We start from the raw sequence: 121,896 nt of genomic DNA, 5'->3' as shown, positions 1-121,896 counted from the left end.
GACCTGAGGGTGGGGACCCCACAATGGGATTAGTGTCTTTATATGAAAAAAAAAAAAGAGATACCAGGGGGTTCCCTGCTGGGCCAGTAGTTAGGACTCTCCACTTTCATTGCCAAGGGCCCAGGTTTGGTCCCTGGTTGGGGAACTAAGATTCCACAAGCTGCATGGCGGGACCAAAGAAAAAAAAGAGAGAGAGATCAGAGTTTGTTTTCTCAGCCACATGAGGACACAGTGAGAAGGTGGCTATCTGCAAACCGGGAAGAGAGTCTTTACATGAGCTGAATTGGCTGGCTCCTCGATCTTGGACTTCGCCTCCAGAACTGTGAGAAAATAAATTTCTCTCCATGGCAGTACAAGTCCTGATGGGCTCTGGCTCACAATTTTACACTGATCGGTACTTTGCACATGCAAACCAGATGGGCTCTCAATGTGAATGATCTTTGAATTGGAAGAAAGCTGGGCTCTGTTCTGAGCCTTTGGCCATCTGGAGAGTCACCAGCCAGCCCAAGACCCAGGGGCCATGCAGCTGGAGGAGCCAGGACCCTCATAGCATCCAGCATCTTCTCCACACACAGCCTGATCCATGGGGAATGCCCAAGGGAGCCAAAAATGTACTAGGAGGAGGAGGTGGGACAGAGAAACCCAGAGAGAGCAGCTGATTCTAGAAAATTCCCATCCGGTCTGGATTGGGCTACTTTGATTGGGCCTCTTCCCCATGAGGCACTGCAGAATTTGGGTCTGGGAGCTTTCAGTTCGATGCTAAATGTCAGATAACTTGGTGAAAAGTGGTGGCACTTTCATTGAGTTTCTCTCTGGTCCCAAGTCTCAATTAGGACTGGTGCTAACACTGTTTATTTACATTTGCATTTTTTTCAGAATGAGGGGCAGAGGAGTCAGGCTGTGGAGGCCCAGGATTGGCAAAGAATTCCATTACTCACATACTTGCTCACTGTTGTGACATGCTAAGAGTTTGGAGTTTTGGTGTGTGCCTCTACTTAGAGGGTATGCAACATAAACTGAAGAATAAATAACCGTAAACTAAACTGAAGAATAAATAACCGTAAAGCCCGAAGGGAGCGTGATATACTGCTGTGTGCGAGCCACTTGTCTGTGACAAATGGCATACCAGGCACCGCAGGACCACAGGAAGCCTTAATCAATGGTGGTAATAGCCACCGATGCATCACTGTGTGGGCGTCACCAAGGGACTGACGCTGTAGAAGAATCAACGGGACGTGAAAAAGGAATTGTTTGTAAATACAATCAACAATTTTGTGTTCCTGAGAAAGCCATTCATCATTGGGAACACCTTTAGTAAAAGATGCACCCGGCTTCCCAGTGAGGCAGGGCCATCAATCCTGCCCAAGTCCCGGGGCCAGCTCAGGGCTGTCAAAGCCTCGGGAAACAGACACACATATTTATTCTTATTTGAAGGCAAATTGAGAGTCATTTCTTGGGGGGAAAAGTGAGCAGAGGGCACCTATAAAAGCCTCTTGGGAGCAGAGTGAGTGCCTGAAAAGTGTCTTCTTCTTTGGGGCACCTGGCCCAGGGCCCCGAGTGCCCAGCACGCTCTGCACCTTTCCTTGACCACGTCTGCGCTGTCTCCCTCCTGGACATGTGGTACATGTGGGGCGGGAAGGAGAGGTCTCTTTGAGCAAGGAAGGTGCTTCTGGGGGAATGGCTCTTTAGGGGGATGAAATCTAAGGAAGGTCCTTGTAGTCTGGCATCGTGGCCTGGCTCCACAGACATTTTTCTGGCCCCTCTGGGGAACTGGTTTCTTCCTTACAACAGCACAAGGTGGGGACGCCCAGAGCATGGTGGTTACTGGTCTGATTCCGGGCAGACGGCTGGAGGCGCCTGCAGGTCTTCCCCTACTGAAGCCTCCCCACAGCCCTCTCGGTGGATCCTGTGGCCGAGAGGACCACCTCGTGCTCTGGAGGAGTGGAGGCCAGGTTGGGGGGGCGGGCTGCAGGCAGGGCCGCCTGTGCTGGGACAGTCACGGACAGGTGGCGCAGCCATTCACGGCAGCACTGGGAAGAGATGGAGCGGCTGGGGCAGCAGGGCTGGACCACAAGCCACCCAGAGGGACGGGGCGGGAGGAACAGGCTCCAAGGAGCGCCCGTGAGCGTGGCCTTGTCCCACGCTGCTGACGGCCGATGGGACACGGCCGGGGAAGGTGGTGGAGGACTCTGGAGACCTTGCCGGGGCCTGTCAGTGGGCTGTGGGGGCAAAAGGCTGCTCTGAGAGAATTGAAAGTGAGCCAGAGGACAGGAAGTGAGCATGTGTGTGGGGAGTTCTGCTCTGGGGGTGCAGAGAACTGGTGGGACATGTGGCTGTGGGGTCAGGGGTGAGCTGAGGGGCTGGCTGGGCTTTAACGGAGTGAACAGCAGTCCAGCCGCAGGTACCGGAGGAGGCAGAGCCCTGGTCACAGGCAGGGCACACGTGGGTGGGGGACACAGACGCTCCCTGTGGGCTGCTGCTGTGTGTTGGTGACATAGGAAGCAAGGCCCTCATTGAGAGTGGACCGGGGAGGGGTGCTGGAGGTCACAGCAGGGGAGGAGGGGGACATCTAAGGACAGGGATTGGGGATTTCTGGCAGGGGGGACCCCACTGGCGTGTGGCTGTGCAGAAGGCGGACGGCTGGGTTTAGCCAGGGTTTAAATGGGTGAGGGGACAGCCGAGTGTGCTTTGCAGACGGACTGTGCCTCTGATAGACTGTGGCACCTAGGAGAAGGAAAACACCCTTTATTCCAAAGACTCATTCCTTTGCAACCTAATCCAGAAAGACTCAGTTTCGGGTGGAGGTAACTTTGACATCACAACTGAACACCCTGTTGTCAGGCTGTTTAGGATACAATTTATGAAATATGTTTGATGCCTGCCCACTCAGTCAACTGACAACAAGGCTCTTATGCCAAATCCCGGACCACCTAGACGTAGCTTCCCTTGAAAATATATATCATCAGAAAATATGCATCATTTATTTACCAAGCAAAAAAGGGGCATAATTCAGTGGAACCAAAGCTTTCTTCTCCCTGAAAACCTGTTTCTATTTTCCACGTATGACTAATTTTTAATCTCAGTGACTGAGCGGTAATGCCATTGTCACTGATGCTGACAATGGGGTTTTTTAAGAAGCATATGATAGATGTTGCCTTCATGGTATCCTGTTTTGGTTATCGCTCCTGTGGCGTTCAGAATAAAATGAGTTCAGCCTCCATGAGTCTCTAGCAAATCCAGGCGCAATTGTAGATTAGATGCCATCTTTATGCAAAACTTGCGCTGCACACACTCGGCTGGCAGCGAGAGGCCATGGAGACAACAGAAGACTTTCGTCTGGCCATTATTCACCAAAGCAGGAAAATAGCTATTTACCTAACACCCATTTGTTAAGAGAGTAGGAAAATGGAATCTTTAATAACATCAAACAAAGGCACCAGAAGTTATAAAACAGCAACCAAGTTGTAAAATAAGGAGCATGTTTGTAATGGCCTCCTCTGTTTTCACCTAAGGTATGTTTTTAGGTGGTTTTCCTGTGATGGGGTTTTAGGGTCACAGGACACCCCACCCATGCAGACATGAAAACCGGAGCCTTGAGTGCCATCCTCAATTCCTCTCGTCCCCAGCTCCATCACCCTGAGCTGGCCAACCTCACCGCTGTCTCCCAAGGGACCAGGCACAGCGTTGCCCACAGGACTCCCTGCCCCGAGAGCTGTCTTGCCCACTGAGGTCCATTCAACGCTCTAAATGCAACGGGGCGTGGGGTGGGGGGTGGTTATATTCCCTAACCTGACAGCGCCTCGCCAACCCGGTGTCTGCACCATCACCACCAGCCCTTCCCCAAGCCCAACCCCAACCTGCAGGTGCGTATGCACGTTCACACACATGTATTCACACTCACACACACTTGGGCGAAGATCTCCTATGAGGCCTTGGCCCTGGGCTGCTCCTTATTGCCCCCACTGTCCTGGCCCAGCTCCGCCTCCCGCGCGCTACCCTGCGCGCGCCCTGCGTGGAGGAGTTTGCGCCTCAGGCTCGCGCCTGTCTTGCCCGCGCAGGCGCTGCCCAGCCTTCCAGGCTGGCCCCGTCGAGGCGTTGCACGTGGAGGCCTCGCTGAGCGTGCACAGACAGCATCACAGGGGCCGGCACGTCAGGGTGGCCGAGGAGTCGCTGTAAGGCCCGGCGACGTCGGGGACCCGCAGGTGGGACGGCCAGAGCGCGTGGCGAGTGGGGCCCGGAGGGGGCCGTTCCTTCCCATCCCCTCTTCTGCGCTCGAGCCTGCAGGGCCCTGAGCCCGCGCGGCCGCGCTGGGAATGGGCCTGGACCGCTGTTCACGATGCACAACCTCTCCGGGCGGGGGCGCCCTGGACCCGAGTCTCCACCTTCGCCCCTGGGTCGTCCAGGTCGTGGAGCCACCCCCCGCATTTCCTGAGTTCTCAGCTGCCTTCTTTCTCTTTGTTACCTACTGGCGTTCATCTTGTAAGAAACACCTCGAGTTAACTTTTTTTGGTTTTCTTTTTCCTTTTTCTTTTGACCTGTGCATCTAAGGCCGTAAGTACTCATGTAGAATTGGCAAACGGGCTATTTTCAGTGGAGTTATGCTTGCCTTCAAGATAGTCAATTGTGATGTTTAAAAATATAAAGATAAAAAAAAATAAAGATAATGACAGCTAAAACGCAGGGAAACACTCAGGACTTGTTAACTGAAACTCTGCCTAGAGACTGTTTCCCTGCTGATGGGGTCAGGAACGCCGAGCACCTGCTGGTGCGCCTATTCAGAGAGATGTCCTGAGCAGCGGGCCTTGCTCTTCTCTTGGCTGTGGGTGGACATGATTTAGCTCTTGCTGTGTTTTAGAGGTTGACGCGCCCAGCGGGACCACCAGCCACAGGTGTGATGGACCACAGGCTGCCCCTGCACATGGGCCCAGGCTCACCTCCTCACCAACTGACCTGCTGCCCACCTGGCCTCCTCTGTGAGGCATCTCAACTGTGTCTTCTTACAGCTGGAGACAGACAATTACCAATAAAGAAGACACGATGGGAGATGGTCCAGTGTCTGGTTTGAAGCCTTTCTCAGTGAAGGATAAGGTTGTCCTCGGGAGGTAACTGAATGCTTCTGGGCAGAAGTGGCCTTTGCTCAGTGAATTGTGATTTTTGTTAACAAGCTGGCTCAGCTCTTGAAACAGCTTAGTCTAACTGATCCGATCCCCGAACTAACGGAAAATAGGATGGGAGCAGCCTGTGCACACAGATGAGGCCCAGGTGGTGTAAAGCAAGGAGACTGTCAGGCTGGGGAGGGAGACGGAGGGGTGATCCTGTCGCTCTTCTGTGAAGTTTGTGTTTCTTCCAGCCAGAGTCATCATTTCAGTGTTGGCTTTGCATTTCCTCCCTTGGGATTCACATTACATTCTTTTTTTCCCACTAAAAGAAGAGGGAGAATACTGGCCAGATGAACCTAGAAAACCCAAAGAAACAGAAAGTGAAGGAGCCAAGTCAAAAAAATCAGGGGAGATGTGGGAAAGACCAGGTTTGAATCTTTCATCTGCTGTTAAATGTTCTATTTTTAAACTTACAGTCTTCAGTAAGTTATATTCTTCTTCTTCTTCTTTTTTTAACCCACAAGCCTTTCTTCATTTTTCATGTCATTTTGATAGTTTTTCAAATATGCACTTTGTGCTCTCGTGAAGTGCCTTGATTTCTAATTCCAGAAGGCGTGCTGCTTACTGCGTTGTGCCTGGTCCTTGGGATCGGGCCTGGTGGGGGGTTGTCAGTTACTCCTCCTGAGAACCCTTTGGCGTGGCTGCCACCTGCTTACTGAGTTCTGAGGAAGTTGCTGGCCAGGGGTGTCTCAGTGGCCTGGATCTGACTTGCTCACTTCCTGAGGATCATGTTTGGTCTTTCCAGGGGCCACCTGTAGGACCACACTGGTGGTGGTCACTTTTGTGTTTTAACAGTTCTAACCGTTTACTGCAACATGAAAATGTTCTCAGTAAAGTTCTGTCTTTTAAGACTCATAGCACTACCTGAAAGAAGAAAATACCTTCTCCATTTCCAAAGATACTGGTAAGGTTTGTTCTGTGTCCCGCAGGAGGTGAGGATATGGTGGGAGGGGTAGTGATGGCACCTCTGTCCTGAGTCTGGCCTTGGCAGTGGACTTGGGACCTGCTCTCCCTGTTTTTATCCAGTCTTCGCTTTCACTTGGGCAGAAGCTGAGAATGCAGTAGAACTACAGAGTGACTGGTCACAGGAGCTGCCGCAGGAAAGTAGTCTCTAGCTTGTTCTGTGAGAGCCCACATGTCAGGCCACTGACCTGAAGACTGGCCCTCTCAGTTGCCGTTGGTCCTCCTTTTTATGGTTTTCATTTTAAATAAAGAATCTTGTCAGAAATAATTGTAAACAAGGTAACAATCAATGTAACCAAATTCTGTTTCAAAGAGTTGAACCAAAAACAGTTCAAAAGGCATTAGGTATACAGTTGTCACTGACCTTTATTTACATCTCCTATTTTCTGCCATTTTCTTGTCTCAGAGGGTAGTGTAAATAGCTCCCTTTGTCCAGTAAAACCAAGAAAGAAACCTGATGGAAAAAACCAGGGTAGGTTTTGCTTTTGGAAACTTTGGTGCTGGAAACAATTGTGTGGCTTGATGACAGGATTTGCATTTCAGTTCATGGTGAAAGGAGTCTAAGCTTTGAAATCAGGCAGTTCGAGCTCTGTTGTTCTAATAGTATTTCCAGTTTGGAATGAAGCGCCTGGCCTCCAAGTACAGAAGTAGTTAGTTTGAATCATGTCAGATCTTCTGGGCTGGGGTGGGGGGTGGGCCACTCCCTCTCTGGCTGCTGTTGCTGCCTTGCGCCCCCTGCCCTCTTTCCTTCCCTCTCTCCCTCTGTCCCTGGCTCTCGGACCCACTGGGAGCCCTGGGTGCACCGTGAGCAGGCTCTGCAGCCCACACACCCCCACGTGGGGATTCTCATGGCGTGGCATCACAAGCGGTCACCTGTTGCTGAAGTTTTGGGAGCCTGCTTGTCGGGCAGACACAAAGGTGCGGCCCTGCGCTGCGAGCAGGGGCAGGTGTCTTCTCTGCCTGGTGTCCTCTTGCAGCTTTCCTTTTCCTCTCCTGGAAAATGTCAGAAAATTTGGGAAACTTCCCTTTTGTGTTTGTTTTTATCGTGATAACACTCATTTAATGTAAAATTCATTTTAACCGTTTCAGAGTGTACAGTCCAGCGGCACTAGGTACATTCACAGTCTTGGGCAACCATTAACACTAATTCCAGAATTTTTTCATCACTTCAAAGGGAAACCCCATACCGCTCTTTTCCCTCTTCGCCCAGCCCAGCCCCTCACAACCTCTAATCGGCCTTTTGTTTCTATGGAGTTCCTTATTCCGGGTATTTTGTACAAGTGGATCATACTGTATTTGTCCTTTTGTGTCTGGCTTTTTTCACTTTATGTATTTTCGAGATTCATCCACACTGTAGCCTGTGTATCAGTGCTGCATTTTCATGGCTGAAAATATTTCTGTTTGAACAGACTGCCTTTTGAGTACCCAGTCACCTGGTGGTGGGTGTTTCGGGTTGTTTCCACCTCTGAGCTGTTGTAAATACTGCTGCTATGACCATTCACATGCCTTGAGCGCAGCTGCTGGGTCTCGCAGGAGCCGTTCGCCTGGCTCAGGAGCCGCCACACTGTTTCCCAGGTGACTGCACAATTTAACATCCCCACCAGCAACGTACAGGGAGCTTGAGTTCATGTCCCTGCTAGTGATTGTTATTTCCATCTTTTTTGCTGGAGCCATTCTTTTTGTTGTTCTTCAGTCACTAAAGCGTGTCTGACTCTTTGCAGCCCCATGGACTGCCACACGCCAGGCTCCCCTGTCCTTCACCGTCTCCCAGAGTAGCCGTCCTTGTGTGTGTGGGCTGTTTTGGGTGGTCAGTCAGCTGGTAGTGGGACGTCCCAGTGGGAGGCTGGGACCAGGAACCAGCCTTGTTCCTGGTCCCCGCAGGGCCTGCTCTGTGGGGGTGTTTGCATGGCAGCCGAGGGGGTGCCCTGCCTCTGCCCATTATATCTGATCGCTCCATTTCATTTGGGCAGGTGCTGCCTAAAGGTTACTCTTGAAGGATCGCTTTTCTAAACCGATGATTCCCTGGCCGTCAGTATTGAGCAGGACAGAGGTGGACCCAGTGAGGGACAGGGCCGGCCCCGCCAGCTGCTCCTTCGGCAGCCCCAGCAGGTCTCCTGTTGGCAAGAAGTGTGCCAGGGGTGTTCGTGGCTTCCAGCAGCTTGTCCGTGTCACACTGCCTTTGTGCTCATTGAGCCCCCCGCCCACAGATGTGAATATGCTCGTAGTTCCAAGCACGTTGTGAAAAACAGAAAAAAGTCCACTGAAAAGATTGGAGACTCTGTACTCTATGTTATTTTGAATCTTTCCTCTGTTTTAGGAAATCTTTCCTCTGTTTTAGTACTTAGGAAATACTGTTCATAAGTATTTATGTCTAGTTTTGTATTCTAGACCTGCAGAGATCAGCAAGCCAATGAAGAAAAATAACTGTGAAAAGCTGTCCAGGAAAAAAGGCCAGGTGACATCCTCAGGTGTTACATCGTGAGCAGCTTGCTAAGCACTAGCGCTTGGGTGTTCAGTCTTGCAAGTGCAGGAAGACAGTGGGGACTTCACTGAAGGTCCAGTGGTTAGGACTCTGTGCTTTCATCTCAGGGGCATGGCTTCCATCTGTCGTGTCTGGTCTCCTGCTGTGTGGCCAGAAAGTAGAAGACAGTGAATGACTTCACTGTCTGACTTGTCCACCTTGCTAATAGGAATGTCTGTGAGATGAGTCTGTGGAGCCTGGGTGCCCTCTGCTCTGGTGGTTGGTGGACAGGCTGTGCGCCGCCCTGGGCCCACTCCTGAGGAGGGCCACCATGGCTGAGACACATGCCATCTGCTGAGGTTGCTTCAGAGGCAGTGGAGACACTGGGCTGGGTGGGGTGCCCTCTGCTGGCAGTCCTGTGGGGAAGGGCATGGGCACCAGGGGCTGCCGGGGAGACGCGCGGATGGGGGCCAGAAGACTGTCCCCTGCGGGGACGCTGGCCGATACCGACAGTGGGATAGAGTTGGTGGGGAGCAAGCGGCTGCCCGGTGAGATCAAGGCGGGGAAAGACGGAGGGGGGTGGGGTGGGGTGGTGGAGAGGTTAAAGAAGAGGATGAAACGGTGGAGTGCTGCAGCGAGGCCGCATCAGAGAGTGTAGTTTCCAGAAAAGACAGAAGAAGGAAAGAGAACACAGGTGGGGTAGGGGCCCCAGAAGGAGAGGAAGGGAGAAGTGGGAGTGCAGAGCTAGGGGGCGCCTCCGAGCGCGGACGCCGCCCGGGGAGGACGCCCAGCAGCAGAAGCGACAGCAGAAGCGTGGCCTGGAGCAGCGCAGAGGCCGCGAGGAGGAACCAGTCGGGGCGACGTGCGGAGGGAGCGGCAGGAGGAAGCGGCAAGAACAGGCTCGGGGAGGCCACCGTAGGGCCGGGGCAGGACGGAGCAGGCAGATGGAGATGGTACGCCCCGCCGCGCCCCGCCCCGCCGTCGATCACCGCCCCCAACCTGTCACGACCCCGGAGCCCCAGTGCCCCCAGCGCCTCCAGGCCTCTTTCATGCTCTTGGGAGCTGGAGGAACAGGTCATGCTGTCAGTGTTGGCCTTTTCTGCCAGCTGTGCGCATGTGGTGGTTACCCCAGAATGCTGTAGTGGGGACCGCTGAGCTTTGACGTGTAGGTCTCACGGGATGCTGGTGAGAACCGGCCCCCATGAAGAGCTTGTTCTGTGTCTGCATTGCTTTTATCCAGTCCTGATGAGGTAGGTACCATCTCCACTTTTCAGATGAGGGCACCAAGGTACAGAGAGGTTAAGTAACTTGCTCATGGTCACGCAGCAGAGGAGCAGACATGGCACTGTCAACCATTACCCGAGCTGTCCCATCCGTGGCCGCTGCTGCAGGTGGCTGTGAGCATCCGGGATGTAGCTGGCCCCAGCGGAGATGTGCAGTGGGTCTGAAGTTCATGGTGATTTCAATAGTAGGAAAAAGAATGTGAACTCACTTTGGGGTTGCAAAGAGTCAGGCACGACTGAATGACTGAACTGAACTGAACTCCTTTAATAGTTTTGTTGATTTCAGGGAGGCTGGTTGAGGTTAAAACTGGGGACGTAGATACTCACCTTCCCCAGATGGGGCTGACTGTTGTTCTCTGCCTACCTGACCTTCACCTCACTCTCCAGCCTGCAGGACATCAGCTGGAGAGCAGGGCTGGATGGCCTGTGGGGGACAGTTTGCATAATCACAGTGGTCAGTGCAGGGTTCTGCCATACTCCTTTTCTTCACTCTCTCCCCTTGAGAATATTTTTGTTCTTCTTCACTTTCTGCCATAAGGGTGGTGTTATTTGCATATCTGAGGTTACTGATATTTCTCCCGGCAATCTTGATTCCAGTTTGTGCTTCATCCAGCCCAGCGTTTCTCATGATGTACTCTGCATACAAGTTAAATTAGCAGGGTAGCAATATACAGCCTTGACGTATTCCTTTTCCAATTTGGAACCAGTCTTTTGTTCCATGTCCAGGTCTAACTGGTACTTCCTGACCTGCATACAGGTTTCTCAAGAGGCAGGTCAGGTGGTCTGGTATTCCCATCTCTTGAAGAATTTTCCACAGTTTGTTGTGATCCACAGTCAAAGGCTTTGGCATAGTCAATAAAGCAGAAGTAGATGTTTTTCTGGAACTCTCTTGCTTTTTCAATCATCCAGTGGTTGTTGGCAATTTGATCTCTGGTTCCTCTGCCTTTTCTAAATCCAGCTTGAACATCTGGAAGTTCATGGTTCATGTACTGTTGAAGCCTGGCTTGGAGAATTTTGAGCATTACTTTGCTAGTGTGTGAGATGAGAGCAGTTTTGCGGTAGTTTGAGTATTCTTTGACATTGCCTTTCTTTGGGACTGGAATGAAAACTGACCTTTTCCAGTCCTGTGGCCACTGCTAAGTTTTCCAGCTTTGCTGGCATATTGAGTGCAGCACTTTGACAGCATTATCTTTTAGAATTTGAAATAGCTCAGCTGGAATTCCATCACCTCCACCAGCTTTGTTTGTAGTGATGCTTTCTAAGGCCCACTTGACTTCACATTCCAGGATGTCTGGCTCTAGGTGAATGTTCACACCATCATGATTATCTGGGTAAGGAAGATCTTTTTGTATAGTTCTTCTATGTATTCTTGCCACCTCTTCCTAATATCTTCTGCTTCTGTTAGGTTCCTACCATTTCTGTCCTTTATTGTGCCCATCTTTGCATGAAATGGTATCTCTAATTTTCTTGAAGAGATCTCTAGTCTTTCCCATTCTATTGTTTTCCTCTATTTCTTTGCATTGATCACTGAGGAAGGCTTTCTTATCTCTCCTTACTATTCTTTGGAACTCTGCATTCAAATGGGTATATCTTTCCTTTTCTCCTTTGCCTTTCACTTCTCTTCTTTTCACAGCTATTTGTAAGGCCTCCTCAGACAACCATTTTGCCTTTTTGCATTTCTTTTTCTTGATCCCTGCCTCCTGTACAATGTCATGAACCTTCATCTATAGTTCTGGCACTCTGTCTATCAGATCTAATCCCTTGACTCTATTTCTTACTCCCACTGTATAATCATAAGGGATTTGATTTAGGTCATACCTGAATGGTCTAGTGGTTTTCCCTACTTTCTTCAATTTAAGTCTGCATTTGGCAATAAGGAGTTCATGGTCTGAGCCATAGTCAGCTCCCAGTCTTGTTTTTGCTGACTGTATAGAGCTTCTCCATCTTTGGCTGCAAAGAATATAACCAATCTGATTTCAGTATTGACCATCTGCTGATGTCCATGTGTAGAGTCTTCCTTCTCTTGTGTTGTTGGAACAGGGTGTTTGCTATGACCAATGCATTCTCTTGGCAAAACTCTTATTAGCCTTTGCCCTGCTTCATTCTATACTCCAAGGCCAAATGTGCCTGTTGCATATCTTCAAATCTTAAACATCTCCTCCATGTTTCCTATCTCCTTGTCCTTGTGGTATCCTGTGCCTCTTTACATGTTTCTTCCACCATGCTAATACTTTCTTCAGCTGTGTCTAATCTACTACCTAACCTACCCCTAACCTCCCGCTGCACTCGTTCAGTGTAGATGCCGTATTTCTTCCTGTAAACCCGGACTGCTTTGTCGATTTGCTACCCACTGAGTTCTGCTTCAGTGACTGTAGTTTTTATTTCTAAAAATTGTTTTAAAAACCTTGCCTTTTCATACCTGATATTTTCTTATTGCTTTGTCACTGTATCTTACTTCTTTTTTTTTTTTTCAATTGAGGTATACAGTTAATTTACAATGCTGTGTTAGTTTCTGGTATATAACAAAGTGATTTAGTTATTAATGTAGATATTTATAATATTTTTTGCTAGTTTATTACAAGATATTGAATATAGTTCTCTGTGCTATACAGTAGGATCTTGTTTACTTTATATAGTGTGTCTGTATTAATCCCAAACTCCTACTTTATCCTCCCCACTCTGGTAACTGTAAGTTTGTTTTCTATATCTGAGTTTGTTTCTGTTTTGTAAACAAGTTCATTTGTATAATTTCTTTTTTTAGATTCCACATATAAGTACTGTCATATGGTATTTGATCTTTCTCTTTCTGACTTACTTAGTACAGTAATCTCTAAGTCCATCTGTGTTGCTGCATATGACAATATTTCATTCTTTTTTATGGCTAAGCTATTTGTATATTTTGGAAATTAAGCCCCTGTTAGAGCACTTGCAAATATTTTCTCCCATCCCGTGGGCTGTTGTTTTGTTTTGTTTATGGTTTCTTTTGCTGTGCGGAAATTTGATTAGGTCCCATTTGTTTAGTTGTGCTTTTATTTTTTTGATACCCAACATCACCAAATAATTTGAAATCAGAATTAAAAGAACACTTGACAGCTGTGAAATGTATGTTTGTTCTGTTACTTCTAGTCAGTTACACACTAATCTAAGCCAAATTACCAAGTAAATTTTACTTTATTTCTTTAGAACTGTGTTTTCTTGACAACTTTGAACTTGGGGTCTTCAAATGTGAAGTTAGGGAACATGTTCATGTCTGCTTTACCATACATTTGCTTAAGCTTAAAAAGCTCTCTGTCCAGTTCTCCCTGACACTCTGCACCAGCATCAGTGGGTCCTCCAGAGGTCTGTCACCTAGTTCCATATTCTCTAATCTGCCTATGAAGAGTTTCTGTACAGAATCAAGTTCCTTATTAAATGGCACTGCTCTGACACTGATGTTCCTCCTCAGAGAGACTGAGACTGCAGACTGAATGACAGAGGACAACCTGAAGAGTCTCAAGAATCGTGGTGACCCAGTTACGGACAGGAAGCATGTTGGAGACAGTCTGTGATCGGATGGCTCTCAGCGAGACAGAAGCCAAACAGCTGCTTTTATTTCTTCTGCTTTGGGAGATTGACCTAAGAAAATATTGCTACAATTTATGTCAGAATGTTTTGCCTGTGTTCTCCTCTAGGAGTTTTATGGCCTCATGTCTTATGTTTAAGTTTTTAAAGTCACTTTGTGTTTAGTTTTTTGCATGGAGTGAGGCAGTGCTCTAACTTCATTGACTGAACGAGGCTGCCCAGCTTTCCCAACACCATTTGCTGAAGAGACTGTCTTTTCTACATTATATATTTCTGCCTCTTTGTCAAAGAGTAATTGATGGTAGGTGTGTGGGTTTATTTCTGGGCTCTGTATTCTGTTCTATTGATCCATATGTCTGTTTTTGTGCCATTACTACTCTGTTTTGATCACTGTAGCTTTATAGTCTAGTCTGAAGTCTGGGAGAGTTATGCCTCCTGTTTTGTTCCTTTTTCTCAGACTGCTTTGGCAATTCTGGGTCTTTTATGGTTCCATATAAATTTTAGGATTACTAATTCTAGTTCTGTGAAAAAAATGTCATGGGTAATTTGATAGGGATTGCATTAAATCTGTTGATTGCTTTGGGTAGTATGGCCATTTTAACCAAATTAACTCTTTCAATTCAAGGGCATGCCTTTCCTTTTTTTTTTTCATTTTAACAGTTTTTAAAGAAAACTGTAGACAAGATGACTTCATTCCTGCATCTTCTCAATTGTTTCTTCCTTGTATTTGCCCTTTTTCTTTCCTACTTGGCAAGATTTGGCTTTACGTTTGAGGATCTTTTTGCGGTCTTTGTCCGGTTTTAGTCTGGTGATGACCACCTTGCTGGGGTGAATGTCCACATGGACATTGGTGCCACCAGCCTTCTCCCGCTGCACTCGTTCAGTGTAGATGCCGTATTTCTTCCTGTAAACCCGGACTGCTTTGTCGATTTGCTGCCCTTTGTGGTGCCCTCGTGCAACCTGAACTTCATCGTCCTTTTGGATGGGCATGGATTGAATGCTGTACTTCTGTCTTAGCTCTTTAGAAAGAGAAGACATAATTTTCCTGTGAATGTGGGAAGGCACATTGAAATGCCTTTTTTGATTCTTGCTTTGGTCAGAAGTCACAACAGGACTGAACTTCATTTTGGCCGCTGGCACTTCAGTGATGGCCACAGGAGGGAAGAGCACCTTTCCATCTCTGTAAACCACCTTCAGTTTCCTGTGTTACTGTTTCATAGTTCTCAGTGTATGTCTTTCACCTCCTTGGCCAGGTTTGTTCCTAAATATTTTATTTTTTTCTTGATGTGATGTTAAAAGGGACTTTTTTTTTTACTTTACCTTTCCAGTATTTCATTGTTAGTGTAAAGAAATGCAACAGGTTTCTGTATGTTAATTGTACTCTGTCACCTTGATGAATTTGTTTATCAGTTCTAGTGTTTTTGTGTGGACCCTTTAGCGCTTTGCATATACAGTATCATGTCATCTGCATATAATGGTAATTTTCCCTCTTCTCTTCCAATTGGGATATGTTTTCTTTTTCTTGTCTGACTGCTGTGGCTAGGATTTCCAGTACTATGTTGAATAGAAATGGTGACAGTGGGCATCCTTGTCTTGTTCCAGATTTTAGTGGGAAGATGTCTTATTAATATTTCTTTAAACATTCACACATAACTATTCTCTTGCCTGCATTATCTGGTAGTTTCAATAATCTGCAGTTCTTTGGGGTCTGTATCTGTTCTTTGCTGATTTTGTTAACCCTTGGTCAGTGAGATGCTGTCCTGTGTGCTTGGTGACTTCCTTAAGTTCACTGCTTTGATCTCATGATCCAGGGCCACCAGAGTCTAAGTAGGGGAAGCTTTCCTCCAGAGCGCTGTTATACCTGGGAGGTAGCACAAACCCGGGTCTTGGCTCTGCATGGGAGTCCCAGGCTCGGCTTTCCACCTCACTTTGGCCCAGGAGCTGGCAGCCCACTGCTGTGGAGCCACTGAGGGCACCTCTGCCCCTACAGGCTCCACGGCCCTGTCACCTGAGCGGACACCATAAAACAAACAGGTACCAACAGAAGCCCCCAAGTTGAGCTACTGTTTTGGAAATCCCAGACAGCTATAGGACCCACATAATTCAGTCAGGAGTTAATCTAGAGCAGACAGTTCCCATGAAGGGGCACCAAACCACAGCCTGGCCATGACAGATTTGGGTCCTGCAGCTGGACCCCAGAACTTGTGGCCAGGTTACATTACAGTCAGCTTTCAGTAACATGACCTCACTCAGCTTGTTATTGTAGAGATATGCAGAGTATCATCCCCAACAAAGACACCTCTCCCTTCCTATCTGGCAAGTAACATTTACAGGTGTCTGTAAAGCTGCTGTATTGTGATGTCTGAGATGTTAGATCATAAACAGTGACCACTTTTCAAAAGTGCTATGAACATTAAAAAAAACACCAAAAACAAACTTCTGATACATGGATAAACCTCAAAACTTAAGCACAGGGAAAAATACATAAAGAGTATAAATTATATCACTATTTATATAACATTTCAGAGCAAGCAGAATTATAGTGACAAAAACAACATTGTTGGTTGTTTCTAAGGATGAGGGGCCTAGGGAATCTTTCTGGATTGATGAAAATAGTCAGCATCTTGATAGTGTGGTAGTCATAAAGGTTAGAACAGGTTATATTTGTTATATAACCAAACACTTAAAAGCTGGCCATTACACCACATGTAAACTATACTCCAGGAAACCCCGGTGCTGTGAAAATGAAGTACAGCAGCTGCAGAGGCACATGTCAGCATCAAGTCTCCTTCCCCAGCCCCTTTCCTTTCTGCTGCTCCCGGAGGCGGTGGTAGACTTCAGGCCTGCACGGCCAGCTCACAGACCACAAGACAGTATTATCTTCCTGTGGGCCGTGGAGCACAGTGCACAAGCCTCGGGGGGCTGGGAAAAACTGAAGGGCATGCTACCCACCCTCCAGCCTTGTTCACTCAACTTTTACTCTATGTTCACCCCACAACAGGTTCACTCTGTGCCATGAACTCGCTGGTGCTGGATAAGGTGAAAGCTCAGGCGGAAGGCCCTGCCACACTGCGCACAGCGGAAGGGCTTCTCCCCGGTGTGGATCCTCTGGTGCCGGAAGAAGCCCGACAGGGCCCTGAAGGAGCGGCCGCACTCGCCGCATTCGTAGGGCTTCTCCCCAGTATGGATGCGCCGGTGCTCGCTGAGGAAGGAGCTGCGGCTGAAGGCACGCCCGCACTCCTGGCAGGCATAGGGCTTCTCCCCTGTGTGGACGCGCTGGTGCTGAATGAGGTTGGAGCTCTGGCTGAAGGCTTTCCCACACTCTTTGCATTCGTAGGGGTTCTCTCTGTGGTGAATCCTCTGGTGCCGGACGACGTTTGAGCTGTGGATGAAGGTTTTCCCACACTCGCTGCACTCGTAGAGCCGCTCCCCCGTGTGAATCCTCTGGTGCTTCATAGCGTCTGACCTCTGACTGAAGGACTTGCCACACTCAGCACATTCATACGGCTTCTCTCCTGTGTGGATCCTCTGGTGTCTGATGAGGTTGAAGCTCTGGCTGAAGGCTTTCCCACACTCCTTACAGACGTAAGGCTTCTCCCCGTTGTGAATGCGCTGGTGCCTGACGACATGGGAGCTGTGGATGAAGGCTTTCCCACAGTCGCTGCACTCATAGGGCTTCTCCCCAGAGTGAATGCTCTGGTGCTTCACCACGTCTGAATAGCATTTGAAGCTCCTGTCGCAGGTGCTGCATCGGTAAGGCTGCCCTTTCCAGGGGCCTCTCCTGTTGACTGCAGATGCTGTGTTCAGGGTGACCTCTGACCTGGACACTCTGTCCTCATGAACAGCCGGTACCCAAGGGGAACCTCTGGGCCTCTCTGCAGCCTCCTTATTCCCACAAGGGTCTGGAAGCCCCAGTGTCCAGGAGGGACCCTGTAACAGTCCTGGCGTGGCCTCTCCATGGCCCCCTTCTTTCAGGGCCACCTGCTGAGGCATCAGCCCTGCGCTCTGAGCCCCGTGCTCAGCTGCTGAAGCTGCACAGCAGGAAGCCCAGTGGCTTCCTTTCGATGCCTGGAAAGCTGGAAAAGAGGACAGAGATACACAACTCAGAAGAGAACTCGGCTAAGGACACACAGGTGGTGCTGGAGAGCTGTGTGCTGACAGAGCTGACAGCAAGATGCCTGTGATCCTGCCTGTCCTCGTCTTGCCCAGTTCTCCTCCACCTCTAACCCCTGTGGTCTCAGGATGAGGGACCAGGAGAGGGTGGTCAGGGTCCTTCCTGAGACTCCAGAAAAGCCCAAGCCTCTAATCTCAGTCTGCCTGGTCTCAGGCCTGGGGACAGACCCTCAGTCAGGGTCTGGTGACTCCCTGGTTTGGCCACGTGGACTGGAGCCCAGAGAGCAGTCAGCAGCAGAGCAAGAGGAAGCAAAGCAGAGGTCCAGGAACACAGGGGCAAGCGGTGCTGATGGCACACGCTGGGATCCAGCCTCTTTCTCGGACCCTGGACTCCCCAAGACAACACTGTGGCCTTGACTGCCCCCATCCCCCAACTCAAAGGGCAGAGTCCCCCACCCCCAGGTTGCTGGCATCCAAAATAAAGCAAACTTTACTTTCCATCACCCTTGCCTCTTTATTGGCTTTTGAGGGGATAAGCAGCTGGACCCCACTTTTGGTCACACTGGTAGCAAGTTGGGAAAGCCAGGGAGGCTGCTCAATGCCCCAGAGCCACAGGCCACCTCCAGCAGAGAAGCCTCCATCCCAGAGCACCCATAGGGTGCTGCTGAGAAAGCTGGACAGCTGCATGTAAATCAGTGAAGTTAGAACATTCTCTAACACCATACACGAAAATAAACTCAAAATGGCCTATAGGCTCAGATCTAAGATGTGATACAATAAAACTCCTAGAAGAGAACACAGGCAAAATATTCTGACATAAACCATAGCAATGTTTTGTTATGTCAGTCTCCCAAAGCAGAAGAAATGAAAGCAAAAACAAATGGGACCTAATCAGACTTACAAACTTCTGCACAGCAAAGGAAACCATAAGCAAAACAAGCTACAGAAATGGGAGAAACTATTTGCAAGTGTTGCAACTGACAAGGACTTAACTTACAAAATATACAAACAGCTTATACAACTCAATAACAAAAAACCAGCTCAATCAAAAAATGGGCCGAAGACCTAAACAGACATTTCTCCAAAGAAGAAACACAGATGCCCAACAGGCACATGAAAAGATGCTCAACACTGGTAATTTTTAGAGAAATACAAACCAAAACTACAGTGAGGAACGACCTCACACTGGTCAAAATGACCATCACTAAAAAGTTTACAAATAACAAATGCTGGAGAGAGTGTGGATAAAAGGGATCCTACACTGTTGACGGGAATGTAAACTGGTGCAGACATTATGGAAAATAGTATGGAGGTTCCTTTAAAAACTAAAAACAGAATTACCATATGATCCAGAAATCCCACTTCTGGACATATATCTGGAGAAAACTCAAACTCAAAAGGATACATGTACCCCAGTGTTCACAGCAGCACTGGGTTCACAATCAAGACATGCAAACAACCTAAATGTCCATCAACAGATGACAGGTGTGGTGCACACAGACAATGCAACAGTACTCAGCCACAAAGAATGAGATGATGCCATCTGCAGCAAACTGGATGGACCTAGACACTATCTTACTGGGTGAAGTAAGTCAGAGACAAATATATGATGTCACTTATATGTGGAATCTAAAAAACTGATAGAAATGAACTTATTTACAAAACAGAAACAGACTCACAGACCAAAAACAAATTTATGATTACCAAAGGGGAAAGGGAGAAGGAGCAAAGGGGGGAGGCATAAATTTGGAGTTTGGAATTAGCAGATGCAAAGTACTATATATAAAATATTGGTTAAAAAAAATAGAGGAAGTCAATATAAACAAAACTGGGATTGGCCAAATAGTTTATTCAAGTTTTTCTGTAACATCTTACCAAAAACCCAAATTATTTGGGCAACCCAATGGATAAACAAGGTCCTCCTGTATAACACAGGGAATTATATTCAATATCTTATAATAACATATAATCAAAAAGAACATGAGAAAGAATATACATATAACTGAATCACTCTGCTGTACATCTGAAACTAACAGCATTGTAAATCAACTACAATTTAAAAAAAAACAAAATTCTTATTCTCAGAGGTATCCAGGTCGGGGTTCCAGAGAGACAGCGGGCTGCAGAGTGTGGCTAGGAGAAAAGACTCTGCACACCCAATGCAGGGGGCCCGGGTTTGACTCCTGGTCAGGGAACTAGACTCCGCCTGCCGCAACTGGGAGTTCACACACAGCAACTAAAAGATCTACAACTAAGACCCGGCACAGCTGGATGAGTGAATATTATGGAAAAAAAGTGTGGCCCGGAGAGCAAAGGACATGGGGTGCGGGGAGCACAAAGGCATGAAGGTGGGGCGCTGTGAGTGTCAGAAGCTGCCAGAGTCTAGTGACATCTCCACAGCCGCCAGGCAGGTTGACAGGGAAGCTCCAACTCCTAAGCTGTCCTCACATCCCTGAGCTCAGGACAGCCTTCTGGACCGGGCCGCCCCACACCCTCACCTGTGCGTGTGTCCATCAGGGCAGCCCTCTCCGTAGTGGTCTGGAGACCCAGGCCGGGCTCTGTTTGCTGCTTCCTGCAGAAATGCCCACAGTGGGACCCCTGCCCGGGAGAAAGAGGAAAAAGGGAAGAAAATGACAGGGGGGATGTCAGAGCTCCTTCAGTGAAGGGAGGTTCAGAGCCTGCTCTCACTATCAACCAAGGTCCTGAATATGCAGAGACTCCAGAAACTAGTGGGAACTCTGTTTAGGCCACGCTAGCTCCCCTCACCCCAGCCTCCCAGCAGATGAGGAGCCCCGACCCATGAGGCAGCACCTGTCAGCTGCCTGCTGTGGTCTCAGATCCAAGAGGAAGGAGCACCTTTAAGCAGTCCTTGGGCTTCCCAGGTGGCGCTAGTGGTAAAGAACCCATCTGCCAGTGCAGGAGACATAAGAGATGCATGTTCGCTCCCTGGGGAAGATCCCCTGGAGGAGGGCATGGTAACCCACTCCAGTATTCTTGCCTGGAGAATCCCATGGATAGAGGAGCCTGGCAGGCTACGGTCACGGGGTCACAAAGAGACCTAGCACGCACACATGCATAAACGTCTGGAGACATTTCTATGTATTTAAATTTTTTCTTGATAAAGATCTGAATATAAAAACATGAAACCTAAAAAAATAAAAAGTCATCTGAATGGTGCAATTTTGAATTGAGGAATGCTTTTGCTAAGCGTGACACCAAAGGTGAAGTCTAACAGACTTAACTACACAGGACATTTAGAATAAAAAAACAGATGAAAAAAAAAAAAAAAAAAACACCAAAAAAACCAGGGGAGATACCTGCAACACAGATAAGGATTCATAACCTCAAGATATCTCACTATATATACATAAGAAAGCATGAAAAACTAGTAAAAGTTACGAGTAGGTAACCAGAGAAGAAAATAAACAAGCAGCCAATATATATATTTTAAACATAGGTCCCACATTGTTCCACGTTGTTGGCAATTAAAAATGAAATTTAAAATATGTTTCAGTCTAAAAGTAGCAAAGGCTTAAAAGCAGTGGCCCCTTAGGAGCATTGAGACAATTAGGGAAACAAGTACCTTCATGCACCGTTGGGAGAGGACAAGGTGCACCCCACTGCTGGTAATTCAACAATTTACAAAGGCCTTACAGGCAGACTGATTCCACTTGAGGGAACGGGTGAGGCTGTGCCAGGGCGTCACCCTGGGGCATGGAGGCTGTCCCGGGGCGTCACCCTTGGGGGGGGCGTGGGTGGAGGCTGTCCCGGGGCGTCACCCAGGGCGGGGAGGCTGTCCCGGACCGTCACCCTGGGCGGGGAGGCTGCCCCGGGCGTCACCCAGGGCGGGGGGAGGCTGTCCCGGGGCGTCACCCTGGGGGCGGGGGCTGTCCCGGGGCGTCACCCTGGGCGGGGGAGGCTCTCTCTGGCCCCGGCGAGGTTAGGGCCGCCCGCCGCCTCCGCTCTCCTCCGGGACGTGAGCCTTCTCACAAGCGGAGCCCGGGACAGACAAGAGCCCCCGTACCCGGCTCCCGGGGCCCGTCTCGGTCTCCTGCCCCTGCGCGGCGAGGCGTCCGCACCCCGCCCTCTCGCCGCCGAGCCCCAGGCTCGTCCGCACTCACCCGGAGCCCCTCCGCTCGCGGGAAGCAGCGCCCTCCCCGGCGGCGCACGCAGTTCCGGTGACGCTCTGGGCGCCAGAAGCCCGGCACTCGGCTGCCCTGGGGGACGCGGGCGGCCTCCGGAGCCACGGGGACGGTTGACCTGCCTGCGCGAGTCCGGGCCGGGCTCCCTAGCTTTTGTGTGCACGACCCTCGGCGGTTGTCCGGCCTCTTTCACATTCACCGCTCCTGCCCCAACTGGGCTTCCCTCCGCAGACCTCCGGGACGCCTCCCGGGCCCTCCTTTTCCCGCGCGTGCCCTCCCCGCCTGCCCCGTGGCCTCCACCGGGTCAGGGTCCGCGGCCGGGGTCGTCACTCCGGATGGTGACCTTGCTGACTGCGCAGTGGGCGAAGGCACGGACGGAGAAGGCCGGCGCTCGTGGAGAAAGCGGGGAGCGCCTGGTGGAAGAGGCAGGCAGAGCCGGAGAGACCCCTGGGCCGCCCTCCCCACGGAGATCCGCCGAGGGCAGGGCGCCGGAGCCTCACGGCGGCTGGTCCTGGCAGGTGGACCCCCTCTTCCCGCCTGCCCTGTGTCCCGGGGCCTGCCTCCCCGCTGGTCCGCAGGGACCACACACTTGAGGGGTTTACGATCTCACGGTGTCCTTAGGTTGCACGAGCAGGGGCACAGCTTGGCGGGGCCCTTCCTGGCGTCTCTCCTACGTCGAGGCGAGGTGTTGGCCACTGGGGTCTCCCATGCTGGCTCAGGAGCCTGTGGGCAGGATTAAGGACCGGAGGGCAGGCGTTCTCTAAGCTCCATAGGCGACGTGGGGCTGCAGCTGTGGGGTCGTGTGCCGAGTGGATCGACACAGGGTCTTGTGTTGAACCCTGGCCAAGAAACCTTTCCAGCGTCAGCCTCAGACACAGGTCTGGGCCTGGGTGAGGGGTGTCCTGTGCCCAGCGTGGCCCTGTGCTGTCTCTCCATGCTCCGGGCACTTTCCTTTAGACGCTCCTGTATTGCTTCTCAGCCACCCCATCCTAACACCTTTTGGGACCCCCCACAGCACAGAGAGCCTTTGAAATGACCCAGGCCCCTGGCACTATCCCTCTGCTCTGTTCTGGCAGCCGCCCCACACTCTCAGCCCACTCAGCACCCAGGCCCAGTGGGCGGCCAGCAGCAGGCCTCCCCTCCCTCAGCCCTTCGCTGGCCCCTAGCCTTCACCCCTTCTCCAGTCTTGCTGCTTCCTCCAGCTCTTCCTGCTGTGAAACCAGTCACCAGTCCTTGACCTTGCCCGGCTGGCTCCTGCCTTGCTCTGAGCCTTGGCCCATTCCCTTCCCCTCCCTCATCACTGGACACAGGCCATGCCTCTCCCGCTGGAATCCTGCAACAATGTGTCCTCTGGGTGTCACGTGTAGTGACATGGTGTCCACCAACTCGTCATTGGCTACATTTTGATCACATGGTCACTGCTGTCTAGTTTTCTGACTGTGGGCACCATGTTTCCCCTGCAACGAATAAACCATCTCTGGGGAGAAAAGAAAGGCTGAGGAACTGCTCACACTCCTAAGGAGACATCGCAACCAGAGACAAGACGTGACCCCGCTGGATACTGGGTTGGAAGGAAAATACCATGGACAGGGTGAGAGGCTCCACTTGGCTGGGTGTTGTGTCAGTGTTCAGTTACCCGAACTTGGTACCTGCACTGTGGGTCTGTAAGAGAACATCCCTGAGTGTAGGAAACACACACTAAAGGGTTATGGGGCTAAGAGGCATAATGGATGCAATCCATTCTAAAAAGACTTGGGGAAAAAAGAATTTGTATAGATATAAAAAGTTAAAAGGTATGGTTCTGCCATGTGATGTGAACTAGTGTTATTTCTTTCTACTTGTCTGCATTTCCCAAGTTTTCTACAAAATATTCTGTTTATATAATAGGGAAAATGGGCTTTGTCAAGTTTTATCAAAAAAGTGAAGTCCTAAAAAAAAAAAAAGCGAAGTCCTGAGAAACAGAGCTTGTGGATGACCTTGTAGAAATGGGTTAAGTCTGTCTCTTCTGCAGGCGCCAGAGGAGACCATCAGCCGCACACTGAGGCCGACGCTGCTGTCCCAGGACGCAGGTGGTGGAGGCTGTCCTCCTCCAGACGTCCCCACGGGGTCCCATCATGTGTCTGTCGCTTCCACAACCAGGTGCCAGAGCGAGCTTTCTCATTTGGGCTTTAGCGACAGCTTCCTCATGGGATATGCACTGGTTTTTCTTCCCCAGCAGGATCAGGGGTGCCTCTGGGGGGCCTGTTTGCTTCTGCTTGGGACCCCTTCTTTGTGGGGCGTGCCCCTCCCCTCTCTTCCTTAGATCATTCTGGAACCAATACCACCAGCTTCCCCAGGATGGGCCTGTGACCTGACTCTCTATGGTTTGCACAGCAGCGGGGGGAGACAGGGCTGTGTCCTCTGCAGCCTGGGCTGAGATGGTGTCAGACCTGAGCAGTTGGAGCCTGAGGCCACAGGGGCCTGCAGAGACAAGAGGTGGGCAGGGGACAGAGACCTCCCTGACCACCAGAAAACTCAGATTCCTGGGGTTCCAGTAGCAATCCCCTGACCCCATGTGCTACCCGAGCCAGTGTCACTTGCTCTGTGAGTGGGTAAGGGGTCCACTTGGCTTCCAGGTCCAGGCTCTGGGCCCCAGAGAGCTGGCCAGTGCCCAGAGGAGTGAAGGGGCTTCAGTGCTGCCAGGGCTGGGCCAGCCCAAGGCAGGGAAAGCTGAACTCAGCCTGGCCTGTGGCCCCAACCACACCCGGGTCTGTTCCTCCACTCACATCCCCTGGGGAACAGTGCAAATCCCTCTCCTGCCTGCCCTCAGCCACACTCTCCTTGGAGAGCCCTGCCCTGGGTCCATCACCTCTTCTGACATTAACAACCGAGAGAGAGAGAGAGAGAAACCTGGTCAGCTCTGCCCACCTTCCACCTTCCAGGGCCCAGTCAGTGGAACAGGCACTACTGGAACACTGCTGCTGGTCACTGCAGGTGCAGGACACAGAGATGAACAAAGCCCTCTGGCTTTCCCAATTCCCTTTTACTGCCCAGAGCGCTGGAGCCTGCAGACCTGCCACGGTGCTGGGGTGGGGTGGGGGGGCAGGCAGATGGGTGGTGGCGGGGGATGAAGGAGCTAAGTACAGAGGACAGGCTTTCTGGTGGGCAGCTGGGCAGCAAAAGCGCCAGGAGGGGAGGGAACAGGTGGTTTGGAGCCCCACCAACTGCCTAGACGTTACCTTTTGGGGCTCAGAAACAGCTTCAGAACATGAGGGCAGAGGGCAGAATACAGATATAAGCCACGTGGCCCAAAGGGCAGAGGCTGGACCATCGCCAGCATCCAAAGTACCTGCAGCCCGCTACTCTTCCAGCCCTGGACTCCCCGTCGTCCCCGGGGGCCCCTCTGAACACTCTCCCAGAATCTCCAACAAACGGGGCTCCCTGCACCTGTCTCCCACCAGCCCATCCTCAGGAGCCTGTGTCTGAGGCATTTCCTGCATCAGTAAACACTGAATACACGCCAAACCGCGCACTGCATTATTTATGTGTAACATTGTAAAAATCATAAAGCGCATGTAAAAATGAAAACATCTCAAAAATTGACCTAAAAACTAGAAATAAGATTCAAGACACATCCTAGGGGAAAACCTGCAATATTCTGGAGGACCACTCTTCCCAAAAGAAATACTCCAACCACGCAAACCCGATCTCCCGCACCAGAACCTTCGCTCCCACTACACACCAAGTAGACACGGGGCCTCACCTGAAAACATGACCGTCCTGCCACGGCCTCCATTTCTCAACTATGTTCTCCAAGCCAGGGACTATGCACTGCATTATTGGACCAGCTCCATGACCAAAAAGGACCCACGAGGCTGAAAACACAGTACAAACCTCAAAATACAGTGAAGAGTTGATCCAGCTAGACTGCGATTCGGCTCCCCCGCACCGTCGGCGCCAGCAAATTTTGGGTAAAGAAAAGAGTTCGTCGTCCGCGCATATGCAAAGCCCACTGGCCGCTTGAAGGGTGTGTACCGCAGTGCTCTTTCCCATTCCCTGACCCCTGGTCTAGGCCTTTCTCAGGGCTGCCATTAGGGGGACCACGGAGCTCATTTCAACAGCATATTTGTCAGATCTACCGGCGAGTGAAAGGGCGCTGCCGCCTTGCAGCGACCTCCCGTCCCGCTTGCCAGGGGGAGCCAGTGGGACTCTGTTCGCACTGTTACCGGGTGGCCCAGGGGGCAGTGAAGGCCTGGCAGGGCTGCGGGCGAGGGAGCCAGCGCAGGCGTCTTAACCGGGGTGCAGGTGCCCGGCCCAGCTTCAGGGTGCATCTGAGCGCAGCTCTCCCCACGCCTGCACCAAACCACCGCAGGCGTCCGCAGCGTCCCCAGCGCCTTCCGGTGCAGGGTCACCTCGGTGCAGCAGAGGCCCCAGCGCGCCACCCCGCCACTGGCTGCCTCGGTTCCCTCTGTGTCATGGACCTACCTGCTCTGGCTCAGGTGCGAGTTCAGAGGAAGGACCTGCTCACTCAGCACAGCGAAAGGCTTCTCCGCGGTGTGGACCCTCTGGTGCCGGAAGAAATCCGACAGGGCCCTGAGGATGCCGCTGCACTCAGAGACTTTTCCTTGGTGTGGATACGCGGGTGCTCGCTGAGGAAGGCACTAATGCTGAAGGCGCCGCTCACTCCTGGCAGGCATACCGCTCCTCCCCGGGGTGGCCCTGCTGGTGCTGAGTGAGGCTGGAGCTCTGGCTGAAGGAAGGGCCGCACTGCGGACACGCAAAGGGCTTCTCGCTGCTGTGGAACTGCGGGGGCTGCGTGATCTGGGAGCTGTGCACAAAGGCTTTCCCGCGCTGGGTACAGGAGATGGTTTCTTGCCAGTGTGGATCCTCTGGTCCGATGTCCACCTGAAAACCCTCCTGCACGCACTGGCCGCACTGGTGAGGCTTCTCCCCACCTGGAAGCTTCTGCCACTCCAGGCTTTGGTCCACACAGGGAGGCCTTGCGGCCCACAGGCCAGTGGAGAGCTGGTTCCCGGGCCGGGGCTCCCCACGCCTGCTAGATTTGGAGTGGCTCAAACGGCAGGACTCTCCACTCCCAGCCTCCCTCTTGTGCGGTTTCCTTGGCAGGTCACAGGCTGGTGGTGAGGCTGGCTTTGCTTCTGGTCTCAAGGTCTTGGTTCCTCTCCTCCTCCTGCCCCTGCTGCGGGCAGGTCTCCTGTGGCAGCCCTGCCAGCTGGGAACCCTGATGGCTTCTGCATAGTCCGGCAGGTCCCTGGCCCCGCCGCCGGAGACTTGAGACTTGTCCCCCGGACACACTGGGGTTCTGCCTCCTCTGGGGTTTCCTGCCCTGGAATCTCCTCATCACTCTGAGCTGAAGCCAGAAGGGGAGGCAGCAGATGACAGCAGCCTCTGAACCGGAGTGTGCAGAGACCTGGGGAAGGCGCGTCATCTCGTTTAATTCGGGGAACAAGGGAATTAAACCCCGTGTCTGGGGTGGAGTTACGCAGGGATCAAGGTTAGGGGGAGGAAGTGTGTGAGAAGGGAACAAACTCCCAAAATATTATTATTTTTTTCATCTTGTTTCTTTCTTTTCAAAAAATGTTTTTCGACATGTTATTTTGTATTGGGGTATAGCCTATTAACAATGTGATAGTTTCAGGTGGACAGCAAAGTGACTTAGCCATACATATACAGGTATTAACTTTCTCCCAAACTCCCCTCGCATCCGGGCTGCCACATAACATCAAGCAGGATTCCCTGTGCTGTTCAGTAGGTCTTTGCTGTTTATCCATTTCAAATATAAGGAGAAGGTAATGGCAACCCACTCCAGTACTCTTGCCTGGAAAATCCCATGGATGGAGGAGCCTAGTAGGCTGCAGTCCATGGGGTCTCGAAGTGTTGGACACGACTGAGTGACTTCACTTTCATGCATTGGAGAAGGAAATGGCAACCCACTCCAGTATTCTTGCCTGGAGAATCCCAGGGACAGGGAAGCCTGGTGGGCTGCCGTCTATGGGGTCGCACAGAGTTGGACACGACTGAAGCGACTTAGCAGCAGCAGCAGCATTTCAAATATAACAGTGTGTACAAGTGGATCTCCAACTCACTACCTGTCTCCACCCCTCCCCACCCCCGGCAATGTCCTTAAAGAAACAGAAATCTGGGAGCCCTCCTAACCACTTCTGGTCTGGGGCTGCCTGATTCCAAATGATTTTTGCTCAAATAAACTTTTAAAATTAAAACAAAAAAAATTAAAAGATCTGTTAAAACCTGTCCTGCTTGAGGACTAGCCTTCAGTTTCCCCTGAGACCCGGAATCTGGCTGATCCTTGGGACGAGGCGGCAGGGCAGCGGGGAGGAGATTGGGCCGCACACTGAATGACAGATGCCGAGGTCAGGACTCTGGCCAAAGGGACACAGCCCGGCGCTCGAAAGGGGAGTACCGTGTCACTGGGTCCCCCCTCCAGAAGAGGAGAGCCTGGCCTGGTGCCCTTGGCAGACGGAGTGGGAGGTGAGGTCACAGCGGGTGACGTCGTGCTGATCCGTAGAGAGGTTTCAGGGAAACACACCCCAGCGGCGCGGAAGGGGCCGTGCCTGGGGCCTCCCCGCAGGGGCACAGCGGCCCGGGCTTCACAAGCTCCGCCCGCACACTCCCAGACGAGCTTCTTCCAAAGCGAAACCCGGCCTCTCCCGGGATTGTCAACTCTTCCAGCGGACTCCCGAAAATGAGGAAGAGGGAGAAGCATGATTTGGGAACCTGGCCTGCGGCCGTCGGGTCCCTGGGCCCACCGGGCCGGGGGCGCCCTCTTGGCGCACGGACGCAGCTCTGCAGTTGGGGGTCGTGCGGACTGTGGGAGAAAGGCCCGCGGGGGCCGGCCGTGACACCGCGTCCACCGCCAGCTGGGCCGCAGGGCCGAGGGACCCGCAGCGCCCGCGGGAGCCGGAAGCGCGCGCCGCGCCCACAACGAGCCCCGCCCCGCGCCGCCAGCACTTCCCGGAGCTCTCAGAAGCTCGCGGGGCCCGCGGGGGACCCGGCCCGGGACAGAGGTCTCCGGAGAGGAAACCCCGGGAGCCGCTAGGCTGAGCCTGCGAGACTCGGGGCAGTGGACCTGCGCCCGGACTGGCGCGCTTCCCTGGAGCTGTCCGAGGTGCTGGGTAGCAACTCGCAGTGGGGCCTCGGCGAAGTGGGCGGTGAGGCAGATACAGAGCCTGGGAGGGAAAGGGCAAGGAGGCTCGGCGCGTAGGGCCCTGAGCGCGGTAGGAGAGACTCTGGAAAGCAAGCAAGCAAGGGACAGCACCCAACTCGTGACTCCAGAAGACTCTGGTGGAGGGGGTGGGAGGCGGAGGCGAGTTCTGGGTTGTTGGGGCGGCCCACGGGAGGAAGGGCGCGTGCGGGCTCGGTCTGAGGTGAGAACGTTACTGTCCGCTGCTGAGGCAAGTCCACGAACCCAGCGCTTAGTAAAGAACCGCAGACGCAAGGAAACGGCCCCTAGCATGACCACCACCTTCAAATCCTGAGGGCTCTTCCTCTGCTGAGTACAGCCAGGCTATGACAGGCCCAGAGGGCAGAACTGGGAGGGCTGGCGCTGGAGGGCAGACCCTGGCCTCAGCCAGGCAGTCCAGCGGTGCTGGCCTCCTTCCAGATGGTGTCTGAGTAGGGCTGGGACCGTCGCCTATGCATAAACACCTGCTTTGAGGGGCTGGGTGAGCCCATAGGCCACCAAGCCTGGCACACTGTCAACATCACTGGGGGTGTTGGAGCTAAATCCAGACTCCCTTGCCCCACCACAGGTCTACTGAATCTGTCTTCCCTGATGTGGGGTCTGGGAATGTTTTTCAGCAAGCTCTGACCCTGGCCTTGGAGATGCTCCTTTCTCAGGAGTCTGGGTCCATCCTAACCCCTCGTCCAGTTCAGACTTATGAGATACTGAGGTAGCCCCATATGGAATGATGCATTGCAACTGACAAAGATAAGCACATGGACAATAACGGTATTGAAAATGTGGGCAGAGGAACTTGTGGTTCTGTCTGCTCATCTCAGCATCCTGCCACCAGCCACCGGTGTGACTTTGAATCAGGCTGAATGGCAATCTCCAAGCCCATCTCCCTGGTTAGAGCCCCTAGCCCAGGGATGGACAGTAAGTGGCCTAAGACCCCAGCAGAACCCTTCTCTGGAATGCTTCCCTTCCCCTCTAGTGTGTAAAATAGAAGCAATAGATCTGGGGCTCCTTTGAGCTCTAGTCTGTGTCCCAGAGAGAGAGAACACCCATAGCAGGAGGAATGAGGCCAACTCTACAGCATCAAGTATGATCTTATCCTTGCTGATGATTAATTTTACGTATCAACTGGACTGGGCCACACGGTGTCCAGATATTTGGTCAAACATTATTCTGGGTGAGATGGTCATCTGAGTCAGTAGACTGAGTAAAGTGCTGGGGCTGCTCACCCTCACGTGTGTGGGTCGCAGCCGATCAGCTGAGACTGAATAGGACAAAAAGGCCGAGTAACAGTGAACTTCTCCTTCCTGACTGTTGAACTGAGGTATCAGTCTCGTTCTGCCTTTGAACGTGGACTGAAACACTGCATTTTCCTGGGTCCTAGGCCTGCCTGCTTCCAGACTGGAGCTACACCATTGATGCTCCTGGGTCTCCAGCAGCACCCCTGCAGGTCTTGGGGCGTCTCAGCCTCCGTAACCTCAGGAGCCAATTCCTAACCTACCCGTCTCTCCAACTGCCTCTGCTTCTCTGGAGAGCCCTAATATATCTTTTTTTCCTAATTAGAAAACAAATTTGGAGAGATTAACTTGTCTAACCTTACAGTTAAGTGTAGAGTTGGGCTTTAGATTCCAGTCGGTTTTCATAGCCAGCATGGTACACTGCTTCTATTCGTGTAAAAATAAAAACCCCTGTATCCAACTGAAATCTTCAGGTTTAGGTCCATTTCTGTTATTTACTGACCCACATGCACATGCAATCTGCACCACCCCCTGCACAGAGCCCAAGACGGTGATGAAGTCAGCTCCTGGGCCTCCTCTTGTCTCCATTAAGTACAAAAAATTTATTCGGGACATGGCATGTGATGCCGGCTGTGCCAACCAGGAGGGTGTGCAGGCTGGAGCCCGCCGCGGGAATGCCGCCTCGACCCCAGGCTGCTACCCAGCATCCCCAGCGCCCGCTACTCCCGGTAGTGGACCCTCTGGTGCTGGATGAGCTGGGAACTCTGGCCGAAGGCCTTGCCGCAGGCGCCACAGGCAAAGGGCTTCTCGCCCGTGTGGGTCCGCAGGTGCCGGAAGAAGTGCGAGCGGCCGCGGAAGGCCTTGCCGCAGTCGGGGCACTCGTAGGGCTTCTCGCCCGTGTGGATGCGCTGGTGCTCGATGAGCACCGAGCTCCAGATGAAGGCCTTGCCGCACTGGCTGCAGGCGTATGGCTTCTCGCCCGTGTGCAGCCGCTGGTGCCGCACCAGGTTGGAGCTCTGGCTGAAGGCCTGGCCGCACTCACCGCACTCGTAAGGCTTCTCCCCGTTGTGGATGCGCAGGTGCTGCGTGAAGTGCGAGCTGTGGCTGAAGGCGCGGCCGCACTGGCCGCACTCATAGGGCTTCTCGCCCGTGTGGATGCGGTGGTGTTGGATGAAGCCCGACCAGCCACGGAAGCGCTTGCCGCACTCGTGGCAGGCGTAGGGCTTCTCGCCCGTGTGGATGCGCTGGTGCTTCAGCAGGAGTGAGTTGTACTTGAAGCTCTTGCCGCAGGCCTCGCACCTGTGCAGCTTCCCTCCCCGCGGGCCGCCCTGCTGGGTCCCGAGGCCCGAGCCCCGACTCAGGCTGCCTGCCAGCTCGGCCGTGCGCCCCGGGCTGCCCTCTGTCCCAGAGGCTCCCTGCGACCCGAGCCAGGTGCCTCTCTTCTGGGAACGGGGCCCGGCCCTCGGTGGCTGGCCTGCTGGCCGCTCCGGGCTGGGCTCCTGCCCAAAGCGGCCCCCAACCCCGGATCTGCGGGGAAGGCTCCTCAGCAGGGTCCTCAGCACGCCCCCAGCCTGGTGCACCTCGTCTTCAGCACCGTGCGGGCGGGGAGACGACGGGGCCTGCTCTGGCTCCGACTCCGAACCTGAAGAGAGAAGCAGGAGAGGCGGATGGCTCTCAGCGGCCGTCCCTCACGGGGGGCTCTCAGCCCTGCGGCCCAGCTGGCGGTGGACGCGGTGTCACGGCCGGCCCCCGCGGGCCTTTCTCCCACAGTCCGCACGACCCCCAACTGCGCCATGGTGGGAGCGGATGGGACCTGCGTGGACTGCTCAGAGGTGGTTCAGACTCGGAGCCAAACAGAAAAGCCCCTGCTCCCGAGGCTACTGCCCTGCAGGGGCGAGGCTTCCAGTTGGGAAGCCAGCAGCTGCCGCTCTGTCCTCCCTGAGGAGGTGCCTCTCCAGGCCCCTGAGCTGCTTCACGGACCCCCAGGGGACACCACAAGGGCTCCCCTGGGGGAGAGGCGGGGCAGGGTGAGGCGGCAGAGACACGGAGGGGCTGAGCGCCTGGGTGGGTGAAGCCAGGTTCAGGCCTTGGGGAGAAGGGGATGGGGCCAGAGCTTGATTTAGGGGGCAAACGGAGGGGGGGGGGATACACTGGGGGAAGGGGGGCCAGGACAACTCCCTGAGCGCTGGTCTGGGGTGGCAGCGATGCTGGGGCAGACGCTAGCTGGACAGGCGGGGGCTACAGGGGCCTGGGCAGCACTCACAGCTCAGATAGTGGAGGCAACAGGATGGGTGTCAGTGGGTACAGGCTGTGGGGGACGGAAGTGCTCTGAGCCAGGGAAGATAGGGGCCTGGGGGCCTGGCTGTGTGGTGGGCACACGGCCCTGGTGCGGCCTACTCACTCACCTGACCAGCAGGTGTCTCTGCAGATCCGGGCCTCCACCATGTCCTGGAAGTCCAGGTCCGATGGCCCCGCCCCCTGTGGGGGCCCAGAGGGCACCTCAGGGCTGCCGCTGGGGAAGCCTGGGGGTCACAGGGGGCCTGAGCTCATCTCCTCTCCTCTGGAGGCTCCTGAGAGCCGTAACGGGTTGGATTGTTCAGGAGACGGGTGTGTGAGGGGCCCCAAGACACCACGTGGCTGCACTGCAGTGGGGGAGGTTGGGGAGGGGGCCGGGCCTGGAGCGCCGGCAGCTCTGGGCTGCTGCTCTCAGCCGCTGTCACTCAACCACCCAAGCCTGGGGCTGGCCGGGCATCCCGCTAGGTGGGCAGCCTGCTCATACGGCCGCATCCTGACACAGCCTTTCACAGTGCTCAGCGCTGTGCCCCCCTACGCTGGGCACCTCCAGGGTGGCTGTGATGGAAGGGTTACAGCTTGGCCTGAAGGCAGGCCACTCTTAACTACCAACAGTGACAGGCCTGCTCGACCCTGGCCGCGGCCCCCAGGCCTGAGGCTTAAGTGGACAGCGCACTACTGTGGCTGGTGCTCCAGGGGGAAAGCAGTGGGGTGGTTTTTTGGCTCAAAGTTTTCCTCGTAAAACAGCCCAGAAAGTGCATTGTTGGGCCTGGACACACTTGCAGGAGAAGAGCAGAGGGGTGGGGTTGGCCACTGGGCACCTGGAGTTGTCTCAGGCGCCAGGCCAAGTGCACCTCTACAAAGACTGCCTCCTGGCCAGGGGCCCCTCCCTCCTCCAGCCGTGAGCCCCAGGGGTCCAGCCCTCTGCCTGCAGGGCATTACTCCCTGAGGGACTGCGCCAGGGCCGCTGCCCAGCCCAGTGGAGCTGGGCGTGGCTCCACTTTAGTCTCTGGAAGCAGCAATCAAAGAGGGGCCGCGCCCTGCCCTGCACCTGCACTGCCTCCCCCAGCATCCCTGCCAGGGATCAGGCCCCGTCCCCTCGGCCCATGCTGCTCCCTGCCCCACTCCAGCTGACCAGGGCTTCCCGTCTAAGGACACCCTCTGGCCTTCCCTGGCGTCCAGCACTGTGCTCAGCTGTAGGTTCAGAAATGGTCCTTGAGGTGAGGCAGGGTGGGTGTGGGGGGGTCACTGGGCTCAGGCCTGCCAGGGTGGATTCCCCGAATGCTCTTTCTGGCCCATCTCACCAACTTGGACCTGGGAGTTGGGAGGCTGGGGCTCCAGAAGTCCTGGCCTCGCTGGCTGGAGGGCTCTGGGCAGGTTGCTGAGATGCTGGGCTCTTTCCTGCAGGGGCCTCTGTGGACCCCTGAAGAGCTAAGCCTCAGCAGCAGAGGAAAGGCTTGACAGCCTGAGGGGTTCTCTCTGCCCTGGAAAACAGCCTGGATGCAGTGGGGAGGGGTGAAGCCCCACTCCCTCCTATTGGGCAACCCTCAGGCACCTCAGGGCACCTGGACATGGCTCAGAGCACCCAAGACCAGCCTCTGGGCCTGTGCTGCCCGTGGCTGGGCGAGATTAGGTCGGGGCAGCCCTGCTCGGCAGGGGCTTGGGGACCAGCTTTCTTATCCTCAGGACAGCCCCTCCTGAGTCCTGTGTCCTGCTGGTCTGCCTCCTCGGGGAGAAGCTATGGTGCGCTGGGCCCGCAAGGGCATCGAGGTCAAGTGCTCGAGTCAGGCTGTGGGGTCTGGCTTCTGCTGGTCTCCACAGGGTCAGGTCTGGGCTTCCAGGTCCCCATCAGATATGTGGCAACAGGAGGTCCTACTCGCCAGGCTGGTGTGAGGGTGACATGAGGAGCTGGAGGTGAAGTGCAGGCCCCCAGGGGCAGTGTGGGGGCCCTGAAACCACTGTGTGGGCAGAGGCAGCTGGCTCTGCCAGCCCCACACAGGTGTGTGCCCAGGAGGCAGGGTCTGGGCTCCTTGAGGACAGCACCCAGCTCCACACCCACTGCACGTGCCCCAGCCCGGCCGTCACAGGGCATGCTAGAAGCTCCTACTCCAGTCCTCAGCTGACCCATTATCTCTGACTGCGTGTGACCTCAGGCCGCCCCCTCGACCTCTGTGGGCCTTACTGTCCTTGTGTGCTAGTGCCCACCCCTGGCTTCCTCTGGTCCCACACAGAGCCCTCAGCACACAGCTGCCACCCAGCATAGCTGGTGCTCAGCCCATCTCAGCTGCCATAACATCACTTGCTATAATGCCAGGACCTGCTAAGAGTGAGAACCCTGGGCACAGAGTGGGCCCTGGGCACACTGCCAGCTCTTCAGGACAGCGGCACAGGCTCAGACTTGCCCTGAGAGCAATGGAACACATCTGGGCCCCCATCCAGCTGTCACCAGCATATCTGTGTCCTCCACTGTGAGAGGAGTGAGGCCAGGCCTCCTGTGGAACGTGGGACAGGGAAGGAAGCCCCGGACTCTGATGACTGAGTGTGAGCAGGGCCCGGGGCACCACACGCCACAGGGCTGGGGCATCCTCCCCAACCAGCTGTTGGCTATTTCTACACGTGGACACCCCCAGATCCTGCTGGGGGCTGGAGCAAGGTTGGTGGCTCCATCCCCACAGGGGTCCCCACCCAAACCAGCTTGCCCAGATCTCTAGACATTATTTCCTGGCGTGGGAGCAAAGGCTGGGAGAGACCAGGTGACTTGCTTCTGTCACACAGGCCTGGCCATCAAGGCTGCTTTTTTTGCAGCACTGATCCCTTAAAGAAACACAGTCCAGGGGACTGTCCCCTAGGGAGCTACTGCTCACACAGCTCAGCCCAAAGCTCAACCACCACTGCCCAAGTCCCAGCCCAAGTACCAGGGTGCAGGAGCCCCAGTGCCCAGCAAGCTGCCTGCCCGCAGTGATGGTGCAGGGAGGCAAGTACCATGTTGATGACCGTGGAGGTGAAGTTGGGCTTCATGGTGGTGGGCTCCAGGTGTCCCGGGTGACTCGAAACTGACCGGGGACAGGACATGAGGGGGCTCCTGACCATCCCCCAGGGCCGCCATCTTCCCCCAAGGCCTGCTGAAGGAGTGCACACCGGGGACCTGGGAAAATGAAAACCATGGCAGGATGAGGGGGTGAGAGGGATGTGCCAGGGGTGGGGGGTGGCAATCAGCCGCAGACGGAGCCTCCCTCCCGGGGTAAGGAATACCAAGAGGTAACCTGTGGGCCAGTGTTGGAGCTGTTAGTCCCCCCAGGTGCACAGGTGCAAGAGCAGAATGTTCTCCCAACCCAAGGCCTTGCCCACGGAGAGAAGCAGGCTGTTCTTCCAGAAAAACCTGTCACAGCTAGGGGCCGCTGGCTCTGGGGAAGACAAAAACTGAACCCTGCCTGCTGGAGCATGAACATTCCAGGTTAACTCTCAAGGAGATTCTTCCAGAGAGGAAACCCTCCACGGAGCCCTCAGAGGCCGCAGACCTGGCCCCAGCACACCCCGGTGCTCAGTCTCCTCCGGGTCAAAAACACCCTCCTTTAATCTGCTTTGCAACAACAGCTTGGACCAAGGGGAGAGTTCTTCTTTCACACTTTAATGAAGTAGAAGGTCTTATGTGGGGGTGAAAAAGGGGCAGGGGAAGGACCAAAGTTAACGTACATCCAGCAATGGTGCAGACAGTACCCGCTTCAAGGAGGCGGGGAGGCAGCCGCCACAGGGCTCCTCGGGGTCAGCCCCCACCAGATCTCAGCCCCTAATGATGGCAAAGGTCACCGGCAGCTAGGTAAACTGTCACAGGGCAGGGCTGCAGTCCTGAACCTGGGTGCAGGTTCTCATCCCCTCTAAGACCCGTAGTTAATGTCCGGGGAACTTACCCGGGCAAAGGCACGGCCACCCCTACCCGGGCTGTCTAAGGGGAGGTGGCAGTCACACATGGACGCAAACCCTCCACCTCCACGCTGCTGTGACAGGCTGAAGGCGGAGGGGACACAAACAGCCCCGGCCCGGGCGCGAACCTTGCCTACTCTCTCTTCCCCAGCTTGGAGCCTGTGCCCCGTGGGAAAGGGCCCGAACTCCGGGCGCCTCGCAGCAGAGCAGGCAGCCCGGGCTGCGTCCGGCCACCGACCTCGGGCCAGAGGCGGCTCTGAGCTTCTTTCACGTCTGCAGAGTGGGGTCGCCACAGCTCCCGTCCCTGGGGTTCCGGGAGCGTGGGGAGGCGCCTCGCAAATGGGCACCCGCGACCGTTCGGGGACAGTGTGCCCGCTGAGGACCCCACCCCCGGTCGAGGCCAAGGTCGCGGCGGCTGCGGGGGCGGGGCCCAGCCCGCGGGGACGACGCACGAGAGCCAGGGGGGCTAGGCGCCCTGGCAGCCTCCACCACCGCTGCCCGGTACCCACTCACCTTCCGAGCCGGAGGTGGCCGCCCGGGCGCCGGCCGGAAGTGCACCCGCGCCCCGCCCCGCCCGGCCGCGCGTACTTCCGGGACGCTCTGGGTGCTGGGAGGACCACTGCCTCGGTGACCTCGAGGGGCGGTGGGCGGGGCACCGCGGTGGGAGGGGAGTTCCTTAACCTGTGCGGCGCCGGCCGGAGGCCGGTGGACCTGGACCGCTGCCGAGGGGGGCTGCCCCACAAGTATCTTTGGCCTTTGATCACGGGAGCCCGCAGCCTGTCGAGGTCAGTCGCCCCAGGTTCGTCTGCTGAGCTCTCAGTCCCCGGTTGCACACGCTTCCAGAGCAGCGCGCGCCTGGCAGGGATGGCTCACACATATTCTACAAGCACAGTTCTTATAGCCACTGGAGTGCTCCTGTCCGCAAGAAGAAAAGTTCCACCCAAAGCATCCTCGGGGGTATCTCTTTCCCTAGCATGGACGGCCATCATTTGCTAGGGAACTTGCTGAAGACAGTCCTCCTCTCTTTTTGGGGTGTCTCAAATGCCCCCTAAACTACCCTGCCATTGAAGTGTGTTCCCAAACTTTAGGTCCTGAGGAGTGTTACAGATTTTCCCATAACCTTTTCGTGGAATTCTTCCTGAATTTCCTGATGTTCACTAAGTCTCCTTCTCAGTCCGGATCTTACAGCCAGAAAGAGAAGTGGACTCACTCTCTCGTTGGGAAAAGCAACAGCTGAAAGAGGACTCCATGAACATCCATGTCCAGCGGAATTGCTTCCCCATGGCCACCTCTGAGTCTGGGCAGGTACAGGACAGAAGACAGCAAGAGAGGAGCCACAGCCGCAGGCCTGAGGGTTTCATCAGGGAGGAGGAGACATCTGGTCCCAGGTGGCTGCCACGGCAGCAGAGAAACTGGATGGCCAGAGACATGTGAAGGACCAAGTGTGTGGGGAGGGGCCTTCCTTGGTGGGTGGTGAGACCAGGATGAGAACTGAGAAAGAGGCTGAAGCACACTTGGGGCTGGAGAAAAAGGTGCCTGAGCAGCTGACTCCTGCCCCAGGCTCGAGGCGAGGCCCAGCCCTGCAGGTCCTGGAAGGTGCCCCTGCCCCCTCTGCCGGGCCTGGTGCCAGGTCCTGGGTCACAGGCTGGGGCACAGTGTGGGACAGGGCAGGTCCCTGACTCCAGAGCAAGCTGGACAGTGTCTTAGAGTCAGTTTGGAGCCTGGATTTCCTTCTTCTTGTACCAGGAGCCACCAAACGTCCTGAGCAGGGAGTGAAGAGCGCATTTAAGGTCGGTTCAGGGCAGTGGGGAGGCAGGAGAGAAGGGAGAGATGGGCGAGGTGGAGAGGAGGCTGGGGGAGGGCGTGCGGGGGACAGAACTGACCGTACCCGCTGCTGGTTGGGATGTGGGCGTGAGGACACCTTAGGGTTCTGGCTGGAGTGTGGCTGGTGGCTGCTTCCAGAGATGGGAGATGGCTGGGGAGGGGGGGGCTGGTGATGAGTGTGCACACAACCCTCCAGTGTGCCCTCCCTGATGGTGGACAGAGGTGGCCGTGGGCTGGACTTTCACGTGTCCTCTTCTTCATTCTGTCCTGCTCCTTGTTTCAGAGGGATGGAGGCAGGCTTCTGTTTCCTACGAGGGTGGGGAGACCTGAGGGGATCTAATTACTCTCAGCCAATCACCATTTTTCTGCCCATCTCTGCCCCAGGTCCAGGGCGCCTGGGCCCTGCCAGCCTTCCCAGCCTGAATGGGCTTCTGTGCATTTGAGTGCACAAGCTTCTGCTGAAAGCTGCCTCCTCTCCAGATCTTCCAGCTGGACATCTTCCAGGTGTCCTTACTGGGGGGACATTGGCCCACGGGCATGAGAGGTGGCCGTGCAAGCAGACAGCCTTCAGTGCCTCTCCCAGGAAAACAAGAGAGACATGAGGAAACAATCACGCAGCCAGTCTATAATCAGCCACTGGCTAAGAGCGGCCACGCCAAGCTCCTTCCTTCGGATCCAGGCTCAGCACCAGGGCATGAGGGCTGCTAACCGTGTCTCGGGGCGTCATCTTGATTTGTCTTGTGCACCCTGAATGAAATGTGTTCTAACAAGGTAGCTGCCTCTTTGCTTTCTGCCGTTTCAGCTTTGGAAGGTGTCACAGGACCATGCTGCTCTGGAGCGTGGGGGACCCCACCCTGGTTGGCAGCAGGATTGTGAGGAAACAAACTACTGTTTCGTAGGGTGTATGTACTATGATGAAATTACGGGGGTGGACCACAGCCCACCCGGCTTCCACCCACTTCAGGAAGCAGAGGCCACCAAACACCGAGCCCTGCCTGCTGGGGAGCTACTCTTGTTTCTCTCCATGTGCACCCCTGAATGACATGCTGTTTTCTTGGCTTTGCACAAGGTAATAACTGAAATCATACTGCGTGTCCTCCTGTCTTTGTGCAGTGCTGTGTCTGAAACCCGCAGACGCTGATGCCTATTTACCCACTTCAGCGTAAATACTGCTGTAGATGTCTCTTTAGGCCCATGTTCCAGAGTTCCTCTACGGCGTGTCAGCAAGTGATGTTTCTGGGTCAGCAGGTAAGCACATCTTCAACTTGCCAGAAAATGCCATTTTTGTTGCTAAAATGGATGACAGCTTTAGAAAGTTGCATTTTGTTATTAGTATATCAAACTCAACAGACTTTTTTTGTTGTGATAAAACAATATATAATATTTATTATTTTAACCAACTGTAAGTAATTCAGTGGCATTAAATATTCCCAGTGCTGTGTGCCTGTCACCCCTACCTAACAGAAACGGTACCTGTCAAACCCTCAACGCCCTCCTCCCACCTGGTAACTGCTACTCCACTTCCTACGCATGTGCCCGCTGCAGGGCAATTGATCTATATGAACACACACAGCAAGATGGGACTCATGTAAGTGGGGTCATACAGTGTTTGTCCTTCTGTGCCTGGCTCTTACCCTAAGCATCATCCGTGTTGTAGAGGGTGGTGGTACTCAGTTATTTCTATGGATGAATAGTATTTTGTTGTGTGAATGGGCCACAGCTTCTTATCCATTCCTCTGTTCAGTGAATTATGGTTTTCTCCGGATATATGCCCAGGAGTGGGGTTGCTGGATCATATGGTATCTCTATTTTTAATTTTTTAAGGAACCTCCATACTGTCCTCCACAGTGGCTACACCAGTTTCCATTCCCACCAACAATGTAGGAGGGTTCTCTTTCCTTCACACCCTCTCCAGCAATTATTATTTGTACTTTCTGATGATGGCCATTCTGACGCAGTGTAAGTTGATACCTCACTGTAGTTTTAATTTGCATTTCTCTAATAATTTCTGATGTTTGTTAGCCATCTGTATGTCTTCTTTGGAGAAATGTCTATTTAGATCTGCCATTTTTTGATTGGGTTGTTTTTTGATACTGAGCTACATGAGCTGTCGGTATATTTTGGACATTAATTCCTTGTCAGTTGAATCATTTGCAAATATTTTCTCCTATTCTGTAGCTTGTGTTTTTGTTTTATGGTTTCCTTTCTTTGTGCAAGAACTTTTGTTTGATTAGGTCCCATCTGTTTAGTTTTGTTTTTATTTTTATTACTCTAGGAGGTGGATCCAAAAAGATATTGTTGCAAGTTTATGTCAAAAAGTGTTCTGCCTATTTTCCTCTAAGGGGTTTATACTATCTGGTCTTACATTTAAGTCTTTTATCCATTTTGAGTTTATTTTTGTGTATGGTGTTAGAGAATGTTCTAATTTAATTGATTTCCATGTGGCAGTCCAGTTTTCCCAGCACCACTTACTGAAGAGACTGTCTTTTCTTCATGGTACAGTCTTCCTCCTTTGTTGTAGATTAACTGACCACAGATGCATGGGTTCCGGCAAGCTGTATTTTCATTATCATTCAGGTTTAAGTATTTTATAACTTTCATTATGGTTTTTTCTTTGACTCAGGTTACTTAGAAGGTTTTCTTTTTCTGGAACTTGAGTTTCATTTGAAGAGCAATAGCCAACAAAACCATCAAAATAGATTTATATCTGAAGGGTGTGGGGTTCAGTGCTTGGAGGTGGTGTGGTGTGGCAATGGTTAATTCAGAAGAAATGAGAAACGAGACCATGAGTTTGTACCAAACACCAGGCGGCAGAAGAGCCGGTGGCTGATTGTAGACGGGCTGCGTGATTGTTTTCTCATGTCTCTCTTGTTTTCCTGGGAGAGGCACTGAAGGCTGTCTGCTTGCACGGCCACCTCTCATGCCTCTGGGCCAATGTCCCCCCACTAGGGACACTAACACGTGACCAGAGCTGACAGAGGCTAAACTGGGGGTCAGCGTGGCACTGAGGTCACACACAGGCAGTGACCAGGCTGAGCACCGTCAATGTTCCGATGTCTGGGGAACTGGAGGCACAAGGAGGTGAGAACCGGCCGAGGCCCCACATCTCCAAGGCATGAGGGTGAGTCGGTGACCCCGGCTCAAGAGAGTATGCTCTTTGCACCCGCTTCCTCTCTGGAAATCAAAGACATCAGATTAGAGTGTTTCTTCTCTTCTAACAAACTGGTGAGATTAAAACTCACCTGCTGTCTATAAGCTGCTGGAGCACTTTTGGGCCACAACCCAGAGGAAAGTATCTGCCAGCAAGATCTCCATCCGTCAGTCCATTTCTGGCAACCCATCATTGGCCCTAAATGTGGAAAAGATATTTACTGCATTGTTTATAGTGACCTAAGCTAGAAAGAGCCTACACGTTAGGAAATGGTTAAGTCGGCTTTTTATTTAACAGATCATTCAGTCACTCAGGCAGTTCAGTTGCTCAGTCGTGTCCGACTCTGCGACCCCATGAATCACAGCACGCCAGGCCTCCCCATCCATCACAAACTCCCGGAGTTTACTCAAGCTCATGCCCATCAAGTCGGTGATGCCATCTAGCCTTCTCATCCTCTGTCGTCCCCTTCTCCTCCTGCCCCCAATCCCTCCCAGCATCAGGGTCTTTTCCAACGAGTCAACTCTTCACATGAGGTGGCCAAAGTACTGGAGTTTCAGCTTCAGCATCAGTCCTTCCAATGAACACCCAGGACTGATCTCCTTTAGGACGGATCATTAGGTAGCCACAAAAAAATGCTTCCTATTGGTAATAACATGGGAGACACACTAGCACAGAGAGTGATAATTTTTCTACAGTACATGTGATACATTTCCATCTATGGTATTAATGTGTGTTATACAACAATATTTTATATGTAACAATATACTCATCATGGGATATTATAAACCATAATTAATAAAAAACAAGCCAAACCCCCAGGACATATCACATATCCTTCATCTAGAATCAGCCAAATCTGGCCCACCACCTGCTTCGGTAAAATAAAGGACATTCATGACAAGGACATTGTCTGAGATGGCTGCAGGCCATCAAACCAGGGAGCTTGGATGTTGATGTCCCCCCTCCCCCACTGGTGGACAGTCTAGACCCAAGGTTTGCCAAATGTCCCAGTAGCATCCCTTACAGCAACCTTTCCCACCAGTATCCCAGGTGTGTTTTCCCTAAGCCAGGCCCCCGGCGCCTGTTTGAACAATTCTGCCTCATCACATCTCCAGTTCTGGGCCTGTGCCAGCAGGATCACAGTGCCAGGTTATGCCCGGCCACACCTGGGGCCGGGCTGCTGGTACAGGAGAAGGGCCCACTGAGCTGTGAATGGAGGTGCCTGGTGCAGGCAGAGCTGTTGTAGTGCTGTAGCTTTTAGAAAGAACAGCACTCTTAACCTGGAGAGACGTTTGCACTGGGAGCACTCTCTCCTGTCTTCTGATGGAGGAGGCCCTAAGACCAGGGTCATTATTAGTTTTCTGGGTCCAAACAGCTGAAAATGTAGGTGTCAACATTTTACTGATAAAAAGCTGTATTACTTCCTGGATGACAGGCCCCTCATCCCTCTGGCCCCTCATCCCTCTTATACTGTGCTAAAATTCTGGGGCAAGCCACATCCCCACCCAGGAGAGCATGAAGGCCCAGCCAGACCACTCCTGGGGGGAAGACAAGGGCAGGCACGCACATGGATGTGCAGGATGTGGGACAGAACCTGGGAGCCAGGCTTGGAGAAGTGGAACTCACCTGAACGGAGAGCTGGCCTTCTGTCTTGTGTCTGAAAAGCTGCAATGCAGGCAAAAGCTGGATCCAGGCTGCCATCAAGATCCTGGAGCCGACGTGGCCAGGGCAGGAAGTGCCCATGGTGGCAGCATTTAGTGTCCTGAGTGGTCCACCTGGTAAGCCAAGCTGCTCAGCTGGGATGGTGGTTGAGCCGGGAGGACACACAGGGAGTCCAGTTCCTGGGGATGGGAGCCAAGTTCAAGGAATGGTGCTCCAGCAGAGGAGGGAAGGCACAGGACGAAGCAGCTCACTGCCGGCACAGCCAGCCGAGGTAGGGGGGACAGTGGGGTCCCCGGTGCTCACTGCGGAAGCACTGCTGTCTAGCCCAGGGACACAGCCCTCCTGCCAGGCTGCACGGAGATGGACTCGGGACACAGTGGGCAAAGGGTCTGCAGACCAGTCTTCAAAGGAGCCGGTGGGAGGGCTGAGGCCAGCACGGGTGCCACCGGCGAGGCAGCAGTGGGAGGTGCTGGGCTGTGCTCGGGTCCCAAGCCTGCCCTGTGGACAGCAGTTTGCATGCTTATTATTGTGTCTCAATCTGGAGATTCTCTGTATGGTTTGGGCGTTTGCTGACCTGGTTCAGGTGGGTCTCCTGGTGAGGGCAGGACCCCCTCCAGCCCACTCAGACTCCAGGGGAGAGGACCCCCAGGCAGGCCTACCAGGACATTCGTGTGGGCACAAAGCCCCCAGTCTGGCGGGTGGCTTCCCACGCTCAGCGCTTCTTCCGTGGGTGATGTTTCCGATGGCGAATGAGACATGAGCTGTAGGTAAAGGTCTTCCCACACTCCTTACATCCATGTGGCTTCTCTCCAGTGTGGGTTTTCTGCTTTCAGGAGATTGGAACTGCAGTTAAAGGCTTTGCCGCACTCACTACATTTACAGGGCTTTTCTCCGGTGTGACTCCTTCGGGGCTTGGTCATGTCAGAGCTGTGCCTGAAAGTCTTCCTGCACTGGGCACATTGGAAGGGCTTCTCTCCAGTGTGGACTCTGGTGACGAACGTGATCCGTCTTGTGCTTAAAGATGCGCCCACATTCGCTGCGTTCATAGGGCTTCTTCCTCTGGAAGCGAGTGAACATGGGACTCCCTCAAAGTCATCTTTAAATGAAGCATCAAAGGCCTCACACATGTGCTCCTCATTCTCAGGACTGAGGTGGGCTTCCTTCCTGTGCTTTTGGGCCAAAGCGGGGCTCTGGTTTGGCTGTTCTTTCCCAGATGCCTTCTCTTCCTTGGCAGTGTCCTTCTGCACATGCACTTCTGCCTCTGGGGTCTGGGTCTTATTTTTTTTGCCTGTGGGCTTTTCCATCCTTGTTTTCAGGGTAGAGGAAGGCCCCCTGGAAGCTGGCAAGGGTCAAGAATGGTCAAGGGCAAAATCCTCCCGCCTACAAATTCCCTTGTAAATTTACTTCTTCAGAAAGGACTTTATTTTTCCAAGCTTGGAACTGAAGTTCTGGAACAGAAGAGTGCCAGCAACCCTTCTGGGGCTGGAGAGAAACAAGACCATGAACTGTTAGATTAAGTGAATGTGTGGGAGGAACTGAGTTACAAAGTGACAGATGGGCAGGGAAAGGGGTGGCAGAGGCATGCAGACACGGCCCCCTTCCTTTCTTGCTGGTGTATGCCACCCAGACATCTCATGTTTCAGGCTGGACATGACCAAAGAACTGATTTCCCAGAACACCCCCACTCCAATCTCACTCTTCCGTTTTCCTCATCTGGGTCAATGTCATCATTTACTCAGTTGCTCACCAAGGAATTCTTTTTTTTTTAAATTTATTTCTTTGGCTCTGCCAGGTCTTAGTTGTGGCATGCAGGATCTAGTTCCCTAAGCAGGGATTGAACCCGGGCCCCCTGCATTGGGAGGGTGGCATCGTAGCCACTGGACCACCAGGGAAGTCCCTAACCAAAGAATTCTTATTCCTCTACCAGGGGTGGCATCTCCACACCTGCATCCAGCAGGATTCATGTGCACCATGGACCAATGACTGCTGTGTGGCCCCCAATTGTGGAGTTTCCCTGCCCTTTATTTGCTCCTTCTCCACTTCTTATATTTGGGACCAGAATATGTGCTTCTAGAGCTACAGGCCGTGAGAGCCATGTGCGACCCTCACAGAAGGTACTGCCCATCAGTTCAGTTCAGTTCAATCACTCAGTCGTGTCCGACTCTTTGCGACCCCATGAACCGCAGCATGCCAGGCCTCCCTGTCCATCACCAACTCCCGGAGTCTACCCAAACTTATGTCCATTGAGTTGATGATGCCATCCAACCATCTCATCCTCTGTCGTCCCCTTCTCCTCCTGCCCTCAATCTTTCCCAGCATCAGGGTCTTTTCAAATGAGTCAGCTCTTTGCATCAGGTGGCCAAAGTATTGGAGTTTCAGCTTTAACATCAGTCCTTCCAATGAACACCCAGGACTGATCTCTTTAGGATGGACTGGTTGAATCTCCTTGCAGTCCAAGGCAAGGGACTCTCAAGAGTCTTCTCCAACACCACAGTTCAAAAGCATCAATTCTTCAGCGCTCAGCTTTCTTTATAGTCCAACTCTCACATCCATACATGACCCCTGGAAAAACCATAGCCTTGACTAGACGGACGTTTGTCGGCAAAGTAATGTCTCTGCTTTTTAACATGCTGTCTAGGTTGGTCATAACTTTCCTTCCAAGGAGTAAGCGTCTTTTAATTTCATGGCTGCAATCACCATCTGCTGTGATTTTGGAGCCCCCAAAAATAAAGTCAGCCACTGTTTCCCCATCTATTTGCCATGAAGTGATGGGACAGATGCCATGATCTTACTTTTCTGAATGTTGAGCTTTAAGCCAACTTTTTCACTCTCCTCTTTCACTTTCATCAAGAGGCTTAATTCTTCTTCACTTTCTGCCATAAGGGTGGTGTCATCTGCATATCTGAGGTTATTGATATCTCTCCCAGCAGTCTTGATTCCAGCTGTGCTTCCTCTAACCGCCCATCACCCGGATGAAACTCGCTCCCACCCTCACCCTGGCCCTCCTGAGTCCATCCTCCACCCAGCAGCTAGTGAACCTCATCACATCCCTGCCAAATCCCCCACGGTTCCCCTCACACTGCTGCCCTGCCCCTTCCCAAGGACCCTTAGGTTCACCACACATTCCAAGTCCTTCCTGCCTCAGCACCTGGCTGCCCACAAACAGGTCCTAAGAACTGATGCTGGCCCCTCACTCACTCAGAGCCCTGCTCTGAGGGTTCTTCTCAGAGAAGCCTCCCTAACCCCATGCCCTGTTTCCTTACCAGGCTCTCATTCTCCTTGTGGCCTTAACCGGAGCTGACTGTCCACTGAGGGCCAAAGCTCCAGGGAGCCATCAACTAGGCCCTTAAGTGCATTGTCTAAAAAATTTGACAGCCTCTGTTCCTAATCCCATCTAAAAGCATTCTAATATCACCACAAATTCAAACAGGAATCAGTCAGTTCCAGTGACAGGTCAGGCCCAGTTACCTGTAGAAGCATTACCAGCATGGCTCATGTTTCATTGATTAAGAAGTTTCACCTATTCCTTTTCTGTATTATTTCTGAGCTTCCTTAACCTGCCTCTTCCCTCAGTGCTAACAAATGGACTTCTAGGATAAAGCTTGACAAACTTCAGGCTCTTTAACCGCAGGCAAAAGAAATCTTCACAAGATAGGAGAAAGCACTTTCCCGAGAAAGCAGATCCTGTTCTGAGTCCTCAAGTCATCCTTGAGAGACCCCCCATGGCCTGTGTGGTCACCTGATCTCCCGGGAGGTCCATATTCTGCCAGGCTGTCTCACCCAAAAATGTGGTGCTCTAGATGGTAACATTCCAAGTGAAGTATGTTTTGAGGGATAAATCCTTTGCACTTCCTTTAAGTCAAAGCGGATACTAAGTCTTCATCCACTCTCCCATGCACAGAGGCAACACATAAAATGACTTGGACAGTTTTCCCATCTTGACAAGAATTTGAGAGTCTGGTTTCTTCTAAATGAAAATGTGTACATACACTTGACTCAGATTCAGGCCAGTGTCACTCTCTGAAGGCTCTCTTGGAGGTAGCTTCTGGGAAAAGGCTGTTCTTAGCATTAGGTGGGAGCCAGAACTGAGGATGGCAGAAGGTTATCTAGGCTGAGGGAAGCATACAAATATGGGGGCATCTCTGCTGGGGAGGCAGGTGGAACTAGGGCGGAGGATCAGAGCCCCAGTCAGCCAGGCTGCAGTTTGAGCTGAGGTCTAGTTTTAGTAGGAAACAGGTGAAAACCAAGACCAACAGGAAAGTGCCATCAACCCTCTAGCCCACGGCTCTCCAGGGCAAATGTAAACTCATCTTGGCTCTATGCTGACCCACTCGATGGAGAGGAGTGGTCCTTGGACCCACTGCGCCTGACATCTGCTGGCTGGGCTCCAAGGACTGTTCTCTCACAAGGACTCTTGTCACTCTACCTGTGGCTTGTCACTGATGTGCAGTCTCCTGATGACCTGAGGGCAAGGATCCTGTTTTTTTCATCCCGGAATCCCTAGTTACTTGGCTGGAGACTGTACATACTGCTGCTCCCAAAATATTCTAGATAATCATCATGTCTGCCTAACTCAAGCAAGTGCTTAATGGCAGAGACTGGACATATTCACTTCTCTAAGCCCTGTGCACACCAAGCAATAATTGTTAGAAGTGGAACCGATCTGAGGTCATTGTTTTGGTCTTCTCATTTCACAGATCTGTAGGCCTGGTAACTGCTACAGCCACGCAGGAAACGCAATCTACCTTGCCAGAGCAGACCACAGCCCTGACCTAAAGGTACGTGCTCGGTCACTCCAGTGTAGCTCCTTCACTGTCTGGGCCAGGCCGCCTGGAACATGAAACTTTGGGTATCTAGCTGCAGCAGGACTCCCTGGTAACCTCACTCGCCCTCAGAAGCCAGGGTCTCAGTGAGAGATGGGATTACTAGGGGGTTTGAGATCCAAGGGCAAACATGCACCCAAGCTGTCTGTAGGCCCTGGGCCTGTCAGAGCGCCCGCGGCAGTGTCGAAGCCGAGAAGAGTGGCCCTGACAGCCTCGCCAGCCGCGGGTGCAGGGCCGAGGTCTCTTTCACCTCGATTCGCACGGAGCAGGTCCTCGCGCACCTCGCCCTCGTCCCCGCGGAACCAGGGAGCCGAGAGAGCGGTGGCTGATGCCCTGGGTGGGGAGTCCATAGGACGCCAGAGGGACCCAGCGAGTTCCCGTATGGAGATCGGGGCGGGTGCGCTCCTCGCAGGGTCCCTGGGCCGGAATGGACGCGTCCTTATCAAGGCCAGCCGCACCCCAGCTGCCCGGCGAAGAGCACGGAGGAATCTTCTCTTTCGAACAGCTGCGCCTCTGCGCCGGCCAGAAAGGCCCGCCGCTGGCCCCGCCCTTTCTGGCGCCGTTCTAGTAAGCGAGGTCGCGGGCCTCTCGGTGGTGCGCCTTAAAGGGCTCCGCCCCCGCAGTTGGTTTCACCTCGTTTCAGTTGATCCCCCCTCGCCCACCCTCGGTACCCGCAGGAAGAGCCTGCTCCGAGGCTGGCCGTTTCCGGTGCCGTTCTAGGCGGCGAGGCCCCAGCCTCTCGGTGGTGCGCCACGGGTGACCCCGCCCCCGAGCGAGCTCCTCCTACTCACTCGGGTCGCAACACACGCCCCCTTACGCCGGCCGCCCACCCAGTCTCGCCCCACTGACCTCTGCACTCCCTCCCTTCCTCTCCTGCCCCCATCACTCACCCCAGCCCTCCTCGCTCCCCTCTGCACCCCTCCCTCACTCGTGCCCCCCACCCCCGCCACCTGTTTGAGTTCAACAGAAGCAGCAGGCCTGCTGTGGCCTGCGTTCAGCCGCACTGGCCACTCCCTCTGCCTGGAACACTTGTCCCCAGCTGTCTTCTTGGCTCACTCCCACTTACCGCCTATGGAGAGCTCACTTCCTAGAGGGGACCCCTACCTCTGACTGCCCTGGGTGTGTGAGTTTTCTGGTTATCACAAGCTTAGCAGCTCAAAACAATACCTGTTTGTGATATCAGGGTTCCTTTGTTGTACCACGGGTTCCTCTATCACGGTTATATCACTTTTCCTATCCACCGGTTGTTATATCACGGTGGGACAGGAGTCCAGGCGCGGCTTAGCTGGTCCTCTGCGCAGTCTCCGAAGGCCGCAGTCAAAGTTCTCGGCATGCGGCGAGGATCTGCTTCCACACTCCTGTGGATGTTGGCAGGCTTCCTTTCTTGGTGGCTGTGACTGAGGGCCAGCTTCTTCTGTGCTGTCGGACGGCTGACCTTAGGTCTTTCAGATCACCCACAGTTCCCTGCCACGTGGCCCGCTCTGTGCTCCTTCAGGGCCAGTGGAAAGCCTGCTGGGGTGAAAGCCCAGTCTGCTGGGGTGAAGTCTCCTTACTAGGAGACTAGTAAGGAGGAGACCTAACCTCCCATCACCTCTGCCGTAGTCCACTGGTTAGGAACATGTCTTGGACGACACCGGCACTGTTGGTGATCATATTTTGTAATACCACAGCATTCTGCCTCTTCCTCCACCTCCGGGTACCACCCTTCCCTATGTTTTTTTTTTTTTTTTTTCCCATAGCACTTTCCACTTTCCAACAGGCTATGTAATTTCCTTATTATTGTGTTTATTATGTTCATCTTCCCTTCCCACACCAGAAAAACAAGTCGTCTGGGGGTGGGCTGTTTTGCTTTCTCTATTTCCTGATGTGTCCTTCCAGTAGCCTGGCAGGTGGTGGGGCTCTCATTATGGCAATCCAGTGAATGGGCACTTGGCCCTGATGCCCCTAGATGCTGCCTTCTCTCACGTGTCTCTGGCTCTGGCTCCTGTTGTGTATCTGTCCCTTAGACTTTATCCTTGCAGGAGCTTCAAGTACTGCAGTCTCAACATACTCAAGACCAAATTCCACTCTGTTCCCTCTTTGTTGCTACTATACTATATTTGATAATATAGTGGTAGCCAGGTCTTTTACCAGCAAAAGCAAATTTATTTGGGAATAGCCCAAGGAATTGCAATTCAGGAAATTGGAGCTGTCGTGGCTCGGGGGTAAATCCAGAGAGTGCTGCAGGCGTGCACTGGACTGGAGGAGTCGGGCGACGTTATTATGGTTCTTCCTAGACACTGATTACTGAACTGTGGGTGTTTCATTTCCTTTACTACGTGTCACACAAATATACTTAGGAAAGCTAACATCTGCTCCCTCAGGCTTACAGCTGATGGCGAGAGGTGGGTGGTAACTATATCCATTTTCCAATTCTATAACTTTCCCGATGTTCGTGCACTTACAGACTTACTAGGAGGTAAATCCTTGGGCATTACCTGAGCCTGTATGGGGAGAGGGCCGGGCAAGGGAAGCTGGGCATTCCCGCATGGTATGCATGCACCCTGGGCGGAGGAGGGCTCTGTCTGCAGCTGGTGGATCACAGCCTGGCCCTGGGGGTGTCCCAGCAGCCACGGCTTTCAAGGGTTTCTCGCCGGGGATGTCCTGAGGTTGGGACTTCACAGGACTGCTCCTCTCTAGGACGCCCACTCTGTGGGGCTGAGATCCCACCTGCCTCCACCTCCACCAAGTATCCCGCCTTTCTTTCTGAGAGGATTATGAAGCTGAGTAAGGGGGCACCCCGAGGGGCGGCTTTTGCCACGTTACTCCAGTATAACCCCTGCCCCAGTTCTCCACCTGTGGGAACCCAGAGCCGCTGATCCCACAGGTTAGGGCAGCTTTGCTCTGCTCTGACTGCCATCCTTGACACTGAAATGCCTTTATGCATCCCCATGTCCCCCCCAGCCCCCTGTTCTCAGGCTTGATGCCTTCCAGTGCCATGGCTCTGACTCCCCTCTGTTCCGGAGAGTTCCTGGTGGGACTGGGTTCCACAGAGTCAGCGGCCTCGCTCAACTCCTGCTGCTGACCAGTGCCTGAGTCCATCGGCTTCTGCAAACCTTGGCGGTCCCCGGAGGGCGCCGCTTGGTCTGTCCAAGGCCGACGGCCAGGAATCTCTGTCCTCAGGAATGTCCTGCTTTGGGGTCACTGCTTTATCCTCACCCAGTTCTCATGGTTGAGAACAAGGACAGGAAATGTGACCATGGCCACCTGCTTCCTGTGGTGAGGAAGTCCGGAGAAAAACACCAAGTGAATGGAACCGGTGTGGGGTGGGGTGACCAGGGGGGATCTGCCTGCTGGGACAGGGCCCCCGAGCCCCTTGTCCAACTGGTAACTCGGGTAAGCCCAGCAAAGAAGGAAATACAGCATTCTCCTTGAGTTTGCTGCCAACTCCAGGGCTGGGTGGGGACACAGGACCTGAGGGGATCCCAGGGGGTGGTTTCTAGTGGGGTTGGTGCTGCAGCTGGAGAGGCGGTGGAGAAGGCCCAGGGGATGGGGTTTGCCGGCCGGCAGAGGCCTGTTTGCATTTATGAAGAATATCTGTGGGAAGGACCTGGCGCTCCAACCTTGGCTGCTGTTGCTATGGGGCTTGTGGGGGACATAGGCAACCTTAGGAGCACATGGGCAGAGTACTGAGGGAGCCAGCAGGAGCAGGCGACCCTGCCTGGCCACCAGCCGTGCACGTGAAGGCCACAGATGGGGCCTGGTGCTCAGGAGTCGAGTCTTGGCTTTTTGAACCAAGCTCCAGCCATCCCACCTCCTGTCTGCCTGCAGGTCCCCCTGGGCCAAGCCTTCTCTGCCCCTCCTCCCCATCTCCACCACCCTGGCAAACACTTCCTTTAAATTCAATTCAGGATATTGACTGTGCTCTGTGCCCCCAACAGAGCCCTGTCTTAGCCCCTTATGATGGACTGAACTGCGCCCCCAGATTCATGAGCTGAAGTCTTAACATCAGGACCTCAGGATGGGCCTGTGTTTGGAGACGGGGGTTTTTAAAGGTGATTTAGGTACTCAGCATTCAGAAAACTAAGATCATGGCAACTGGTCCCATCACTTCCTGGCAAATAGATAGGGAAACAATGGAAACAGTGACAGACTTTATTTTTTTTGGGCTCCAAAATCACTGCAGATGGTGACTGCAGCCATGAAATTAAAAGACGCTTACTCCTTGAAAGAAAAGTTATGGCCAACCTAGACAGCATATTAAAAAAGCAGAGACATTACTTTGTCAACAAAGTTCTGTCTAGTTAAAGCTATGGTTTTTCCAGTAGTCACTTGAGAGTTGGACTATAAAGAAAGCTGAGCACCAAAGAATTGATGCTTTTGAACTGTGGTGTTGGAGAAGACTCTTGAGAGTCCCTTGGACTGCAAGGAGATCCAACCAGTCCATCCTAAAGGAGATCAGTCCTGAATATTCGTTGGAAGGACTGATGCTAAAGCTGAAACTCCAATAATTTGGCCACCTGATGTGAAGAACTGCCTCATTTGAAAAGACCCTGGTGCTGGGAAAGATTGAAAGCAGGAGAAGAAGGGGACAACAGAGGATGAGATGGTTGGATGGCATCACCGACTCAATGGACATGTGTTTGAGTAAACTCTGGGAGTTGGTGATGAACAGGGAGGCCTGGTGTGCTGTGGTCCATGGGGTTGCAAAGAGTTGGACACGACTGAGCGACTGAACTGAACTAAGGTACATGGGGTCATGAGAGTGGCCCTAACCCAAGCTGACGGGTGTTGTTATTAGCAGAGCAGGTCAGGACACAGACACACACAGAGGAATCAGTTCACACAGTCTTGGAGGCCAAGAAGCCCCCAGTCCACTCCTTGGAAGCAGGAGAGTGGGGCTGTGGTGGCGTCATTCCCTCTGAGCCCTAAAGGCCCGAGAAGCAGGAGTTCTAACGTTGGCAGGCAGGAGAGGATGGGCATCCCAGCTCCAGAAGAGGGAATTGGTCCTTCCTGCCTTTTGTTCCGTCTGGGCCTCAGATGGCCTGGGTGATGCCCACTCACCTGGGGCAGTGATCTTCTTTCTCAGGCCCACCGTTCGCATGCCAAGTGCTTCTGGAAACACCCTCACAGAAACATCAGGAATAATGTTTTGCCAGCTTCACGGGCATCCCTTAGTCCAGGCACGCTGACACACAAAATGGATTATCATGGCCTCCAAGGGGAACACAGCCCTGCCATTCCTTCTGACCTCCAGACCACAAGATAACTTGTGTGTGTGGTTTGTGGTCATTTGCTTCGGCAGCCATGGGGAGCAGGGCCCCTGATCTGGATGGACGTGTTCCCCGCCAGCCTTCTGGAAAGGCACAGAGGTGCTGCTGGGCTGGATGGGAGGGAGGGTCTGACCACACAGCTTCCAGGGGCCTCTGGCTTCTCCTTCCGGGGACTGGCCTTGAACGCCGAGCCCTGTGACAAGGCCCTGGCTGTGACTGTCCACTGGTACCTCAGACTGGACTCGGCCTGGGGATCTAGCCACCATCCAGCTGCTTGCAACCTCTGGCTCAGGTGCCCTGGCTCTGCCGTCCACCGGCCTGTGGCCTCCCGGGAAGGCAGCCGCTGTTGACCAGAAGCCCCGGGCTGGGTCCCAGACCTGCCACCACCAACTGCGTGACCCTGGGCAGACGTGTTGCCTCCGCCGGGTGGACTGTTGTGTGCCAGGACAGTGGGGTTTCCTTACTAAGAGGTTTCCCTTAGTGAGGAAAGGGGAAAACAGACGGTGGGAGGCTACTCTGCCTGCAGGGATGCTGGGCAGGCAAGATGGAGGTCTGGGCTTCCCTGCACAGGGGATGTTGAGCTGGTGGGCACCAGGGTCCTCTGTGCCTTGTTCCATACCGCTCTGATGGGGAAACTGAAGCCCAGCCCTCTCCTTCCCGCTCCGGGGCTTGGCTCTGTCCCAGCACCAGTCACGGAGGCCGAGCGCCCAGCAGCCAGTGACACCCGTCCAGTGGAGCAGAGACTGGGGAAGCCGTGGGGCTCCTGCCCTGCCCCTCCACTTCTCCCTGACTGCCCCTCCTCTGCCCCGTTCCCCCGCAAGCTGAGTGGTTGGTTGCGAAGTCCCATATGAGCCATACACCACCTGCCTCCCTCTCTTTTCTGTTTGTCTTCCAGCCCCTCATTAATTCCATTCACCCCCAAGCAGCCCTGGGTGGGGCCCTTTCCTCCTGTAGGCCAAGGAAACCTTCCTCCCCAAGTCTCCTCCCTAAAAGGGCCGCCCATCACATGGATGGATGAAGGTTTTTTCCGGCAAGAAGTTGGGGAGCAAACTGGGGTGGGCTCCCCACTGGCATGCAGTGGGTGTTTTCTCTGCTGGGGGTGGGGAGCCGTGTGGACCCACCCTGTGAGCCACTGAGGCCTGGACTTAAGGCCCATGTGCTGGCCATCCGCCAGGGAGAGGCAGGGAGAGAAGGCCAGGATGCTGGAAGGGGAAACCGAGGAAGGGCAGCTGTGGCCGAGAGGAACCAGTGTGGTGGGGTCATCACAGGTGCTTCCAGTTTATTCTCCATGGTCCGGGGGAGGGGACAGGAGACAGCGGACGGAATGCTGGCCAGCCAGGGTGCAAGCCAGGCTGGGCAGGAGGAGGGACCACCCCACTCAGAGCGCCATTGCCTGAAGGCCGGCCAGAAGGCTGAGCAGGAGGGTGGCGGCCACAGTTGCAAGGCTCCCCCGGGGGCCGCCTGCCCCTCTCCCCTGGGGGTCCTGCCAGGGTGGGGTGTTGCACAGGCTGGACTGGCAGCAGGATATGGTCGTCAGGGATCCTTCCACAGTCCTGCTGGTGGGATGGCACGTGTCTGCACACCACCCCGAGTAGGTGGTCTGGGGACCTGACTCTGTCGGGGGAGAGAGCAGGTCACACGGGACAGGACAGGGCAGGGATGGGCCCCTCACAGGCGTGGGTGACGCCGTCCCGCCACCCCCGGTGGCCTCTCACCAGCGTTCCAGGAGGAGACAATGGCTTTGCACGTCCTCGGGAGCACGCAGCTCTGCACCTGCCGGCAGCTCTCCCCCTTGTGCAGGGACTGGCACGCGTAGCACTGTGGCCCTGGGGGGCCGGGTGGGCTCAGCTGCGCGAGGGGCATAGCCCTGGAGCGCCCCCAGCTCACCCAGGCCTGCCGCTTCCCAGCCTCTTCCCCTCCGAGGTCCCTTCCCAGTTTCTGTCCACCTCTCCCACTCTCCGCTGACCCCTCAAACCCCGCCCTGCTGGAGCCCCCTGCGCCCCCACCTCAGGACTGGCCCCCTTGCTCTCCCGCCCCGCCGCCCTGCCTCCCCGGGACAGTTGTGTATTTCTGAACTGGACTCCACACCCAGGGCCTTTGAGTCGCTGGTCTCTCCATCCTGGGGCTCTGCTGTGCCCCGGTCTGCTTGGTGAACTCCTATTTAACCTCTCTGCCCCAGCACCATTGCCCTTCCCAGGACCGGCTCCTTCTCTAGCCCCCTCCTCTGGATGGCAGTTGGGGGTCACTGCCAGGGTGAGAACTGAGGGTGTGCTGAGTGTCAGGGGCCCCTCCTCCCCCTTCCCCTGCCCTGAGGGCAGGGACGCTGGCAGCGGAGGCCTCTTCCTGTGGGTTCCTCACTGTCAGCCTCGAGGCACGCAGGCGAGAGCTGAGAAAGAGGGTGGCGTGCCCCCACGCTGGGGAGGGGTGGGCAGGTACCTGAGCCCCTGCTGCCTGCAGGCGCGCCTGCCTCCTCTTCCTCCTCGTCCTCCTCATCGTCGTAGCCTTCGCGCCCGGCGTCCGGGTCGTCATCCTCGTCCTCCTGCGCCCGCCCTCTCCCTGGCCGCGCAGGGACGCCTGTAAACCTCCACTACCCGGGCACAGAGGACACAGGCTCGGGGCCCAGTGCCGTGCCCCCTCCCCTCGGTCCAGCACCCCCTACCCAGTCCCTCTGACCTCCCTGCCGCCTCCTGAGCTGGTGAGGTCACTGCCTGGGTCTCCGAGCCCCGGCCCCGCCTCCTGACTGGCGTGCAGCCTGGCGGCATCCTTGCCAGCAACACTAGGGGTTGGGCGCTGGCCCTTCACAGCCCCACACTCCGGCCCCTGGATGGCGGGCACCCCCAAGCCTGAGAGGCTGAGACTGGGTGGGGTTGGGTGGGGAGGATCGCTGGCACCCCGGGGTCTGGCTGGGGCCGGGGCTGCAGGTTTGGGGACCCGTGTGGACCCAGGACAGCCCACCTGCCTCCCTCTGGTCTCGGCCTGCAGGTGCCCCCTGTCCTCCTCCCCAAGCCACGTCTTGCCCCCGGGTGGGGTGACCCTGAGGGTCTGTAGCCTGGACCGGGCCGTCCCTCTCGCTGCAGGGCCGCCCCTCACCCCATGTACCTTGCTGCCCGCACCACAGCAGGGCCAGCAGGACGGCCGCCAGCGCCTTCATCCTGCGGGGCTACCACCTCTGCCGCGTCTGCTCACCAGGGCCTCGCCGGGCCTCTGGATCTGTAGGAAGTGGGACAAAGGGCCTTGCCGGGGGCTTCCCAGGGCCCTGGGCCCCCCAGCTCCAGCCTCAAACAATGGACCTCACACTGGCCCCCAGGCCAGGCACTGGGCCAGGGATGGTCATTTCCCACCCTGACTCCAGAGGCGGGGGAGGGGAAGTCACTGCGGCGGCTGGTGAGGTGTCCTGCCCACCCGAGCAGCTCCGCCCCTGCCTTACGGCCTCAGCCCTGCAGTGCGGGCTGGCCAGTCCCCGCCCCGTGTCTCCCCCTGAGACCCAGGTCTGGGCATCAGCCATGGGAGCCTGGCCTTGTGGACCCTCCAGCTGCAGACCACTGAGCGGCACTGTCAACCATGAGTCAGCTGCGTCATCTCCCGGGGCCTTGTTAAGAGCATTTTGGAGTGAAATACAGCTGTGGTGCTCCCGCTAGGCCTCCCTGTCCCACCAGCACTGCGCGGGCCCGCCAGCCGCCGCTGCCCTGCGCCCCACCCAGGGCCTCCGTACTGCTGTCTCCTCTCCCTGGGACTCGGCCCCTGCTGACGTCCCCGAGGCTGTCCTGTCCCGGGGTGGCGTGCCCTCTGTCAGACAGAGAGCTTCAACCAAGGAGGTCAGTGGGAGACTGGACCAGACATCTGAGTCCTTGTGATAGCTAGCAAATATTTGCAAACTACCGCTTCCTGCTTAAGTACAGGAAGATAAAGGATAGATAAAGACTCTCAGAGGAAGAGCCGTCTGTTTCTGTGAAATGAAACCAGCCCCCCCCAAAAAACAGCAAACAAACAAAAAACCAAAAAAAAAAAAAACCAAAACCAAAACCCCCCCCAAAAACAAACAAAAAAAGAAACCAGCCTGTTCTGCACTGGCTTCAGGGTGGTGATAGTGTTTCGCTGAGGAGGCAGGTGTTAGGGTTAGGGAGTGATGGGGGAGGAGGCGGTGCGATCGTGGGTGAGTGACCGGTGATGGCTCTTGGCTCGCCTGTTGTGAGTTCTCTAACAAGTTCATTATTGCACACACCCTTACCCTTGATTTGCTAAGAACAGCCCACCCAGTGGAGCACAAAACCACCTGTAGACTTTATCAACGTTGGTATAATGAGTTGGGTTTGCGAGAGGTTGTACGCCTGTCTAGTCTGGGCATGGGCAGCCGTGGGCAGCCGTGGGCGTTCTCTTGTGTCACCGTGCTGTCTCTCTATCAGGGTAAGCTGCCCACCGCCACACCATAGTTTTTCCCCTTCTGGATGAGGTCGGGGGCTGGGGTGGTTCTCAGATGATTGGGGCTTAGCTTGATCCACCACCTCTTGTGTTTCCACCTCTGTCACCTCCTTGCGGCTCATGTCTGACTACCGCACAGCCCCACCTGCGCGTGTCACATGCCACCAACTCCTCCTTCTCTCTCCGTCCCTCGTGTTGGCCTCCTGCCCTCCAGAGCCAGCCTCCGGGACTGCTGGGAGCCTGCCTTTTCCTGCCAGTGCTGCACTGTGTGAGGGGGCTGCCCACTCACCCTTTCCTCCTCTGTGGGCTGCAGGGTGGGCGCTGAGAAGCCCCTTCCTGGAGGCCAACAAAAGGTGGGCCAGGGCAGGAGGCTAGACTCAGGCCTGGAGTCAGGGCTGGGAGCCCGCCCCCGTTGTTCACCAGGGCTGCTCCCTGAACTTGCCCAGCCTGAGTCTCCCCGTGGGTGAGACATCCTCAGGGGCACTTGGAGCAGAGACTGAGAGCTGGCTCTTAGGTGAGACCATCTGAGCCTGAGCCCAGGCCTCTTTCCCCTGACTCTGTGGACTTCTGCACTCTTGAAGCGGTCATGGCCTTCAAGAGCCAGTGCCTGCTGGCCTGTAGGACAGCGCCCGGCACAGTGCCCCCCAGGGCTGGCTGGGATGGCATTCCTCTGAAGTCTCAGCCACCAAGCATCATCCTCCCGCCCCCGTTCCTCTGAGCCAGTGCACCGTCTTCTCCCTGTGGGCACTGGGCTGCTTGAACAGCCTCCCCTTCCTTCTGCGGGGAGCTGTCTGGCCTCTAGTCTCTGACTGTCAGCTGTCCCTAGCCCGCCCCCATCTGGAGGCCAAAGTTTCTCTCCAGACAGGGTCATCCTCTGTCCTCATGGCCCAGGACCTGCCCTCTGCGTTCCTCAGGCTGGTGTTCGTGGTGGCCTGCATGCTGGCCCTGCACACTGCCTTCCTCCTGCAGGTGCTCTGACCTGGGCTTCTAGGAGCTGCTCCCAGGCAGGGCCCCATGGGGGTTCCCAGAAATGTTAGGGAGCAGGGGGTCTCCACCTGCCACCTGACCCCCCAGACAGGCCCAGCTCCTCCTTGGCCCGGATGCAAATAAAAAATAACATCATTTAACTCACGAGTTAAAATTAAATACCACTTTATTGGTCCTCAACAACTCTAGGGGTGTGTAGTGTTACCATCGCTACTTTACTGACAAGGAATTACTGCCGGGGTTGGACTCTGCCCCCTCCTCACCAGCCCCCCACCCCAGGGTGCCCCTCCCCCCTCCTCTCCCCTAGCCCTGCCCTGCTCCCTCGTCCCGTCCCAGGAGAGGCAACGGGGGCTGGCCCTGCCTACGCAGACACAGCCACACGGCCAGGCCAGGCCAGGGCTGGGGTCCCACAGGAGTGGTCGAGGCCCCTAGTCCTCAGGTCAGAGTGAGTGCATGCCGGCTCCGTCCCCACCCAGCTGTCTTCAAGCATTCTGGCCACAAGATCGACCCCTCCTGGCACTCTCTGACCCCAGGCTTCAGGGACAAGGGCCTCCCTAGAGACCCCTGGGGTGGAGACATGCCTCCCTCAAACTCCCAGGGCCAAGGCTGAGGGCTGGAGGCCCTGTGGGCAGCTGAGGCCCACTTTAGAGCCTCTGCCCGTGGACGTCAGTGCTTTCTCCCTCAGCCTTGCCCACACACACAGCCACTCTTCCCAGGCAGCCTGGGGCCCAGCTTCCAGCCCAGAGACCCATGCCTGACATGGGCCTGGCCTTGCCTGCTCTGCCCTGCTCAGTCGGGCTGGCTCCCGAGAGTGGCCTCGTGGGCGCTGCTGGTCTGGTCCCCTCCCAGCCAGGCCTGGCCTCCCTCGGCACCAGTTGTGGACGGGGCCCACTGGCCATCCACACCCCTCCTGCCTGGGTAGAGGGGGAGCTGGAGGGGGTGGGCATGGGCCCTGCTCTCTTTGGGGAGCTGTGTGGCCCTGTCCTGGGCTATGAGGCCCTACCCCAGGTCTCTGGGGTCACCAACATGAATTGGACCCAGACCAGGGAAAAGATGTTCAGTGTTTCTAACTGAGGGGCTGAGGTCTGGCATCCTGGGGGCGGGAAAGGCATCTGCCCTGCTGGCAGCACACAGCCATGGGGGAGGGGGGCCTTTAGGGCAGATATGGCTGCAGATGCGCTGGCCCTCATGCCCCACTCCCTGCTCTGGGCTCCTTCCCACGCTCTCTGGGAGAAGAGAGACTGCCTTCCTTCTTAGATCAGAGTCCAGATTCTCCTCCCAGGTGGGCAGGGGCCACGAGAGGTCTCTTATGGATTCTCTATCTGCTTCCGATGGCCCCACAGTGACTGGCCAATGAGGCAGCTCCCAGGGTTTCTGATGGGGCCCAAGCCTCTCTCTCTCCTGAAATCCATTATCAAGAAACAGGCGGGCAGGGGTGGGCCGGTCAGAGGGAGTAGGCCCTGGGCGGTCTTAGGGGACCCACTCGCCCGTACCCCAGGACCCTGTGAGAAGACGCACCGGGGTGGAGGAGCCCCTGTTGACTGCAGGTGCCCACCCTCCATTTGTTCATCCTCCCGCCTCCACACGTCCAGACCGCAGGTCAATTTTCTCTAACCCTTGGACACTCTCAGCCCATCCACACTGACTCTGGAGAGTCTCACCTGCCGTTGCCCCCCCGCCCCAGCCCCACCAGGGATCCCTAGTGTGCAGCACCTGCTTCGGGGCTGCCTGTGGTGGAACCCCCACCCACGGTGCTTGTCAGTGCCCCTGCCCCTGCACCTTCAGATTCCCCACCCCACATTTCTATGAGAAGCCAGGCCTCTCAGGGCAAGGGCCACGAGGTTGCCACGTCCAGACTGGCACCCTGCCCACCCTCTGCCCAGTGTCACCCACCCTCTGGAAGCCCCCTCCTCTGCTGTGGCCTCCCCGGCACGCCAGCCTCCCCGCCCCAGGCGTTCTTCTGCTCTCCTGTGCTTCCAGCTCCCCTCTCTTCTGTCTCTTGGTTCTTCCTTTATTTTCCCTCTTTTTTTTTTTTTTGTTAAGTTAATTTATTTATTTTAATTGGAGGCTAATTACTTTACAATATTGTAGTGGTTTCTGCCATACATTGACATGAATCAGCCATGGGTGTACATGTGTTCCCCATCCTGAACCCCTCTCCCACCTCCCTCCCCATCCCATCCCTCAGGGTCATCCCAGTGCACCAGCCCTGAGCACTTGTCTCATGCATCGAACCTGGACTGGTGATCACATATGGTAATATACATGTTTCAATGCTATTCTCTCAGATCATCCCACCTTCGCCTTCTCCCACAGATTCCAAAAGACTGTTCTTTAAATCTGTGTCTCTTTTGCTGTCTCGCATATAGGGTCATCATTACCATCTTTCTAAATCCTATATATATGCGTTAGTACACTGTATTGGTGTTTTTCTTTCTGACTTACTTCACCCTGTATAATAGGCTCCAGTTTCATCCACCTCATTAGAACTGATTCAAATGTGTTCTTTTTAATAGCTGAGTAATATTCCATTGTGTATATGTACCACAGCTTTCTTATCCATTTGTCTAGGTTGCTTCCATGTCCTGGCTATTATAAACAGTGCTGTGATGAACATGGGGTGCACATGTCTCTTTCACTTCTGGTTTCCTTGGTGTGTATGCCCAGCAGTGGGATTGCTGGGTGATATGGCAGTTCTAATTCCAGTTTTTTTAAGAAATCTCCACACTGTTCTCCATAGTGGCTGTACTAGTTTGCATTCTCACCAACAGTGTAAGAGGGTTCCCTTTTCTCCTCACCTTCTCCAGCATGTATTGTTTGTAGACTTTTTGATAGCAGCCATTCTGACTGGCATGAGATGTTACCTCATTGTGGTTTTGATTTGCATTTCTCTGATAATGAGTAATGTTGAGCATCTTTTCATAGGTTTGTTAGCCATCTGTATGTCTTCTCTGGAGAAATGTCTGTTTAGTTCTATGGCCCATTTTTTTGATTGGGTCATTTATTTTTCTGGAATTGAGCTGCATGAGCTGCTTATATATTTTTGAGATGAATTCTTTGTCAGTTGCTTCGTTTGCTATTATTTTCTCCCATTCTGAAGGCTGTCTTTTCACCTTGCTTATAGTTTCCTTCATTGTGCAAAAGCTTTTAAGTTTAATTAGGTCCCATTTGTTTATTTTTGCTTTTATTTCCATTACTCTGGGAGGTGGGTGATCCCTCATATTTTTAATTGGTAAAATACACATAATGTAAAATTTGCCATGTTGGGATGTCCACTGGTTGCCCAGTGGCTAAGACTCCATACTCCCCACGCGGGAAGCCCAGGTTTGGTTCTTGTTCAAGAAACTAGATGTCACATGCCGCAACTGAGAGTTTGCATGCTGCAACTAAGACGCTGTGTGCCACAACTGAAAAAAAAAAAAATCCTGCATGCCCATAACCAGCAATCCTGCACACCGCAATGAAGATCAAAGATCCAGCCTGCCTAAGACTTGATGCAGTCAAATGAATGAATAAATAAATAAAAATAAATACTTAAAAAATTGCCATGTAACCATTTTAAAATGCACAACTCAGTGCCATGAAGGACATTCATGTTGTTGTATAGCTGTCACCACCCTCCCTCTGCAAAAGCGAAACTCTGGTTCCATTAAACACTCACTCCCCTTCCCTCTCCCCTGCCTACTGTCCTCACGTTTCACCCACGTCGTAGCGTACGTCAGAATTTCCCTGCCTTGTAGGGCTGAATAATATTCTGGTGTATGTATAGACCCCATCATGATTAGCCTTCATCTTCTGAGGGCACCTGGGGTGCCAACGTGTTTTAGGCACTGTGAATAATGCTGCAGTGGCCACGGGTGTGCTAACATCTTTCCCAGTCCCTGCCCCCAATTCCTTGGGGTCTTTGCCCAGAAGCGTGATTGCTGGATTGTGCTGTGATACCATGTTTAATTTCCGGACTGGTTCCTCTCCTCCTGCAGGTAAACACACTCAGGCGTCTCTCATTAAGAAAATAAAAAGCCCCTGAAAACACCCCTTTGCCTTAAATTCTCCACCCAAACTTTCTCGCATCTCCTTCCTTGTGCAACTCTCGGAGGGCGCCGTGGGGACAGCTCCACGTGCTAGAAGCTGAGACCTCTTGACACCTCTGCTGATCCGTGGCTCTCCCCGCGCCGGCACTCCGAGGGCGCACCGGACCTGGGAGGAGGCTGCGCTGGCCCCGCCCACCTCCAACTCCGCCCACTGCCTCGCCCCCGGCCACGCCCACCCCGCCGGAGGCTGCAGGCCTTGCTGCTGGCGCCCCCTTGGGATAACGCACCCGTTAGGGGCGCCTTCTGCAGGGCATTTAATTCCATCCCAGCAGGGAGCCGTCTCCCTCGCAGTGATTTGTTAACTCTGAAAGTAATTTTGCAGGGATTCTCTGTAGCTGCAGAAAGGAATGAAGAAACTCTTTGTGTCCTGAACCCGGGAGAGGTTACGTGGGCGAGGCAGGGGCTGTGTGCAAGAGGGGCGCTGGGAGGGGGCGCTGGGAGGGGGCTTGACACTGTGCAAAACCTCACATCTGCACAGGACCGCGCGGCCCCGCCTGCCGTGCAAGCTTGGGCCTAAGGCTCCAGGAAGAAAGGGAAGACGCTGATGAGCTTGGGATGAGGGGTCTGAACTTGCGGAGGATCACTTAGGTCAAACTTGGTGGCAGGGACGCGCCTCCGCGAGAAGCCTGGAAGTGGCCCAGGCCGGGCAGGAGCCCCTCCCGGGGCCGTGGGGGGAGGGCCTTCGGGGGTTGCTTCCGGCACACAGCAGGAGCACTGGGACCCGCGGCCCGTCCGGGGACGTCCCACCTGCGCTCCCGGCAGCTGTGTGGCAGAACTTTAGGTACAAGGATTTTGCCAGCAGTTTTGATGGGGAAGGAGGTGGTGGAAGAGGGGCGAGGTTAGACCTCTGGGGGAGTGGGGAGGAGGGCCTAGGGGAGCCCCAGTCAGGGTGGAGTGTGGCAGATGGTCCTAGGCCAAGCCCCAGCTCTGCTTCTTCTCCAAGCCTGCCCAGAGTCTACGTGACTGTGATCACCGCAGGTAAGGAATGACCACCTTGGATGGCTTCTCCCTGTTGTCCTCCTGGGACCCGGCGAGTCTAGGGCGTGAGAGGGAGGGGCCAGCTCTCTCACTTCTCTGGGGAGGGGTGTGCCTCTCCCCACGTGTGGATGAGGAATTCGAGACTCAGGGGTGGCAGGACTGGCCCAGGTCCTGAGCTCGGGGGAGGGGGTGGCGTTGAGGCAGGCTGTGCAGCCGTGGTTCAGGGCCCTGAGCACTGCCTGAGGAGCTTGGGTGAGGGGCGGGGGGCCTCAGAACACTGGAGGCCCTTCCAGCTTCTCCAGGTGGGTGGCCGGCTGGGGCGGGGTGAGGGGGCGCCTTCCTCTCTCCAGCGCCTCTTGTACTCTGTACGCTTTCCTGCTGCTGCTTCAACAAATCTCTAACTTGTGGTTTAAAACAACCAACAGGCTCCAGGGGAGGACCCTTCCTGCCCCTTCCAGTCTCTGGGGGCTCCAGGCATCCCTGGATGTGGCTGTGTCCCTGAGGTCTCTGCCTCCATTATGTGGCCTCTCTCTGTGTCTCTCAACCTTATAAGGACTCCAGACACTGGATCTGGCCTCCGCCTCTCAAATCTAGGATGGCCTCATCTCGAGATCCTTAACTTGATCTCATCCTTAAAGTCCCATTTTCCAATCAGGATCACCTTCACAGATTCTGGGCATCATTTGGGGGGCCACCATTCAGTCCAGCACTCACCTTGTTGGCCGTTCCCCACTATTCTGGAGATCCTGAGGATCAAGGACTTTCTCCTTGAGCTCAGCAGCCTTTCTTAACGTGCTCACTGTGTGAACAAATGTCCCTGTCCACCCTTGGCTGGCCCTCTCTGTGAGGCAGGGTGGTGGGGCCACGGTCAGACCCACAACCTTGGACAGCTGGGAGGGATTCTGATGGTGTCGGCCCAAAATACAAGCCAGGAAACCCTGCAGCACAGCTCAGGCATGACTGCAACCTTGCCCCTCTCCTGCCAGGGCCTGACCCAGAGGCCGATGCTCTGCTTCTGTTGGCTTCCAGACTCCAGAGGCAAGGCAGCCAGCAGCGAACTCCCCCATGCCCCACCTCTGACTCTGTCCATGGTTCTGACCACCCGAGGCGGCTCTGCTGCCGGGGCATCTGGCCACCAATCATCCCGACCCTCAGTAGAGCACGCGACTTGGGCAACAGTCACACGGTCACCCCACAGGCTGTGGGTACTTGGCAGAGTGTCTCCAGGCAGGGCCAGGTCCCAGCACCAGCATCTAGGCACCTGGGTCAGGTCAGGTGGGGAGGAGGAAGGTCAAGGACAGCTCCATGCAGGGGCTGTCCAGACTGCAAGGGCCAGGGCCACACATGGACACTCTGCCCTTTCTTCTGCCCATCATGACTGATTTTTATTCTTGTTTGCAAAAATCCTGATAGGGTGACACCATCCCACGTGTATTGGGAGGAAGGCAGAGTAGCTTGGAAACTGGGTTAGGAATATCTGTCTCCCTGGCAACCAAGCCCAGCATGGGGAGAGCAGGGTCTTTGCTCCCCAAGGAACAGGCCTGGAGCTGCATTCCCTGGGGGGCGGGGGGCAGACTCCTTGGGCATTACTCTTTGGGTATCTGGCATCTTCCTCCATCATGCCCAATCCAGAACCTACTCATCTGCTATCTTTTGCTGCAAAACAAACTACCCCCAAACATAGGTGCTTAAAACAACACCGTTCATGCTCTTAAAGTGTCCAAGGGTCAGGAACTCAAGTGCTGGACCTTGGGCTCACATTCTCTCATGAAGTTGCTGTTGGCTGGGGCTGTGGTCTCGTCTCAGGGCTCCACTGGTTGTGGGGGGTCCACTTCCGTGGTCTCTTCGGTGGTTGTTGGCAGGCTTCAGTGCCTCTGCACAGGGCTGCCAGCAGGATGAGCAATCTGAGAGAGGCACGGGAGGCAGAGCCCACATCAGAAGCGACGGTCTCAATAATCTGATCTCAGAAGTGACATCCCACTGGTCTCACCCCCTCTTCACTAGAAGTGAGTCCAGCCATGCTCAGTGGGGAGGGGATGACTCCCTGGACGTACAGTGGTTAAGACTCTCGCTCTGACTGCCAAGGGCCTGGGTTTGATCCCTGGTTGAGAAGCTAAGATCCCACAAGCTAAATGGGATGGCAAAAAAAAAAAAAAAAGTAAGGAGATACACCAGGGCAAGAATACCCCAGGGTCACTGGGGGCTCTGAGAGCCTGCCCCCACACTACCAGTCCCAGGTATTGGGGGTGGGTTGCCTTGCCTTAGGTCTGGCAGGGATCTTCCAAGTCTCTGACAGAACTTCGGCAGAGATTCCCAAACCAGGAGCAGGTTGGCTGTGATCTGCAGGGACCGCCACCAAGTGCCACCCCACAGTCACCCCAGTCCTGGACAGAGAGTCAGTGTCCACCTGACCAAAAGGTGTAGAGGCCGGTCTTGTGGGAGGGCACCCAGGATATCTGCCCTGCCCCAGCCCCTTGGAGAAGGCCTTGTGTTAAATCTGAAATGCATGTGTTAATTCTCACAAGGATGGCTGGATCTGGACTCAAGCCCAGACTCAAGACTTTGCCCAGCCGAATAGGTTTTGGGACAAAATCTAACCCTTTTCCATATTGTGGCCTGAGCCATCCTCCCAGCCCTCCCTCAAACACTCCTGCTCTCTTTCTCTTGGAGCTTGCAAACACTCCTCCTGCAGGGTCACTGGCTCCACCAGAGAGGCCTTGTCCACACCCCCGGCCTCTCGCTTTACTCTTCATCCCACTTGGTAGCCCTGTCAATTTGCCCCATTGTCCCCTGCTTGCCTGCCCTCTCGCCGGCACTTGCCCTGGGCCGGGTGCCCAGTGATCTCTCTCCCTGTGGGTTTGGTGCAGCCCTCACACGCTTTCGTGGTTCCATTTTATAGATGAGGACCTGAGGCTCAGGGGCCAGGCATGTGCCTGCAGTCACACACCTGAGTGTGGTCCCAGGCTGTCTGCATAAATGTTTGTCGGACAGATGAGGGCGGGACTGAAGGAAGGACGTTAGCACTTGCTCCTCGCCCAGCGGACAGCAGTGCCCAGCAGAGACCAGCAGAGACCGGACTCAGGGACGAGGGACAGCAGGTGCAAAACACAGCAGGACAGGCGTGATGGGAGCAGAAGGCAAGAGACAAAGCTGAGAAGCGGACCAGAGCAGGTGGCAGAGGGCCTTGAATGCCAAGACCAGGGTTTGGGACTTGCCCTCTGAGTGTGGGTGTGGTTGGAGGCAGCAGTCCCTGGGGCTGCGGCTGCTCGTGGGGTCGTCGTGGGGGTGGGGGCGCGGAGAATAACCTTGAACCATCGGGATCGTGATGGGGTGGGGAGGGGAGGGCCCAAGGGCCGCGAACAGGGTCCTGGGCTAGTACCTGCCGCGCTCGCTCCTTCCCTCCCTCTCTGCGTCTTTGTGCCTTTCGTTTCCTTTCGCAGTAAACGTTCTTCCGAGAAATTCCAAGGGGATCTCAGCCAAGCTGAGGGGGAAGGGACCTGCCCGCGCCCGGGTGGGGGGAGGCGGAGGTAGGGGGAGCGCACGGGTGAAGAGATCGGGAGCGGAGAGGGCGCGCGCGAGGGCGGGGGAGCGGGGTGCTGCTGGCCAGGGGGCCCAAGACAGCCCGGGACGGTGACCCTGCGGGGCCCTGAGTTCCAGGCGCCCCCATCCGCGCGACTCCAGCCGCCCCCGCCCCCCGCGCGGCCCCCGCCCCGGCTCCGCCCCGCCCCTCGCGCGGGGTCCGTGTCTGCGGCTGCGTTCCCCGAAAGACACGGCTGCACCCGGGTTCCCGTCCGCAGGGAGACCGAAGGGCACTGCTCCCCGCGCCGCCCCCGCCGCCCGGAGCCCCGGAGCCGCGGCACCCCAGGGATGTGAGTGTGCCCCCGACCCGAGGCCCGCGCTCCACGCCTAGACCCGCGGTGAGAGCCAAGGCTCGCGTGAGGAGACAGGGGAGGAGGCTCAGCGCCGGTTCCCGGGCCCCGGGCCCAGAGGTGGGGGTGGGGGTAGCGCGCGCCCCTCCCCCCGCCGGCAGGTACTGTCCACTCGCACCTCAAACGGCCCTTTCCTCTCCGGACGCACCTACGGCTCCCCAGGGACAAGACGCGCCTCCCGACCACCCCCACCTCCCCACCCCTCATCCCACAGGTGCGGAGTGCCAGAAGGGGGCATTTCGGGCCGTCCCCAAGCGACAGGGCAGGCCTCTTCTCCCTGGAGGGGGTGCAGCGATGGTGGATGCTCTCGCGGATGGGCTGGGGGCGGGGCTTTGGAGCTCCCCGGCGACCCCAGGCTCTGGATTCCGGGATGGAGGTTGCCTTAGGATGCCAGAAAAGGGGAGGGACCTTCGAGCTGGGCAGGGGGCTTGGTCTCCTTCCTGATCGAGGCTTCTCCCTGCCAGGCCGGTGTCCCAGACGACCCCCGCCCGCAGCCCCCGCGCCTTCCCGAGGCCCGCCTGGAGCATGTTGCCTGCAGCCATGAAGGGCCTCGGCCTGGTGCTGCTGGCCGCTCTGCTGTGCTCGGCCCCCGGTAAGTCTGGGGGCCGCTGGCGGGGGGGAGTCCAGGTCACCTGAGAGTCTGTGCGAGACAGCTCCAGAGAGAACCAGGTGTGGGGCGGCCATTCTCCTATGATACCCACCAAGCCCACCCCCCGCCACACCCCTGCGACCCCAGCCTTGCCCTTACCGTGTGACCCCCTGCTTGGGCTGCCCCGGCTACAGCCACGTGGGTCTCTCTTGGCTCTGAGGGCGAGCGTGCTCTTCCTCCCGGGCCTTGGTCCGGCAGCTGGCCCCCGCCCAGATGCCCTGGCCTGGGCATTCCTGGCCTCACTCTTCTCAGAGCCCCTCTGGCTCCCCATCAAGTCCTGTCTGACCTTCCTCGATCAAACCAACTGGATTCTGGGGGATGTGAGCCGGGGGGAGGAGTGCGCAGGAGGGCACCACAGGTGTGATGTGTGTGACTCTGTGCGTGTGCACTGTGCGTATGTGTGGGGCCTGGGGGTGCAGGGGGCTTCCGGAGTTCCAGCGGCAGCACCCTCACCCCAACCTGCCCAAAGGCACACAGGTTTTCCCAGCCTGTCCTCCAGGTGCCAGTTTGGCCTGGTCACTCCTGGTCAGGGGGTGCCTGGCCTCCTACAGCCACGCGGCTCTGCTAGGACCTGCGGTGAGGCAGGTGGGGAGGATGCAGGAGGCTGGCTGGCCCGAGCCCCGGTTCCTCTAGTCATTCCCCTCCCCATGCCCTGCCCAGCTCACGGCCTGTGGTGCCAGGACTGCACACTGACCACCAACTCCAGCCACTGCACTCCCAAGCAGTGCCATCCGTCGGACACGGTGTGTGCCACTGTCTGGATCACAGACCCCAGCAGCAGTAAGTCAGGCTCCAGGCTGGGAGGTGGGGGTCGGTGGTGTCATCAGAGTCCCTCTGGCCTCGGACAATGGCGTGTGTCTGGGGGCACGACCCTACCCTTCTGTGTGACAGTCAGCAGGTGCCTGACTCTCTCTGACCCTTTCCGCGGAGCTGGGGGACAGCATGGGTGGGTTGAAGCCTCAGTTGTGCTGTTCTGGTGTCCTGAGCTGACTTGGAGGGTCCCTGGGCTGGGTCCTGGACACGAGGCTGAGAGGCTAGTGGGGCCCCAACCCCAGGCTCCCTGTCTTCATCCCCAGGCAGGAAGGATCATTCCGTGAACAAGATGTGTGCCTCATCCTGTGACTTTGTGAAGCGGCACTTTTTCTCAGACTATCTGATGGGCTTCATTAACTCTGGGATCTTGAAAGTGGACGTGGACTGCTGCAAGAAGGATTTGTGCAATGGGGTGGCACAGGCGGGGCGCAGCCCCTGGGCCCTGGCCGGGGGGCTCCTGCTTAGCCTGGGGCCTGCCCTCCTCTGGGCTGGACCCTGAGGCCCCCTCCCCCTCGCAGGGCTTCCGAGCTTGTCCCCCCACACCTGAGCCTGTGGCTGCCCCCTCCCCAGCCTGGCATGGCTGGCACTGGGGGCAGCCTTGGCTCCGCTCCGCAGCCTGTGGCTCCTGCCCGCCCCAGCTGTGAGACCTCCCTGTCTCCCCACCAGCTCCAAGTTGCAGCCACAGGACATCTCAGGGACGAGGCGTCCGGCAGGAGGCTGGGCCCCTGGGTCCTTGAGGGGAAGCCGGGCCCAGCCCAACAGCCTGGCTGTGAGGATATCTGCAGAGAAATAAAATCACTTCTGAGCCTGGAGACCCGGGTCTGAGCCTGGGTGGGGATTTTGGGAAGGGAGGGGTTCCTGGCAGAGAAAGTGCAGGTGAGCGGATGCAGGGAGGGTGGTGCGGGTCCTCTGGGGGTTGCCAGGGGACTGTGGGCCTGGAAAGGTTTGGGAACAGCCTGAAGGGCGGTGAGTGTTGGGCTGAGCAAGGTCACAGGGTGGGCCTGAGGGTGAGGCCTTGCAACTGTCTGTGCACACACTAGGGAGATGGACACACCAGACTCACACCTGTGCCCACTGAGGGCACACTCCCCACCCCACCACGCTCATGCCCCTGACGTGCTCCCACACTGACACATTTGCGGCACAGCAGCTCCTGAATCAGCATGCCCCAGCACAGGCAAATCACACAGGTCCAGGTGGATGTGCAGACGAGAACACACAGACACGGCCCTGTGTGCCCTCTCCCGCTGGGGGTGGTCCGCTCCCCGAGAGCTGTCAGGGCCGTTTCAGGCTCACGTGCCAGGAGTCTGCCACAGAACCAGGCACACTCACATCCCCACCCTGAGTCAAGTGCCCCCACGGGTAGGGTCTGGAAGGCCAGTCCCCCGACCAGGGTCTGCAGGATGGCAGAGGGACTGGGTGCTTTGGGTGGGAGGAGGCAGGAGGGCTCTGGAGGTTGACCCGAGAGTGCGGCTTCTCCTGGCCTTTTCTGCTCCAACACTGGGCCCTCTGTCCGTCCCTGCACCCACGTCCAGCCAGCCTCTGCGCCCCTCGGCCACATGAGTCATCCTCTGGTCCAGGCTCGCCACGGGAGGCTCCGCGGCCACTCCAGGCTTTCCCTGGGGTTTGGTCCTTGGCCAGTTCCTCTTTGTCCCTCTGTGGCTGACCCAGCCCGTGATCACTCCTGGGTCCTGCACCGCCTGGAATGAATGATAGTGATAAATGAATGATCTCTCCTCAGGGCTGGCCCTGGCCTTCCTCCCTGGGCTTCTCTGCAAGCATGATGGAGAGGGGTCTGGAGGTCCCGGGGGAGCGAACCAGGGGAGAGTAGGGTCGGTGGATACGGGTCGGTGTCAACTTCCCGCTGGTGGAGACGGCCGAGGGGCTCGTTGGAGGGTGTCTCCCACTCCGTTTTTAAGTTTGCTCTGCTGCTCTGCGATGTACCCCTCCCCCAAACCTCAGTAAAGTGTGCTACCCACTGAGTGCGTCTGCTCCTTTTGGGACCCTCGGGACTGGGTGCTGCTGGTGGGTGACCTGGAAGACGTGGCTGGCTCAGGGGAAGCTGGCAGAAAACCTCGGGGATTTGGGGGAGGCTGGAGCTGGAGCCAGGCGGTCTGGAGCAATGGGACGCCTGGAGGTGTTGGGAGGATGTGGATGGATCACCCCAGGGACATGGGGTTCAAACCAACCTCTACCTAGTAGTTGCTGAATTTGTTATTTGAGGGAACTGTTTAAAACACAAAAAGGTGTGAAGTTCTCCCGGGTCTTTTAATAAAGATGCATGATTCCGAGTGGACAGGGGGCTTAGAGGGAGGGCACTGTGGCCCAGACAGCCCGGCCTTGACTCCTCAGTTCCTGTTTCCACACAACCGGACCTGAGCTTGTACCCCGACCTCTGAGGGCTTCTCAGTAGCCCCCACCTTTGTGAGCTCTTGGAAGGATCGAAGCCCGCAGCTTGTGTGCCGGCTTGGCCCTGTGGCACGCGCACACACGTTTTGATCAGCCAGTGACAGCTTTTGGGGAATGATGTCGGATTTGTGATTTCCGAAGTAGAAGATTTAACTTCAGGACCAGAAACCAGGCTTGATCACTCAAGAGCTTTTGTGTAGCAGAATTTTATTACAGTTTAAAAAGGGACAGACAAAGCTTCTGACATAGACATCAGAAGGGGGACGGAGAGTGCCCAGACTCACTAGTCTTATCAAGGCCTCATATACTTTTGGAGAAGGAAATGGCAACCCTCTCCAGTACTCTTTGGAGAAGGAAATGGCAACCCACTCCAGTACTCTTGCCTAGAAAATTCTATGGATGGAGGAGCCTGGTGGGCAACAGTCCATGGTGTCACAAAGAGTTGGACAGGACTGATAGACTTCACTTTCACTTTCTAGTACTCTTGCCTGGAGAATTCCATGGACAGAGGAGCCTGGCAGGCTACAGTCCATGGGGTCACACCACTGAGCGACTAACACACTATATACTTTTACCAGACCCACTCCCACAACAAATATCTTAAATTAACAAGATTAGAACTAACAATAGAAAGGTCTTACCAGACCCACTCCCATAATATAAGTCTTAAGATTACAAGGTTAGTCAGAAGGTTCTTGTTAAGGAGAAACATGTCCTTGAGCAAAATACTTTGTTATGTTGACTAAACAAAGCAAAAAAAAAAAAGTTCTCCCTTTCTCCTTGAGAGCCCAGACCCCTTTCTCCTCCTCGGGGACCCTGAACTTCTTATCAACCTATCTAGGAATTGAGTCTCTCACCAGAGTGCCATGGACTCCTCTTTTGGACAGTTCAGCAAGGGCACCTTCCCGGGTCAGGAGGTCTAGAAGGACCTTTCTCTTTCAGTGCCAGCGGCTGAGTAGCCCCTAGACCAACAAGCCAGTTCTCATCCGGCCTCCCCTTGTTGGAGGGCGCAGGGGTCCCCTCAGTGGTTTTCACCAGTAGTACTGCAGTGACTGGGGTTCTCTGGTGGCTCAGTGGCTAAAGAATCCACTTTCAGTGCAGGAGATGCCAGTTTGATCCCTGGGTCGGAAAGATCACCTGGAGGAGGTGGCAGCTCACTCCAGGATTCTTGCCTGGAGAATCCCATGGACAGAGGAGCCTGGTGGGCTACCGTCCAAAGGGTTGCAAAGAGTTAGACACGACTGAAGTGATTGAGCATGCACGCACTGCCGTGACTGTGCTAGTCCCTGTATCCTTATGGAGGTCAGGCGATTATTTCCATCACATTCATTCCGAGATGAGGACAGCTGAGCTGGAGAGGACATCGACCTAACAATGAAATAGGTGCCTCAGAAAGGGCCATGTTAAGTCATAGTCACACCAACTCCATCCGCATCCCTCACAGAGGTGTTATTCAACTTTAGGATTTTTAAGAACCTTACTCTGAGCACCACTTAAGAAGTTGTTATTGGGACTTCCCCAGTGGCCCAGTGGCTAAGACTCCATGCTGCCAATGCCTGGTTTTGACCCCTGGTCAGGGAGTTAGATCCCACATTAAGAGCTGGCATGCCACAACTAAAAAGATTCCACCTGCCACAGCTAAGACTGGGTGCAGCCAAGTAAGTAAATATTGAAAAGAAGTTACTAGTGACGTTGGATGTCCTAAGCGTGTCAGTCCCTGTGTTTCTCTTGTGATTGTGCAATAGCCACTCCTACTATTGTGACTTTGTCTTTTCCTGTGACTTGACAGACTCGTGTGTGTGTCAAGGAAACAGTCTTTCCCATGGTGTATGTTTTGCAAATATTTCCTTGCATCTTTGTTTTTGATGTCTTCATTGTACATATGTTTCTCAAGTTTCGTGTGGCTGAATCTAATTGCTGTTTTATGGTTTCTGGGTTTCAGGTCTTACGAACATGTCCTCTACGCTTTCCTGAGGAAAATAATCTCTGCATTTTTTCCTAATATTGTTACAGATGTGGCCACCACATTCAGATATCCAGTCCTGGAGTTTAGAGTGTGGCAGGAGGCAGGGACTTCCCCCAAACACGTGTCATTTTGCTCAATGCCATTTTTTGAATAAGCTATCTTTCCCTGGTGACTTAAGTACCATGTGGATAACAGGGTGCATTTCTACATGTGTGTGTGTGTTTTGGGTCTGCACCCAAATGCCAGGGGACCCCCTCCCCACCTGGGGACCTCCTCCTGCTTTGGGTCCCACCAAGCTGCTTGACTCCACCCTAGTTTCAACAATTGATGAGGCAAGAGCCTGCCTTCTCTTCTTTTTAAAAGACTCTTGCCACTTCTTGCAGTTTATTCTTACAGATAAATTTTAGAACCCACTTGTCTAGTTCCACACCCTCCTCAGTGGGCTTTGATTGGGCTTTAACTCATTTCTGTTTGAAGCTGGGGAAGGAAGCGTTCTTCACTGTTGGAAGTCCTGCCACTCAGAAACTCCATGTATCTCACCGTGTATTTAGTCCCTCCGTCCAAGTGCATCATTTTCTTCATGTGGCTCTTGTATCTTCCTTGATATATTTACTGCTGAGTAATCTGTAGTTTTTGTGGTGTTGGAAGTGGGATTTGATTCCCTCCATTTTCCTTTAAGGTCATTTCGGTGTACTGGGGTGATGTTTTTCATTTTCTTCGTGGTGTTTATTCCAGAAGTACTCAGCCCCCACCAGGCCCCCACTCCAGCAGGACGACGAGGGAAGGGGTTGAGGGATCCACAGGAGCCCTCAGAAGGCTGGCCTTTATGTTTCCCAAATCCTCCAACCACTGTGCCATGGGCCTCTCAGAGAGAGATGTCAAGACCAAGCGAGTCTAGGGAGAAGCTCCTCAAAACACTTCCAGACTCGGCGCTGGGGGAAACTCTTGAAGGTGAGGCAGTGGTACCCCTGGGTGGAAGGGCTTGGAAGGAGTGGAGGGTGGTCTGGGTCCCAGAGAGAAGCTCCTGAAGGGTGGGGCCTTGGAGCAAGATGGGTGGGTGAGGGGGCAGCAGGTGGCCACACACAAGCTCGCGCCTGCCAGCTGGAGGCGAGGCCCGCAGACTAGAGGTGCGAGACCCGTGCAGCCCTAATGCCTTGGTGGATGTGTGAGGCTGGGTCGAGCTGAGGGGCATTGTAGCCGATGTGTCTGCCACTCCCACTGGGCACAGCCCAGGGAAAGAAGGTGGGCCAAGACAGGCGGGTTTCCACCACCTGGTAAGACGGGTCTCGAGAGAGTAATTGTTACAGATTCAAATTTGCCCCTCATTCTCCTGAGGCTGGGCTGTGCTCACACCCTCTAGTGTATCGGCCAGAGGCCCCCTGGGTTGGAGGGGCCTCAGCAGGGACTCTGCTGGGGGAAAGCGGGGAGCCTCTTTCGGTGGCAGAGTGGGTGGGCTGGGCACTGCCCCTCGCCCCAGTGGAGCTGTCTGCGGGTGTTGTCTGGAGGCATCCCCTCAGCAGAACCGAGGCCATGCAGTGACTCCTGAGGGGCTGGGGGCTGCAGAATGAAGTTTCTGGACCCCAGACAAGTGGGGTTCACAACACAGGGACTATCAAGTTGGTGCAGAGGGTGTCGGGCAACCAGATGAAGGAAAAGAGGCTTACTTTCCAGTGAGTATCTCCCTAAATTCTATTTTTATCAGAATCTCTTAAACTTTCAAGGCATGATACATACATACAATCAGATAATCTACAAATGAAGACCATTTGACTGTGTTTTCCCAATATTTTCATTGCTTCTTTAATTTTGTTTTCTATTGCATTAGCTGGGACCCGCAAAGCATAGTTGAATAGTGGCAGTGATCCAGGGCCTCTGTGTTAATGGAAGATCTTCCCTGTCGCACCCTGAGTTGATGTTTGCTTTTGGATTTGATAATCTGTCTTTATTCAGCTTAGACCCTTTATTTATTCATATTTCAATTAGATTTTTTTATTAGGAATGTCTGATGAGTTGAAAAGAAATACCCTTCACCATCTACTGTTATCACCTTGCGTTCCCTCATTTAATTGGTAGTTAATACTGCGGGTTCTCTCGTTTCATATCCTGATGGTGCTTGTGGCACAAACAAACCCCAGTGATCACGGCATAGTGTTCTTTTAAACCTCTGCTGGCTTCAAATAACCAGCAGTTGTGTGTGACGGTTGCACCGGAGTCATGATTGAGACTGGTGACTACTTTGCCTTGGGATACGTTTGTCGGAGGTGAGCTCAGGATTTTGGCAGCCTCATGGAACAGACGGGCAATTTCCCACCACCCGTGCTCCAGAGCAGTTTGCTCCTGGGGGTCCATTTTCCCAGTGCCCTCTCGGTGGGGCTGGGGGGGGGGTCTTTGGCACTGACCGAGGAGAGCTGCAGGTTGGCCAGTGCTCTGAGCCAACCCCCCTCCACTCCGGGCCTGCTGGGTCTGTCCCTCAGAGCATCTGTCCATCTCCTCCCCACTCGTGCTTGATAGCGGCCCAAGTATAGGTCTTCCTATGCCCACTTGACACCTAGGAAGCAGGCCTGGAAGAGGTAAGATGCTGACAAACCTAAATAATCACTGAATCTGCAGGAAATGCCTGGACCCAGGTGTCTTTTCTGAGACCTCCTTGTTGTGTGATTTTGGCCAAGTTCTGTTTCCCCTCTGAGCTGGTCTCTGTGTCTGTGAGATGGGGACACACTCAGCTTGCTGGAGAGTTGTACATGGAGGAGGGGCTGAGCCTAGAAGCCAGGCTTCCGGGCGCTTCTGTCCCTGCTGGCAGAACACTGGTGGTGGAAGTGTGGGGGTGTAGGACAGTGAACGACCCCCTAAGTTCCCTCAGGGCTCGAGGCTTCCCTGATCCCTCCCCTCTTCCGTCCAAGCCCCTTCCAGACTTTAGGCTCTTAGGCAAAGTGTACTTCCTGGTACTCCCTCCCTCCTGGCCTGTGCTACCAGCCCCCTGAGGAGCCTCTGATCCTGTCTGGATCTTGTTTCTCCTCAAAACCTCCGACACCCCTACCTGGGTGCTCCTGTCTCCTCCTCCCTCCTGGGGCCCCACGGGACAGCTGGCGGTGCAGCCCTGCATGCGCCAGGTGTTGGTAAGCATCGGTGAATAGAGCTGAGCTGGACAGAGCCCCCGGCTCTTCCTGCTTCTCCTGGTGGGAGGACAGTAGTGCCCCCCCCCTCACCTCCAGCCCCACCACCAAAACAGGTAAGGAAGCAAGGTAGATGCGAGAAGCCTCCCCTGGTGCTCCGTGCACCAGTTCTGAAACTCCAGCAGGATTCCTTCAGGTGAGGGTGCCAATGCAGAAAGGAACCTCAGTGTGACCTCACTTGGAAACAAGGTCTTTGCAGTGGCAATTGAGATAAGAATGGAGGTGAGACCATGCCGGCTGAGAGAAGACATGCATGCTCAGTCACTTCATTCATGCCCGACTCTTTTCAACCTGGCAGGACTGTAGCCCACCAGCCTCCTCTGTCTGTGGGATTCTCCAGGCAAGAAAACTAGAGTGGGTTGCCATGCCCTCCTCCAGGGGATCTTCCAACCCAAGGATCGAACCCATGTCTCCTGTGCCTCCTGCATTGCACGCAGATTCTTTACCCACTGAGCCACCTGGGAAGCCCAGATTGATAGATAATAGATAGATAAGTGACAAGTAGATAGATGATGATGATGGTAAATAGATAGAAAATAATGATGATAAAGATGGCTAGATATTTGATAGATAACATAAAGTGTTATTGTCTATAAAACAATGTTTTCTATCACATCTGTGTAAAACAATGGTATGAAGGAATGTATGTGCGAATGTCAGCTTTCTGTGATATAGTGCCAATGTGCATCCAAGTTGGTTTGTGACACCTGCTCATTCATAGCAGCTGCTGTATCATATCCCTTCCTGTGACCTGTGACCCCATCACACCTCATCAACCCACTCCTGTGGGTGAGCATTTGGGCTGCTTCAGGATTTCTGCTCCTGTGAACAGTGTGACCATACACATCTTCTTGGTACACACACTGACATTTCACTGCGTGATGTGCCAGAAGGAAATGGCTTGTCTATGGTAAGCAGAATATTCAGCTCCAAGAATACAACAGGCTGCGTTCCGCAGTGGCCATTCCAGAGGGTCTCCAACCTGAGAGGTACAAGAGGCCCGGGTGGTGTACGTGGGCTTCCTTTGGGGCATTGTCAGACAGAGTCTGTTAATCCGAGGCTAGGACTCCGCGTCTGAGACTCAAATCTGCCTGGCATCTGTGGAAGCGGGACCTCTGTCCGTGTGCAGGTGCCTTGACACCAGTGCGTGTCTTTGGAGGTCTCAGGACTCTCCTTGGCCTGGCAAACCTCCGCAAAGTAGAAATGGAATTCTCGACTTGAGCAGGAGGGCTCTGCAAAAAGACTCAGGGGATTTGAGGCATGGTAACCATGGTGACTACTGCAGGGAACACTGGGGGACATTCACCAAACAATCACTTGATTTCTGATTAGCTGATCTCAGTCTCCTTCCCAGCTGTGCTCCCTCAGATGGACCAGCCCTCCCCCTGGGGCCTCCCCTGCTTCAAGACCCCATGTCTCCTCAGGAAGGCAATGTCTTTCTGTCCATCTTGAAGCCTGTCTGTCTTGTTGCCTAGCTGGGCCACATGCTGCCCGGGGCCCTGTGCTCTGGGGGGAGGGAGCAGGGAGCCCCGGGCTTTCCTCTCAGTCCAGGGAGATCCAGGCGGGGGGTTGGTGGGCATGCTGACCCTGCGCTGCAGCCCAAGGAGGGCTCACTCCACCAGGTACGGCTGCTCCCCAGCACATTCAAGAAGCCCTCTTCTCATCATCCGTGATTCTTAACGTATCTGACTACTGCTCTTCATCCCTCACTCACTCATTTTTATTTTACTCATTCATTCAGCAAAATCGTGCGTGCTTGCACGCTAAATTGCTTCAGTCGTGTCCAATTCTTTGCAACCCTATGGACTGTGCCCCACCAGGCTCCTCTGTCCATGGCTGGCTCTCAAAGTCAGTCCCAGCTGGTGGTGAGGAAGATCCAGACCCGCTTTGCGGCCCTCACCTCCCCCCTCCTCCCTTGGTCAGTTCATTGTGGCAGTTCCTGTCTGCACGTCTTAGGGACAAATGCATAAACCAACAGAGAGAGTGGATGAGTGAAGGGCTCTCTGAACACACGAACTCCGCCACTGACTGCAGAGTTCGGCTGGCGGGAGTTGGGCTGGCTCCATCCTTCAGGCAGGAGAGACGACCACACTTGTCAGTGACAAAGGCCCAGGAAGGCCAGCCCTGGGGCTGGTTCCCCAGAGACCCTTGCTGGTGACGTATCGAGGGACTGGGACAGGAGCGCACGGAGGGACAATCTCCGCCTGCGGGAGCTGAGGCCCAGGGCAAGCTGGGGGCTGGACGCAGTGCACCATGGGAAGGAGCAGAGGCCCCGCCCCACTGGGGTCTGGGCGCAGTGCACCATGGGAAGGAACAGAGACCCCTCCCCACTGGAGACACCTTCCCGGCTCCTCCTCAGGGCGACTCATGAGAGGTGTGAAAATGGAGGGAGAAGAGGGCCCTGGTTTTGCATAAAGACACCTTGGGGACTTCCCTGGTGGCCCAATGGTCGAGGACCTGCACTTTCAATGCAGGGGACGTGGAATCAATCGCTGGTGGAGGAACTAAGATCCCACATGTCTCGGGGCAACTGAGCCCTCACAGGGCAACTACCGAGCCTGCGCTTTAGCGCCCACGTGCCTATGCACCACAGCAAGCCCACGCGCCTGAACGAAGACCCAGCGCAGCCCAAAAAAGGCACCTTGGGTGGACCCAGAGGAGCACGGGGCAGACAATTCTCGCCTGTGTCATTGACCGAATATATTAGCTATGGCGGAGTCCCTCACCTCTCAGGACTTCGGCCCCGGTGCTCCTCCCTGTCCCATGCTGCCCCTCCGGGAAGGGTAAGGAAGCCTCTGGCACCCTCCACAGGGGCAGGGCCCAGACGGTCTCACCTGTCTTACTCCCAGCTCTATCCCCGAGGCCTACAGCCTAGCACCTGGCTCCCAAAAAGTAGTGTAATAAATAAATAAGCACATGAAACCTCAACTCGTCCTCCAAGCTCCTCTGGTGGGCACCCACAACTTATCATGGGGTGAGGGTGGTGCAGATTCCTGGGGCACTTGACATCAGGATTTCTGGGTACAGGGCATGGGCATGGGGACCCTGTGCGCCCGTTCTGTGCTGTGTCCCTTGCACTCAAGTCAGCCCTCAGCTTCACACCTAGGATCAGGCTGCTCCTGCTAACCTGGGGTCTGTGCACCGGGAGGACGGGCGGCAAGGCGGCAGGTGGCTGTCGGGAGCAGCCGTGGGCTCCAGGGGTCTGCAGACCGTTCAGATTTCTGTGGCTGTGAAGTACTTGGTGGTTGAAGGGAATGTGTCCTCGAGACACCCTGGCTTGAAACTGCTAAGTGAGCTTGACGCTTCCTTATGTTTCTGTGATGCAGACAGAGCAGCCTTCGCGAAGAGCCACTGCCTCCCTCCTGGACCAGCCCACTCAGACTCTGGAGGGGAGGGTGCAGTGGAGGGGCAAACACAGCAGAGGGGAGCCCCAGGGAGCCCAGGCCAGCGTCCAGGTGAGAGCAGGTGCTGACCAGGGGTCAGGGGTGGCAGGGGTGACCTGGGGGAGGAAGGGAGAAGCGCTTTGGAGCTGGACATGAAAACGACGGGTGTATGTCTTGATTCAGGGGAAGCCTCAGCTGGGGACAGCTGATGAGACTGCGGGCTTATGACTAGACCAGAAAGAAGGGTTGCAGATTTAATGATCAGAAAATAGGATTTTAATTTTGGTACTTCTTCCTAACCTTTTCTGTTCAGTCATTCAGTTGTGTCCGACTCTTCGTGACCCCATGGACTGCAGCATACCAGGCCTCCCTGACTATCACCAACTCCTGGAGCTTGCTCAAACTCATGTCCATCGAGTTTGAGTCGGTGATGCCATCCAACCATCTCATCCTCTGTTATCCCCTTCTCCTCCTGCCATCAATCTTTCCCAGCATCAGGGTCTTTTCCAATGACTCAGTTCTTCGCATCAGGTGGCCAAAGTATTGGAGTTTCAGCTTCAGCATCAGTCCGTCCAATGAATCTAACCTTTTGTTAGATTTTGGTTATTCCAAACAGCAGTTCTCTTAGCTCCTTTGGTGCCTGGTGGTTGGTGTTCATGGAAAGCACTTTGGGTACCAAGAGACCACCGTTCATGCCCATTGAGATTTACTTACAGTTGATCCTCTTACTCAGATTCTGTATTTGTGAATTTGCCTACTCGCTAACGTCTGTTTGTAACTCAAATCAACAGCCGCCATGCTTCCTCAGATGTTTGGAGGTGTACGGAGAGCAGTAGAAGATTTGTCCAGTGGACGCCTGTCCCTGACTGAGTCTGAAAAGAGGAGGCTCTGCTTTCGTGTTTCTTGGTCTGTCTGGTGGCAGGTTGTTTTGGGTTTTTTGTGCTCTCTGTTGGTGATCATGCTGTTTAAAGTGACCCCCAGGGATGGAGCTGAAGTGCTGTCTAGTGTCCTGAGCATAAGAAGGCAGGGATGTGCCATACAGAGAAAACACGTGTGTTGCTCAAGCGTGAGCCCCAGCGCTGATGACCATTTCAGTGCTCATGAATCAACATTATATGTTAAATATGGTGTCTTTAAACAGGAACACACATAAATCAAGGCTATGTTTCTTTCCCAGTTTCACTGAGATAATAATTGACAGACAGACAGCATTGAATTTACTGTATATAACACAATGATTTGATATGTCTATACATTGTGAATTGGTGACCATGGTAAGTTTAGTTAATATCCATCACCTCACATAGTTACAAATTATTTTTTCCTAATGTTGAGAAATTTTAAACTCTATTTTCTTAGCAACTTTCAAATACATGATGCAATGTTAACTCCAGTATTGTGCTATGCATTGTAACCCAGGACTTACTTATCTTATAACCGGAATCTTCTACCTTTGGGCTACCTTCACCCATTCCTCCACCTTCCATGACCTGCCTCTGGCAACCACCAGTCTCTTCCCTGTGTCTATGAGTTTAGTGTTTTTGGTTCCACATGTAAGTGAGATCATACAGTATTTGTCTTTCTCTGCCTGACATTTCACTTTGCACGAAGCCCTGAGGGTCCATCCATGTTATCATAGCTTTTCTATTTATTTGTCTGTTGACAGAAGCTAAGTTGCTTCCATGACTTGGCTATTGTAAATCTCGCTGTTATGGACGTGGGGTGCAGATATCTCTTTGACATAGAGATATTTGTTTCCTTTGGAATTTCTGTATCATATGATAGTTCTATTTTTAATTTTTTGAGGAAACTCCATACTGTTTTCCACAGTGGCTGTACCAAGTTATTTCTCACCAAAAGTGAACAGGGGTTCCATTTTCTCTGCACCTTGGTCAACACTTGTTATTTGCTCTTTTTCATGATGGTTATTTTGCTTATTTAACTTATATGCAGATTACATCATGAGAAACACTGGGTTGGATGAAGCACAAGCTGGAATCAAGATTGCCAGGAGAAATATCAATAACCTCAGATATGCAGATGATACCACCCTTATGGCAGAAAGCAAAGAACTAAAGAGCATCTTGATGAAAATGAAAGAGGAGAGTGAAAAAATTGGCTTAAAGCTCAACATTCAGAAAACTAAGATCATGGCATCTGGTCCCATCACGTCAAGGCACATAGTTGGGGAAACAGTGAAAACAATGACAGACTTTATTTTCTTGGGATCCAAAATCACTGCAGATGGTGACTGAGCCATAAAATTAAAAGACACTTACTTCTTGGAAGGAACGTTATGGCCAAAATAAAGAGCATGTTAAAAAGCAGAGACATTACTTTGCCAACAAAGGTTCACAGAGTCAACGTTATAGTTTTTCCAGTAGTTATGAATGGATGTGAGAGTTGGACTATAAAGAAAGCTGAGCGCCCAAGAATTGATGCTCTTGAACTGTGGTGTTGGAGAAGACTCTTGAGAGTCCCTTGCACTGCAAGGAGATCCAACCAGTCCATCCTAAAGGAGATCAGTCCTGAGTGTTCATTGGAAGGACTGATGTTGAAGCTGAAGCTCCAATACTCTGGCCACCTGATGCGAAGAACTGAGTCATTGGAAAAGACCCTGAGGCTGGGAAAGATTGAAGGTGGGAGGAGAAGGGAATGACAGAGGATGAGATGGTTGGATGGCATCACCAACTCAATGGAGATGAGTTTGAGTAAACTCCAGGAGTTGGTGATGGATAGGGAGGCCTGGCGTGCTGTAGTCCATGGGGTTGCAAAGAATCAGACATGACTGAGCAGCTGAACTGAACTGATTCTGACAGGTGAGAGGCGTTATCTCATTGTGGTTTTGATTTGCATTTCCCTGATGGTTAGTGATGCTGAACATCTTTTCACGAATCTGTTAGCCATCTGTCCTCTGCCCATTTTAAAACTGGATTACTTGTTTTTTTGTCTTTGAGCTGTATGAGTTCTGTATCTATTTTGGAAATTAACCGCTAATCAGATATGTAGTTTGTAGATATTTATGTGTTGATGGACTGGTGGAAAGGTGGCCCTGTATTTCCCTGGAAACGTTGGTTGTGTACTTGCCAACTCTGTGTTCTCACTGACTTCATAGAACAGAACCTCTGTGATTAATGAGAATCACCATGCTTGGAGCCTAGGAGGGTCCCTTGAAATATTTGCTTCAAATGTTGGGTTTAAGAACTGGAGCGGAGGGTTCTGTTAGTCCTTGGGGCCTCCCCTGGGTTGGGGCATTGAGTAGCTGCATGAGTTTCTTCCTGAATGCTTGGTTTTCTTATTAGTTGCCAACTCTGAGACCCCATGGACTATAGCCCGCCAGGCTCCTCTGTCCATGGGATTTTTTCCAGGCAAGAATACTGAAGCAGGTTGCCATTTCCTCCACTGGAAATCCTCCTGGCCCAGGGATTGAACCTGTCTCCTGTGTCTCCTGCATTGCAGGAGGATTCTTTAATACAAGGCCATCAGGGAAACCCTAAGAGTTGCCCAAAGATGATCAAAACGTCCAGACAGAAACATCATGGTTAGTGGAGAAGAGCCCCAGCTCTGCACTGATGCTGTGTGTGCACAGGGTCCCAGCTCCGCACAGATACTGTGTGTGCACAGGGTCCCGGCTCTGCACAGATACTGTGTGTGCACAGGGTCCCAGCTCCACACTGATGCTGTGTGTGTGCACAGGGTCCTGGCTCTGCACTGATGCTGTGTGTGCACAGGGTCCCAGCTCCGCACTGATGTTGTGTGTGCACAGGGTCTCAGCTCTGCACAGATACTGTGTGTGCACAGGGTCCCAGCTCCACACTGATGCTGTGTGTGTGCACAGGGTACCGGCTCCGCACTGATGCTGTGTGTGCACAGGGTCCCAGCTCTGCACTGATGCTGTGTGTGCACAGGGTCCCAGCTCCACACTGATGCTGTGTGTGTGCACAGGGTCCCAGCACAACACTGATGCTGTGTGTGTGCACAGGGTCCCAGCTCCACACTGATGCTGTGTGTGTGCACAGGGTCCCAGCTCCACACTGATGCTGCATGTGCTCAGGGTCCCAGCTCCACACTGATGCTGTGTGTGTGCACAGGGTCCCGGCTCTGCATAGATGCTGTGTGTGCACAGGGTCCCAGCTCCACACTGATGCTGTGTGTGTGCACAGGGTCCCAGCTCCACACTGATGCTGTGTGGGCACAGGGTCCCAGCTCTGCACTGATGCTGTGTGGGCACAGGGTCCCAGCTCCACACTGATGCTGTGTGTGTGCACAGGGTCCCAGCTCCACACTGATGCTGTGTGTGCACAGGGTCCCACCTCCGCGCTGATGCTGTGTGTGCACAGGGTCCCAGCTCCGCACTGATGCTGTGTGTGTGCACAGGGTCCCAGCTCCACACTGATGCTCTGTGTGTGCACAGGGTCCCAGCTCCACACTGATGCTGTGTGTGTGCACAGGGTCCCAGCTCCACACTGATGCTCTGTGTGTGCACAGGGTCCCAGCTCCGCACTGATGTTGTGTGTGCACAGGGTCCCAGCTCCACACTGATGCTGTGTGTGCACAGGGTCCCAGCTCCGCACTGATGCTGTGTGTGTGCACAGGGTCCCAGCTCCACACTGATGCTGTGTGTGCACAGGGTCCCAGCTCCACACTGATGCTGTGTGTGTGCACAGGGTCCCAGCTCCACACTGATGCTGTGTGTGCACAGGGTCCCAGCTCCACACTGATGCTCTGTGTGCACAGGGTCCCACCTCCACGCTGATGCTGTGTGTGTGCACAGGGTCCCAGCTCTGCACTGATGCTGCATGTGCTCAGGGTCCCAGCTCCACACTGATGCTCTGTGTGTGTGCACAGGGTCCCAGCTCCGCACTGATGCTGTGTGTGTGCACAGGGTCCCAGCTCCACACTGATGCTATGTGTGTGCACAGGGTCCCAGCTCCACACTGATGCTGCATGTGCTCAGGGTCCCAGCTCCACACTGATGCTGTGTGTGTGCACAGGGTCCCAGCTCCACACTGATGCTGTGTGTGCTCAGGGTCCCAGCTCTGCACTGATACTGTGTGTGCACAGGGTCCCAGCTCCGCACTGATGCTGTGTGTGTGCACAGGGTCCCAGCTCCACACTGATGCTGTGTGTGCACAGGGTCCCAGCTCCGCACTGATGCTCTGTGTGTGCACAGGGTCCCAGCTCTACACTGATGCTGCATGTGCTCAGGGTCCCAGCTCCACACTGAATGCGGTGGTGTGTGCAGCAGGGTCCCAGCTTCCACCTGATCTGTGTGTTGCACAGGGTCCCAGCTCCGCAGATCGCTGTGTTGCACAAGGGTCCCAGCTCCACACTGATGCCTCTGTGTGTGCCAGGTCCAGCTCCCGCATGATGCTGTGTGTGCATAAGGGTCCAGCCTCCAACTGTGTTGTGTGTGCAGCAGGGTCCAGCTCCACACTGATGCTGTGGTGTGTGCCAGGTCCCAGCTCCGCACTGATGCTCTGTTGGCCACAGGGTCCACTCAACATGATGTTGTGTGTGCACAGGGTCCCAGCTCCACACTGATGCTGTGTGTGTGCACAGGGTCCCAGCTCCACACTGATGCTGTGTGTGTGCCCAGGGTCCCAGCTCCACACTGATGCTGTGTGTGTGCACAGGGTCCCAGCTCCACACTGATGCTGTGTGTGCACAGGGTCCCAGCTCCACACTGATGCTGTGTGTGTGCACAGGGTCCCAGCTCCACACTGATGCTGTGTGTGTGCACAGGGTCCCAGCTCCACACTGATGTTGTGTGTTCACAGGGTCCCAGCTCCACACTGATGCTCTGTGTGCACAGGGTCCCACCTCCACGCTGATGCTGTGTGTGCACAGGGTCCCAGCTCTGCACTGATGCTGTGTGTGTGCACAGGGTCCTTCTAGCCTGGGCCCTGCACTTGATTCCCCATGGCAGGCTTGAATGTTCAGCCCAGATGGTTCAGCAATGGTAGAGTAGGCTTTCCTTTATATATTCTTCTCAGGTCATCAGAAAATAACATAGCCCACACTGACCAGTGATGTCCAGTAAATACCCCTACCCAACCCTGCCTGGCCACTGACCTTTTAAAATTTTTTTATTTATTTTTAATGGAAAGATAATTGCTTTAAAATATTGGTTTGATTTTTGCCATACATCAACATGAATTAGCCATAGATGTACATGTGTCCCCTTCGTTTTGAAACTCCCTCTCACCTCCCACCCTTTCCCACCCCTCTAAGTTGTTAAGGACCCCCAATTTGAGTTCCCCGAGTCACATAGCAAATCCCCACTGGCTGTCTATCTTGCATATGGTAGTGTTTATGCTTCCATGCTACTCTCTCCATTCATCCCCCACTCTCCTTCCTCTCCTCCACCCATATCCATAAGCCTGTTCTCTATGTCTGCATCTCCATTGCTGCTCGCCACTGCCCTCTAAAGGCACCAGGTGCCACAGTGCTACAGTGACGGGAATGCATAGAGCCCTCCTGGGTTGGGGGAGGTGCCCCCCCACCCCCTGGTTGCTGGCAGCGTGACCTCTTGATTGTTGGCAGTGTGACCTCTTGACTAGCTCGTTCCCTGGCCCTTACTGGCCTCTCAAGCTAGTTTCCAGCAGAGGCCAGTCTCCTGGAAGGGCTCTCCCTCTGGTGTCCCTACTGTGGACAGCAGATCCTTTTCTTCATGATGCTGAGCTCCTAGGAACATTACTTCCACCTGACTCAGTAACCCAAGACAGAATCCTAACCGCCCCGAACTTCTGGCAGGGAGGGGCCAGTCCCATCCAGGCTAGTACACATGTTTCCGTCACTGAGTGTGGGAGTCCATGTGGTGTGTCCCTGAGGGTAGACTCCCAGGGCACTTCTTGCAGACTCCTGTGCAGCCTGGCTATGTTGGAGGCTGCAGTGGATCTCCCAGTGCACCTGAGGTGGCGGGGAGGGTGGGGGTGGGGGTCTTGTCCAGGCTTCGAGTGCCCTCCCGTCCACACTGGGCATATCCAGGGGAGAAACCATGCTCTGACACCGCAGGGGGGCAGCCACTGCCCACCCCCCCTCCACAACAGGCAGGGGCTCAGCAGGCCCGGCCACCCAGAACCGGGCCAGGCTGCTCAGCGTTCCCGGCCCCCAGCGTCGCTGGCGCTATCTCCGCAGGTCGTTGAGGGGGAAGCAGATGGCAGCTGCAGTCATGGATGGTGTGCTGAACGGCTCCAGCTGGTCTAGGAATCAAGGGACCAAGGCACGCTGCTTCCCTTTCACACTTAGATGGTCCAGGTGATGCTGTGAGGCAGAGTGCATAAATCAGCAGGAATCTGAGTTGGATTCCTGTCCCAGTGACCCAGGCAAGCACTGGGCTCCATGCCCTGAAGGGATTTGCAGACATGGCACCTACCCTGAGGTGCACAGGTGTGCGGGAGCCCATTGAACCTCATGCACCCTGCAGAAGGGGCATCAGGGAGACAGATGCACCCAAAAGGAATGGGTCTCAAGTGGCCCCCAACAAGGGAAGGGGGCCCTCAGCCCCACAAGATAAAGAGTTCTGTCACCAACCTGATGAGGCCCCTGGGCATCAGACAATAGCCCAGCTTGGCCCACACCTTGTTTTCAGTCCCTGAGGACTGAGCAGAGCAGCCAGTCCAATCTACCCAACCTCTGATGCAGGAGGTCCCTGGGGCACGGACTGTGAGGTGGCTGAGCAGCTGAGCTGTGGCTGCTGGCAAAGCAGTGAGGATGATGGCAGGGTTCCCAGGGTCCAGCCGGAGGGCTCTCCCTGGGGGGTCCAGCTCAAGGGTTCTGCTGGGGGGAGGAATCTAGCTGGAGGGCTCTCCCGGGGGCTCCAGAGGAGCTCTTCAGGCAGCCTTGGAGTCCCAGTAGCAGTTTTGATTTCAGCAAAGGCCGTGCCTCTTCCCCCTTAGACGCAGCCACTCTAATATCGCCTGAGCGCGCTGTGGTCTGTTGAGGACACTGCCGGGCCATGTCCCCTGAGAGTCCTGAGGTTTGGTTAGGCTCAGTTCCCGTTTCACATTCAGATTTTTTCCCCAGCTGCTTTGTAAGCAGAAATCACAGGATTCCTGGATGAGGAAAGTGATTTTCCCCCCAAATTCAAACACCCCAACGAGTCGTCTGTTTAGTGGCTGGGCTGGTGCCAGTTGGGGAGACAGAAATCACCCAGGTTGTCTCAACACGGGGAGTATAATGTCAGGGAACTCTAACAAATCGAGGTATTTGACCACTCAGAGGGTAGAAGCGGACCCAGCAGGCTCCAGAAGTGGCATGAAAAGGCAGCTGCTACTTTGGGCCGAGGCAAGTGCATGGCAGGGAGCTGAGGACTGACAGAGCCCCTGCACCCTTCCACTGCTAAGGCGGTGAGGGGTCTTCTGCCGCCACTGCTCCCCAAAGCAGCCTGCTCTTGCATGACACAGCTGTGGGACTCCACGGTTACCTGGGTAAGGCCGTCCACCACAGCATGGGTTTTTGAGTAATCAGTTCTTAATTGAGTTACCAGAGAGTGGCATCTGTTTAATGGGTCACAAGAGAAAAGACTTTCCATTGAGTAGAAAACTGGTCGGACCTCTTTCTCATTATCCCAGCTCGTCTCAAGGGCTAACTTTTACCTACGGACAGCAGCCAGAGAATAAACTCCTCTTCCTCACGTCCCTCTGTCTGTCCCCTGGCAGCTCCGTGGGTCCAGGTCTGTCTCCCACTCTGGTGGCACCTGGTCACCATGGCTGCCTCAGGACTCCGCTGTCCTCTGTCAAGGGTGTGTGTTCCGGCATCCTGGCTCCCAGGGCCTCGGTTTCCCACTTCCTTCTCTTCTCATCAAGGGCCTTCCCTGGTGGCTCAGTGGTGAAGAATCTGCCTGCAATGCAGGAGACAGAGAAGATGTGGGTTCGATCCCTGGGTCATGAAGATCCCCTGGAGGAGGGCATGGCAACCCACTCCAGGATTCTTGCCTGGAGAATGCCATGGACAGAGGAGCCTGGCTAGCTATATTCCTTGGGATTGCAAAGAGTTGGACACGACTGAGCAACTAAGCCTTTCTTGTCATCCTAACAAAAGCGATCCTATCACAGCCCTGACTGGAAGCAGTTTGGGAGTTGGACTGTCCAGCTGCTGTGGGAGGCAGGGCAACACGGGGACCGAGCACCTCCCCGACGCCTCCCTCGCTGGGGTCCAGGTTGAGGGGCGCTCAGCAGTGTGCAAGGCCACGGCCAGGACTGAGTGGTTCCTATGAAACAAACATCCCCCTCAGATGCCAGTCATCTCAGGGGAGGACCTGACGCTTCCCAGGGCCAGGCCCTTCAGCTCCAGATGTGTTTATTATACGTCGACCAGGCCAAGGTAAGGACACCCCGTTGTCTGTTTGCTATGAGGCTCTGAGTGGCAAGTTCGTGAGGATGTTTGCCTGCTGGTTTCCTCTTTCTCTCTTCTAATTTTTCTCCTTCTCCAAGGCGTCCTCAGGGGAGGGAGGAAGGTGGATCAGTCCTTAACCCTTCCTTCCCATGTATGTGTGTGTGTGTTACAATCTTGCTTATCCGTGTATGTGCACGTACTTGTGAGTGTATACATATGTATGTATGTGTGTGTGTTTATGTGAACGTGGATATGTGTGGATGTGTATAGGTGTGTATATATGTATGTATTCATGTGACTGTGAGTTTATGTGTGTGTATGTGTGTGTGTATTCACATGCCATGTTTCTGGAGATGTCATGGTCAGAAAAGGTCCATGGTCACTGGCTCAAAGGACTGAACTCCAGGTATTTCCTGAGTTACTTCTAGCTTAGTCCAGGTCACGCAGGGGACGTCCCAGGACCCCACTGTTGCCCAGAGCCAGCCCACAGCATAGCCAGGCACAGAGCGGCGGGCGTGGCTTCACCGAGCTGACTGCAGTATGCTGTCTAGAGGCCCAGCCCACACCCGGCCCTGTCCCCTCGCCGGCCCACACGGAGTCACAGGGAGCCTGCCCCTCCCTGTGAGGGACGCAGGTTGTGATTTGGCGACTAGGGCAGTAGCTCCGTGTTGGCCCCAGCACAAGGAAGTGCACTGGTCCTGTTTGCTGCGCTCAGGATTCCAACCAGTGCCAACCGCCTCCCACCCTGCACCTTCCATGGGCGGCAGCTCAGCCTGAGCAACTGTGGAGCCGGGGGGGCGGGCAAGCAGGGTGCTCAGAGCCGGGCCTGGAAGAGGCCGGGCCCCTGGCTGAGCAGGAGCCCACCGCGCAGGGTAGAGGCTCGCAGTTGCCCAGGCTCACAGGGCAGCGGGTGGCCTGGGCATGCTGATGTTTCTCTGGGGGTCTGATCCTGCTCCGAGGGTCACCCTCTGGGGATCACCGTCTCTTCTTCAGAACCTGAGATGGAGAAAAGGGCTGCTCCCAGCCAGGCCTCTGGGCCGCGGGGAAGGCAGGGCATTCCCGACCACCTGCGGGTTTGGCAGGTCCCGGAGAGTGAGCCTTGCAGCCCCACAGCCCTGTTCTCCAGCATGCCATGGGGTGGGGGTGCAGAATTTAGGGGAGCAGGGGATTGCCTAGCACCCGCAGGGGGCCAGGCGGGCTCGGCCCAGTTTTCAGCAGTACCAGACAGGGATGTTTAGACATCTTTGCCAGGGCCTGCCTGCAGGGGTCCCTCTGACAATCCACAGATAGGGAGAAAATCACCAAACAGCCACCCCAGCTCCTACTGGGTGGGGTAGGAGAGACCCAACCTCATAAAGAGGCTTTCCAGCTGGAGCACAACTTGGAACACCCACAGGAGGCCTGCGGACCCCTCTTCCAAAAATGGGGCAGGTGAGGGCAGCTGCCGGGGCCTGAAGGCTCGCAGCTCCAGGCAGCCTGTGCCCGCTCTGGGGCTCACCCCAGGGGTCTGTCACCCCCGCCCCAGGAGGGTAGAAGTGGAAGGACAGGTGAGAAATGAGGGGGGGACAGAAGCAAGGACCAGCTTCTCCAGGGGCACGGGCTCCCTGGAGTCACTTCCTTCAGAGCAGAGGTGGGGAGAGGACCCGAGGGGAGCACTGGCAGCCTCTGAGCCCAGTGGGGTCTCCGTGGGGCTCTGAGGGCCTCTTGGCCCCTGGCCTGATGCCCCCTCCAGAGCACGCCCTCCCGAGGTCACTCAGGTTACCCCCTCCTTCACTCTGGCACGTTCCCGTGGCCTTTGCATGGAAGGAAGCAGCAGAGCATGGGGTGTCTGGAGGGGGAGACGCCTGACCCCACTCACAGGGCGCACCAGGGACCCCCAGGCTGACAGCTGAGCTCCGCCCTGGACTCACCCACCCGGAGACGGCCTTGGAGGAGAAGCAACATGAGTGCTGGGGGCGGGGGGGGGGCAGGCAGCTTTAAAGCAGTGAGGGGAGGAGTCGGCCTTCTGGCCATGCTAGCACTGCAGGCTGGGATCTGCTGGGAGGCCGGGGTCTGCGGGGAGGCCGGGTGGGACACTGTCCACTCAGGTGCACCCAGGGACCGACCACCCCGCCACTGCCCGCTGAAGACCCTTGGTGCCCACAGGTTCCCAGTGCCCCAGCTGACCCCCAGCCCTGAGCACAAGTGCCTCCTGGGACCCGGCTCAGACACTCAGCAGTCAACACCTGCAGGCTGGTGTCACTATCCTCCCTTTCCGTGGTTCCTGTCCACACAGCCCTGAACCCACGCTGAAGAGGCCTTGCAGGCCCCCCTCCACTTCTGCTGGCCTCAGCTCTCTTTGCACACAGCGGGGCCCACCACAGGCTCAGGAGGACCCCACGGTCAGCCAGGCCTGTGAGGGGGGAGGCAGAGGAGCTGCCTACCCTCACACCTCTGGCCTCAGGCTTCTCCTGTTCCTGCTCTCCCCGCCCCCATCTCCCTCAGCCCCACACCCGGCACACCCTTGATGCCCAGGTATGTCTGTCCTCATGGCTTCTCTGATCGTCTGTCCTGATGACGTGGGTTCTGGTCCCAGGCACCCTCACCTGAACCCCAGACCTGCGCTGTACCCCGATGCAAGTAAGAAGCAACCCTGTTCTCACGAAGGCTTCCTGGGGGTCTTAAATATGCAGCCTCTGAGGCCCCGGGGTGGGGGGGAACTGACTTACAGCTGGGTGGGAGGGAGGGGGCAGGGTCTCCCCACCTGCAGGCCCACCCACCCAGGCCAGCAGCAGACTCAGCCATCAGCTCTGATGTGACTGGCCCCATGGAGCAGGGAGGGAGCCCACACCGTGGAGAGGTGGGGGAGAGGTTTGTGGGGTCCACAGAGAGCCCCAAGTGCCCAGGAGAGTGGGGGCCAAGGGACAGGGTGAGAAAGGACAGTTCATTGTATCAAGTTCACACTCCATAGAACAGATGGCCCCACGGCTCTGTGGCAGTAATTAAACACCCTTGCCCCTGGCACTCAGGTGCTGCAACCAAGACTTGACCAAGACCTTCCAGTGCTTCAAATATGTTCAAAGTGTCCAGATTTTATCATTTCTCAAAACTCTTTATATCATACCTTGGGACTATAGACTCTGACTTAGGTGCAATTAAGTGAGAAGTCAACAACAAAAAAGATAAGTACAATATTTTTTCACATGTAGAAATGAAAAAAAAGCATTTCAAAGTAGCATAGTTTTTTTTTTAGAAGAGGACATCTGAAATGTTTTTTAACATTTTTAACACTAACTGGGTTTAGAAATGCATTTCTTTCTTTCTGGCTGCACTCAGGCTTCCTCTGTCTGAGGGGAGTGGGGTCTGCTCTCCAGTTGTGGTGCACAGACTCTGAGTGCATCGGCTTAGTCGCCCTGCTGCATGTGGGATCTTCCCAGAGCAGGGATCAAGCTGGCGTCCACTGCATTGGCAGGCAGATTCTTAACCACTGGATTACCAGAGAAGTCCTTAAATATTTTTTGAAAGACCCAGAATAGATAAGGAAAATACTACTTATCAAATGTTTTGGATAAAGTGAAGGGTGGTAGTTTGGGCAAAATCTATATCCTTCTCTAGTTATATGAAAGCAATACAAGATTAGGATTCTGTTAAGAGGGGCTCATAGCGTAAACTTTTCATTCGAATATAATTTCAGACTTATAAAAAGTTGCAAACAAGTATAGAAGTGTTCTATACAACCCTTTACACAGATATTCCAAATTTTAACATTGCATATAACCATAGTACAGTGGTCAAAATGACAAAGTTAACACTGACATGCAACAATGATCCAGTTTACAGACCCTTCCTGAGTCTGCGTGAGCCCCCCTTGCCCTTCTCCTGCCCACCACACACCCAACCTCAGGTCCCACCCGCTTGTCTGGGCTCCTGAGATCCCTTTGATCTGGAACAGGCCTCAGTCTTGATTTCTTTCAGGGCCTCACACTTTTGAAGAGTGACAGCCAACTGTGTTGTGGAAAGTGTGTTCATTTGGGCTTGTTTATGTGGAGGAAATGTGGTTGTGTTCATGGTGGTGTTGGCTTCGGTCCAGACGCTTGCACTGTAGTTATACACGCTCACACTATCACAGCCTCTCTGACACGCGCGTTCACTCTTTCACACACAGAACCCCCTCTGGTGCCTAAAACACACTCAGGACTCCCATAGCCATGCCCAGGCTGTGGGAAGGAAGGACCACCAGAGACCTTCCCTCAGGGTCGTCCACACTGTGAGCTCCTGATAGGAGCTCAGAGCTTGGGAGGGATGTCACAGCTGCAGCCTCCGTCACCGGACTGCTCAGCGCAGGAGTGAGCCTGCAAGGTGCTAAGTCACTTTGGTTGTGTCTAACTCTTTGCCACCCAAAGGACTGTAGCCCTCCAGGCTCCTCTGTCCATGGAATTTTCCCAGCAAGAATACTGGAGTGGGTTGCTGTTTCCTCCTCTAAGGGATCTTCCCAACCCAGGGACCGAGCCCACATCTCCTGCATTGGTAGGCGGATTCTTTACCACTAGTGCCACCTGGGAAGACCATCTTTTCATAAACATCTTTACGGGATTTCTCTCCCAGGCTTCTCACTCCCTGCTGTCCCTCTGGCGCTTTCTAGCTCTGTGCGGCTCCTCTTTTCCGTCATCTAGTCAGAAAGCTGGAGCTTAATTATTCCACAGTGCTGCTTACTTCCCACCATTGCAGCCACACCTGGGGTCATGAGGCGGGAAGATCTAGAGAAAAACGTCAGTGGGTTTTACCCCACAGACATGGGGTCACAGATCCTCTGACTGGAGAAGCCAGTTCCCTTCTCTCAGAACTTCAGGCGTGTTGCGGCCTGCTGAAGTCGCGATTTTCCCCTCATTGAGTTAGCCCAAGAGGGAGTCAGGTCTTCTGTCCATGCTCACTTTCAGGATGTGGGCCGTCTTGGGAATCCCCTCGCGGTCTCGTGGTCAGGACTCAATGCTCTCACTGCTAGCGCCGGGTTCAGTCCCTGGTCAGGGAACTAAGACCCTGCAAGGTGTGTGGAGTGGGCTGTCTGTCATAGGTCAAGTCTAGAGAAAACCAGAGGGAATGAAAAGGGGGAAACTTACCACACTTCGGTGCCACTTTAAAGTCTTATTTCCCAATCTTTCTACTACTGTTTTCTGTTCGGAGTCCTCATGTGGCCTCCCCACGTATTTCATTCTGGTTTTATAGCTGCATCCAGTGGGCGAGGAGAGTGTCCGTCCGTCCCCTCCGAGCCAGGGCTGGCTCTGACCCTGTAGCCCCGCACTCTGCACAACACCCTCCGTGGCAGGTATGGCTCCATCTTCTCTGAATTTACTTCACGACTGAGGGCAAGCATACTTTTTTATATTTATGTGCTATCTCATATATCTTTGTTAATTTTTTTCATGTATCATTCATATTTGATTCAGCCCCCTTCCCTCACCCTAAATTTTTTAATTTGTTTATATTCTCTGGGGGGAGGTGGTGTGTATGTCATGAAAAATCTTTATATTTGTATGTAAACAAATCAGTCTCTCTTTGTTTGCATTTGGATTTTGAATTACATATAGAAAGCCTGTTTCCACACCCAGGTTATGAAGATACTCACATATTGTTTCTCTGGGTATTTGTATAGTTTTAGTTGTTTAATATTTAGTTTATTCTCAGGTATGATGTATGGATGCATGGGTATGGATCCAATTTTGACTTTTTCTAAGTAGTCACTTATTTGTTCACAAACCAATTATTTTTTAAAGGTTCAGCTTTGCTCCAGTGAGTAGAGATTCTGCCTTTATCATACACTAAATTTCCGTATGTTCTTGGGTATATTTCTGGTCTTTTTATTCTACTTCATTTGATTGTCCATTCACAGGACAGTAACACACTGTTTAAATTTTTTTTTCTTAGAAGTTATATTTTAACCTCTGGTAGTACGAATTACTCCCACAACTTAATTCTTTTCCTAACTGATCTTGAATGTTTTTGTTTACCTGTCTTTCAACTTGTCCAATTGAAAAAAAGATCACTGTTATCTTTATGGTAATCACATTAATTAAAAATCTTATAAATTAGAAAGAACTGACATTTTAATGATATTTAGAGTAAGGAGTGTTTTTACAGTTGTTCAAAGCTACTGCTGCATCTTTTGGGAGTCTGGTGAATTTTCCTCCTCTAGATTTTGCATATTTTTAGTCAGATTTATTTTTAAATATTAGGTCCCTCTTCTCCAATAGTAAATAAAAACTTCTCTCCCGTTGCAGCCTCTGGTCGTCTATCGCCTGTGTATAAAACGGCTATGATTTTCACTTCAGTTTCATATTCTACTAACTTATTGTATGATTTTTATTGATTTTGCTAGTTTACCATTGATTTTTTAGGGTTTTTGAAACATAATATTTAGTTGCAATAGAGATTATAATTCCCACATTCTCTTGCCTCTACTCGTTTTCCTTGTTTATTTTCATTTTCTTGTGTCTCAAATACAACGTTAGGAAGTACCGATCCTTCTGTCCAGCACCTTTGTATGACTGTCTCCAGCACCTTCCCATACAGTTAAACTCCTGCCTCCAGGGCTGATACACACAGTCATGTTATTGTATAATATGCTGTTGAGTTTGGTTTGTTAATATTTTACTTTATTTAAGATTGTTGCACTCATCCAAAAGATGCTCTAATTTCCTTGTTAGTATCATCGTCAGGTTTAGCTATCAGTATTGTGCTTGCTTTGTAAAAGGAACTTGGAAATTTTACTTTTTGGGTCAAATTTGGTAATCTGTATTTTTCACTAGGAAATACTTCATTGCATCTGAATAGTCATACCTATTCCATGCAATGACTCTTTGGTGACAATTCAATCAACTCTGCTAAAGTGATTTATACCCAAGAAAAAGCGCCCCGTTGAAATGGACAGTTTGTTGAGCTTGACAAATGTAGACACTGATAGTGCCACCATCACAGCCAAGACAGCTTGTTAGTTCCTCAGTTTTGTGGATCTTCTCTATTTCATTTTGGTTTCCTATTTCACTAAATCACACTCTTGGCCTAATTTTGATTTCTTTTGGTTTAATTTTTCTTTTTCCAGGTTCTAGATTTAAGCACATGGTTTCTTGATGTTTCAGCACATCTTCTTTCATAACATAAGCCTGTAATCTATCCATTTTCCTCGCATTGCCCACTTTCTTTTTAAAATAGAGGATTGTCCTGATTTTATTATCCTTCAGTTGAAGGAATTAAAAAAAATAATATTATAATTCCTTGTTCAACAGATGAACTAATGAAATGTAACAATTCAGAAATAGTTGGGATTTAAAAGTTTATCTTCTTTGTTATAGATGTTTAGTTTAAGTGGATATGGTCAGAGAACATGGCCTGTGGGGTAATTTATTGTTAAATGATAAAAATCTGGACATTTGGAACAACGTGAGCGTATGAGACTGTTCTGTTCAAGGTTGGGCAGAAGACCTTGGTGGCGTTGGGGGGAGGGGACAGGTTGTGAAGGAGAGCAGAGTCCTTTGGGCTCTGCGGTGTGTGGCGTCCACACGCGGCCTGACCCATGGCTGGACCACACGTGGCGGGTGGGAACGCGCAGTGCTCGGGTCTCTCTTTAGGGCACAAGGAGTGGAAGCAGCGGCAGGATGCCCCCACACCAGCGTTCCCTCCTTGGTCTTCACAGTCCCTCCCCTGCCGCCTTCTCAGAGCCCCGACCTCTTGCGGGCCATCTGGGGGACACCCAGGTTCCATCAGTGGGATCAGGTCCCACGACAGGACGAGGACAGGGAGAACCATGCAGGCAGATCCGGTGAACAGAGGTCAGGGGATGGGGAATCTATGAACGTTGGCTCACCAAATCCATTTTATAGTTAAAGTTAAGGTAGTACAAACTAAGAGAATCAGAAACTCAATTATGAAGGACGTGGGGCAGAAGGGAAAGGCAAGGCGTGATCAGATGGAGACAGCATTGGGCACATCTGAGTGTCGGCACGAAGCTGGACACCTGCTGGAGTGGAGGCTGTAGCGGGATTTGAGTTTCCCAACAGAGACTGTGAAAAAAGACTCCAGTGGCCAAAGAATCTGCAGCAAAAATCCTGAAGCTGAGGATGGCTACAGTGGTGCCTGCACCTTGGTGCAGAACAGCTTTGGGTTGGGTGGCCACGTGTTGCTAGGCCCGGGGAAAGCGGGAAGGTGTGGTGTCAGGAGGCTTGTGACCCAGCATTATCTCAGGTCAGAGGGACTGGGGGAAGCCGAGTGGCTGAGGAGGGCTCCAGCTTCTTCTCAGCCCACCTGCTCAGCCACCATGAGACAGCTACTCACGGCTCAAGAATACCTTTTTCATGTGGTTGTCAATCATCTTCATCTTTCCTTCACTCATTCTTTACTCATTTATCCATTTATTCAGGAAAGTTTCTGATTTCTAGCTGAGAGTGTGCCCAGAAGGCCTACAGTCCCAGGCCCCCTGTCCAGAACAGAGACCAGGACGCTCAGCCCTCAAGATGCCCCTCTCCATGGAGAGGGAAGCAAAGACTGGCTTGCACAGAGGGCAGTGGGGAGACAGGGCGTGGTGGCCTCTGACCCAGGTCACACACACAGATCCTAGCTTGGAGGGAAGACCCCAGCTCTACCGGGTGACCGTTTCCCTTCTGCACTGGCCTTGTGGACCTGCCTAAACTCAGGAAGTGAGATTCCTTACGCCTCAGTGGGCCAGGAACCTCACGCGGGGAGACGGGAGCAGTAGATGGTGACCAGTTTGCTTGGCCAGCCCAGGGGACCTGACGGGGTTTAAATTCAGCATGAAAATACACGCCCTGAGTGAAGGGGAGAGAGGCCCCTCTTTAAGGTGGGCATTCTGGGACTCTCATCCAAAGACCTCCGGGTCACCCCAACCACAGAGGTCTGCTGAGAGCTGGCCGAAGAGCTGGAATCTGGGCATAGCGGGTAGAGACGAGGAGGAGGCAGGAGGGGGTGTGGTCAAGCAGTGACTTTATTGTCTCTGGAAGGAGTGACGGTCACGGTCCCCCTGCAGGACTCTGCTTGAGCCAGGGACAGAGGTGGCCAGGATGGTGGGCGTGGAGGGGCTGAGAGCACAGAGCAGATCAGAGCCAGAGCCAGAGCCACCCTCTGGCTTTCCCCACCTCTTTTCCCACAACACTGGCGCCTGGACCATCCATTCAGGGCAGGGGCTGTTACCCCAAGCTGAGAAATGTGCACTCCTTACTCCCCTCCAACACAGCGGGGGCTACAATCCCAGGCTGTGTGAGTGAAGGGCCCCTGCTGGGGACAGGAGAGGTGGTCAGGCCCATGGTGAGGTGATGGCACCTCCGACCACCTCAGGGGCCTGTCCCACCCAGGGTCTCAAGAGCGACGGGGGCAGGGTGCGCTTTGGGCTGAGGGAAGGTGCTCACAGCAGGACCCAGAGGAGGCTGAGGCCCACCTGAAGCAGGAGCCCCCGGGAGAGGGCCCAGGGGCCCTCCTGAGGGGCGGGGGCCCCGTTGCAAAGAGATCTGGAGCAGCACTGCCGGACAATCTTGCTGAGCTCCCTGGAGTCTGACAGCCATTTGAACTCCATGTTGGTGTTGGGGCACCTGGGGGCACAGCGCTTGCTGAGCAGGGTCTTTACCCGTAGTCCTGTGGGGAAGGGGACAGCATCCAGGAAGAGGAAGAGCCCAGGGTGGGTGGTGAAGGCCAGTCCCCAAGCGGGCACTGACACCTTCTCCTGACCCTTTCACAGGCCAGGCTTTGCGAAGCGCTGGGAGCACAGCTGCCCAAGGTCACCTTCAAGGTCACAGCAAAGGCAAGGTTCAGGGCTGCTGGCCCTGGTCTGGGCTTTTCCTTGAAGCCACGCACAGCCTGGACACCCAGGCAGCCAGGGGCCTGGGAGTTCTAGGGAGATGGGGGAAGCTGAGCAGAGAGAAAAGGGAGGGCGACCGGAGAGCCGGTTGTTCCCAGCTGGGGCTTCTGTCCCCCCTTCACTCAGAGATGTGCAGAGACCTTGGAAGGAAGCTCCGGAGGGAAGCAGGACACTCAGAACAACCCAGTTGCAGAAGAGAAGGTCGTCTTGGAGGAGACCTCCTCCTCATGCTGTGCTGTTGTGTTGTGTGTGTGTGTGTGCTGTATCTATTGCATGTATGGTATTCACTATGTTGAACCTTATTGTATTGTATATATGACAATTGCACGGGGCCTCCCAGGTGGTGCTAGTGGTAAAGAATCCACCTGCCAATGCAGGAGATGCAAGAGACTCGGGTTCCATCCCTGAGTCAGGAAGATCCCCCTGGAGTAGGAAATGCCAACCCGCTCCAGTATTCCTGCCTGGAAAATTCAAGACAGAAGAGCCTGGCGGGTTGCAGTCCCTGGGGTCGCAAAGAGTCAGACACAACTGAGAGACTGAGCACGCACACATATGACAACTGTATGCATTGCTTTACATCATATCATGGGCTGCCAAGTGGCACATGGTTTAGTGACACCCCAGAGAAGGAGAGAGACTGGCCAGCCCTCTCCAGAAGCCCCCTCCAGAAGCCCCCAGGCTCAACCTTGAGCAGCTGGCCCCTCCCCTGTGCTCAGGATGGGGATCAGGCAAAGGCGGGCGCAGGCCGGGGTCCCCTGAGGGGAGCCTCCATCAGTTCCCCACTGAGACCCCAAAGGATCCAGAGCCAAGTTCCCGGAGTACCCCTCCGTGCTGGCCAAGTACTCACTCAGGGTGATGATCAACTTGTGGGAGACGCAGACCTGGTCAGTGGAGGAGCACGCTGTAGGCAAGCAAAACTCCGGGCTCCTGACCTTGAAGCACTGGTAGCAGCTCAGGTTCTTCCCTGCGGGGCAGCACCAGCGCGGAGGAGCGCGCTGCGCACCCGCCCAGCTAAGGGCCGTCGCCGTGGGATGTGCCCACCGCCCCCAGGAGCCCCCGCAGCCGACAGGGCCGTCCTTACCTGGCTCTCTGACTCCGCCAGCAGGGTCCAAAGACGTCAGCAGAGCCCACAGGGCTAGAACCAGCGCCCCCATGACACCACCAGCTTAGCCTGAGGGGGAGTGGAGGAGGGAGGCGGGGCAGAGAAGGAGGCTTTGCCCAGAGCTCCGCAAGTCACACCCGCCCATCCTCTGGGTCTCTCCGCTCTGGACCCCTCATTTGAGGTCAATCAGATCCTAGTTCTCATGGGACGCTCTCTCCCATCCTGACCCCTCCTCCCGCCCCTTCCCTTCCCAACTGCAGGGAACTGCCCTTCCAGGAAAGTCAGCCCTGCTCCGGGGAGGGTTTCCTGGGGTCCGTGAGGATGGCCGCTTCCTGCTGGAGCAGAAAGGGGAGAAGGGGTTTAGGGAAGGCGTCTCCCCTGTGGCTCACCCCCTCCGTCAGGCTCCACCCGGCGGGTACTTCCTTCTCTTCCTGTAACAAATCCTCCAACCTCACCTGGAGACCAGCGGCTCTCAGGGCCCTGCCTGAGTCCAGGTGTGGCAGGAGATGCTGCCCTCTTCTCTGACTCCCGGGGACCCAGTCTCCAGAGGCTGCACCCTGAATGCAGAGCCAAAGCCCAGAGGCTCTCACCTGGGTGTCTGGTAGCTAGGTGGGTTTTCACACCACTTCCTGCCTGCATGTTTCCCCAGGCCCTTTCTTTTTTCCTTCTTGCCTTTATTTCCTTGATCATGCCCCGCTGAGCACCTGTGAGGAGCAGGCGGGCAGGGTGTGGGTCCCGGATCTGGATTTGCAGCAGGGGAATGCCTGCCCCCAGGGGTCCGGCAGGAGAGTGGGTAGAAGGACAAAGGGGGTGACTACTAGGCAAAGGGGGGTTGAGAGGGGCTGCCTCTGGCCCCCAGGTGACCTCTGCGACACCTCCACCAGCGACTACCCTCAGCACCCCCTTCAGGCCCAGTTTCCCGTCACTGCAGGGAGGGGATGTGCTGGCTGTTGAGAGGGTGTGCAGCTGGTTGGGATCATCTCCCCTCCCAGTGGTCCAACCAGAAGGACTGTCCCCCGCCCTGTCTTGCCTGGCAGGTCCCAGCCTCCACGTCGGGGGTGGTGGAGCACCCAGAGCCTCCGGTCCCTTTACTGGGCACCGCTCCAGCCCCTGTAGCTGTCCTGACTTTGGCCGGGTGTGGGCGGGGCTTGGAGGGGTCCAGAAGGGGTGGGACTGGACCCGCCTGGGGGCGGATCTTGGTTTACATTGCTTGTTTATTCGTTTGCCCTTTCATGCAGTGATCCAATTGAATGTGAGTCTGGGACCTCAAACCGCTGGGTGGTGTTGGATGTGGGTGTGATTAAGCAGGCTGGGTGGGCGTGGGGTGGGCGGCCGGGACAGCTTTGCACGACCCCACACCTCAGGGTAGTCTCGAGTTAAAGCCTGGGCCCCACTGGGGAAGGGTGAGTCACCACCTGTGAGCTCATGTTTCGGCAAGGTCCTTTCTTCTGAGCGGGGGACGCAGGTCCTGGCCCCCAGCGATGTTTCTGCCTTCCTCTGCTGTCCCCGCAGCTCGGGGGCAGGCTCCCTGGACCGCTCCCTGGTACTGCAGGCTGAGAGCAGTGGGAGACGCATCCTTTCTTCAGAAGCAGACAAGTGGGGTGGGGGGAGGTGACACCCTTGGCAGGCTTGGTGGCACATGGAAAGAAGGGAGGGAGAAGGGGAAGTTCAGAGCTGCGGCAGCCAGAGAGACAGACTCTCAGATGTTGGTGGACACCCACCCCTCCCACCACCCGAGCGCGGACGCAGGGGCAGCTGCACTTCACCGCGCAGCCGGAAGAAGGCGACCCCGCGCCTGCAGGCTGCGACCCAGCGCGCGAATCTGCTGGGAGAAGAAGATAAATCCTTGCTCCTGGAAAATGTCCCCGACATCCAACTAGGGAGCAGAATAAAACTCTCCTGCCCGAATTAAAACATTTAAAAGTGTGAAGGAGCACCTTGCATCAGAACAACAATAGGCAATAAAAAGAAGACGAGATGAAAAATGACGAACGTGAGGAACGACTGGAGAAAAATCTCCATGTATGGTCTCCGTAAGTAGACCAGCTTAGAAGTGAGCTCACACTTACGAGTTCCAAGGGGGCAGGCACGTGAGACCCTAAGTTGGAAGCTGTAGCGTGAGGGCCGGCAAGCAAGAGGACAAAACGACCTAACTCCAAACTAAAAGTGCTCATCTGTTCTGGAAAAATGACCCAGAAAAGTGAGCGCTAAGACTACGCTAGTAAAAAATGTAAAAGATACAGAAGCACCCTTTAGTGCAACCCCTCCCCCCACACCATATATGTAAAGAGAAAAAAAAAAGGTTGATATCAGACTTCTCAAGATGCAGAAATTATTAAAAAAAGAAAAACTCAAGAAAATAAAATTTGAACCAAGTATTTTAAATATAGTCAAGAATATAATCAAGCATCAATACTATAAGAAAAGTTTTTAAAAACTTGAGGTTTGATTTTTTTAGTAAAAGGGGAAAAAATGACAATACACGAATTCAAATTCCCAATTCAAAAATCCTGGAGGGGCAGGGAGGAGCCAAAGCCAGCAGAAGAGAGTATGGAGAAGAAGATCATCAGGCTGGAAGCGGAAATAGATAGTGCAGATCACCCAGACATGACTAATAAAGCAAAAACTCGGCTCTCTGAAAAATTGAAAGAACTAGATAAGCAACTGACTAACCTAATCAATAAAAAGAGGGGCAGTACAAATGTACAAATAATAAATACAGAGTGAAGCAATTATTGAAAGACAAAATTTTAAATGATAACAGACTATTTCATATACCCTTAAGCAAATATGGGACCTCAAATGAGGTGGATAACTACCTAGGAAAATACACTTAAGCAAAATTTATCCCAGTTGAGAGAAAAGCTTTAAGAGATCAATTTCAGGTGGGGCTGGGGGAATAAAAAAAAAAGAGAGAGATCAATTTCAGTATAAAATAAACATAATAAGAAACTATCCCAGAACAAATGGCCTGGATCAGATTATTTCACAATCTGAAATAATTCTACAAAATTCACAAATTCTACAAAATCTTCAAAGACCAGATATTCCTAATGACACAGACTGTTTGAGAACATAAAAGAGACTTCCAAATTATTTTAACAAAGCCAGTATAATATTGATAACCAACCTAATAAAAATTGTAAAAAGAAAGACAATTACAAACCAACATCTTTTATCATTGCAAAAATCTTAAAGAAATATTAACAAACAGAATCCAACAGTACATCAAGAAAATACACGAAGAAAAAGTAGGATATATTACTAGGATTCAGATAGTTAAATATCACAGATTTTGTTAATACAATTCATCCTTTTAATAGATATGAAAATAAATGTCATAGGATTAAATCTATAGACTTTGAAGTATCTTGGAATAGACTTATTATTATCCTTCAATTAAATATAATCTCTTAAAGTCATCACCTTATAAGAAAAGTATTCTCATCACTATTTGAAATTCAGCCAGTATTCACTGATATAAAATATTAATTAGAGGCTTTAGAATGGGGAAAGAAGTAAAATCAGGTCCATCTGTAGATGAGGTGGTAGTATACCTGGAAATCCTGGAGAATAAAGAATACAAATAACAAATTTCGAAAACAATCAGTAATGAGTCAGGATGCAAGGTAAACATATAAAACTCAGTGGCCATCAGAGGGCGTCCGGGATGTGTCAGGACGAAGGAGGCCGGCAGTCACGTTCTACCGCGGGACCAAGAAGACAATACCAGGCAGGTTGCAGCTGTCATATTTAAATGTGCTGGGGAGCTGAGAGGACAAAGGACCAAGTGGATTGGCTTCCAGAAGTGGGGCGCTGAGCCTCCGCGGCCCCCAGCCCCGTCTTGCGGCGGCCTCGCCAGCCACCACCCCGACTGTACCCAAACACCCGGCCGAGCGGCGGAGTCGGCTACGCATGCTTCGTTCTGGGAAAGTGCCGCGGCACACACGCAGGGTCCCGCATGCTGGCGGTGGTACCCAGGGCGGGCCGCGTATAAGGACGATGGGCACCTGCGGCGGTCCCACAGCTCTCAGGACCAAGTTCCCACCGGAGGAAAGAGGTCTGCTCCGAACACATAGTTGATCTTGCTCTGAAGAGACTCGACAGAGTCTGAAGTAAGGCAGCAGGAGTTGGCAGTGGGAGGCTTAAGGGCACGAAGGTGCGGAAATGCATCTGCCACACTTTCAGGGACGAGCAGAGGGCCTGCTGAGCCTCTGCTGGAAGCCTGGGAGGAGAGGGATGGGAGGTCAGATGCGCCTTCCTAACTCTGGGGTCCAGCCCAACCTAGCTCGACTCTGATGGAGCTGACCTGGAGAGCACCTCTTGCACTTGATCTGGTAAAAGAGGAAAGTAGAGACCTTCTAGTACTCGTGGCCTCTGGCTCTTATTTATACAACGCCGGAAGGTGACAGTAACAATAGGAGGAAAGACCCAGGGATGATCCAGATAATGGAGTCAGCAGGAAAGGACTTTATGTTAAGTGTGTTCAATACTAGACTTGAAAAACTGAGAGTTTAAACAGAGAATAGGACTTAATAAAGCAAATCGAAAAAATATACCATGTATTGGCCAGGATTTTCCAGAGAAGCAGAACCAATAGAATGTGTATGTAAACAAAAAGTGTATTTTAAGGATGCGGCTCATGACCTTAGGGAGGCTGCAAGTTAAAAAACTCCAGGGTGGGCTGTGTTGGGGAGCAAGAAATTTTCCTCTACCCTGTTGGCTAGCCTAAGAATTGAATTGACATGAGACAGATTAACAGGAGCTCAAACAGAAGTGTAGTGCCACGTCTACATGGGAGAGACCCAGGGAAGCTGAGTAACTCACTGAAGTGGCTGAAGCCCTCACCTTAATACCATCCTCAGCCAGAGAAAAACACAGGTTGTTGAAGGCAGGGAGAGTCAGTTAAAGGGGGATCGATCAGTGATGCAGATTAGTGATGCAGTGATGCAGTCACTGAGCTCTCCACCAGTATGAGTTTCTAAATATTTAGTCATCCCAAATGGAGATTGCCTTTATACATGTAAATGTTTCTTACAAAAGGTCAACTCCTACTTGGTTTTCAGAGCCCTTCCCATGTCTGCTGTTTCCCAGAAAATAACTAGTTTGAAACAACTAATATGCCAAAGAGACATATTTTAGGGTGGCAAATTCTGCTCCCCTACAGCCAGAAGGCTAGAGACCCAGGAAGAGCTGATGCTACAGTTAAAGTCCAAAGACTGCTGCAGAATTCCATCTTGTTTGGAGAAAATCAGTCTTCTGGGCTATTCAGACCTTCAACTGATTAGATGAGGCCCTCCCACATTATGGAGAGCAGCCTGCTTCACTCCAATTTCACCAATTTAAATGTCAGTCCTGGGACTTCCCTGGTGGTCCAGTGGTTAAGAATTCACCTTGCAATGTAGGGGATTTAGGCTCGATTCCTTGGAGGGGGGACTAAGATCCCACATGCCACAAAGCAACTGAGCCACAACCAGAGAGTCTGTGCACTGCAACAAACATCCCTAATGCTGATGCAGCCCCAAATAAATAAATACATATTTTTAAAATGTCAATCTCATCCAAAAATATCCTCACAGAAACATCCAGAATAGTATCTGACCACATATTGGAGTACTGTGGCTCAGTCAAGTTAATACACCCAGTTAGCCATTGTATTCAGAAAGTAAAAAATAAAATATCTGAAATTAAGAACTCGTTTGGATGAATTAGGAGCAAAAGACACTATGAACATAGGTAGAGACAGGACAGTATAAAATAGCCCAAGGGAAACTTAGAATAAAAACAATAGAAAAAAATTTCATCAGAGCATCAGAGCCTGTGAGATTCAGTCAAATGGTCTAACTTTACATGAGATTGGAGTGCCATAGGGAAGAAAGAGGGGTTAAATAAATACTTGAAGATGTAATATTTTTCAAAATTCATAAAAGATAACCCACAGATTCATGGATCACAGAAAATCCTAAGCAGGATAAGTGCAAAGAATGTCATCCCAGCTGGTGATAATGCAATCAAGATGCTGAAAGCCAAAATGATGGTCTTACTGAAATGGAGCAGGATTGTATTGGTCCTTCCTCCCACCCCACCCCACTACCGTGTCCTCTCCCATGCATCAACCTATCAGAGAACTGTGCCCAAACTGATAATAGACCCTGAGACCCCCTCCCTCACCTGACTTTAAAAGTGCTTTACTGTAGAAGTCAGATTTGTGGTTGCCAAGGGAGAGGGGGTTGGGAGAGGGAAGGATTGGGAGTTTGGGATTAGCACATGCAAACTATTATATATAGAATAGATAAATAACAAGGTCCTATGTCAGGGAGTGTTTAACAGGAGGATTCCTACGTGCTGTTTCTCTCAAGTCCTTTGTTTCTTTTCAAGCGGAGCCGCACGCTGCTCCCAGGAACTGAGGTCATTGTGTGAGACAGGCTTGGGTCTCCTTTAGTAAACATTCTCTTTACGACAAAACTGCTTAGTCTCGATCCCTTTTCTTGAGTTATGGATTGTCTCCTGACCTTGTGACCATTATTATCCCTTGTTCCCTTGGTAACAGTTGCTGTACGTTTGGTTTTCTGATCTTTATCATTGTCGTAAGAAACTTCTTGTACCACAGCCTATATATACTCACAGAAAAATCATTAAAGCACCTTTGCTCCATCAGAGCTTAGGTCCCCATGTCGTTTTTGTTTCTCTCTCTCTGGCTGATTCTCTGGAGCGTGGAGACCCGTCGTGCTCACTCTCCTGCCTGGGCTTCTAAGACCCTCTGGAGAAGGCGCTCTGTGCCTTCCCCTCCTCGAGGGGGCGCCTGGTGCCTTTGTGAGCGATGCAAGCTCTGTGTCAAGAGCTTTATTGGTTTTCTGTGTAAATCAGGGAATATCAGCCTCTTTCTCTCTTTCACTTTCTCATTGTCGACTCCAGACCACCAGGTTCCGGTCCATTAAAGGACCCCAACAAGTGGCACCCAGAACACGGACACTGGTATACGTGGCATTTCGGACGGAGTGACTCCAGGGGCCTATTGAGGTCTGGACCTATTGAGGTCGGTAAGTACTAAGACACAGGTCAAATGGCTGGAAAGCCCCATCATTTCTCTGTTTTACTTCACTGTTTGTTTAAAGCTCAGGGACTTATGGTTTCACGCCAATGAATAGAGGCTTGCTTTCAAACAGTGGTTAAATGTAATCCTTGGTTCCCTGATAGAGGCATTTTGATTTGTAAATTTGGCACAAGGTCAAAGAAAATGTTGAACAAGCCACCAAGCAAGGAAAAAATATTCCAATTGATTTCTAGCCCCTATGGGCTCTCATTAAAGCTGTAATTCTGCCATTTCAAGGTAAATTCTAGCCCTCTCAATATTCAACAACAGACAGAACACTTATTACATGAATATAAATTAAATGAGAAAACTTTACAAAAGGCCCAGTTAGAAGAGCATAAAATATTTCAAAATTTTCTTACTAGCCCTGCCCCGGCTGCTCCAAATGCTCCTCCTCTGCCAACAGGCTCAACTCCAAAAGTCTCTCCTTTGTTGGAACCTAATTAAAGTTATGCTAATTTTTAAGCTAAATTAGAAACTGCTATTTCCCATACTGTAATTGGAGAAGAAGCCAAAAAACAGCTAGAGAAATTACTTGCTTATGAGAATGCAAATCAGGAATGCCAAAGAGCTATCGCTCCAATTCGTGAGACTGGGACTATTATTGATTATTTGGAGGCTTGTCACAATCTAGGATCAGCAACTCAAAAGATGCAAATGCTAGCTGAGACAATGGCTGCTATCTTTAGAAAGAGAAATGAAGGATGCTTTACATGTGGAGATAAAAACCATTTAAAAAGGGACTGCCCTAAGAAGGCTAATAAAAAACCTCCAAGAATTTGCCCTCGTTGCCATAGAGGAATGCATCGGGCCAAAGATTGTAAATCTAAATTTGATATTAAAAGAAAACCTATTCCAAGAAACTCCAAACAGGGGACACCCCCACCCCCCCCCCCCCCCCCCCCCCCCCCCCCCCCCCCCCCACCCCCCCGGCTCCAGGTCCCCTACAACAAAAACCAGGGGCAAATTCTATCTTTTCCCTCAAACCCTCAACATCCGGTAGTGCTACCAGCCCTAAATGATTTTTTTTCTTTACCCTCAAGCAGTCCCTTCTAGAGTACCTACTGGACTTTTTGGACCCCTGCCCCCACAAACCTTTGGTCTTTTGCTTGGCCGATCTAGTTTGACTTCTAAAGGAATTACTGTTCACCCTGGAATAATTGATTCAGATTATAAAGGAGAAATTCAAATTATGTCATTTCAGATTCTATGGCAATTCAAAAAAGGGGGACAAAATTGCTCAATTACTTCTTTTATCTTACATTTCTATTAACCCCTCTAATAATGTATGGACAAATAGATTCAACAGTACAGATCAAAAACAATCCTTATGGACATCATTGGTATCTGAGTATGCCCAACTAAAATTAAGTATCAAAATTAATGGTAAAAGATTTTCTGGTCTCCTCGACACTGGATCTGATATTACTATTATTTCCAAACACTTATGACCCAAATCCTGGCCTATACAAAAAATCTCTTGCCAAATTGCAGAAATTTCTCAAGCCAAAGTACAAGAAGTTTATAAAAATGTTAAAATCTACCCATATGAAGGACCAAAAGGCCAGCCTGCAACATTAAGACCTTATGTGATAGATGAACCCCTTAATCTAATAGGAAGGGACTTATGCTATGGCAAACTCAAATATACATTCCACATTTTTCCTAGGGGCCACTGCTTATTTAACAAACAAAACAATTATTAAAATAATTTGGGAGAAAGATGAGCCTATTTGGACAGAGCAATGGCCCCTGATGAAAGAAAAATTACAGGCTACTAAAGAACTTATAGACACACAATTAGAATTAAAACATATTGAAGAATCTTACTCTCTTTAGAACTCTATTTTTATTATAAAAAAGAAATCTAACAAATGGCATCTCTTAACAGACCTTAGAAAAGTTAATGCATATATGAAACCTATGGGTACATTACAACCAGCGATCCCATCACCTATTACTATTCCTCAAAATTGGCACATTATTATCACTGATTTACAAGATTGCTTTTTTAATATACCTTCACACCCTTTAGACCAGGAGAGATTCACTTTCTCTCTCCCTTATCCTAATCATATCGGGCCTCATAAAAGATTTCAATAGACTATGTTACCCCAAGTTATGCTTAACAGTCGTAGTATTTGTCAAAATTTTGTAGCCAAGGCTTTACTTCCTATGTGACAGCAATTCCTTCATGCATATATCATTAATAATGTACTATAACTACAAAAAGGAGAAATGATATTTTTGACACTGAATGGCCATGATATTCTTTAGACTCCAGAGAATACTGATTAAAAGAAAATCTTTTTTGAAATTACAAAACTGATTCTTCTTACACGTGCAGTTAGGAAAAGGTTAACTTGTTAAAATACTTTTTTGGAGCTCCAATTCTGCCTGGGAAACAAAAACAGGCTTAAGAAAAAAACTAAAGTTAACTCTTATCATGTCCTTGGGATACACAGCCCACTCTATCTAGGACTCCAGCCATAAACAAATTGGTGGAACTCAAAAAAAAAAAATATATATATATATGTATATAAAAGATATTTTAAAGCAGAAAAGATATTTCAAACAGAAAACTACCTCTGTCTGTGTATCTAAAATTATCTATGTCTCAATGTATGTCTTTGTTTTTGGATAATATGAAGTTAATGAGCTCTATTTAAATTCAGTTGTTTGCTAATCTAATTAAGACATGTCTTAAATCATCAATATTGCATAATACTTTTATTATGCCTAGGTTTAAGGTAAACTAAATTTGTCAACAGAAAGGTAACTCTTTATATATATATAAATATATAAATAAGATGAAAACTTTTAGATAAACTCTATTAATAATTATATTTTTAATAGAATAATATATTATTATAATCTAAAATAATCTCTCAGGATTGGGGTAACTTAAATTTCTAGAGTTATACTAAACTAAACAATAAAAGTTTATTAAATAGCTACATCATTTCCAAACAAAATAAGGTTTTAAAACATTAATTACTGAACATTAACTTCCTCTTACAGAAAGTTTTTCTTACAGAAAAACTAAAGAGATTTCAAACTATTAATAAATGTATTATATAATATATATTATAATATGATATAATAAACATATTCACCAATCTATAAAATACTAATATACAAGACACTTCATAGTTGCTAAAGAAAAGTAAAATATATACTTTTAATAAAAAGATATAAGAAATGGCAAATAAAATTATGAGTACAAAAATATAAAAAAGGTTTATGACAAATGAAAGAAAATTTTATGGCAAATGGATTTAACTCATTGCCCTGAACTTTCTTCCTCTTCCTTCTTACATGTCTCGATTGATACAAATTCCTCTTTTACATGGGCTACACCTCTCCAAAGTGAAACTACATGTTATAACCCACTTATCAACTTACTTTGCGATAATGAGAACACCTAATTCTATAAAAACAGACAATGGCCCTGCCTGTATTTCTAAACAGTTCAAACAATTTTTACATTCCTTCTCTATTAAACAGATCACAGACATTCCTTATAGTCCACAAGCACAAGACATAATTAAACAAACACATCACACACTGTAACTGCAAATAAAAAATTAAATAAGGGGGAATACACAGGAACACTTTTATCTTCCTTATCCAGAGCAAACTTTACTAGTTCTAATGCAATATATTCTTTAAGCCTATAACTACTGTTAACATAGCTTTATTTCTGTTTCCAGTCTGTAAGATTCTTAAAATAACATCAACTTCAATGCTTGTTTCACATTACAAAACAAAAACAACATAAAAAAGGACACCATTTCCTGAATAAGTTATTTGTTCCTAAGAGTATCAAAAGTGCAAAGTATTCACCTTTTCAGGTCTGTCTTGAAAGTATAATCACCTTCTTTAACACACTGAACGGAGATTCAACAGCTGCCAGGCTGCGTTTCTTTTCCAAGGACAAGGTCAAATATTTGGATGTGAGCAACATTTCATTTGTCAAGTTGTTCTGCATCAGCTTTTCAATAATTTCACTTAGGAAAAGATGTTTGAATGTTTGCTTCTAATCCTTTGCCCCAAATAACACAAACCGCTGAAAACACAGTCAGATCCCATTTCTATTTATATCAGAAAAAAATGTATGTACTGAATGAGGAGGAAATCAACCCATTAATTCAAAAGCACAGCCAAATACCAGTCCCCAAACAGATCTCTAGATTATTATTATTTTTTTTGGACTGAAATATTTCCTAGGAATATCAATTTCATCATTGTCATTTTCCTTTCTTTCTATAACTATTGTTAATATAGCTTTATTTGTTTTAAATTTTTTAAACTTACTGCAAAGAGGTATTTTGACAAAAGCAGAAAAACATTTCAAAACATTAAAGGACATCTCCCTTCCTTTGCCTATTTGATATCAAGATAGGTTAACTAATCAATGGAAATGTAAGAAACTAATCTTACAGGGAAAGGGGTATGCTTCTATTTCTCCAGATGGATCCAACGAACTCACATGGCTTCGTCTTCAGAAGATTCAACCTAAGGGGGCCCCCAGCATTCAAACTAGTGATGAAACAACAAAAACCCCAGGAGGAAGAAATTCCAATACAAGCCATGGCAGCTTTAAAAATTTCCAAAAGACACAATTGACGTCATTGACCTTATGATCTCGCTACTTGGGGACAGATAAACACCCTTACTAATCAAGCAGAAAATCTGATTTCTCAACAGGGAATGCCTCAGAATTCTGAAAATACTTTTCTTAACTATGCTTGCTTTGCTTGCTTTTGCTTCCCCCACTCAGGCTGACTTGATTGATCACCCTTATTGGGCTTATGTACCTAACCCCCCTTTTTTATTGTAGATTATAGAATGGACAGATTTAGGACCAATTGTATCCACTAATGACTCAACACATATGCCCCCTCCTTGGAGCTTGGAGGGGCCCTCTCATCCTGAGAAAGAAAGAAGACTAACATTTCTCTAGGCTATGAAATCCTACCTTTATGCATGGTCCCAACAAAATTATATATTAATGTTAATCGACAAACTTGGGCTTTTGTCCTGCCTCCAAAAAAGAACATCCACACATTGCTTGGATTATTTACTGCCCTTTCTTTGTCCATCAGCCATGTTTATACTACTGAAACTTTAGGGAAAGAATTACGGAAAGAACAAAGAACACTGTGCAAAGGGTTTACTAATAAGAACTTTAAATATATTCCTGTTCATTGGGACAAAGTCAGGCCAGATCAGGAAAATCAGTGTTTATGACTAATCATACAATTGTCCATTGGGGACCCCATGGTATGTGGTTATCTAACTGCTCATACGATATTAACAGCACTATGGGTGATTATGTTACTCAAGTAGCATGGAAGGTTACTAATACTACAATGGAGCATTACCATGACAGAGGACTTCTTGGGTGGCTTGACGATGGAATGGCCCCACCTCGTCCTTGAATCATCCTTGATAAACAGATTGGGCCTAAACAATGGGACATCTGGAAACTTGCTGCAAACACCGAAGAACTTAGGACTTGGACTGGACATTTCACAGGGACCAATAGTAGTCATAGAAACTATTTCTTTCATTATAATCAATCATATTTCATACAAGCTGTGTTCCACTTCCTTTTGTTATAGCTATAGGAAATTTACAATTCAGTAAGACTTTATGTTCTGTAACTTGCATAAATCATAAATTGTCTTAACTTAATCATAAACTGTCTAAACTTGTCTTAACTCCTCTATTTCCTTGAGAAATGACTCCCTTTTGATTCTTGGATCTCAACATAATCTGTGGTTACCAATAAATCTCCAGCGGCCCTGGGAAGAAGGTCCCATGGAAAGACTTGCTTCCTGGTTACTTACTAAATTGCTCCAGCGATCTAAATGATTCATTGGGTGGCTGATTTTTGGCATTTTGGGGATTAACAGCTATTTGCACCACTGCTTCCATCACTGGTGTTACTTTACAAACCTCAATTCAAACACATAATTTTATCCACTCAGGCTCAGATAGATGAGGATATTCAAGATGAAATACAGGAACTAAAAACAGCCATCAAATGGGTTGGAGATAAATTAATAGAGGTACAAAAACAGGTGATGCTAAAATGTGAGTAGAATTCTACTCAACTTTGTGTCACTTCTGTTCATTTCAATAATAGTGCCTACAACTGGGAACAAACCAAATTTCATTTACAAAACATACATGATAATGCCTCTCTGAATGTACAATTATTACAAAAAGAAATTTTTGAAACCTTTTCTAAAAATCTGTCCTCTTCCACTAATTTGAAAACTTTAGCTGAACAACTAGCTGATCAATTATCTGGGCTAGACCCACGCAGATAGTTTCAAAGCATTACAGCATCGGGTCTGGAACTGTAATTTTGGTAATTGTCTTGACAATTATATTTGTCATCTACTGTTGCCTTCATGCAAAGATTGATAAAACTAAACAAACTCTAATGGTCAGAACACTTTTTACAAATATTATAAATAAGGGGGAATTGTCGGGGAGTGTTTAACAGGAGGATTCCTACGTGCTGTTTCTCTCAAGTCCTTTGTTTCTTTTCAAGCGGAGCAGCACGCTACTCCCAGGAACTGAGGTCATTGCGTGAGATGGGCTTGGGTCTCCTTTAGTAAACATTCTCTTTAAGACAAAACTGCTTAGTCTCGATCCCTTTTCTTGAGTTATGGATTGTCTCCTGACCTTGTGACCATTATTATCCCTTGTTCCCTTGGTAACGGTTGCTGTACCGTTTGGTTTTCTGATCTTTATCATTGTCGTAAGAAACTTCTTGTACCACAGCCTGTATATACTCACAGAAAAATCATTAAAGCACCTTTGCTCCATCAGAGCTTAGGTCCCCATGTCGTTTTTGTTTCTCTCTCTCTCTCTCTGGCTGATTCTCTGGAGCGTGGAGACCTGTCGTGCTCACTCTCCTGCCTGGGCTTCTAAGACCCTCTGGAGAAGGCGCTCTGTGCCTTCCCCTCCTCGAGGGGGCGCCTGGTGCCTTTGTGAGCGATGCAAGCTCTGTGTCAAGAGCTTTATTGGTTTTCTGTGTAAACCAGGGACTATCAGCCTCTTGCTCTCTTTCACTTTCTTATCGTCGACTCCGGACCACCAGGTTCCGGTCCATTAAAGGACCCCAACAGTCCTATTGTATGTATAGCACAGGGAACTATATTCAATACCAAATATATGTGTGTGTGTATGTGTATATATATCTGAATATTTGAATATATATGTATCTGAATCACTGCACTGTAAATCAACTGTACTTCAACAAAATAAATTTTTAAAAATGCTTTGCTGAAACCCTTTAGGGAGTTCAGCTTTTTGAGGAGGATCCGCCTCTTTGCCTTTTTGGCCCTGCTATAAAACTGCTTATTTCAAACTCTGATGTTTAGGTTTGTTTGGCCTCCAGGTATGCTGGGTACGTGGGCTTGCCTCTGGTAATATTGAGGTAAATATGGAAGAATATTTACAGTGAAAAACAACAGCAGTAGCATCTTGTGGGGTTTATAACATATGTCTATAAATAAGTACTAAGATAACAGAAGTACAGTGGGGAGTGTCAACTGAAAAAGAAATGTGTGACCTAAAAGTTGAGAAAGTGAAAGAGGAGAGTGAAAAAGTTGGCTTAAAGCTCAACATTTAGAAAACCAAGATCATGGCATCCTATCTCATCACTTCATGGCAAATAGATGGGGAAACAGTGGAAACAGTGGCTGACTTTTTTTGGGGGCTCCAAAATCACTGCAGATGGTGATTGCAGCCATGAAATTAAAAGATGCTTACTCCTTGGAAGGAAAGTTATGACCAACCTAGATAGCATATTAAAAAAACAGAGACATTACTTTGCCAACAAAGGTCCATCTAGTCAAGGCAATGGTTTTTCTAGTAGTCATGTATGGATGTGAGAGTTGGACTATAAAGAAAGCTGAGCACCCAAGAATTGATGCTTTTGAGCTGTGGTGTTGGAGAAGACTCTTGAGAGTCCCTTGGACTGCAAGGAGATCCAACCAGTCCATCCTAAAGGAGATCAGGCCTGGGTGTTCACTGGAAGGACTGATGTTGAAGCTGAAACTCCAATACTTTGGTCGCTTGAAAAGACCCTGATGCTGGGAAAGATTGAGGGCAGGAGGAGACGGGGACAACAGAGGATGAGATGGTTGGATGGCATCACCGACTCAATGGACATGAGTTTGGGTAGGCTCTGGGAGTTGGTGATGGACAGGGAGGCCTGGTGTGCTGCAGTTCCTGGGGTCGCAAAGAGTCAGACATGACTGAGCGACTGAACTGAAATGAACTGAACTGAAAAGTTGAGAATGATGTTTTGTTTGTTGGAATTTCTGAGGATTTCAAGCCCAGAGGACAGCTTCTCAGAGGAGCCAGGACATGTAGGACTCTTTTTTTGACAAAGATAAGGTAGTCAGAACTTGAAAAGATTATTGTTAATTAAAGACCAGTTATCTCAAGGAATTTGGTGCTTTTCTCTGTATGCGAAGATGCAAGTCTGGGCTCACTGCAATCATTCCTTTCATAGACACCTCATCTTCCAGGGCCAGCATCCTGTTCTTTTCTGTCCTGAGTCCCCTCAGGGTGCACCGCTGGGGCAGTTGCAGTAGCTAAGGGCTTGGCAGTGGGCATGAGTTTGTCTCTGTCCCGAGTTCCCTCAGGGCCCACCTTCCGGGGTGGTGGCAGTGGCTGAGGGCTGTAACATCCTCAGCAGCAGCAACATTTTTCATTCACAGAAGGAAGGAAATGAAGTTATGCTCTGCAGGGTTCTTGAGCTGTTCAGGATGTGGTGAAAGTAGTAACTTAAGGTAGACTATAACAAGTGCATATTGTGATAATCATATAAGAAATATATTTATAAAGGAGAAAAGGAAATATGAAAAATATTCCATAATTCCAAAAGAATGCAGGAAGAGGAAAAACAGTTGGGAGAAATAAAAGCAAAGGGAAAAGTGGTAGCCATGACCTGTTAGGTTTTGGACCAACCTGTCAACACCCAGTGTTGTGGCCAGACCAGCCCTGTGGTTCCTACTGGGATGGCAGTGAGCAGCAGCAGCATGCGCTGTGCCCAGTCACGTCTGACTCTTTGTGACTCCATGGACAGTCCATGGCTCCTCTGTCCATGGGGATTCTCCAGGCCAGAATAGTGGAGTGGGTTGCCATGCCCTCCTCCAGGGGATCTTCTCAACCCAGGAATTGAACCCAGGTCTCCTGCACTGCAGGCAGATTCTTTACCATCTGAGCCCCAGGGAAGCCCAGCAGCAGCGATGACCTGTGGGGAGCTTTGAAAGGACCAGTTGTACTACTCACAAGTTCTGGGCTTACCAGGAGCCCCTGAAAGCACAGTGTGGGGTCTTGAGGGGAGAGAGCGAGCACTGGCCTGGGGTTCTGCTTTTAGGGATCAAGGGTGATGACTTAGGGTCCCCTAGGGTTTGGTGGGATTGCTTTTTACTTGTGACTTTGGCTTCCCTGGTAGCTCAGTTGGTAAAGAATTCGCCTGCAATGTGGGAGACCTGGGTTCAATCCCTGGTAGGGAAGATCTGCTGGAGAAGGGAAAGTCTACCCACTCCAGTGTTCTTGGGCTTCCCTGGTGGATCAGCTGGTAAAGAATCCACCTGCAATGTGGGAGACCTGGGTGAATAGCTATGTTGAGTTTCTTTGGCAAGTTGATTATGTGGAGTGGAGAAATTAAGGGCAGAATACTCACTGGGGAGGTGAGGGCTTGGGTCACATTTCTCTGATTTCTTCCCAGCTCCACCTTCCCAAGGGCGGGGGGAGGGGGCGGGAATCCTTATTTAGCCTTGATTGGAAATGTCATGCCTTCATGCCTGATGGGTACATCTTATCTGCAAGGCTGATCTTATTGAGAATATAAAGAGCAAAACGTTTTCTAGGACTCTGGAGATTCCAACGTCTTCCCATCTTTCTTCATCTGCTTTGTTTTCTTGTAAACACCCACTGTTTACAAGATGCATGGTTTCCTACCATGTGGCCCTGTGCCCCACTTGCTCTGCTCACATTTAGCTAACTGACTGTTTTGAAACCACGACTCACTACTCACTTTGTATGTGTAGACCTAGATTGTGTGAACTGTCAGTAATACACCATTTGGTGGTGTGTAACCCTTTGAAAAGGACATCTTTTTTGGGTGTTAGTTCTGAAAGATCTTGTAGGTCTTCATAAAACTGTTCAACTTCAGCTTCTTCAGTGTTATTGGTTGGGGCATAGGCTTAGATTACCGTGATATTGAATGGTTTGCCTTGGAAACGAACAGAGATCATTCTGTCGTTTCTGAGATTGCATCCAAGCACTGCATTTCAGACTCTTTTGTTGACTATGATGGCTACTCCATTTCTTCTAAGGGATTCCTGCCCACAGTAGTAGATATAATGGTCATCTGAGTTAAATTCACCCATTCCAGTCCATTTTAGTTCGCTGATTCCTAGAATGTCGACATTCACTCTTGCCATCTCCTGTTTGACCACTTCCAATTTGCCTTGATTCATGGACCTAACATTCCAGGTTCCTGTGCAATATTGCTCTTTGCAGCATTGGACCTTGCTTCTATCACCAGTCCCATCCACAACTGGGCATTGTTTTTGCTTTGGCTCCATCCTTTCATTTTTTCTGGAGTTATTTCTCCACTGATCTCCAGTAGCATATTGGGCACCTACCGACCTGGGGAGTTCCTCTTTCAGTATCCTATTGTCAGGCGAGTGTAGGCTCCTCGGTTCTTTGTCTCGTCACAACAAAGATTTGGAGTGACGGACATTAAAGCCCCTTGGCGGGTCACAGCTCTCGGAGGACAGACCATGTTATAGCTCTTAAATAAATCACTGTTACAGCTCAGTGTTACAGCTCTATTTATTTAGATGATAGCAGGAAAATCCATCCTTGAGGTGTGAGGGCACTTCGATCCACAGATGAGAAGAGAAGAGCGCCCCACCGTGTGAGAGAGAGAGAGAAGAGGGCTTTGGCTCCTTTTTATGTGTTTTTTTTTTGTTCCCCCTGGGCCTGTCCTATGCAAATTGGGCTTAGGCAGGAGCGTTGTTTGTTTTATCTGAGGTTCTCACTCCGGTCCTCGGACCTTCCTTTGTTCTATTTTCGCGGGCTTTCCCTTCCAGGTCTTTTAGCCACCGCCATTTTGGACTCCTTTTCCCTGTTCTAACTACCTAACATTCCCCCCTCAAGAGATGGGAGGCCCAATTCTTTGGGAATAGGGGCGTCGAGGTCTCTCTGGCTACTTCCTGCTGAACTGGGACGGCAAGGGGCATTGGGCCTGCCCCTCTTGCTAGTCTCAGGCCTCAGAGTCCTTATAGCGGTGTCCATCTAAGGGTGACTGATGTTTTCTGTGGTTGGCTGTAGTTTTTATCTTTGTTGAACTGGCGCTGCATGTCGTAGCTTGACCTGGGCAGGGACAAGACAGGTTGGACAGTTGACAGTACATGGAACAGTCATTAGCAGCGTCAGTACGACATAACAAGGACTAGTAGGGGCATTAGCCAATTTCAAATTCACATCGCCAGGATGGCTCAAGTCCCTCCTTGTTCAGGGATCAGAAGATCTATCTCCTGTCTGTTTTGGAGTACAATCTCTGCCAAGCTGTGTTGGCTCTTTAGAGATGTCTTGAGAAATCTTATCCCCAGAGACCAGATTTTGGGGTTGGAATGGCATTCATTTGTAGTTTTGAATAGGTATCTGAGATCTCCCAGGGGCTCACAGGTGTACTGAGTGTCCTCTTCTGTTTTCTTCCACAGTTTGACTCGTGAGTAGTGAATCCAGGAGTCATGTCCTGTGCCGGGAGCCAACACACGAGACCCTACCCATAAAAAGGCCATAGGGGAGAAAACCTGATGGGCAAGGCAGATCAGGTTTTCAGGGGTTTTCGAAAAGGCCAGCTCATGAGATCCCACCCATGACAAGGTCATGAGGAGAAAGCCTGGCAGGCAAGGCAGATCAGGTTTTCAGGGATTTCGAAAAGCTGCCCCCGGCGCTCACCTTAAAGATGATATCTGTCTTTCTGATGCCTGCCTCAGTGGACTACTCCCTAATTTCTCTGACACAGGCAGGAAGGCCTTCCCCGGTCTCTTCCCAAATAAGAATCAATTTAGAACTTTAATCAATAAGTTTCCCAGGTGGTGGTATTTTATGAGATTATTCAGGGTGAAAGGAGTGTTTTAATTTAAACTCCTTTGCTGGTAGTTTGTTAGCCAAATGCATTTATGCACTTGGTACTAATATGCATGATTGCTTATAATATCCTAATCCTAAAATAGCATAAAGAACCTGATTATATAAAAGCCCTAATAGATATAGAGCCCTTTAAAGGGGTAAAGGAGTCCTATTAGAAAACATAAGAAAAATTATTCTATAGGTGGTTATTGGGTTGTGATTTGCTTGCTGTGTTTATGCTTGCTGTATTTTTGCTTTTAATGTGCTAAGGTTGTGTTATAGAAACCATTGTTAATATAGTTAAAGATCTAGAGAAATAAGAACTTAGCCCTAGTGTGGTAACAATGAGGTGGTTGATAATTGTCAGCCAGGAGTGCTAGGCAGAAGCTGACTCACTGAAGCCTCAGAGTCAGTATGGGGTAAACTTCTTAGATAAACGCAGCTGACAACTTTTGCAGAAAGATTAATTTTTGTATTAACAAGAATATAATTCTACTTTGTACTACTTCCCTATGACACTGTTACCTTTCAGTTAAGGTCACCACAGAAACAGAAAATAGGTTTACATTCACCTGACTTGCATAAAATGTTAATAGGCCCCAAGGCCAGAAAATAATGTACCAGACCCTCATAAACAAAGAAGTATGCAGAAAACACCCTGGTTTTGTGAAGGACAAGCTGACATAATGTTAAACTATCTTCCCCTTAGAAATGTACTAATTTAGGGTATAAAAGCCATGGTAAAAAATAAAGCATTGCCAGATTCTTCCAGGCTCTCTGCACCCCCGTCTGGTCATTCTCTCTCTCTCTCTCTCTCTCCCTCGCAGACTTGGCCCTATCAAAGGCTAGTCTCACGTGTCTTCTCTCTCTCGCCGACGCCGTTCATCCTGAGGGTACCCCCTGGATCCTGCCGAGGCTGGACCCCAGCAGTCCTGGCACCTTGACTGCTGTGGGAGTAGAAAGTATTACAGGGTAGGGGCCCTTCCATGTGGGCTGGAGTTGAGCCTTTGGGGACCCATCTATCCAGACTTTAATTAGGACTTGAGTCCCTGGAGCATATAGTGGCGAGTCCTTAGAGTCTTTTGGGTCCTGGTTCATACCCCACAAGCGTATATCCTGTTGGAATTGCCCAATGGCCATGGTATAAGACTGGAGGGTCTGAACCTCTGGATCTAGGAAGCGGTCACTGACATAAACAAAAGGTCTCCCATATACAATCTCATAAGGACCAAAACCAACCTGTTCCTTAGGGGCAATACGGGTACGGAGGAGAGCTATTGGTAAAGCTTCCTTCCATCCCAGGAAGGTCTCTTGGGTAATCTTTTTTATCGCTGATTTTAAGAATTGGTTGGCTCTTTCTACTTTTCCTGAAGACTGAGGCCTCCAGGCACAATGGAGATAATAAGTAATGCCCAGTGCTTTAGAGACTCCTTGGGTGATCTTAGAAGTAAATGACGTCCCATTGTCACTTTGTAATGACCTGGGCAGACCAAACCTTGGAATGATTTCATGGAGCAATTTTTTTACCACCTCCTCAGCCTTCTCAGTTCGGGTGGGAAAGCCTTCAATCCATCCTGTGAATGTATCTATCACAACTAATACGTATTTATACCCTTGAGAAACTGGCTTCTGTGTGAAGTCCATCTGCCAGTCCTCTCCTGGATAGGCCCCACGTTGTTGGATGGACTGGGCCAGCTGGGGTCTTCGAGCTCCTTGGGGGTTGTTTAATTGGCAAGTGGGACAAGAGGAGACCACTTGTCTTATAGTTGTTTGGAAGCCTGTTCCTCTGAAAGACCTTTCTAGTAATCTTTGGAGGGCCTTTTCTCCTAAATGAGTGGTGGCATGTAAGGAGTTAACCAACTTCCATTGGAGGTTCCCAGGCAGAAAAAGGAGCCCCTCCTCTTGGAACCAGCCCATATGATCTTCTTGAAAGCCCTCACTTTAGCTTTAAGAGTCTCACCTTCAGTGAGAAGGAGTTTCTGGCAAGTTAGTCTGTGGAACTCAGGTGGCAACCCCTATTAGGTCATGGTTCTGTAACGCTGCTCTCTTAGCTGCCTGATCAGCTGCTTGGTTCCCTCGTGCCACTTCTGTGCTCCCTTTTTGTGTCCTTTACAGTGGGAGACTGAAGCCTCAGTTGGCAGATGGACTGCCTCCAAGAGTCTAAGGATTTGATCACCACATTTGATTGGGGACACTCGGGTGGTCAAATGGCCCCTTTCTTTCCAAAGAGCTGCATGTGCATGTAGCACCAGAAAGGCATACTTGGAGTCAGTATAAATGGCTATTCTTTTTCCTTTTCCAAGCTCTAAAGTTTGAGTCAGAGCTATGAGCTCAGCTAATTGGGCTGAAGTACCTGGTGGCAGAGGCTTAGCCTCTATGATCTCAAAATTTGAGACTACTGCATATCCGGTTCTTCTTTTTCCATCCAAGACAAAGCTGCTTCCGTCAATGTACCAGATTTCTTCAGGATTGATCAGAGGTTCTTCTGACAATCCCTCTCG

At 52.3% G+C, this 121,896-nt stretch overlaps 6 protein-coding genes across 8 annotated transcripts; 1 reads left to right on the top strand and 5 right to left on the bottom strand.

Moving 5' to 3' along the window:
- Window positions 1–13,953: 13,953 nt before the first annotated feature.
- On the bottom strand, window positions 13,954–15,705 carry LOC122451472 (60S ribosomal protein L26-like). The gene has a single exon (XM_043484454.1). The coding sequence runs from the start codon at window positions 14,550–14,552 to the stop codon at window positions 14,118–14,120; it is 435 nt and encodes a 144-aa protein (XP_043340389.1). The 5' UTR covers window positions 14,553–15,705; the 3' UTR covers window positions 13,954–14,117.
- A 159-nt stretch (window positions 15,706–15,864) lies between these two features.
- GLI4 (GLI family zinc finger 4) lies at window positions 15,865–36,834 on the bottom strand. The gene is made up of 13 exons (XM_043484486.1): window positions 35,671–36,834; window positions 35,390–35,552; window positions 32,521–32,637; window positions 30,839–31,757; window positions 28,450–28,869; window positions 26,361–26,639; window positions 26,147–26,266; window positions 25,888–26,014; window positions 22,293–22,405; window positions 22,013–22,095; window positions 21,662–21,804; window positions 20,039–20,138; window positions 15,865–17,503 (listed from the first exon to the last, which is right to left on the bottom strand). The coding sequence occupies exons 1-13, from the start codon at window positions 35,854–35,856 to the stop codon at window positions 16,431–16,433; spliced, it is 3,843 nt and encodes a 1,280-aa protein (XP_043340421.1). The 5' UTR covers window positions 35,857–36,834; the 3' UTR covers window positions 15,865–16,430.
- Window positions 36,835–40,793: 3,959 nt separating this feature from the next.
- On the bottom strand, window positions 40,794–49,467 carry ZFP41 (ZFP41 zinc finger protein). Its single transcript, XM_043484447.1, is given in 6 exon segments — window positions 40,794–41,501; window positions 42,930–43,792; window positions 43,794–43,955; window positions 43,957–44,041; window positions 44,044–44,447; window positions 48,956–49,467. Coding segments are annotated over 4 exon segments (588 nt in total). The 5' UTR covers window positions 44,270–44,447; window positions 48,956–49,467; the 3' UTR covers window positions 40,794–41,501; window positions 42,930–43,677.
- A 4,832-nt stretch (window positions 49,468–54,299) lies between these two features.
- On the bottom strand, window positions 54,300–56,771 carry GPIHBP1 (glycosylphosphatidylinositol anchored high density lipoprotein binding protein 1). Of its 2 annotated transcripts, XM_043484450.1 has the most exons (5): window positions 56,753–56,771; window positions 56,140–56,250; window positions 55,477–55,596; window positions 54,756–54,866; window positions 54,300–54,654 (listed from the first exon to the last, which is right to left on the bottom strand). In XM_043484450.1, exons 2-5 carry the CDS (start codon window positions 56,189–56,191, stop codon window positions 54,419–54,421), a joined length of 519 nt encoding a protein of 172 aa, XP_043340385.1. In that variant the 5' UTR covers window positions 56,192–56,250; window positions 56,753–56,771; the 3' UTR covers window positions 54,300–54,418. The 2 variants fall into 2 exon arrangements, with proteins under 2 accessions (XP_043340385.1, XP_043340386.1); XM_043484451.1 differs by lacking the exon at window positions 56,753–56,771 and having other exon boundaries at window positions 54,300–54,593; window positions 54,756–54,888; window positions 56,140–56,375.
- A 10,294-nt stretch (window positions 56,772–67,065) lies between these two features.
- On the top strand, window positions 67,066–70,888 carry LY6H (lymphocyte antigen 6 family member H). 2 transcript variants are annotated; one of them, XM_043484452.1, is made up of 4 exons: window positions 67,066–67,384; window positions 67,909–68,036; window positions 68,754–68,873; window positions 69,170–70,888. In XM_043484452.1, coding segments are annotated over exons 1-4 (486 nt in total). In that variant the 5' UTR covers window positions 67,066–67,382; the 3' UTR covers window positions 69,406–70,888. The 2 variants fall into 2 exon arrangements, with proteins under 2 accessions (XP_043340387.1, XP_043340388.1); XM_043484453.1 differs by lacking the exon at window positions 67,066–67,384 and adding an exon at window positions 67,542–67,658.
- A 27,649-nt stretch (window positions 70,889–98,537) lies between these two features.
- LY6L (lymphocyte antigen 6 family member L) lies at window positions 98,538–100,638 on the bottom strand. Its single transcript, XM_043483640.1, has 4 exons — window positions 100,572–100,638; window positions 100,096–100,185; window positions 99,862–99,978; window positions 98,538–98,791 (listed from the first exon to the last, which is right to left on the bottom strand). Exons 2-4 carry the CDS (start codon window positions 100,166–100,168, stop codon window positions 98,565–98,567), a joined length of 417 nt encoding a protein of 138 aa, XP_043339575.1. The 5' UTR covers window positions 100,169–100,185; window positions 100,572–100,638; the 3' UTR covers window positions 98,538–98,564.
- Window positions 100,639–121,896: the final 21,258 nt, after the last annotated feature.

This window comes from Cervus canadensis, chromosome 12 (assembly GCF_019320065.1).
Source record: "Cervus canadensis isolate Bull #8, Minnesota chromosome 12, ASM1932006v1, whole genome shotgun sequence".
In the NCBI taxonomy this organism is placed as follows: domain Eukaryota; kingdom Metazoa; phylum Chordata; class Mammalia; order Artiodactyla; family Cervidae; genus Cervus; species Cervus canadensis.
This window is presented reverse-complemented; position numbering and strand designations above follow the sequence as displayed.

What these genes read in the sequence shown, in the direction of transcription:
- LOC122451472 (XM_043484454.1), bottom strand. Translation starts at nt 14,552, where the DNA reads ATGAAGTTCAGTCCTGTTGTGACTTCTGACCAAAGCAAGAATCAAAAA.
- GLI4 (XM_043484486.1), bottom strand. Translation starts at nt 35,856, where the DNA reads ATGTTCATGCTCCAGCAGGCAGGGTTCAGTTTTTGTCTTCCCCAGAGC. An exon ending in GCTCCAACACTGGCCCACAG is followed by an intron (nt 35,553 to 35,670) that starts GTTACCTCTTGG and finishes TCATTTTCCCAG; the next exon opens with GTCCCCGGTGTGCACTCCTT. An exon ending in CCTGATGGACACACGCACAG is followed by an intron (nt 17,504 to 20,038) that starts GTGAGGGTGTGG and finishes CCTCTTTTCCAG; the next exon opens with CTTTCCAGGCATCGAAAGGA.
- LY6H (XM_043484452.1), top strand. An exon ending in TCTGCTGTGCTCGGCCCCCG is followed by an intron (nt 68,037 to 68,753) that starts GTAAGTCTGGGG and finishes TGCCCTGCCCAG; the next exon opens with CTCACGGCCTGTGGTGCCAG. An exon ending in GATCACAGACCCCAGCAGCA is followed by an intron (nt 68,874 to 69,169) that starts GTAAGTCAGGCT and finishes CTTCATCCCCAG; the next exon opens with GCAGGAAGGATCATTCCGTG.
- LY6L (XM_043483640.1), bottom strand. Translation starts at nt 100,168, where the DNA reads ATGGGGGCGCTGGTTCTAGCCCTGTGGGCTCTGCTGACGTCTTTGGAC. An exon ending in TGGCGGAGTCAGAGAGCCAG is followed by an intron (nt 99,979 to 100,095) that starts GTAAGGACGGCC and finishes GCTGCCCCGCAG; the next exon opens with GGAAGAACCTGAGCTGCTAC. An exon ending in CAAGTTGATCATCACCCTGA is followed by an intron (nt 98,792 to 99,861) that starts GTGAGTACTTGG and finishes CCTTCCCCACAG; the next exon opens with GACTACGGGTAAAGACCCTG.
- GPIHBP1 (XM_043484450.1), bottom strand. Translation starts at nt 56,191, where the DNA reads ATGAAGGCGCTGGCGGCCGTCCTGCTGGCCCTGCTGTGGTGCGGGCAG. An exon ending in GCTGTGGTGCGGGCAGCAAG is followed by an intron (nt 55,597 to 56,139) that starts GTACATGGGGTG and finishes CTGCGCGGCCAG; the next exon opens with GGAGAGGGCGGGCGCAGGAG. An exon ending in TGTCTCCTCCTGGAACGCTG is followed by an intron (nt 54,655 to 54,755) that starts GTGAGAGGCCAC and finishes CTCCCCCGACAG; the next exon opens with AGTCAGGTCCCCAGACCACC.